This window comes from Cololabis saira, chromosome 18 (assembly GCF_033807715.1).
Source record: "Cololabis saira isolate AMF1-May2022 chromosome 18, fColSai1.1, whole genome shotgun sequence".
In the NCBI taxonomy this organism is placed as follows: Eukaryota; Metazoa; Chordata; class Actinopteri; order Beloniformes; family Belonidae; genus Cololabis; species Cololabis saira.
The window spans coordinates 35,936,606-36,073,514 of record NC_084604.1 but is presented as its reverse complement, the minus strand read 5'-3'; the positions used below and the strand labels follow the sequence as shown (position 1 = coordinate 36,073,514).

Below are 136,909 nucleotides of genomic sequence, written 5' to 3'. Positions count from 1 at the left end.
ACTTCGCCGCGAGGAGGTCGAGCCACGTGACCCCCAACCGTCCTGGTTGATTTGAGAGACGTGTTGACACAACCGAGCAAAAACGAGAGAGAAAAGAATAAAATAATAGTCATTATTCACGGCTCAGGTGTCGACAAGCTGGCCAGCATGCAGCTCCCGAAGCTCCGGCCTGCAAACATGCACAAAAGAGAAAAAAGTTGAAAAAGACAAAGTTGTTGGCGGTGAAATTTAACGGACTCCAGTACTGAAACTTCTGCTGCAAAGCTGAACGTTTTAACCTGCAGGTCAGTGGCGAGGGACCCACTGTTGGATCCACACCGTAGTGGTCGCTAGAGGAACTGCAGGTCCGGATCTTGTCTGTCTGAAAAGTCCATCAGACAGCTGATCCAGAACGCTGCTGTCGGGTTCTCACCAGAACTCAGAAAGTGGACCACATCAGTTCTGAGGTCTTTACACCTGGACCTCAGAGAACAGACTTTAAAATACTTCTGGTAGTTTATAAATCACTGAATGGTTTAGGACCAAGAGACATCAGAGACTTGTTGTTGCCATAGCAACCATCCACACCTCTCAGGTCTCCTGGTTCAGGTCTGCTCCGTGTCCCCAGAACCAGAACCAGAACCAAACATGGAGAAGCAGCATTCAGCTTCAGATCTGGATCAGGAACGCTGAAACCCTCAGTTCCTTTAAATCCAGGTTAAAAGACATTTCTTTACAGCTGACTTTGATGAATTATTTCAGCTATGTAGAATTCCAAAGTAAACTTTGTTAATTTGAGTTCTCAGTTGTAACTGTACTTTAACTTATCATTATTCTGCCACTGCATTGTACCTCATAATTTTTTTATTTTTTTCTTTACTTTTCATGTTTTCATGATGTAAAGTACCTTGCCTTGAATTTCCTTGAATTTCCTTGAATTGCCTTGAATTGCCTTGCCCGGTCTATTGATCTCTTCTTTTCTAAATGTGGTTCTGGTCTGCAGCGCTTTCTATGGTCCTGAGTTCCAGTTTGTCTTAGGGTCAGGGAGTTGTGGTTGGGGTTAGGGGTTGGAGTCAGGGTTGGGGTTTATGGTTGGGGTTAGGGTTGGGGTTAGGGGGTTATGGTTGGGGTTGGGGTTATGGTTGGGGTTAGGGGGTTATGGTTGGGGTTAGGGGGTTATGGTTGGGGTTAGGGGGTTATGGTTGGGATTAGGGGGTTATGGTTGGGGTTAGGGGGTTATGGTTGGGGTTAGGGGGTTATGGTTGGGGTTAGGGGGTTATGGTTGGGGTTAGTGGGTTATGGTTGGGGTTAGGGGGTTATGGTTGGGGTTAGGGGGTTATGGTTGGGGTTAGGGGGTTGTGGTTGGGGTTAGGGGGTTATGGTTGGGGTTAGGGGGTTATGGTTGGGGTTAGGGGGTTATGGTTGGGGTTAGGGGGTTGTGGTTGGGGTTAGGGGGTTATGGTTGGGGTTAGGGGGTTATGGTTGGGGTTAGGGGGTTGTGGTTGGGGTTAGGGGGTTATGGTTGGGGTTAGGGGGTTATGGTTGGGGTTAGGGGTTTATGGTTGAGGTTAGGGTTAGGGGGTTACATTTGGGGTTGAGGTTATGGTTATGGTTGGGGTTAAGGGGATAGGTTTAGGGTTGAGCTTATGGTTGGGGTCAGGGTTAGGGTGTTGGGGTTAAGGGGTTACGTTTGGGGTTAGGGTTGAGGTTATGGTTATGGTTAGGGTTGGGGTCAGGGTTGGGATTAGGGGTTAGAGTTGGGAGGGTTAGGGTTGGGGTCAGTGTTAGGGGATTACATTTGGGGTTGAGGTTATGGTTATGGTTGGGGTTATGGGGTTAGGGTGGGGTCAGGGTCCGGGGGTTAAAGTTGGGGTTAAGGGGTTAGGGGGTTACATTTGGGGTTGAGGTTATGGTTATGGTTAGGGTGGGGTTAAGGGGTTAGGGATAGGGGCTGGGGTCAGTGTTGGGGTGTTAGGTTTGGGTTTGAGGTTATGGTTATGGTTAGGGTTGGGGTTGGGGTTGGGGTTAGGGGGTTACATTTGGGGTTGAGGTTATGGTTATGGTTAGGGTTGGGGTTAGGGGGTTAGGTTTGGGGTTGGGGTTAGCCACCACCTGAAGACATCACTTAACTCCATTTCTTTGCCTCTTTTGGAGCCAGAAGGCGTTCCAAACACATCCGTGGGACATTTGTGGATTGTTGTTAATATTTTAATTGGATTGTGTCGTGTAGCTGAGCAATGTTGCCTCATCTAGAGGCTTCGATCAACAATCTGACGAGTGAAACAGGGCTCTAGAGCAAGTAGAAGAAGTTTACACCTTTAAGGTTTTCCCACTCAATGGGACGGAGGTTTAAAAGCGTTACGGGCTTCAGGGTTCAATGACAAAAACACCACAGAACTAAAACAGGCAGCACCAACGTTCCTCCGGAGGTGGAAACCCTGACTCGGCTTCTCCCGCCAGGTCCGGCTCATTCACCGCTACCTCCCCTGATCTCTGCCCCTGTTTATGTTTGTGTGGCTGTTGCCACGGTGACGACACCAGACAGACACACTGGCAGATGGGCCGGCGGGGGGGCGGGACAGACGTGATGTCAGAGGGGGGGGGGCGACCCATTTACAACAGACCCGACCTTTGCTCAGCTCTCTGTTTTCATGTAACACGAGGCTTCATCTGGGAGTAATGTTTATATATATATATATATATATATATATATATATGTGAGAAAGTGAGCAATCCCTCCCCTTCTCACTGGACATTTTTTTTAATGTGTGTGGCAGAGTGGAGGATTGGGCGTGGTCTGCGGGGGAGCAGCACACAGGTGTACCTGGTTCTGCTGATTGTGGCACACCTGTGTCCAATCAACCTCTCCTCCCTGCCAGGGTTTATAAACAGCAGCTGTATATCAGAAGGGGGCTGCTGAATGGAGGAAGCTTGCAGAGAGGCTATGCCCCATTGTGCCTTTTTTCAGGATACTGATTTTGCCCTCTGCCTGTATGTGTTATTTTTACCTGGAATAAAAAGCCTTATTTTTTGGCATTCTACGCTCTGCAAGGTTCTTTTTACACCTCATCACCCAGCTCCAGTTTTGCCTTGTCCCCTCGTACGTGGGGAGGCCGCTCTGGTTCCTCACATTTGGTGGCAGTGGTGGGATCTTTGGCGCCACCTGAAAACTGGAGAGAAGAGGTGGGAAGCGACGCCGTGGGTTTGGCGGAGTCTGGGAGACCCGGTGACCAGCAGGAGTCTGGGAGACCCGGTGACCAGGAGGAGTCTGGGAGACCCGGTGACCAGGAGGAGTCTGGGAGACCCGGTGACCAGGAGGAGTCTGGGAGACCCGGTGACCAGGAGGAGTCTGGGAGACCCGGTGACCAGGAGGAGTCTGGGAGACCCGGTGACCAGGAGGAGGTCTGATACCGGGAGGAAGCGTCCTCGGATACCGGGAGGAAGCGTCCTCGGATACCGGGAGGAAGCGTCCTCGGCAACTGGGAGGAAGCGTCCTCGGCAACTGGGAGGAAGCGTCCTCGGCAACTGGGAGGAAGCGTCCTCGGCAACTGGGAGGAAGCGTCCTCGGCAACTGGGAGGAAGCGTCCTCGGCAACTGGGAGGAAGCGTCCTCGGCAACTGGGAGGAGGCGTCCTCGGCAACTGGGAGGAAGCGTCCTCGGCAACTGGGAGGAAGCGTCCTCGGATACCGGGAGGAAGCGTCCTCGGATACCGGGAGGAAGCGTCCTCGGATACCGGGAGGAAGCGTCCTCGGATACCGGGAGGAAGCGTCCTCGGCAACTGGGAGGAAGCGGCCGGCAACCGGAGGAAATGGCCGTTTTCCTGTCTCGCAACGGGGTTGGCGAGACTCCAGAGGGGGAGGGAAGTGTGAGAAAGTGAGCAATCCCTCCCCTTCTCACTGGACATTTTTTTTAATGTGTGTGGCAGAGTGGAGGATTGGGCGTGGTCTGCGGGGGAGCAGCACACAGGTGTACCTGGTTCTGCTGATTGTGGCACACCTGTGTCCAATCAACCTCTCCTCCCTGCCAGGGTTTATAAACAGCAGCTGTATATCAGAAGGGGGCTGCTGAATGGAGGAAGCTTGCAGAGAGGCTATGCCCCATTGTGCCTTTTTTCAGGATACTGATTTTGCCCTCTGCCTGTATGTGTTATTTTTACCTGGAATAAAAAGCCTTATTTTTTGGCATTCTACGCTCTGCAAGGTTCTTTTTACACCTCATCACCCAGCTCCAGTTTTGCCTTGTCCCCTCGTACGTGGGGAGGCCGCTCTGGTTCCTCACAATATATATATATATATATATATATATATTGATATATACACATATATATATACACACAAATAGATACATACACATACTGTACATATACACACACACATATATATACGTATATACATATATATATATATATATATATATATATATATATATATATATATATATATATATATATATATATATATATATGTTTAAATACACACATATATATATATATATACAGGACTGTCTCAGAAAATTAGAATATTGCGATAAAGTTCTTTATTTTCTGTAATGCAATAAAAAAAAACTAAAATGTCATACATTCTGGATTCATTACAAATCAACTGAAATATTGCAAGCCTTTTATTATTTTAATATTGCTGATCATGGTTTACAGCTTAAGAAAACTCAAATATCCTATCTCAAAAAATTTGAATATTCTGGGAATCTAAATCTTAAACTGTAAACCATAATCAGCAATATTAAAATAATAAAAGGCTTGCAATATTTCAGTTGATTTGTAATGAATCCAGAATGTATGACATTTTAGTTTTTTTAATCACATTACAGAAAATAAAGACCTTTATCGCAATATTCAAATTTTCTGAGACAGTCCTGTACATGTATACATACACATATACATACATATATATATACATATATATATATATATATATATATATATATATATATATATATATATATATATATATATAAAAGCAATAAAAGCAAAACATAAAACCGGACAATATATGTATATATATATATATATATATATATATATATATATATATATATATATATATATATATATATATATATATATATATATATATATATATATATATATATATATATATATATATATATATACATACATACATACACATGTATACATACACATATTGTCCGGTTTTATGTTTTGCTTTTATTGTTGTTTTTTTCACTGTTTCTGAAATGATCTTAGTTCTTTACATGAATCAGTGCTGGCGTCGTACCCAAAAACACATATTTGTACATCAAGTATATTCAAGCTACATGCAGGACAGACTGGTTCCTTTTAAAGGTAGGGTAAGTAATTCTATAACAGGTGCACAGGAATTGGAGGAGGGGCTTAGGAGAGGTCATGATGGGGTGTGTCTTCTATATCTTTAAATGCGGAGTAGGTGACACTGGAAATTTAAACGAACGAGCATCAAGACGTGACCTATAGTCCCCGTGGATTTGATTGGACCACAGCTCACCTGTGTCTCTATTGGCCGCCAGCCAGGTGACTTATTGACCGGTTCCCTGGTGGGATCTTGTGAAGCGTAACCGTAAGTTTTGAAGTAAGTAACTGCAGGTTCTCCTACTTCCCTGCCGGCTTCAAACCTGGAGGTTCAAATGTCTGAACCAGGTGGACCATACAGGTCAGGTGCAATGCATGCTGGGTACCAGCCAAAGCTGAAAACAACACTTAAAGGTGATTTTAAAGGTTTGTTTTCTCCTCCAAGCAGCAGTGATCCCCCCTTTTCTCCAGGTGTTCCTCCACCTGGAGACGAGGTGAAGATTAGGGCTGGGGATCGATTCAAATGTCAAGAATCGATTCGATTCCGATTCTTAAGATTCAGAATCGATTATCAAGATTTGATTCGATTCCGATATTGATTTGGGTTAGTGTTAATAAAACTGTTTTTTGAGCTGTTGCATGAATTATATGACTGTAGTTCTGCAAAATATTACTACTAGTATTATATTGAGATTCAACAGCAAGTATTGCAGCTAATGATGCTGTAAGGACCAATCAGCTCCCAGAATGCTGATAGAACTGCTTTCAGAAACATCGTGGGTCAGAATTACCAAACAGATCCAGGGAGGAAACAGAGATGATGAAATCGGTTTTATTTTTTCCCACATTCCATTTTTATTTGTTCCATTTTCGTTTTATTTTGGTTTTTAATTTTTGAGCATTTGGTTTTTAGCATTTTTTGCAAATGTAACCCCAAGACAGTATATAAAGTAATGAAATATAGACAATTTATGCAATTATAACCTAACACTTTAATGTTTTCATACCTTTAAACATATTTAAAGACAAAAACATGGCACCAGTTATTCTCGTGTCCAACAAAACATTCCTTTTTTGGGGATATACAAAAAAATAACCAAAAGTTGTAATGTAATGATGAAAAAAAACAAAAACATAAATAAATTAAATTAAAAATTTAAAAAATAAATAAATAAATATAAAAAAAAAAAAAAATCGATCCTTAGGCATATGAAACGATTTTTAGGAATTAATATGAGAATCGATTTATAATTGGGAAATCGATTTTTTCAACACAGCCCTAGTGACGATGACGAGGGAGTGAGGACCAAATGGGATGTATCCCAGGACGTATCCCCCGCCCCCCCCGGCCCCAGCACTGCTATATTAAGACCCAGCCGGGACCCGGGGCACTGAGGCCTCGGCAGCTGCAGCTCGTAAACACACACAAACGCTTTTAGCCGCGCTGACGTCAGAAAACACAACCGGCCTTTATTCGTCCCATCAAAGCGGCGCGGCAGGGGCGGCAAAAAGACATCATCACGCTACCGTTCCGGCATGAATGAGGGATCAGATACGCCGCCGCCGCGTACATGTGGCGCTATTATTAGGCCCGGACACCTCCGGAGTGGATTTTGATGAGTGGATACGTGAAATGGAGACACGGTGACTCAGTCGAGGGTGAAACTCCCGCTTTTTCACGGCTGCAGCCGCCGCGTCTGCTGGAGTTAAACTTTAACTTCACAGATTCCCGCTGAAGTGCTTCCTGGTTCTTTGTTTTGGTATCAGATTACAAACATTACAACCTCCGCTGCCCCGACCATGACTCGGCATGTTTGCAGAGGTTTCTGCATGACACAGCAGCAGGTCACATGTGTGTTTTTCACAGACCGAGTTCAAGTTTCATCAGATAATTTCTACCCACATTCTGTTATGTCAGTGTGACTCACTTTCCTGCAGGTTTTTAGCATCGTCATCATGCTGCTGCACGGCTGATGAAACCAAGTCCGGGGCCTGAATTAATCAGAATGATCTGATTTTAGGCAAATATATCCCTGCCAGTGGGGTAAAAAACACGTTTCTTGACTAGAATCCTTATGATTAGAACAAGTCAGTCTTTTTTAATCTTTTTACTTTATTAGTAGTGAGTTTTCTGAACAAATATCGTTTAATGGCATCAGAGTAAAATCAGGAACGGTGCAAATGAGCAAAACAGGACCTGAAAATAAGAATTCTTCTTCTCTTACCCCTTTTCCACCAAACTGGTTCCATATGGGCTCAAATTAATGCCACAAGTATTTTGTATCTGTAAATAAACTTTGTACTTTTAGAAATATTTTGTGCGTGTGCAAAAAATATTTGTACTTGCAAAAAATATTTGTACTTGCAAAACATATTTGTACTTCTAGATATAAAGCTACAAACTTTTTACAAAGCTACAAACTTCACATCCACATCCAATATGGCGGCGACGTCAGTAGGCGATGCAATGTGCTGATTGTCTCTCCAGAAACCCTTTGAAACCCGTGCCAAAGATCGCTGATTGGCTCTTAGTTTTGGCACGTCAAAACACTGCCATAACTCGTAGTTGTAAAAAAAGTTTGTAGCTTTTGAAAAAAAGTTTGTAGCTTTTGTAAAAAAAGTTTGTAGCTTTGTAAAAAAAAGTTTGTAGCTTTGTAAAAAGTTTGTAGCTTTGTATCTAGAAGTACAAATGTTTTGCAAGTACAAACATTTTTTGCACACGCACAAAATATTTCTACAAGTACAAATATTTTTTTCACACGCACAAAATATTTTTACAAGTACAAATATTTTTTGCAAGTACAAACATTTTTTGCACACGCACAAAATATTTCTACAAGTACAAATATTTTTTTCACACGCACAAAATATTTTTACAAGTACAAATATTTTTTGCAAGTACAAATATTTTTTGCACACGCACAAAATATTTCTACAAGTACAAAGTTTATTTACAGATACAAAATACTTATGCCATTAATTTGAGCCCATAGTTCCAGTGATGGTTCTGGTTCACAACTCGTTCAACTTGGAACCAGGTTTGTTTTTCCACAGCTCGGGTGCTAAGAGGAGCCACGTCATTACGTCACTGCAAACGTCAGTTACGTCACTGCGTTTGTGTGAAAGTTGCAGCAACAACCAGGTATCTGCTCTACTAGGACTTGGTCCACGTAGCTCCTCCGTGGACACATCTCTTAGGGTGCTTTCACACCTGTCCCGTTTGGAGCAGTTGTTCCGGAACAGGGAGCGTTTCCCCCTAAAGATCGATTCGTTTGGTGTATCTGAACACAGCAATCGCTCGTCTCGGCCCGATTCTATTCGAGACCTGAAGCGGTTAGTTTTTTTTATTTGTAGTGAGAACATAATCCACACAGCAACCGATACAACTCCATTCATGTGTATGTGCGACTGCGGCGCAAGGAGAAGAGTTGGCGCAGCCTCCACCCCCTTCTCTCCTATTGGATGTGCCAAGATGTCACAGTGCGGCAGGGTGAAATTAAAAAATGTTCAATTCGGGCAGGGTTTGCGCAGCGCAAACGCTGCGGCAGGCGCCCTCTCGCCCGCGGCAGCACATAAATGAATGGGATCGCCGGCTGCGGTCTGCGCTTTGTGCCCTCTCTGTGAAAGGGGCTTGTTGTTTATCCCGGGGTGCAGAAGAGGAAACTCCTTCCACGTTCATTTCTGACCAATCAGAGAACAGCTGGTTCACGCATGGCATTTGTTATCAGCTTTGAAACGGTACAGACGCTTGCCTTGTGAACACAAACCCCACAAACGAGAAACGAAAGAACTGTATCGATTTAGCCCCTGAATCGGAACAAAACAAACGGACCACAGGTCTGAAAGCAGCCTTAGAGACAGGTTGTCTCCTCCTCCTCCCATGATGCTTTGCTGCATCCAGATTAATTCTTATTTGAAAATGTCTCCGTCTCCCAGTCTTGCTATTGTCGTTGGTCTTAATAACTCCAACCCACTCCGCTTACGTAAGCGGTTCTTTCCTCTGGACCAGCAAAGAGTTGGTGCTACCTTGGAAGCGGTTCTTCTGGCCCAGAGCCAGTTCTTTGTCAGTGGAAACAGAAAACCTGGTTCCAAACTCAGCACTGGCCCAGAACCAGAACCAGAACCAGCCCTGGAACCGGTTTGGTGGAAAAAGGAGTAGCAGGTATCTGGAGGCCTGAGACTCCAGGAAACACCTGGGGCCTCATTTATAAAAGAGTGTGTAGGATTCATATTAAAAGTGCACGTAAACTCAAAAGCCAAAAATGGCGGGCGCAAAAAAAAAATCCTGATTTATAAAACCATGTGCACGCACATCTGCACGCAATGTTCTCTTTATAAATCACAGTCCAGCTGGAAGGTTGCGCAGCTGAATTCGCCTCAAATCCCGCCCTCTACACGCCCACTTTTTACCATATATGGGCAATGCAAAGTAGTTCATGACTGTATTTGCATATAAATGAGCCTGCTGAGCATGTGCAGCGGCTTCCTGCAGCCTGTTTGCGCGTCAGGATGAATGAGCCACCGTGCCACTAAATTTCACGGAGAATGAGAGAATGAGATCGAGATGTTGTGGATGAGGTGGAGGACAGGAAAAACCACATTATTTGGTGGTCACAGTAAAAGTAGAAAAAGTATATAAATAGTATAAAATAAAGCGAGTGAGTGGCAGCATGCCGTTGCTGCGCTAAACACTGTGAGTGCCACGGACAGATGGTGCAGAAAAAAAGAAGTGGTGTGATTTAAAGGTGGAGGCCAAGAGTTACGGAGCCCTGAAAGGGACACGGATTTTTTTTATATATATAATGAGTTTTACGTGCGCGCGTGAAACCTTTAAGGCTGATTTATGGTTCCGCGTTACACCAACGCCGAGCCTACGGCGTAGGTGCGCGTCACCACGTACCCTACGGCGTAGGCTCTTCATCGTTTTAACGCAGAACCATAATTTAGGCTTACACGCGCGCGTAAAAATCATTATATATTAAAAAAATATATCTGTGTCCCTTTAGGGGCTTCGTAGAGTGGCCCGGCACGCTTTTGTTCTGTCCTCTGTCCAGTCACTCTACGGTTGGAAGCGGTGGGTGACGAGGAGGTTCCCGGCATGTCCTGCACCGCGGCTGCAGCAGCACCAGAGTCCTGACTGACGCTGAGCTTCAAACACAGAGGGACACGATCAGCGCTATTATATTATAAGTCTGATATGTGATGACATTAAAAGTATGACATGAATCTGGCTTCATTTCACCACCTCACCGTCTGCGTCGCCAGTTCCCCATATCTTCAGACTGTTCCTGCGGGAGGGTCAGGGTTGGCGTAGAGATACGCACATTTTTCTGTTCAATTTTTCTTTTTAAATCCCAATCTTTGCGTACAAGGTGGCGTGCGCATATTTCAAGCCCTGTTTTGTGCGCAAGCAAGCTTTATAAATGAGGCCCCAGGGCTGTTGATGTTTCTCTCTGCGGTGACATCTAGTGGTCATAAGTAACTGAGGATGATATGTAGATAAATATTTCCTGTTTGAAAGGGTGCAGGATGAAGTTCAAAAAACTTTTCTAGTCCTTCCCCTTCTAATGTTCTGTTTTTACAATTTCTTCATTTCACAGAACTCCAAAAGAAAAGAATAAAAGAGAAAGAAAAAGGGGTTCAGCTGAGCAAGGCACTTTGGTCATTGGCTGTCAGTTCATGTGTCCATTTCCATTTTGTATCCATTAAGAGTATTGATTTTAAAGATTTGTTTAAACTTACTTGGTGATTTGCATGATTTCATTTCATCTTTGCAGTTGTTCCACAGATTAACTCCCATCACATGTGGGTTTTGATGTTTGTTCCTACATGCTGTTTTTTGAAATTACCTATTCCCCTGAGATTGTGTTTATTTTCTTTTATTTGAAACAACTTCTGGATGTCTTGTGGCAACTGATGCTGATTGGCTTTGTGCATGATTTGTATAGTTTTGAAGTCGACCAGATCCTTAAATTTGAGTGTTCTCAGTTTGATGAAGAGTGGGTTTGTTGATTCTCTAAGTCCCTAAAATCAGAAAAGCAGCAGGTTTCTGCCTCCTGGAGACGGGCCAGAACTTTTCTGCCAGCGGCCCGAGGGCAGAGCCGTCCCTTAAACGTCTGCCACGCCTTTACGGCGGTAATGTGTACACATCTGTCATTAACCATTAAACCATGAGTCGCCTACGTAACACGCTGACGTCTGTTACAGGAAGTGTTTACCGGTCCTGGCGTTCTCTTGGCATCACCCTGTCATGGCTGCAGAACCTTCACCGGACCGGTTTCACCGGGACGTAAAACCTGAGGGCTCGTCTCACATTCCCGTCAGTACCGACCCGAACCGAACTTGTATCCGTCCTCCTACCAAAAGCTGGGGACAGAATGAATGCTACAACTTCTGTTTTCAATATGGAAGGTTTTACAATCCAAAACTTACAATCCAAAACTAGAGAGGAAACAACAGGCCAGTTTTCTACAGAAGAGTATTAGAGCCAGGCAGGAGAAAAATAAAAATAATATTTTAGAGGAGGAAGATTTTTTTTTCAATATGCACTTCGAGAAAAAAGTGGAAATGTCGAGAAAAAAGTCGAAATATCGGGATTAATGTTGAAGTACAATTTTGAGGAAAAAGTCGAAATTTCGTGAATAAAGTTGAAATGTTGAGAAAAAACGAAATTTCGACTTTATTCACAAAATTTCGACTTTTTTCTCTAAATTGTATTTCAACATTAATCTCGACATTTCGACTTTTTTCTCGAAATAGGGCTTGGTCACCAAGGTGCATTCTGGGACGCTGCGGCCATGTTGGCAGCCTCGTGAGTGTAAACAAACAGCAGTGTAGTAGCACCAAGTGAACAGACGGAACGCAAAAAGATGTTAAAATGCTGGAAAGGAACTGGAATTTACCGGGATACCTAAACAAGGAAGCCAGGGAGTGGTATATGGAGAAAATAATGATTATTAACGGTTTGGGTCCATATGAAATCCCTAATAAAAAGTGGAGCTCCTGGTCGGAGCTCCACTCTTTATTAGGGACTTACTGCCGCAGTTCTGCACAACCGACGTCTCCGGCTACCTTGTTTAGGAATGTTTGGCAGCTGCTTTGGTAAATGTTTGACTCGCCATGTGTTTCAATAAATTAGTATAATAGTACAACATACAGTACATGTTTTGTATTACTCTTACTTTTTTGACCGCTATATTATGCGGAAGAGGCTCCGAGGCGTGAGCAATATTTTTGTTTTCCTCGTGAGATTATTTTTTTCCTCTGCAGCTACAAATAAGAGTTAATATTTTTTCCTCAACAAACTAGTTTTATCTAAAGATTGGGGTTAATTGCACCGCAGAGAGCTGGCCAGCAACTGCGTTTAGCTGGAGACGTGGGGAATAAAACCCGTGTTTTGATCCGACCCCGGACTGTGTGAGTGTTTGTTTATGGTTTACTGTGGAAGGTTATGTTTGGTCGTCTTACATCCAACCGAGCCGACGACTCTCAGATACTCGGCCTCCGTGGTTCTGCCTTCAAGCAGGAAAGCGGTGAAAAGTTAAACCATTAGCGATCTTTTCAACACGTCTGTTATGTGGAGCTGCTGCAGCCACAACGCAGCAACGGGTTACCATGGTTTACAGAATAACGGAAAGTAAATATTACAAGTACCGGTAGGCTAAGATAAAACGAAGAGGGAGCTCGTCTCTACACAGTGCAGTGGTCCGAAGAGCAGCTAAGTTAGCTTCCAGTATGACTGCTCCGCCAGGTGATGACGTCAAGACGACCAAGCCCTATTGTATTTCAACATTAATCTCGACATTTCGACTTTTTTCTCAAAGTGCACAATAAAAAAAAATCTTCCCCTCTCAAATATTTGTTTTCCTGCATGGCCCTAATACTCTTCTGTAGTTTTCACTTCCTAAGCCAAACACTAATTTTCTGAAGCATACAGTAGAATATAGATCCATGATATCATGGAATTCTTTACCACTATAAGACTAAATTAACACAGAAATCAATATTCAAAAAGCAAATTAAGAAACACCTTGGAATATCATATGTATAGTATACCATACACACACACACACACACACACACACACACACTTATACAGACACATATACATACTGGACAGGGTAATTTTCAGGGTAAGGTGTATTTTTGATCTGATTTTCATGGCCTAGATGATGTTTTACTGTATATTGGAATGTTTCATGTATGTTTTTTGCTTTAAGTTAATGATTTACATGTATGGTAAAGTTTAATGTAGTGAAAGTAGTGAGAGTGTAATGTTTGTGGTGTGCGTGTTGCTCAGGTGAGGTGACATCACCCTCCCTTCAGCAGCGTGATCTCAGCTTTACATCACCATGAACCTCTAATGATCTGTCTCCGTCAGCATCCAACCGGCATCCAACCGGCTCTGGTACCCGGATCAGCTAACGGGGCCGGACCGCAGCCGGCCAATCAGCTGCTGGCGCGGGGATTACTCCCCGGTGCTGCCAGGGGATCAATAATGCACACACACACACACACACACACACACACACACACACACACACACACAGAGCAGAGAGAGATACTTGAGAGAGATCAGAGAAGACAGGATGATCTCAGTTCCCGCTGCTGAATCACGGCCAGAAAGCGGTGATTCATCGCTGTAGCAGAAACATAAACCCACGTAATTAAGCCAATTATACTTGTTCTCCTACAGTAAATGTCACTCAGTGTCCCGGTATCGTCAAAACTCCCGGGTGCAAAGGTCGCCCCTTTCTCATGCCTTTTTTTAATTAATTTTTTTATTTTTCACACAATTCATAAACAAGAACACACATTTATACAAACTGCTAGTAGAGGAAATATAATACAATATAAGAAAATAGAACCTATTTTGGGAGGTATCATGAACAAGAGACATACACACAAATAATAAGGTAAACTTAAATAAACTTAATAACAAAAACAGTAAGGCATTTTAAGGCATCGACATTTCAGAGAGAGATTAAAATAAAAGATACTTTGATATATCAGCTACTAATTTTTTTTATAAAGACAAAAAAACATTTGAAATCATTTTAAAAAGAGCTTCATTTTTCTCCACTTACAACAGTTTTGATATTTAGCCAGTAAAGGAATGACATTACCCAAGAGCGGGGATCAGCAACCCCGCATGCGGCTCTTTAGCGCCGCCCTAGTGGCTCCTGGAGCTTTTTCAAAAATGTTTGACCTTTTTTTCTTCTTTTTTTCCTTTTTCTTTCTCTTTCTCTCTTCTTTTTTTCTTCTCTTTTCTTTTTTTTCCCTTTTCTTTCTTTTTTTTTCCTTTTTTCTCTTCTTTTCCTTTTTTTCTTCTTTTTTTTTCTTTTTTTTTCCTTTTTCTTTTTTCTTCTTTTTTTCCCTCTTTTTTTCTTTCCTTTTTAATCAACATTTCAACTTTTTTCTCGACATTTCGACTTTTTTCTCGAGATTTCGACTTTTTTCTTGAGATTTCGACTTTTTTCTGTGCATAATGTGCATAATGAAAAAAAAATCTTCCCCCAGTTATAACTAAAATATAGAAACATGCAGCATGTGTTTCTTCATTCTAAGGCTTATACAAGACTTTTCATTTTTTGCGGCTCCAGACATACTTGTTTTTTGTGTTTTTGGTCCAAAATGGCTCTAAAACATTTTGGCTTGCCGACCCCTGACCTAGAGAGACACTGATTTGTCAATTGTAACTATGTAAAAAATAATATTAGCGATTTCTAATTTTGGAATGTCGTTCATTTTTAAAGATAGCCAATTTCTAATTTCACGCCAAAAGGTTTGTGAGGCAGGACACAATAGAAACATGTGATCAAGTGATTCTTCAGATTCATTACAGAAAGCGCAGGGGTCCACTTCAAATTTAAATCTTTGTCTCACAAATTCAGGGGTTGGATACATTTTATTGATCAATTTAAAATGAGTTTCCTTGACTCCGTTCTCACGCTGATGCCTTCGTCTCGTCGAGCAGACACAGGGGTTCACAGTTGAGATTTGGCAGAAGAAACTGGAGATTTAAGCGGGAAAACAGATTAGCGGGTCGGTAAAGGCGCCATATATGTAAAAATATCAAAAACAATAGCTCTGTTACACAAAGTAAAAGCTTGTGTGTGTGTGTGTATATATATATATATATATATATATATATATATATATATATATATATATATATGTAGCAGGGCTAGTGCTACGGGGGCCCGACCGACAGGATAGAGAGGACACGGAGTTTAGTGCAAAACCCTTTTTATTACCAGAACACAGTGCACAAGCACCTCACACCTCACGATCAGCAGCTCCAACATCAGCAGAACCACCAGTCTCAGCAGCAGCTTCTCCTCTTATAAGGCTGGCAGGGTGGAGAGGCTGACGGGCCACACCTGTGTCCCGTCAGCCTGAGTGGCTGCAGCTCCTCCACTCTGCCACAAACCCCCAACGCCAAACTCGCGCCGGGGTCCGTCCGGCTGAGCCTATTCCCCCCTATTCCCCTCGGAGCGGGAGAGGAAGCCCGGAACCGCCGTCTGCGCCCCCGGGCCTTCATGGTTCAGACGGCCGCCGAGCCCCGTCGGGAGGTCGCCCTCGGCGACGGGCCGACCAGCGGGAACGGTCGGGCGGCCGTCCTTGGCGACGGGCCGACCGCCGAGAAAGCCACTCTCGGGACCGGGCCCATGGTGGCCTCGGGTCAGACGGTGCGTCCAGGACGACCCCCTCCTCCGTGACGCGGACCCGCGCCGGCCGCTGGTCCACCTCCTCCACGGCGCAGCACTGCTCTGGAGCTGGTGTGTCCAGGACCGCCTCCTCCGTCACGGCGCCCTGCTGGTCCGCCTCCACCTCTGCAGCCGACTCCACCTCCGACTCCGTCCCAGGAGCTGTCGCCTGGCGACCTGCAGCTACTGCCTCCCGGCCTCTCAGCTGCGGCGCCGCCAGCTCCTCCCGCGCTGCTGCGGCGAACCTCAAACGTGGAGCAGGGGTGGGTCGCTCCGCGGGCATCAGCGCCGCCAGCACAGCGAGCTGATGCTCGCCCTGGTCCCGAAGCACGGCTGCCAGGTCCGCCATGGCATGGGCGAGCACCTCCAGGGCTCCGTGCCTCCCTTGTCCATCCCGTCAGGCCCCACGTTGGGCGCCAGTGTAGCAGTGTGAGTGCCACGGAGGCCCGACTGACAGGATAGAGAGGACACGGAGTTTAGTGCAGAACCCTTCTTTATTACCAGAACACAGTGCACAAGCACCTCAAACCAGCAGCACCTCACGATCAGCAGCTCCAGCTTCAGTCTGACCACCAGTCTCAGCAGCAGCTTCTCCTCTTATAAGGCTGGCAGGGTGGAGAGGTTGACGGGCCACACCTGTGTCCCGTCAGCCTGAGTGGCTGCACCTCCTCCAACCTGCCACAATATATACATATATATATATATATATATATGTATATATATATATATATATATATATATATATATATATATATATATATATGTATATATATATATACATATATATATATATATATATATATATATATATATACACTACACTACACCTACTCCTTTTTGCACATGTAAATTAAGATATTAAGTGTTAAAGTATGAAATTCTTTGTTTTGTTGGGTTTTTTTGTTTGCTTTGTTTTGTTTTCTTATCTTCTCTTTTAATTGTGGTCTTTTACATGTACAAAATAATCAAATTCACTGGATAACAAAGCATTGTATATTTTATATAACCCCATGATTGTGCCGTATCTGACCTGTTGCATTGAATTTTGGGGAAATGCCTGCAAAAAATATACTCAGTCTATTTTCATTTTACAAAAAAAAAGCCATAAGAATAATTAGTAGAAAACAATATAGTCATCCTTCAAATCCATTATTTCTTCAGTTAAAACTCTTGAAATTTCTTGTTGAAGTATGTGGAAAGGAATAGAGATCTTAAAAAAAAAAACTAAATTCAGGACTAAATTAATGGAATGTTGTGTTTCTGTAAAAGGTATCAGTTTATGGAACAATGTTGATTCAGAAGCCAAAGAATGCAAATCAAACATTACATTTAAAACAATAATAAAAACCAGTTGGATGAAGAAATATCATAATTGTTAAGTTTTTTTTTTCTCTCTCTTTTTAGCACCATTGTCATATTTTTTTTTCTTTGAATCAAAAAAGAAAACGACTATCCGTGTTGGACGACAGCTATTTTGTATTATTTTATAACTTTGTTGTAGTTTGGGATTTTTTATTTTACATTTATTGGAAATGTTTTGTTTTTTTAAATTGCGTAATTTGTAATTTGTTTTTGTTTTATTATTACATTCATGGAAATTTGATTTCTTAGGAAAAAGGGACGGATAAAATAAGCTTAGTCTTCTTTCTGTTCTCTTTCATTCAAGGAAACAGATTTGTTGTAATGATATTGAACTGTTTTGTTTTTCTTTTAATGAATGAAATGAAGAATAAAGGTTTATATGGGCCAAACCTTGGGATTAACACAGACGGATAAAGTCGCCCGTTGGCGGTGGAAAGTTTCCGGAACAACCGACCGGAGCAGAAACTTCCTCCTGCGGGGGATTTAATGGAAAAACCTTAATGGAACATGAGTGTGTGTGAGTTACCGCTCAGAACAGCAGAAGAAGAACTAACACGCCCTCTGTGCAGTTTGTACTCTCCCATGATGCATTGCAAAACGGGCGGGACAAACCGGCCGGGACACGCCCACTTTCTGTCAATCATTATGACTAATTATTATTACTTTACCCATCTGTTAACTTTGATCAAAAGTTTCGAGGAAAGTCTCGTGTCATGGAAATCTCCCGACTGGTTAAACCGGCTGTCAATCAAAAGTTCACACACCCCATAATAATAACAACAAGATAAGACAAGATAATACACAACATACAGTAGCATAACATAACATAGCACAACATAGCATAACAGAACAGAACATAAAAACATAAGCTTTTGTGTTTTTATACTGTGCTTTTTATACTTATTTATTGCTCTTATTTTGATTGCTTCCTTTGCACTTTGGTGGGAACATCCCAACCAATCTCATTGTAACCTGAGCAGAACGACAAACAAAGTCTATTCTATTCTTCTTCAAGATGCACTTTAGGTGTCGTGGATGAAAACCGTAACCATGGAGACCAAAACTGTTTTTCTACCAGACTATATATATTTTTTTCTGTTTAAAGTTGGACATTAATTTGAACACAGAGGGCGATAAATCTGGACCCTAGTGGTCAGAGGAGGAACTGCAGGTCTGGATCTGGACACTAGATCCCTAGAGACCAGTATGAGACCAATTATAGTCCAGAAAAGCCGGGCAGACACTGTGCGATTATCGGCTCGTTTTGAGCCGATTTTCCAGTCGTGCGACTTTTTTTTGATCGGGCCCGATTTTGACCCAATCGTTGCTCGTGCCTCGTGCAGTAAACGTGGGGTAACGACGAGAGATTAACACCTCACGACGAGCTCCCGATCACAAATCGTGAGCTCGCAAGAAAATCAAACGTGTTTGAAATCCTGGTCGCTCCTCGTGAAGGAATCACAGTTGAAGCAGCTACGACCCGATTTACCTCATCCTTTCACAGAGAGCATGTACAATCTCTGATGTCACGTCAAAAAACTATTATTTGTAGTTTAAGTGTTGCAAATTCACATTACAAATCATGTTTTAATAGCAAAAAAAAGACAGCATTTCCACGTACGGTGCGGGTCGCCGCATACCCTACGCCGTAGGTCTGCGTTGGTGTAACACGGAACCATAAATCAGCCTTCAGTGTGTGCTGTTCGGAACACTTCTCTTTTTTCTTTTCTCATTTTGCTGGGACGCCGGGTTCCTCCGCCGAGACACAACTTTTGCGGTATGCGTTCATTGTTGTGTCTAAAAATGATGCGCAGTGCCCACCCAATCAGAAACGGTACAGATATTTTGGGATTTTTTTTATATATATATAAAAAAATTAAATTATAAAAAAATAAAGCATCCCCATAACCTTTGATCGGGTGGGCAGGACGCACGTTTGGGTGGACACAGCTCACCCCTGCCCCAGAACCGGCCTCCAGTTCCAGTACACAGAGGTCCGACGGGAGGATTATGATCGTATAGTGTGAGCAGACGGAGCATCAGAGCATCGGGTCGTACAGTGTGAGACCATAAATCGTGGGCTGTGAACTTTTGAACTCGGCGATCTAGTCGTGCAGTGTGAGATGGGGCTGAATCAAACCATTTAAAATATTGCACAGTGTCTGCCCAGCTTTAGAGGCCGGGGTCATGTGACTTCAGGCCAATCTTATCTGGACCGGTTTGGCAGCTTTGAACGTGACTGTACAGCCGTCGTCGTGGAAACGTCTCACTGCGGTTTGCTCAGCAAATAAAAGGCCTTTCTTTCTTTCTTCCCTTAAAAAAAAGGAACAAAGCCTCCACTCAGCTGCGCCGCATGACTCAGCACGTTTGTTGCCGCGCTGCCGGGCTATTCTGGTCCAGAGAGTATTACATCAGCACGGCGGTTTCACCAGCGTTTCCAGCGCCATCAGGAGGTCACGGGGCCGCGGTGACTCGGTCGCCGCGGTGACTCGGCGACCCCGTGACGGGGGTCAGGGGCACATGGTCCATCCCTCGTGGGGCTTTTGCTTAACCCTGACCCCCAACAACGCTGGATCAGACCTCACACTGCAAAAACTCTAAATCCTAACAAGAATATTTGTCTTATTTCTAGTTAAAATGTCTCATTTTTAGTAAAAGAAATCTCATTACACTTAAAACCAGACTTATCACTGGAAAAAACAACAATTTTCACCTGTTTCAAGTAGATTTTCACTTAAAATAAGTAGAAAAATCTGCCAGTGGAACAAGATTTCTTTGCTTGATAAATCTTGTTCCACTGGCAGATTTTTCTACTTATTTTAAGTGAAAATGTACTTGAAACAGGTTAAAATTGTCAAATAACAAGTTATTTTTCTGGTGATGACTCTTGTTTTAAGTGTAATGAGATTTTTTTCACTAAAAATGAGACATTTTAACTAGAAATAAGACAAATATTCCAGGTAAGACCCCCAACAACGCTGGATCAGACCTCACACTGCAAAAACTCAAAATCTTAACAAGAATATTTGTCTTATTTCTAGTTAAAATGTCTAATTTTTAGTAAAGGAAATCTCATTACACTTAAAACAACTCATCACTGAAAAAAAAATAAAAGTTTCACCTGTTTCAAGTAGATTTTCACTTAAAATAAACAGAAAAATCTGCCGGTGGAACAAGATTTCTTTGCTTGTAATGAGAAAATAAAGATAAATATGGTCCCACTGGCAGATTTTTCTACTTATTTCAAGTGAAAATCTACTTGAAACAGGTGAAAATTGTTGTTTTTTCCAGTGATGAGTCTTGTTTTAAATGTAATGAGATTTTTTGACTAAAATGAGACATTTTAACTAGAAATAAGACAAATATTCCAAGGAAGATTTAGAATTTTTGCAGTGCACTCTGCTGCTTGTTTTGTTTTCACCCTGAAACGAGTCACACGACTCAGATGAAGTCACGCTGAGTCATCATAACCAGGAAGAAAACAACCCCCACGTGGACACACACACACACACACACACACACACACACACACACACACACACACACACACACACACACACACACACACACACACACACACACACACACACACACACACACACACACACACACACACACACACACACACACACACACACACACACACACACACACACACACACACACACACACACACACACACACTGAATCACTGGTGATAAACGAGCGTTTATGGTGTTTTGATGCTGATCCTCCCGTCAGGTGACCCCGGTAACCCCGGTTACCACGGTGACCCCGGTGACCCCTGGACTCCAGCGATGACTCAGCTACACCCGGGTCACTAAACACCGGGACTCGGACCGCCGGTCTCTGGGGAACACAGACGTTAGAGGAGAAGTGGAACCTCTGGACCTGCAGCCGTGTTTAGAAACAGAAGCTGATTTATAGATTACATCTAATTAATAATTAATCATTCATTATTATAGAATTACACGCTGGAGTTTGAGAAGAGCTGCAGCAGAAAACTGCTGCTGGCTCCATCGTCTCTATCATCTCCATCGTCCCCTGACTCCATCAGGTCCCTATACGCTCAAGGAAACACTTTTTTATATTTTCCAATTTTGTATTTCAACATTATTCTCGACATTTCAACTTTTTTCTCGACATTTCGACTTATTTCTTGAAATTGTACTTCAACATTCGACTTTTTTCTCGAAGTGCATAATAAAAAAAAAAATCTTCCTCCTCTAAAATATTATTTTTAATTTTTCTCCTGCCTGACCCTAACACTCTTCCTTAAGAAGCTGCAGCCGAAAGCAAAGAAATATTCCTTCAAACTGAAACTGAAATCTTAACTCTGGGTGTTTATCTAATTATGCAACCTAACCTTATGTAAATACCAGGAACTAAAACAGTTAAATAAAGTCAACACCTGACGGGGAAAAGAAAATGTGGCAGGTTCACTGAAGGAATCTGCCCCGATCAACAGCTTTGATCATTAAAGATGGGACTTTTGAACTGTTATGAAAAACAGTTCTGAGGAGTTTCCTTTATATCAACAGAAGTGTCTGACAGCAGCTTGGACGTGTAATGCAGGAATTATGATCCAATAACATCTCTAAATGGTGCTGAGGATGGTTTCCCGGGACTCTCCCCGCCCTTTCTGATGTAAGACTTCCAGAGAAGTGGAATATTTCACTGCAAACAGGAGCTCATGTGACAGAAACTGGAAGTAAACACGGACCAGGATGCAGCTCTGGTGGAAAAACGAGGGAAAACCGAAAGGCGCCTCAGTGGAGCAACAGCGGCGCCCGGTGGCCAGCGGGGGAACTGCAGTAGGGTTGAGATGCCAACGGTCCATTAAAAAACAGAATCGTCCCGTTTTTATACAGTACGACGGAGTATTAGGGCCAAACTAAGACAAAAAAATGGAAATTACGAGAATAAAGTCATAATAATATGAGAATAAAGTCGTAAACTTACGAGAATAAAGACATAATATTACCAGAGTAAAGTCGTAATATTTTGAGAATAAAGTTGTAATATTTTGAGAATAAAGTTGTAACATTACGAGAATAAAGTCGTAATATTACGAGAATAAAGTCGTAATATTACGAGAATAAAGTCGTAATATTAAATATATTATAAATATATAAATATAATTTCACAAGATGCTCAATATTCCTCATTTTAACACAGGGAGAAGATGCTCTTCCTGTTAGAGTTCTCATAAATTACCACTTTATTCTCGTAATGTTACGACTTTATCCTCGCAAAATTACGACTTTATTCTCATAAATTACGACTTTATTCTTGTTATTTTACGACTTTATTCTCGTAATATTACAACTTTATTCTCGCAAAATTACGACTTTATTCTTGCAAAATTACGACTTTATTCTCGTAATTTTATGACTTTATTCTCGTAATTTTATGACTTTATTCTCGTAATTTCCTTCTTTTTTTTGTCTTAGTTTGGCCCTAATACTCCGTCGTAATACAGGACTGTCTCAGAAAATTAGAATATTGTGATTTTCTGTAATGCAATTACAAAAACAAAAAAGTCATACATTCTGGATTCATTACAAATCAACTGAAATATTGCAAGCCTTTTATTATTTTAATATTGCTGATCATGGCTTACAGCTTAAGAAAACTCAAATATCCTATCTCAAAAAATTAGAATATTCTGGGAATCTTAATCTTAAACTGTAAACCATAATCAACAATATTAAAATAATAAAAGGCTTGCAATATTTCAGTTGATTTGTAATGAATCCAGAATGTGTGAGATTTTAGTTTTTTTAATTGCATTACAGAAAATAAAGAACTTTATCACAATATTCAAATTTTCTGAGACAGTCCTGTAAACTAAAGTCCCGTATTGAGCTGAAAAGGGACGCACTTTGTCCCGTATTATGGTGAGAGTCAGACAATAGTCATAAAATGCCAATGGAAAGTGGAAAAAGTTATTTTTTTATGTTTTACAACTGCAGCCTCCTACGGAAGAGTATTAGGGCCAGGCAGGAGAAAAAATATTTGAGAGGGGAAGATTTTTTTTTTTATTATGCACTTTCAAAAAGTCAAGTTTCGTGAATAAAGTTGAAATGTTGAGGAAAAACTGGGAAATTTCGACTTTATTCACGAAATTTCGACTTTATTCTTGAAATTGTATTTCAACATTAATCTCGACATTTCACTTTTTTCTCAACATTTCAACTTTTTTCTTGAAATTGTATTTCAACATTAAACTCGACATTTCGACTTCTCTCTTGACATTTCAACTTTTTTCTCCACATTTTCGACTTTTTTCTCGAAGTGCATATTGAAAAGAAAAATCTTCCTCCTCTAAAATATTATTTTTTATTTTTTCTCCTGCCTGGCTCTAATACTCTTCCGTAAGCTTACAGTCAAGGCCTTTGAGGCACAAATATGTTTACAAGTTTTCTACAGACTTTCTGTTTGCACTTTTGTTATTGCACTAAAATGTGCACTATTAAAGAACGGATGTTCTGCTTTCTTTCTCTTGTTTTATATTAATTTATAACAATTTTAAGTTAAGCAGGACGGGTTTCTGTTTAAGAAAGATACTTATTTCATTCAGTTAATTTTGTTATTTTTGTATTAAAGTGAATTGCGGGATAATTATTTGTTTTCCATTCAAAAATACGCATCTAATTCAATTCAGGTTCGAGTCAAATAGTTAAAAAATCGTTTCACTCACAAAAAAGGGGCTAAAATCTACCTACAAGCGCCAACTTAACTGAAAAAATTAAACTTTTAACACATTTAGAGTCTGTTTATTAAAAGTTCGGCGACACATCACAAAAACCGACGTTCTTCTCTGCAGTTGTTTGAGAAAACAGAAAAATAACAAACCAAAACAAAGTGTAATTAGTGTGAAGAGTCTTTAGCGGAGCTTTGAACCTCTGATTATTGGAACTACAGGTTGAATTTGAGCGTTTTAAACGTCTCCGTCAGGTTCTTCATGGAATAACAGCCCCATGATCCGGTTCTGCCCCCCCGACGTCCATCACGGCGTCCGAGCAGCTTCTCTGCACAGAACTCAGGTTCCCATGATGCAACAGTCCTGAGGCTGACAGCAGTTTCTGGTATTAAAACAGGTCCAGGTCCAGTTTTTACTCCAGAGTCCCGTACGGGGGGGACTGGCGTCCAGGACTCGTCCAGTTTGGTCCCAGCGTTTCCTCTCAGGCGTCTCCGGCGCCGCCGTCATTTCTGCAGCTCCTGCGGCGCGCTGAACGTCTCGTACACGTTGGCGGCAAACTCCTTCACCTGGTCGTTCATCAGCAGGTCCTGCAGGACCGGGACACGGGTTTACTCACAGAACTGGGCAGAAACAACTAGGCCTGTGTTTAAAAACATCAATTTTCCGATTCTAAATCGATTCTCATATTAATTCCTAAAAATTGATTTGTATGTCTAAAGATCGATTTTTTTTCATCATTACAACTTTTGGTTATTTTTTTGTTTATCCCCAAAAAAGGAATGTTTTGTTGGACACGAGAATAACTGGTGCCATGTTTTTGCCTTTAAATATGTTTAAAGGTATGAAAACATTAAAGTTTTCAGTTATAATTGCATAAATTGTCTATATTTCATTACTTTATATACTGTTTTGGGGTTACATTTGCATTAAGTGCTAAAAACCAAATTTTCAAAAATTAAAAACCAAAATAGACCAAAAATGGAACAAATAAAAACGGAATGTGGGAAAAAATAAAAGCGATTTCATCCGTCTCTGTTTCCTCCCTGGATCTGTTTGGTAATTCTGACCCACATGATGTTTCTGTTTCAGTTCTATCAGCATTCTGGGAGCTGATTGGTCCTTACAGCATCATTAGCTGCAATACTTGCTGTTTAATCTCAATATAATACTAGTAGTAATATTTTACATAACTACAGTCATATAATTCATGCAACAGCTCAAAAAACAGTTTTAATAACACTAACCCAAATCAATAACGGAATCGGATCGAACCAAATCTTGATATTGGAATCGATCCCCAGCCCTAGAAACCAGATCCACAACCTGGCAACCCTGACTGAGGCAACTTGTGAACAAATTTATTTCTCCTCAAAATTATTTAATAAACTTTTCCTTTCCAAAATATAAGAATTTTTTTTTATGATGACCGGAGAAATTCCCTCTGAAATTAAGATAAAAAAGACCCTTGGATGGAGATTTAAGACAAATTAATACATTTAAAGGCCTAATTTTAGGAAAATTGACTTTTTAAGACTTTAAGGCTTTTTAAAGCTTTTTATACGGTGGCCGAGACCCACCATTGCTGAAAATAAAAGTAACGCTGCAAACAGAAACAAATGCTGCTGCAAATTAAAGAAACGCTTAGCTAATAAAAAAAAAATAATGCAAATAAAAAAGCCACAACGGAAGTGAATTACCGGGGACTATTTTTGCAGATGCACCGGCGTTTTTATGTGAGAGGAGAAGAAGACGACGAAGACGACGTAAGTGAAAAGGAAGAAATAAGAAGAGCGAGGAATAAGAAGAACAACGAACGAGAAAATAAGTGAAAAGGTTAGTGTTCTTCTCCTCTCACATAAAAACACCGGTGCATCGGCAAAAATAGTCCCCGGTAATTCACTTCCGTTGTGGCTTTTTTATTTGCGTCGTTTTGTTATTTTATTTGCAGCGGGGTTTCTTTATATTTTCAGCGTTTCTTTAATTTGCAGCGGCGTTTGTTTCTGTTTGCAGCGTTACTTTTATTTTCAGCAATGGCGGGTCTCGGCCACCGTATTTTTAAGACTTTTTAAGAACCTGTGGCTCCCGGATGGTTTTACTCAGAAACAGAAAAGCGGGACTTCACCTGGACGAAGTGGCTGGGCGTCTCGCTGCAGATGGTGTTGATCTGTCCGTTGACGATGGGGATGATCTTGGCCAGCGGCAGAGAGACGGCCGACAGGCTGGAACACAAACACGCGTCAGTAAAACCGACCTCTGCCAGGCCGTGATTGGCTCGGTACGTTCCCTACCGGGGGAAACGTCTGGACCAGACCGGTTACGGGTCCCGGTCGGACCAGGCCTGACTCCAGCACCAGGTCCTGTAACGAGCTCACCTGTCGGGGGCGGAGCTGGGGGCGGAGTCTCCGGGAGGCGGGCGGAAGAACTCGGCCAGGTTGTCAAGGAGATGGGAGAATCCGCGATTCAGACAGGCGTTGAGGACGGTGGAGAAATCTGGACTGGAGACGGACAGGAAGCAGACCGGCGTGAACCAGAGGAGGCAGGAAGTGAACAGGAAATGAACAGGAATGAGCAGGAAGCGAGCGCGAGGAGAACAGGAAGTGAGCAGGTAAGAAGCAAGAAGAGAGCAGGAAGTGAGCAGGAAGCGTATCAAAAGAAAATCAGTCTATACATGATTTATATGAAACCATGACAAAGTCTCTTGCTCTTTAAGTTACAATCTTGCTACGCTTAAACACTTTTGTTGAAATGTCAACCCCTGTGATTATTTTATTTTTTATTTTATCTTAGAAGATTATCTTAGAAAACAAATGTATAGGTATACATATTTGCTTGTGTGTTGTGAGCTTGTAATGTTTCAGATGCAAGCAAATGTTTCCTCAAAGGAATTTTGTACATTGTAATGTTAAATAAAGTTTATTAAAAAAAAAAGAAAAAAGGGAGCAGGAAGCGGACAGGAAGCCAGAAGGAAGTGAGTAGGAAGTTACCAGGAAGTGGGCAGGAAGCAAGCAAGAAGTGAGCAGAAAGTGAGCAGAAAGTGAGCAGGAAGTGAGCAGAAAGTGAGCAGGAAGTGAGCAGGAAGCCAGGAAGAAATGAGAAGGAATTGAACAGGAAGCCACCAGGAAATGAGCAGCAAGCGAGCAGGAAGAGAGCAGGAAGTGATCAGGAAGCTAAAATGAAAAGAACAGGAAGTGATAAGGAAGGCAGCAGGAAATGACAAGGAAGTGAGCAAGAAGCGAGCACAAAGAGAACAGGTAGTGAGCAGGAAGCGAAAATGAAAAAAGAATAGGAAGTGAGCAGGAAGTCATCAGGAAGTGAGCAAGAAGAGAGCAGGTGTGGCGTTACCTGTCCAGCATGTCTCTGGTCTCGTTCAGCAGTCTGATGGTCATGAGGTCGTTCTCCGTCAGTCCCCGCGCCTGCAGACCAGAGAGAAACTCCGTCACCTCCTCTGACGCGTCGCCCCCTCGCCCACCTGAACCTCCACCTGAACCTGAACCTCCACCTGAACCTCCACCTGAACCTGCACCTCCACCTGAACCTGAACCTCCACCTGAACCTCCTCCTGAACCTGAACCTGAACCTGAACCTCCACCTGAACCTCCACCTGAACCTGAACCTCCACCTGAACCTGAACCTCCACCTGAACCTCCACCTGAACCTCCACCTGAACCTGAACCTCCACCTGAACCTGAACCTCCACCTGAACCTCCACCTGAACCTCCACCTGAACCTGAACCTCCACCTGAACCTCCACCTGAACCTGAACCTCCACCTGAACCTGAACCTCCACCTGAACCTGAACCTGAACCTGAACCTGAACCTCCACCTGAACCTGAACCTCCACCTGAACCTGAACCTGAACCTGAACCTCCACCTGAACCTGAACCTGAACCTGAACCTGAACCTCCACCTGAACCTCCACCTGAACCTCCACCTGAACCTGAACCTGAACCTCCACCTGCTCCGGTCTCACCTGGTCGGCCAGCGCGTCCTCGTCGGCGGCCAGCATGTACCAGGGCAGCGGGCGCTGGGCGGACGACTCCACCTCGGCCCGGATCCAGCTCAGCTGCTGCTCCACGTCCAGCAGAGACAAGCTCTGCTTCAGGGAGAAGCTGCGGGGAGAACAGACCGTGAGGCGGGAGGGGATCCAGGTGACGGCCGGGGAATCCAGGGGTTTCCTCACCTGCCCAGGGCGCTCTGCACCGCCCTCTTCACCAGCGACGTCAACTCCGTCAGACCTGGAGACACGGAGGCCAGAGTCAGTGAGTGTTTGGTCTCGACAACAAGAACTAATATTAAAAAGAGATGGAACTCAATTAAGGCAAGAGAAATATGGAATAGTTGTGACAACGACCTAAAAATGTGCAGTTCTATCTTCAAGTTTAAGAAAAGAAAAAGTTCTTTCTTTCTTTCTTTCTTTCTTTCTTTTTTTCTTTTTTTCTTTCTTTCTCCCTTCCTTCCTTCATTTTTCCCTTCCTTCCTTCCTTCCTTCCTTCCTTCCTTCCTTCCTTCCTTCCTTCCTTCCTTCCTTCCTTCCTTCCTTCCTTCCTTCCTTCCTTCCTTCCTTCCTTCCTTCCTTCATTTTTCCCTTCCTTCCTTCCTTCCTTCCTTCCTTCCTTCATTTTTCCCTTCCTTCCTTCCTTCCTTCCTTCCTTCCTTCATTTTTCCCTTCCTTCCTTCCTTCCTTCCTTCCTTCCTTCATTTTTCACTTCCTTCCTTCCTTCCTTCCTTCATTTTTCCCTTCCTTCCTTCCTTCCTTCCTTCCTTCATTTTTCCCTTCCTTCCTTCCTTCCTTCCTTCCTTCCTTCCTCCCTTCCTTCCTTCATTTTTCCCTTCCTTCCTTCCTTCCTTCCTTCATTTTTCCCTTCCTTCCTTCCTTCCTTCCTTCCTTCCTTCCTTCCTTCCTTCCTTCCTTCCTTCCTTCCTTCCTTCCTTCCTTCCTTCCTTCCTTCCTTCCTTCCTTCCTTCATTTTTCCCTTCCTTCCTTCCTTCCTTCCTTCCTTCCTTCCTTCCTTCCTTCCTTCATTTTTCCCTTCCTTCCTTCCTTCCTTCCTTCATTTTTCCCTTCCTTCCTTCCTTCCTTCCTTCCTTCCTTCCTTCCTTCCTTCCTTCCTTCCTTCCTTCCTTCCTTCCTTCCTTCCTTCCTTCCTTCCTTCCTTCCTTCCTTCATTTTTCCCTTCCTTCCTTCCTTCCTTCCTTCCTTCCTTCCTTCCTTCCTTCCTTCCTTCCTTCCTTCCTTCCTTCACACGTACGTTGTGCATCGATTTAACGCAGAACCATGAATTGTAAACAAATATAAAACACTATAACAATAAAGTATATTATCAAAAACATTCTAGAATGTGAAACGTCAATTTTATATTTTGTCTAATTTATTTTTTGTCTTCTTTATGCATTGTTTTTTTCCACGGATTAATGCTAATGTTTCATATTTAAACTGATCACAAGATAAAAAGGTTATAAGCTACGGCTTCAACTACACCTTTTTGGCAAAAGCAACATTTATTCTACTTTTTTCATTTTGTTTTGTAAAATAACTTGTACAATGACCGAAATAAAGACAATTCATTCATTCATTCGACAGTCTTTGGTCGTGGTTTTGTCTTGGTTTAGGTGGTCTTGACTACAAGTGTAGTTAGTGTGTGTGTGTCTACCGTCTCCCAACAGGTGCTGGATACTGGACAGGTATTGCTGCTGGACATCTGGAGGAGCCAGTGGCGTCTGAAACACACACACACACACACACACACACACACACACACACACACACACACACACACACACACACACACACACACACACACACACACACACACACACACACACACACACACACACACACACACACACACACACGTTAGTGGGCACTGAAATATTTCCATCTACATCCTCAGGCAGGGTGGTGGTACCAGAGGTGGTACCAGGGGCGTGGGCTCCTCACCGTCACGCTCTTCCCCACGGAGTTGTCCAGGTACAAATACCCCCCGATGATGTTGAGCTGGACCCGGAGCAGAACCACCAGCATGCAGGTGCTGTAGACGGCCACGATGGTCCGGGTGAAACCTGGGAGAGAACCACCCGCGGGTCAGAACCGCAGCAGAAAGCAACAGACGGGCCTCACGTTTTCCCGGGTCCGATCACCTACTGATGATCTTCAGGTCCTCCCAGATCTCCAGCTTGTTGGCGGGTCTGAGGGAGAACAAACACCCGTTAGTGCTGCAGCCGAACACAGGACTCGCCCGGTTCTGGACAAGCGGGTCAGGTCTGAGTCTGACGCTAGCGTCTCCTTACTTGGCCTTCAGCAGCGCCGTGAGGCTCTCCGAGTTCAGCTGGGCCAGGATTGCCTCTCGGAGCGGCGGCAGCATGGACAGAACTGCAACACACCAGAGGTCAGAGGTCAGAGGTCGTCGTCATTAACCCCCTGACGGGTCCAAACACAGGACAGAACTCCGGGGATCACCGGTCATGTTGCAGGTCCTCTGGTTGCTCTCGAAGTGGAACTGCCGCCGGGTCTGGGCGATGTACTCGGCCGCCTCCCTCTCCTGGATCTCCTGGAGCTTCCTCTGGGCGAACTTCCCCAGGAAGTAGATTCCTGGGGGGAGACGGGGGCAAACAAACACTCACAACAAATCCGAAATGAGTAAAAATTACCATGTAAACACCTAATTCCGAATGAAAATGGCCATTCCGAATTTAAACTTAAAGGGGACCTATTATGAAAAACAGTTTTTTTCTTGCTTCAACATATATAAAGTGCCTGCCAACTCAGAGAAGGAGGAAAGCAACCAAATTCTGCAGTATCTGTACAGCCGCCCGGATGAGCCATCCAGTGATGTGGATCTACGAGCCAATAAGATTCTGCTCCCGTCGTTACGTAACCAAAATGCAATTTACATTGTTTGGTCTCCGATGCATGAAACCACGCCCACAACTAACTCCGCCGGCCGGAGCTTCCACCATTTTTTTGTAGCGGTGTATCGCGTCATTCAGACAGCCAATCAGCACAGAGCCTCATTATCATAGCCCCGCCCACTCAGAATCCCGCATAATTTCTAATTTATTTAGCAAAAATAATCAAAAGCTTGTTTTTAAGACATTCAAGGCCTGTTTAAAATAGGGATTAGATGCCATAATAGGTCTCCTTTAACCAGTTGTGAACCAGAACCAGCCCTCGAACCGGTTTGGTGGAAAAGGGGTAAGAGAGAACAACTCTCCAACTCTCCATGTATTGTGTTTTGCATAATTCCTAATTTTACTTTGATGCCGTTAAACATATATTTGTTCAGAAACTCTACGAGTTCACTGCAAAAATCACTTCTAGGAAAGTAAAAACATTTGACGGACTTGTTGTAATTATAAGGATTCTAGTCAAGAAACATGTTTCTTACCCCACTGGCAGGGATATATTAAAATATCAGATAATTATGACTAGATACAGACCTGAATTGGGTCAAAAACACATACCAACATTTTTGATCCAGTAAGATTACTTGTATAATAGAATAGAATAGAATAAACTTTATTGATCCCCCCTGAGGGGAAATTCACTTGTGCAGCAGCAAACATACACACGCTCCACAATTTTTACAAAATATACACGAAAGTACGAAAAGGTATAAAATAAGTATATCCTAAAAAAATAACCAATAAATAGCTAAGTAATTAAAAAGAGCAATATAAAAGAAGCAATGTACAAAAGAAGTACTAAACCCGAAAAACGAATAATATATACAGTACATGTGCAAAGAGACAAAAATACTAGTGATGCATTTAGAGAGAGAAGGTTATTGCACTTTTAAACTGTACTTGTGGAGTGACGTGAGCCATTACTTGAAAAGAAAGCAATTTACATACAATACAATACATGTACATACACACACACACACACACACACACACACACACACACACACACACACACACACACACACACACACACACACACACACACACACACACACACACACACACACACACACACACACACACACACACACACACACACACACACACACACTTCTGTCGCCATCACTGTTAATATGGGAGGAATTTGGAACCAAAAACATCTTCATCATCGGCCAAACTTATCAGAGACCAAAACTATTGATTATAATTATGATAATCTCACACACACACGTGACCGCGCCTGAAAGTGTTTTGTAAATGTACAGGACTGTCTCAGAAAATTAGAATATTGTGATAAAGTTCTTTATTTTCTGTAATGCAATTAAAAAAACAAAAATGTCATACATTCTGGATTCATTACAAATCAACTGAAATATTGCAAGCCTTTTATTATTTTAATATTGCTGATCATGGTTTACAGTTTAAGATTAAGATTCCCAGAATATTCTGATTTTTTGAGATAGGATATTTGAGTTTCTTAAGCTGTAAGCCATGATCAGCAATATTAAAATAATAAAAGGCAGTTGATTTGTAATTAATCCAGAATTTTTTTTCCAACATTTTTGTTATTGTAATTGCATTACAGAAAATCACAATATTCACATTTTCTGAGACAGTCCTGTAAGGTAGAAGTTCTCCTTCATTCACATTAATTTATACATTATTTTGCAAACTACTTTAAGTTTCTAAAAGTTACGAAAAAAGTCACTTTTATCGGTAAATCTTTGCCGTTTTCTTCTTCTCATCCCTGATCAGTTTATCTGAAGGACCTAATCGATAGTTCTCTGATCATTAGGGATGGGTGGTATGGACTAAAACATTTATCCCGATAACGATAAAAATGACGATAAAAAAAAATACCAATTCAACTCCACCTTTGTAACTATAAATCTATCACCACATTCAGTCTTTGGAGCCAAAACACTGCTCTAAAAGATACTAAATGCTACTAAACTACATCAATTAAATTGAATTAATAAAAACCCATTAAATGAGTTACACTTGTACTGGAAAACTGTAATGACTCAGATCCTCCATGTTTGTTACACAAACACGTATCAACGGGAATTTTTCTTTCTTTCTTTCTTTCTTTCTTTCTTTCTTTCTTTCTTTCTTTCTTTCTTTCTTTCTTTCTCATTTCCTTCCTTCCTTCCTTCCTTCCTTCCTTCCTTCCTTCCTTCCTTCCTTCCTTCCTTCCTTCCTTCCTTCCTTCCTTCCCCGTACGTTGTGCGTGGATTTAACACAGAACCATAAAACACAAAAACATCATCAACGGGAATGTATCCTTTTTACCGTGAGATACAAATTCTTACCGTGGGGAATTTTTTTGACAGTATATCGTGAACGGTAAAATATCACCCATTCCTACTGATCATTAACACCGTTTCTGTCTTCCACCCACATTTCCTGTACTTGAAACCTCAAAACAAAGTTGTTAATACATCTTATATTTTGATGTGTATTTATTTATTTAACATTTAATATTTATCCATTTCTTTTTTTCTATTTTCTTTTTACTTTTGCTGAAGCGTCACCTGACCAACTCCTCATCATGAAACTGCCACCACAGGTTCACACTCATTTCCTTTGACCAGATTTCATAAACCTCCAGGTGATTGACAGGTGTCAATCACCTGCGAGTCCTTCACGGCGCATGCGCGTCCCCTTTCACGCCAGGTAAAAACTATAAGCCTTTCTTTCTTTTAACATCCTGACACAACATATGCTTTCACATCTTTATTGGCATTACAACACTCTGCACCATTAACTTAATTTAAATAAATTACTTTATCTGCTTTTACGTTTTCAGTCACAATGTCATAATCAATACGGTTCATTTAAGTTATTAATTAACTTTATTAAGATATCATGTACGCCGAATTAGACTTAAGGTCCTTATGGTTCAGAAAAAGCCTTGAAATCTTTTCTAAAACCCACGTATTTAATTGTTTTTCGAGCAAACGTGAAGTTTTCCATGTTTTCCTGTGGGAGTCCGGCGTGCAGCTGTTAGCACGGCGGCTAACTCACCTCCGATCACAGTTCCAGTGAAAATCAACTTCTTTCTGTGACGTTTAATGAAATTCAGTATAGACGAAAACATCTTTTAAAGAGAGGTGGATTCACTAAACTACACACGGCTTATAAAAATACTTTTAAATGTGTGATCACGACTTGAGAGACATATTCCTGACAGTTTGGGGGAGTTAGCAGCTCGTTGCTAACACGCTGGTTGGTGGTGAACCGACTTCCGGTTATAATTTCAAAATAAAGCTCTTCTCAAACACAATTGTGGTGAAATAATAGGCAGCGATGGCTTTTTCGGCTCCCAAGTGGCTCCTCAGATGTTTGTTATTGCTTCCAATGATTTATTACCAAATAATTTGTAAAATGTAGACTTGTAGTCAAGACCGCCTAAACTGAGACCAAGACCAAGACCAAGTCAGAATGTGCTTCCACATAGAGTTATGTGCACGACGCTTCGGCGGAAGAAAAAAACCTGTCAGATCACACTTCCACATAGAGAAATGTTGATGTCTATGTGGAAGCGTGATCTAATGGGGTATTTTCATCTGTCAAACCATCCTACCTGCACGGCGTGTCCGCAGTGCAGGACACGCCGTGCCGGTGTCGTGCCAAAAAGTGATTGCCTGCCAGAATCTGATTTCTCCCCTGAAAATGGGTCTTTTCACCTGCCAAAAACTGATTGAAGGCCAAATACAGTTAATAAAAGGTTGTTTCTACCTAAATATGATTTGATCTCATTCTCGAGCTTCATAATCTGAAAATCTGACGTTTCAGTGCTATCGCTCAACGGGCTGCTGTGCGCGCTCCCGCGGCCAGAAAGCAGATTCTGGCAGGCAACTCACTCGCTTTATTTTTGTTAGTGATGCCATTACTGTGACCACCAAATAATGTGGTTTTCCTGGCCTCCACGTCATCCATAACATCTCAATCTCAGTCTCCGCGAAATTTCGCTTTCTGGTCTTCCCTGCCATGATTTTTGAATGTAAAACACCATTGATCAGCAGGTTCATTTATATGCAAATACAGTCGCCAGGTGCTTTGCATTGACCATTCATGGTAAAAAGTGGGCGTGTAGAGGGCGGGATATAAGGCGAATTCACCTGCGCAACCTTCCAGCTGAAATGTGATGTATAAAGCAAACATATACATGTCCAAAAGTCCAAAGCAAGGAACTGAGAGGTTGCACAAGTTTGTATCAACTTAAGAAAATGTTTAAAAAAGAGAAGATAAGTGCTTACAAAAAAGAAGAAGGGGAAAGAGAAAAAGAATAGATAGAGTGGTATTTTTTGTTTGTTTTCATGTTGTAAATATGTGATAGATAGATTTGTGTTCAGTAAGTCAACGTAACTGTATTAACGGAGAGGGGCAGGTATCATAAGTTTTCTTCTTCCTGCTCCTTTTCTTTCATGGTGATAATGTGTACTTCTTGGAATTTTGTACAACATTATTGAGAATATATACCATGAATGGAATAAATGAAATGAAATGAAATGAAATGAAAAACATTGCGTCCAAGTGTGCGTGCACACGGTTTTATAAATCCGGATTTCTTTTTGCGCCCGCCATTTTCGGCTTTTGGGCGCACGTGCACTTTTAGTATGAATCCTACGCACTCTTTTATAAATTAGGCCCCAGGACTAGTTCATCTCAAGACCGAGACCAAAACAAACCTAGTAATGTCCTGATCCTGCGTGATTGTATTCCATCATCCTGGTTCTAGTTTCCATATGAGCTTGTTTTCAACTGCAGCTCAATAACACAGAGAAGTGGATGATGATGTTGAACTCACTATAAATGTTTCCATCCATCAGCTGAGATCAGATATGTGTGGCGACTGCACTACCGCTATTTCTACACTATTGGAGGATTGACTCCAGTGCTTTTAAGGATTGACACGACTACTAACTAGTCCCAAAGTATCTAGCAGAATAACCAGCTCCAACACCCCCCTCCCCCTCAGAAAAGTACTGAATAGGAAATGTTACTGATTTAAATTGGACTGAATTTGGAGATGAAACCTGAATTTTAAATATTGAAGATTGAAATTACATTATTTACTATTATTAGCATTATTAGTAATCAGATTACGCCGTATATCAGCATCACTGAAATGAACCTGATGCTTAATCAATCACAACGATATGCAAATATTATTCATATATTTATTCAAACAAGGCCGTTATAAACAAAACTGTAATTAAATACAGACACATGCAGATGCACCAAAACATTAAACCAGATGTAAAATACAAATAATTTACAAAACTGTACATTAACAAGAGGAAGAACTGCTGATCACCAGATTCTGTCACCTTGGTGCAACGGACTCTCAGTTATCCGAGTCTGAGACCTGGAGAGACCCAGAGACCCGAGACCGTCTAGTAAAATGAAATACTAATGTAAAAAACACATTACATTGAATATGTATTATTTATATTCCTTTTAATATTCATGCTACAAAAATAAACTATTAAATACAAACATAGACACCCACTACAAAAGGTGCCATATTTGTTCCCTTTGCTCGTCTTTTCTCCTCTAACACGCAGGTTGTTTGTGGAGCCGGACTGATATGACATTTTAATTTAGCAAAGTTTGCCCTTGAAGTTTCAGTTACATTAAAATGTGTCCAAATGTTTCTACGTTATCTGTCGCTTGTTTTTCTCTCTTTTCTTGAACGTACTAGTCTGTGACTTTGTAGCAATCTGCTCTTTCCATCACTCCGGTTTGTTGCCGCTCGCTCTGCTGGGTCTAAATTCATGATATTTACTGTTGGGACTGAATATATTTTAGCCTTTGCAGGAGTTACAGAAAACTAAAACATAGATTAAAAAGAACCCAAACATCATTTTGGATTTGTGACCTTGCGCACACTTACACATGAATAATCTGTGTCATATGGCTCACGAAGGTTAAGTCCTAATCCCTGAAGTAGTTCCCTCATCTCAAGAAAACAGCGACGGAGAAGAGCAAGTGGAGAGCAGTTACTCCAGTTGTTTTTCATTATTTCTAACTAAGGGTTTTCTTTCTCATATCATCTAACTATATTTGTCACTTTATTTGACACGTGTCATTATAAGTGCCCGTGTCACTTTACTTCAACTGAACTTGCTTTTCCTTTCACCTTATTAACCAATTCCTGACTGGGTTTTTAGCTACACGTGTTTACGGTTGATGAAAGGAGTAACGTTAGGCCGAGCTGGAACGTTACAATCTCCAGCTTTAGACTTCGTTATTGTCACTAATTTATCCTTCAGGTCTAACTAGCGTTAAATATGAAATAACCAAGTCAATTTCGCAACGAACATTGACATGAAACGTTGACATTAGTCACATGACTCACGTCATGGGAATCATTTATGTAAAGTTGTAGACTAAATAGTTATTGTCAAAAGTAGATTATTATCACCTGTTAATTGAGTTTTCTCAGTCATATATATATATATATATATATATATATATATATATATATATATATATATATATACTGCAAAAACTAAAAATCTTACTAGGAATATTTGTCTTATTTCTAATTAAAATGTCTCATTTTTAGTCAAAAAAATCCCATTACACTTAAAACAAGAGTCATCACCAGAAAAATAACTTATTTGACAATTTTCACCTGTTTCAAGTACATTTTCACTTGAAATAAGTAGAAAAATCTGCCAGTGGGATAAGATTTATCTTCTCATTACAAGCAAAAAAATCTTGTTCCACTGGCAGATTTATTTTATCTTATTTTTTATACATCCGGCGGAGATTTTCCGGTCACGTGGTCAGACGGTGCGTCTAATATTTTCTTCCCCCTGTCGGTTCTGCAGCAGGAGGTTTACACCTCCAAAGAAGGAAAGTTGTACCACAAAAAAAACTTAAAATTATGCCCCACAGTTGAAAACTACGTCGTCATAAACCTACGTTTGGTTGGATATTTATTCGGTTTGTTTGGAGAACAGCTGCGATGGAAACGAGGGAGAATAACGACACCGAGTCTGCGGAGGGTTTTAGTCCGGATGATGAAGAAATCGAGAAGTTTATGTCCAAAGCTTTTGAAATGGTCAGTGGTTTTAATCCTCTAAATATTTCTTTTTTTAATATTTTGTTTTTATTAACATTTTTTCTCATTGCAGCATGTTTGTGCATCAAGTAATACAAGTTTGTGCAAATAATACCTGTTTTATAATTTAAGAAAAAGCAAAAAGAAATGAAAAAAATAAACAAATAAAAAATTGCATGAACATATGAGAACACATGCTAGCATATGCTTCCAAGAAAAAAGAAAGAAGGAAAAAGACAAATAATAAAATTCTGAACACAATAAGGAAACACATCTAATATACATGTAGATTTTTAGATTTTTTTTTATATATGTATTTATTTACACAGTTAAAAATTACACAAATAAAAGTGCGGGAAGAGGCGAAAATTCAAAGAGCTTATCAGGTGTTAACATAGTTAACATACAATTTAATATCATACTTATAAGAACAAAATATACAAATGAGTAGTTAGAAATCTGTAGATGATAGAAATAAATGAAAATTACAAAGAATTTACACAAAAGAAAAATGATCGGATATATGAATAACGATAAAGAGTACAATTTAATAATTAAGAAACAAACAAAAAATAAACGACTAAACAACAAACCAAATGAACACAAACAAAATAATTTCAAGGAGATTACACAAGACGATAAAGGATAGACAGGATAACAATGACTTCAGTCAAATAATGTAGAAGGCACTCATTAAAATAACAGGTCACAAACATGTCAGATGCAAGAAGGATTAATCACACACACAAAAACAACACGTACCATCCCAGAAGATCAATAAAGGGCCCCCCAAATTCTTCTGGAAGGTTCCAGAAGAACCTTATTATATTATATATTTATATATTTATTTTATATTTTCAGGAGTACAGTAAGACACTAGCTCATTAATCCAGCGTTAAGAGACACTATCAGAGGTGTTGAGCTCTTGCTTTTTAACTTGAATGCAGGAACAGAACAGATTCTAACATCCTCATATGTGACGATGTCACATGTTCCCTATTTATCTTACTGTGTGGAATTGTGGGGATCCACCTTTAAAACCACCTTAAATTCAATAATAAAACTTCAAAAACGAGCCATACGTATCATCAATAAGGCTGATTACTATAAGCTCACACAGATCCACTTTTTCTAAATTCTCATGTTATGAAATTTTATGATTTGTTTTATTATAAAATCATGCAAATTATGTTCAGAGCAAAATCAAAAATGCTCCCTGACCCAATACAGAGGTTCTTTTCAATTCAGGAGACTCGTTATAATCTTAGAGGTGTCTGCAATTTCACTGTATAAAAAGCTAAAAAAGGTATGAAAAGGAGATGTGTCTCCATTACTGGAGTTAAATTCTGGAATGATGCCAACATAAATTTATAAACATGTCATTCTCTTTTGGTTTTTAAGAAAATGGTTTGTAAAGCTTTTTTTAAAGCTTATAAGTGCGATTGACTATCTGTTAATGTTTCTTTGCTTTTCTGTTGTTTCTTTGCTTTTCTGGAGGTTGGTATCTCGCACTTTATCTTCATTTATTTATTTCTTTACTTATCTTGCACTGATATTAGCACCAGCACCTGCGATGAAGCACCTGTAATTTCAGTGTTATGAAATATGAACAATGACAGTAAAGAATGTTGGATCTTGAATCCTGAAACCCCGGAGGAAGTTGGAGCATCGTGCTCTGTTTAACTCTGTGCTGAACTCTCTGCAGGGACACGACGCCCTGCAGAATGGGGAGGTTCCCGTCGGGTGTCTGATGGTTTACGACGGCGCCGTGGTGGGGAAGGGACGCAACGAGGTCAACGAAACCAAGAACGTGAGGAAAACTCTCTTTAAGCAGCTTTGCAACAATCAATTACATAACAATCTTTTGATTAAATTTGCTGTTATAACATTTAACAATACAGGACAAAACTGATGTGTGTAATGTGGATCTAGACAAAGCATTAAAATCATTAAATGTTGTTAATGTTGAAATTATTTTTGTACATTTGTAGTTCTAAACATATTTAGGGTGTTTTTTTTACACACTTTTGTCTCTCCCTTAATTTGCATTTTTTCCCAATTGTGTGTTCCAGGCGACCCGTCACGCTGAGATGGTTGCCCTGGACCAGGTGATGGACTGGTGTCGCCGTGGCGACCGCGACCTGCGGAGCGTGTGCAGACGCGTGGCCCTGTACGTCACCGTGGAGCCGTGCGTCATGTGCGCGGCGGCGCTGCGGCTGCTGCAGATCCCGCTGGTCGTCTACGGCTGCAGCAACGAGCGCTTCGGAGGCTGCGGCTCGGTCCTGGACGTCTCCTCGGCCGACCTGCCCCAGACCGGGACCCCATTCAAGGTCCGAGCCGGTCCCGATCACTTGAGTTTGAGTTTCTGCCGATCCCGATTTTTCCTAATCCGATCACTTTTTTTGGCTCCCGATATACCGGTATTCCCGATCAGATACATTTTGGCAATGAATTAAAAAAAGAAAAGAAAAGAGGACTAAAACTAAATGATCCCAAGTTTCTTCTATTGTCCAGTGGAAACAACATGGACATTTATTTCAACAAAGATTATCAGCTCTGGTGCCACAAAATGTAAAAAGAAATTGTAAACTAAAACAAAAAGAGCAGAATAGTGCAATAACAAAAATAAATAAATGTAACTTCAAAAGAGGTATTTGAATGACATCCAGTCAAACTCACAAACACAAGAAAATTAAAATACTTTTTGGCTTAACCTTAGTGCAACATTCTGAATGAAATGAATAACAGCAGCTTAATGAACATGAACATGTATAACATTTCACAATTCAAACATGTAAACCATGTTAGTTTTGCTTACTTCGTTACGTTAAATGCAACGATATATAAAACGCTTTAATATATATTAAAATCATTAATAACTAGGTATGTCCCGATACTTTTTTGGCCGATACCGATGTTTTGAAAATGTCGTGATCGGGACAACACTAGCCCGAGTCGGTCCCGGCGCTCAGACCTGAACCCCGGGTTCAGCCTCAGGACTGACCCGGTCTTTTCTGTTCAGTGTGTTTCAGGTCACAGAGGAGACGAAGCCGTGGAGATGCTGAAGACTTTCTACCGGCAGGAAAACCCCAACGGTACCAGAACCGCCTCTCCTCCTCTAGTTCTGTCTCTCTTTTCTTCTTCCTCTCTCTTCTATCACTTTTGTCTCTACGATTAAACAACAATGCTTTTGTTTGATTCTGTTTCAGCACCCAAACCTAAAACCAGGAAGGACTGACCTCAAGAAAAACATCCAATTAAATGTGTAAATTGTTTACATTTACTTATTTTTATAATAAACACTTTTCATTTAAAAAAGATATCCTACTTCTGTGTTTTGCTGTGAGACTCACTTAAATTTTGTGAATAATTTGAATATTTTTACAAAATACTATATTCACAAGTGTCTCTACGCTAAATCCCCTTCATGGACTTAAAAATGAAATCTCCTTATTTCAACAGCGTCTAAAACACATAAATACAACTGTCAATTTATCCTGAACACCTTGTACTTGTCAATATGAGTTTCCTTCCTTATTCATTATTTAAGTACTCATTTATTTATTTTTTCCTCATTCTTTATCTATTTATTTATTTTTATATTCATTTATTTATTGTCTTCCTTTCCCTTTATACAATCTCAATTTAATAGGAGTTCTCTCAATTTGATGTACTTGTGTTTACATCTGAATTTGTCATTGTTCTTGTTAAATAAAGTAAAAAAAATATAATTAAAAAAAAAAAAGATTATATATATATATATATATATATATATATATATATATATATATATATTCTAGCATTAGCATGGCAGCACCAGTGTCCAACTGGACTCTCATCAGTCTGACCAGCACTGATCCAGCTGGACCTCCTATGTGATTTTGTGCTTGTGTTGTTCTCAGATGTAAATCGCTTTGGATAAAAGCGTCTGCTAAATGACAGTAGTAGTAATAGTAGTAGTAATAGTAGCAGTAGTAGTAGTAATAGTAGTAGTGGTAGTAGTAGTAGTAGCATTAGTAGTAGTAGTAGGATCTGGTTCTTGCTGATCTTCTGGTTTTCAGAATCTACGTGTCTAACACTTCCTGTGTCGTCTTTTCTGAGAATAAGAGAAGTGTGTGTGTGAGTGAGTGCACGTATGTACGTGCACGGCTGCACCACAGCGACCTGAGGGGTATTCCAGGAAGCGGGTTTAGTGCAAATCCTGAGTTTGTTAAGCCTGAGATCAGGGAAATCCAGAGTTTTCAGTTCCAGAAAGCGAGTTAACTCAAACTCTGAGTCAGTTACTACGGCAACTGAGCCTGTGAACCTGACCTGCTCGCTAGCAGGTTTACTTCAATAAAGCCTGAGTTTCTCTCCGTCTCCTCCCTCAGTGGCGTCAATTCAGCCAATGGGGCAAGCAGCAGAGAGCAGAAAAATATCTGACAATAAGTGTAATAAGTGTTGGGAAAGATAATACCTAGTGAAAACCATAATGTTTTTCTGATATGCATTTGTAGTTATTTTATATGTATTAAGTAATAGAATAAATCAATACAAATAGACACAGAGTAATTCCATAAATGCATAAAAAAAAATTAAAAAAAACATTTTCGACTGAAACCGTGTGTGATCTAAATGACAATAAAATTTCATTCAATACCATTCCACCACTGCTTTCATCTGTAATACTATAAGACCGTGTGCTTTCTCAATCCTGGTCCTCATGGGCCCCTGCCCTGCATGTTTTAGATGCTACCCTGCTTCAGCGCACCATGATAAAAGTACCTGTGTCATCAACAGAGTTGTGCAGACCTTGGTGACAAGCTAATTAGGACCTTTAATTAGAATCAGGTGTGTTGGTGCAGGGAAACATCTAAAACATGCAGGACAGGGGCCCACAAGGACCAGGATTGAGAAACACTTAAATGTTAAATGAATACTGCATTCAAACTTACACATTGACTGCAGCAACTTTCCCCCACGCCATTTCTCTCCTCGTGTTTCGTGTTTTTTTTCTGAAATATGCTCTCATACTCGCCATACGCACGTATTAACACTTCTAACTCCAGTGGCGTGAAGTATGTGGATCTTCAGATGCAAACTAATGTTTCCTCAAACATTAAATAAAGTTAAATAAAGTTTAAAAAGAAAAAAGAAAAAGTATGTCGCTCTTTTGTTGTCGCCGGTTCCCATGGTGAATCCTTGTTTCAGGGCTCTACTAATGATGGCTTTTTAACTCGAGTTTAACAAACTCAGAGTTGATTGAACTAACTCATATCCGCTTTTCTGGAACCGAAAACTCAGATTTTCCTATCTCAGGATAAGTCAACTCAGAGTTCAGGTTTAAACTCGGAATTTGTTGAACCTGCTTCCTGGAATACCCCTCAGGTCTTTCACTTCCTCTCAGACACACACGTACACACGTACACGTGTGTGTCTGAGAGGAAGTGAAAGACTCATACATGTGTGAGTGTGTGTGTCCTGCTGTAACTTCCTCCTTCATATCATATTATATTTGTTGTTGCTCGTCTTCCTTCCTGCTTTTAGCGGTTTTAACTTCCTTCCTTCCTCCCTTCCTTCCTTCCTTCCTTCCTTCCTGTTTATTTTCACTTCTATCTTTCATTTCTTCTCTACAAACGTCTCTTTACTCTTGAAACCGTTTTAGTTTCTGTTTCTTTTCTGCACTAAAACTGATTCAGAACTTCATCAGAACTACTATCAAGCACGGAGGTGGAGGGATGCTGGTCTGGACCTGGACCTGGTCCTGGATCTGGTCCCTGATGGACCAGGAAGTCCCTTGTAGACCAGAGACATGTGAGGTCTGATACCAGAGTCCTGGTTGACAACCCCAAGAACTACCGCCCAATCTCACTTCTCTGTGTCCCATTCAAGGTCCTGGAGCGACTTCTTTTAGCCCGCCTGGACCCCACCATAGACCCCCAACTACCCGACCAACAAGCAGGATTCCGCCGCGGACGCAGCACCGTCCACCAGATCGTAAAGCTGACAAACGACATCGAAGACAGCTTCGAAAAACGCCACAAAGCAGGCGTTGTCCTGGTGGATCTCACTGCGGCTTATGACACCGTCTGGCACCAGGGCCTTACCTTGAAGCTCCTCCGGGGTGTTCCAGACCGCCACCTAGTACGATTTATATGTACTATCCTCTCCAACCGCAGCTTCATACTGAAGACAAGTGATGGTCAGTCCAGCCGCCCTCTGCGCCTCAAAAACGGAGTCCCCCAAGGATCAATACTGGCCCCACTGCTGTTCAACGTATACATCAGCGATCTCCCCTACACAACATCAAGGCAGTACGGATACGCGGACGACCTGGCCCTCCTACACTCTGACAGTAACTGGACAACAGTAGAGGAGACCCTAACCTCAGACATGTCACAAATAGCAGGGTACCTGAAAATGTAGAGACTGAAGCTGAGTGTCGCAAAAACATCCTCCACAGCCTTCCATCTCAACACCAAGGAGGCTCGCCGCCAACTCACAGTTAACGTCAATGGGTCACCCCTGCCGCACAACCCAACCCCCACATACCTTGGAGTGAAACTGGACAGGCAGCTAACGTACAAACAACATCTTGAATCGTTGCGTGCTAAAGTCTCCTCCAGGAACAACCTCCTACGCCGACTAGCAGGGTCGTCTCTGGGAGCAAGTGCCTCTACCTTAAGAACCGGCGCCCTTGCCCTGGTATACAGCGCGGCAGAATACGCCTCCCCTGCATGGAGTCGCAGTGCGCATGCCAAGAAACTCGACACCACCCTCAACGAGACCATGAGGATTGTCACCGGCTGCTTGAAACCCACCCCAACGGAGTTCCTCCCGGTACTATCTGGCATCGCACCAGCCGCTCTACGCAGGGAAAACCACACACACAGACTTGTGAGCAAGGCCTCGCAGGATCCAACACATCTCCTGCACAAACTCGTGGCAGACTCCCAAGACCCTGGTCGCCAGCGTCTACCTTCCCGGCGCCCGTTCTCCCGCCACCCAGCAATTTCTGGTGGAACCCCCTTCAACACACTCGAAGTATGGAGAACCAGCTGGCAGGAGACCCCCCGACCCCCTCAACTCTCAGTCAACCCAAACACGAGCGCTGACCTTCCTCGCAAGGACTGGACAACACTAAACCGGCTACGGACGGGTGTGGGCCGTTTCAACGCCACCATGCACCGCTGGGGCCTGCGCCCATCAGCAGCCTGCCCATGCGGAGCCGAGGAACAGACCGCCCACCACATCATCCACGAGTGCCCCACCTTCCCCCCACCCAATGACCTTGACCTGAATGACCTGAGTCCCGACACAGAGAGCTGGCTGCAGCGGCTGAGCGACATTGCCTAGCTGCCTCACACGAAAGAAGAAGAGTCCTGGTTCAGGAGTGACCCGGTCTAAGTCCAGACCCGGAGCCGGCTGAGATGCAGATATGAAACCACCTCAGTGAGCTGAAGCAACGCTGGAAGGAAGATCGGACCAAAACCACCTCAGAACCCTCCAGAACCGGATTCACCCACTGGTGAAGTTTCCTCTAGAGTGCTGCTCCGATCGGAACCCAAACGATGGGACCGGGTCTCTCCTCCGATCCTCCTCCCGTTCTCCTCCGGTTCTCCTCAGGTTCTCCTCAGGTTCTCCTCCGGTTCTCCTCAGGTTCTCCTCAGGTCCTCCTCCCGTTCTCCTCCGGTTCTCCTCCGGTTCTCCTCCGGTTCTCCTCCGGTTCTCCTCCGGTTCTCCTCCGGTTCTCTCCTCTGGTCCTCCTCCCGTTCGCCTCAGGTTCTCCTCCGGTTCTCCTCCGGTTCTCTCCTCTAGTTCTCCTCCGGTTCTCCTCTAGTTCTCCTCTAGTTCTCCTCCGGTTCTCCTCCGGTTCTCTCCTCTAGTTCTCCTCCGGTTCTCCTCTAGTTCTCCTCCGGTTCTCCTCTAGTTCTCCTCCGGTTCTCCTCTAGTTCTCCTCTAGTTCTCCTCCAGGTTTCCTCCAGATTTCCTCCGGTTCTCCTCCGGTTCTCCTCTGGTTCTCTCCGGTTCTCCTCCGGGTCGTCTGGACGGCTCCGGGGCTGCAGGATCTCGTCTGAACTGCCGTCTCAACAAACGAGGAAGCTTGGTGACAGGAAGTGACATCACTTCCTCCTTCAGCCCACAACAGCGGCCGGATGTGGTCCCAGCGTTGCCATGGCGACGGGGCTGGGCGATCAAAGCCCTGGCAACGACTGAAGGAAGGACTGAGAGATGACACGAGTCCTTGGAAATCTATCAATTTACATAAATACATACATTTTTGATTTCATGCATTTCTTTGTGTTTTTATTGATACATTTGTGAGTTAAAGTTAAACATTTTGAGTTTTAATTCACGAACCGCTGTCAAGTTTATCCTCAATTTCAGATGGAGTTTTCTCACAAATCTGAAGTCGGAAAGTCGGAAATTGCTTTAAGAAACTTTTGATTTAATGAAGTGAATTTCCATGTTCTTTCTTGCAAACGTGCTCCTATGAAGTCAAAAGCAATTTATCTTCAAAATTTGTAATTTTAGAAAATCAGAAAGTTTTTTGTTTAATTTTAAAATACATAAAGAATTTGACTTCTTTTTTTCCAATTGTCTTAGTTAATTACGATAAAGTTTATAAAATCCCATTTTTCTTCCTCGCAAATCTTCAATTTTATTAAGTTGGGATTCTAGAGGTTTTTTCTTCAAGTTTTTGCCAAGTTGAGTTTGAGTTTTCTCTTGTAAATGTAAAAGTATATAAATATAGAATTTCTGACTTTCTTCCTTAGAAATCTATCATTTACATTTATATTTTTATTAATCATGAACTGTCAAGTTTACTTATCCTGAATTTCAGATTTTTTTGGTCTCAAATTTAAGATTTTAGACACAATTCCTGACTTTTTTCCCTGGAAATCTATCAATTTATACTAAAAGTTAGAATTTCCGAGTTTTCTCACAAATCTGCAGTTGGAAAGTCGGAGAGTCTTTTAAAAAACTTCTGATTTAATGAAGTGAGTCTGACTCCTATGAAGTCAAAATTGTTTAGGTTTTCGCTTCAAAATTTGTGATTTTAGAAAATCAGAAATTCTAAGTTTTTTTGTTAAGTTTTAAAATATATAAAAGAAGAATTTGACTTCTTTCTTTCAATTCTCTTAGTTAATTACTTTAAAGTTTAAAAAGTTAAATTTTTTTCTCACAAATTTGCAATTTTATTAAGTCAGGATTCTAGAGGTAGATAATATAGAATTTCTGACTTTTTTTCCTTGTAAAACTATCAATCTATATTTATATTAATCACAAACTGTCAAGTTTACTAATCCGTAATTTCAGATTTTTTCGGTCTCAAATTTCAGATTTTAGACACAATTCCTGACTTTTTTCCTTGGAAATCTATCAATTTATATCAAAAGTCCAAATTACCGAGTTTTCTCACGAGTCTTTTAAAAAACTTCTGATTTAATGAAGTGAGTCTGACTCCTCTGAAGTCAAAATTGTTTAGGTTTTCTCTTCAAAATTTGTGATTTTAGAAAATCTGAAATTCTACATTGTTTTGGCAAATTTTTAAAATATATAAAAGAAGAATTAGGTTTTTTATTCAAATATTTTCTAAAATAAAGCTAAAATCTTGGAGTTTTCTCCTCTAAAAGTATATAAATACAGAATTTCTGACCTTTTTCCTTGGAAAATGATCAATTTATATTTATTACACCTGGAGAAGGAGTGAGATGACGTGAGTCGGAACCTCAGGAGACCCACGATGCTGCATTCTCATTGGACGAGCCGAGAGGGAGCTGACATTTAAATTAGACTAACTAGAAATGTATTTGAACATATAAAAATGTCTTGTATAAAAGAAAGAAGAATGAAGCTCTGTGTTGGAGGGAAGTTGGCAGGTACGTTTTGTAGTGAAACGGCGACACCCAGTGGCCGCGGGAGGAACTGCACCCTTTTCTCCAGTTGGACCAAAACAAGAAGAAACCAGGCGATTTAATTTGTATTTTATTAACAACCTCACGTTTCTCCGTACATGCGGCGTCTCATGGGATGATTATTAATAATAATTAATAATAATAATGATGTTTAATTCAGCATATTTGGAACATTCAGTAGCTCTGCAGAAGCTCCGGAGGGTTTCAACCCGCTAAGGAGCAGATCTTCTATAAAAAAAAGCAGATTACAGAAGGAGTTTGTGTGTTTCTTTCCCTGTTTCCCTGTGTGTGTTGTGCTTGTGTGTGCGGTTTGTCGACGTGTCGTGTACTTTTACGGTCATTTTTATGCCGTTTAGCGTTAAAAAAAAACAAGAAACAAAAACAAAATCACAGAAAAGACGTCTCTTTGTTCATAGTTTCAACATTGATGCTATCGTTGGTGTTGCTATGGAAACCGTTCACAGGTCAGTCGTTCCCGAGGTCACTGGTTTCTTCTCGCTGTCCTGAGTGGGCGCGGCAGGACTCGTCTTCAGGACGTCACTGACCTTTGACCTTTTCTGAGAGGACGACACACAAAGACGGACGGAGACGCAGAGACAAGATAAAAGGTCAAACAAACACAATAAGATAAAATAAAATAACCCATATTCACTTCCGTCCGCCTAAAGAACGGACAAATTCCGTCCCTTAAAAGTTTATTTTTATAAATACAAAAATGTCTCAACCGTCGAGTTATAAACCAGAATTTCTGATTTATCTGCAACAAATGTAAAAGTTTAAAAGGTCCAAATTTCAGTGTTTTCTCTTCCAAACTGACAAGAACTTAGAAATTGAGGGTTTTCTCTCAGATATTTTATTAAGTATGACATTTTTTCTCTTGAAATTTGAGATTTTATAAAGTCAGATTTTTTTCTTTCATGTAAATTTCTGATTTTATAAAATTTCTTTGTGTTTTTATTGATACATTTGTGAGTTAAAGTCAAACATTTTGGGTTTTCTTTCGCGAACCGAACCGTTTTTTTTGTCTCAAATTGGGGATTTTAGACACAATTGCTGACTTTTTTCCTTGTAAATCTATCAATTTATATTAAAAGTCCGATTTACTGAGTTTTCTCACAAATCTGAAGTCCGAAAGTCGGAGATTGCTTTAAGAAACCTTTGCTTTAATGAAGTGAATTTCCAAGTTCTTTTTTGCAAACGTGCTCCTATGAAGTCAAAAGTCTTTTCATTTTAGAAAATCAGAAAGTCTTGGTTTTTTGTTTAATTTTAAAATACATAAAGAATTTGACTTCTTTTTTTCAATTCTCTTAGTTAATTACGTTAAAGTTTATAAAATCCAAATTTCTTTCCTTACAAATTTTCAATTTTATTAAGTTGGGATTCTAGAGGTTTTTTCTTCAAGTTTTTGCCAAAATGAAGCTCAAATATTGGAGTTTTCTCTTGTAAATGTAAAAGTATATAAAGACAGAATTTCTAAATTTTTTCCTTGGAAAACTATCAATTTATATTTATTACACCTGTCAATCATTAGCTGTGATTGACAGGTGGGCGTGTTCACAACACAGTGCTGCACATTAAGAGGAAGTAAAAGCTTTCTGGACCTTTTCTCAAAACCCTGTGGGATGTTTGAGCTAGCGTACCTGTGAGCCGCATACCCATAGATAGATATATATATATAAAGCCTAGAGGACTCAAGGCGGAGTCTCCAGCGTCGTTCACCGGCGGCCATCTTACCACAGGACACTCTTTGGTGCGTTATCGTTGTTGCTGTTGGAGGGTGAGTGGTCTGTACAGACAAAAATACTCATAACTTGCTGAAATCTTGACTGTTTGGTTTATTATAAACGTCATTAGGGGTGGGTATGATTCGGGATGCTTGGACATGTTGAAATTGTATCTTTTCTTTTCGAAAACCGACTTAATATATATACACACATGTAATAATATGTTGTAATATATATATATATATATATATATATATATATATATATATATATATATATATACACACACACACACATTATAACATGTTATAATGTCATAATTTATATATACACATGTTATAATGTAATAATATAAATACATCATAATGTAATAATGTATAAACATGTTATAATGTCATAATATAAATACATGTTATAAGGTAATAATATATATGTATTGATGAGGCCCCCTGCAGACCCCCTGCGGGGACACGACGCCGCCCTGCGGACGGCTCCTGAACTCATATCCCCCTCAGCTCATTGACATGCAATTCCAGTTGCTAAGGACCCCTGCCGGTACGACACCTTGCCCGCAACGCATTGTCTCATTCAATGTCCCTGGACATTGTCATTCCAGTCCCTGCGTCTCGCATCCCTACTGGGACAGGCACCGCTGAGGACCCCTACCGGTGCGACGCCTTGCCCGCAACGCATTGTCTCATTCAATGTCCCTAGGCATTGTCATTCCAGTCCCTGCGTCTTGTTTCCCTGCTGGGACAGGCACCAGGAGAGTATCGGACTTCCAGCCCCCCGCAAGGCCACGCCTCTGACTGTCACACTGACTTGTTTAATTCTGTTGTTTGTTCTTGTATAAAAAAGCTTGTTACAAACCATTCGATGTCAGCCCACCGAACGAGACACTGTCTGTATCTGTCTGCTGAACGCCGGCTAGAATAAAATCTCTCATCCCACAGTGGACTCTTGAACTGGACTTTGTAATATTCTTCAACAATTTGGTGCCGTTGACCCGGATGACAATAGACTTTCGATGGGAACTCCTTTTTCCAGACCAACGACACAACCAGCGACTTCTATCTAAATTAAATCAGAGGTAAGGGATCCATTTTCAAAATCCCAAATTATTGTTTCTGGGCTGTTGTCGAAAGTCTGTGAACTGGAGTGCCAGAGAAAGTTGACGTTATCCTTAAATTTAGGTAAGTCCGCTGTGTGGTTGTGAAGGTTATATTTTTTATTATTATTTTGTGTTATTGGGAAGGTTATTGTAGAGATGTTTTAGGAATGCTGACAATTTCACAACACTTGAATTTGATTGTGTTGTGAGAATGTTCTGCTTCTCCTGCCTTAGAATTGACTCGCTCTTCTAAAAAGGTTTAATATCTCGGGTAACATTAAAAAGAAAGAAATGGCCAGAACGAAATGGTTGGTCTGAGTACCAAAACTAAGTCCAGTGGGACTTGCATATGCAGGACGTGAGGTCCATAAAAGTGTTGGAACACTGAGTTATTTGTGGAAAACGGACATATATGTAGAAGAACTGGTTTTATTTTATAAATGGGGATGACTAGCTCTCCCAAATACTTGGGGTATATTTCATTTCAGTAAGAATCGACTCGCTCTCCTTACATTAAGCCGAATGATTTGTAGGCTCAAGTAGACTGATGGTTGGAAGAATCAGAAAGTGATTTGTGGGTAAAAGTAAGTGTAATTGAAGTTTTTTTTTTTCTCTGGGAGGGATCTTACAGAAGGAAAAATGGGAAGTTTTCTCAGCAAAGAGTCAGAGGAAGAGTTGACTGGTCCTTCTAAATACATGTACGATAACTACGGTACCAATAGCACTAAGTTTGTTAAAACATGGGTTAAGATAACTAAAGACGACGGTCTCTTAAAATTTCCCCCAAGTGGGACCTTTGACCGGACTAGATTAGAAAATTTAAAGGAAAAATTAAATTCTCAAACAAATGGACAAAAGCACTTCAAACTCCCTCAGATTTTTGGAGGGATGAAAGTAGACGCCGTAATGCAGAATCCCAAATAGCTTCGCTTACTGATCTAAATCCGACCAAGCAGAACATAAAATCAAGAATGGAGATTCTGAACTGGTCAGTAAATGCTATTGACAAGATTTTTTCTACACGGCGTGCTGGGACAAGGGAACCGGCCTGTCCAGATGGGACATTCTTGGCGGGATACACCATGGACAGCTGGAATAAGTGGAAAGTAGTGTGTCTTGGGGTGTTGGATATAGAAGACGTGGAAGACGTCTATATATTCACGGGCATGACGGTGGGCCTAGTGATCCTAGGGCTTGGCGGGGTCTGGATGCTACAAAAGTTGAGAAAAGTGAGAGCTGATCAGGCAAAGCTGCTCTCTGGCCTCGCTGACATCCAGGAGAGACTGACCAGTGTATGGTCGGAGGTGTCCAAAGCTCGGGAGGAGATGAAGTCAGTACGAGCGGAGGGGGCAAAGGCGGCTAGAGAGCCAGAGGACAGCGACTAATCAAAATCTGCATCGACACACGCACCTCCATTGCAAAGTGGATTGCATGCAAAAAGAGGCTTGGACATTAAAATAACTGAACAGTGGACACAGTAGTAAATCACAGGAACGGTGATCAGGATGAGTGGACTGGACACGTGTACAAACATACATGCTATCTGGACTGTGAAGGATGAAATTAGACAAATTGCTATGTGGTAAACTATGTATCTTACTGAATTCTGTTGTTGATGTGATCATGAATCTTACATAGAACGGGGCGGGACTTTGATAAGCGTCAGCTTCTCCCGTACCCTTTTCGTCATGTGCTGAGTATGCAGTGTATAATGTTCTGGAGATGAAATGTGTCTATATAAACATGCCGAAATAAACGAAAAAATAAAAAATAAATAAATAAAAAGCTGATGGCTTTACTAAGGAAAGATTTAAAAACACAACGCAGACGAAAATGAAATTAGAGAACCAGTTAAATGATAAAATCAAAACCTTTATCCGGTGAAACTGATTAAAGAATCAAATGACGATGACACTTCTGATGACGACTGGATTTTAATTTATTGCCTTAACAGTTCAAAGGGAAAATTGATAATCCCAGGGAGCTTTATGCTAAAATAATGTTGACAAAAAAAGAGAATTGTGGTCTGTCACAAGATCAGATTGATGGATTTCCTCCAGGGTACATGCAAAATATATATATATTTGCTAATTGCCCTCAACAAATGGTAGGGCTGGATAACGCAAAAAAAAAAAAAAAGAATCTGAAATGTATGAAAATACTAATGTCTTTTTCAAAAGTGTTTCCTACACAGGTTGAGCGCTGAGAGGAGAGCCAAATCAGAGCATCCCAATTTACATAATCTTATCCTGCCTATGGTAACTTCATCATGTAAGTGCATGGAAATCTGTCTGTGGCCTACTATAACGTCTCTGAATGCATGTATAACTAATCTCTAACTAGAGGTGTCAAGTAACGAAGTACAAATACCTCATTACCTTACTTAAGTAGAACTTTTGGTTGTGTATGCTTCACTGGAGTAATTATTTTTCAGACGGTTTTTACTTTTACTCCTTACATTTTCACGCAATTATCTTTACTTTTTACTCCTTACGTTTTAAAAACAGCCTTACTCTATTTCATTTCGGCCTTTAATAAAAACTATCCAGTTAAATTGTGCCATCCGGATAGAGTGAATTTGGTTGTGGTTGGATGAGAAGTATAAACATATTTGGTTTGTACGTGTCTGGTCTCTGAAACACATGTTAATGCTCAATAATGCACATATATGGTTCTTTAATATATTTGCATTATACTAAGATGCATTCATTTTCAATGGCTTTTAGCCTTAATGGTTTTTCCCCGCTTATATTACTTTTACTTTTATACTTTAAGTACTTTTGAAACCAGTACTTTATACCTTTACTTGAAAAAAAATAAATAAATAAATAAATTTTGAGTTGATACTTCAACTTCTACAATACTTCAACTTCTACAGGAGTATTTTTTTTTAACTCTAATATCTATACTTCTACCTGAGTAATGAATGTGAATACTTTTGACACCTCTGTCTTTAACACTCGTCCTGACCTTTCCTGTTTTCCTCACTGACGGCTCTGCTTATAAAAATGGAATACCATACGCAGGTTATACAATTTGTGATAATTCTTAATTGTTGAAAGTGCCCTCCTCCTCCAGCTCCACCCAAGTGGATGAAACTATATATACTGATCAAAAGGTAAAACTGTTACAATCTATACAGATTCCAGATATGCTTTTGGTTGTGTATATTGTATTTTATAGATTTTATATATTGTGGGCGAACCGAGAATTTATCTCATCCTCGGAGATAAATGTGGTTAATTGATTGGTGAACTGTTACAAGCCTGTCAACTACCTTCATCTATTGCTTTGTTAAATGTGAAGCCCACACCCAGTCCAACCCTGTTTTCACTAGGCAATGCTTCAGCTGACCATGCAGCAAAAGAAACTGCCAAATTTGGCTTACCTGTCTATGTAAAACTTTGCCCTTCTATACCCGCTAACGACCTGGTTTCTCCTAATGATGTAGCTCTCCTACAAGAAGACTACTGAGGTGAAGAAAAAAAAACGGATTGTAGCATTCCCATGGTTGTAAAAATGTAAACAATTATGGGTCAGCAACGACGGCCGCGTTGTTGCACCCACATCCTTGTACCCGTGATAGCTGATCACAGTTGGCAATCACAGATGAGCAAAAGGGGGAATGTGTCAGATAGTGTTGAAAGACTGATAAGCTCCAAGATTTGCATCCTATAAATATATTGCAAACATTATCAACACTTCCCCCCACCGTGATTTTTTTTGAAGCTCTGCAAATAGACATTATGTGAGGGATATGAAATTATTCTTGTATGAAAATGTTCATGTATGAAAATGTTTTTGTATGTGCAGAGAATTTTAAACTGGACTTAAATGGACAATGTTGACACCTGTTAACACCCATTAGGAAGCACAAAACTCACGCCTCATGAAAGGATTATGGGTAGACCTATGACCATACCAAGCAATTCAGTTCTGTATATATGAAGAAGATGGACTTCCATGCCATGGATGAATCCATGATATCATTCTGTTCTGCTCTAACTTTTGCTGTCCAGTCAATCCACAGACAAGTAAAAGCTGTCCAGTCTCCTAGTGACAAACCGTGCCATAACCTCCAACCCGGCGACTGGGTCTGTGTCAGGGAGTTCCGACGGAAAAACGCCCTGAAACCTCGCTGGTCTAAACCTCAACACGTCCTGCTCACCACCAACACCGCCGTCAAGTGTGAGGGGCGTCTAATCTGGATCCACGCATCCCACTGCAAGAAAACAACTCCTCCGCCATGCACCGGAAACCAGCTGGTACCATCTTCTTCCTGGGGGTCTTCGTCCTCACCACCGTCGGAGCCAGTGAAAGAAACCACGCAGGCTCAGACAGCCCAGAAGTAGATGGACTTCAACACCCCAGACTTCGACGACTGGCAGAGGAGCAGGGGAGCAGCGCAGGCCACAGAGGCCCAGAAGTAGATGCATTGTACACGCCAAAACACTCACATCTGTCGCAGGAACAAAACAGACACCCTTGCAAACACCACAAACGAGACCTAACCGTTTACCAGGAGAAAATAACTCCTAAAATATATGAAACACAACCCTCAACAAACACATACCTCCAACTGGCAAAAATGGTTGCTGAAAATAGCCCACACCCTGATAACTGTTATGTGTGTGGGTTCATTCCACACAGCACAAAAGAAGGACTCCCATTAATGACTCTGCCCATTACTTCATGTGACACCTGTTACATTTTGAACCTCAATTCCTCTTATGGGCATTGCAAATGTCACAAACCCCCCCAAATGAGACAAATGTATTGTGATAAAATTCACACTAGCTGTTATTCCTGCAGCACACCGATTCCTCTCACCCTCACCATGATCCCAAAGACATTAAAGTGGTGTGTTGAAGGCAAAGGAACTATCCACCTAGGAATATCAAACTGTGACTCCACATACTCTCCTTCTGAAGAACCGCTTGTTAAGCCTAAAACAAGCCAAAATCCACTGCCCGATTCCATTAAGGATTATAACTACCTTGCTACAATGGTTAATCGCTGTTCCATACCTCTACCAAAAGGTGTTTACTGGATTTGTGGCATGAAGGCTTACGAATATCTTCCAAACGATTGGTCTGGTATATGTGGTCTGGGCCATGTGGTACCAGCCATGAGAATCGTCGCTGTACCACCGAAAGTTCGCATTGTTAAAAGAGAATTGTACACTCACACCCAAACACCATGGACAAGATTTTTTGGTGCCCTCGTTCCAAATTACGGAGTCATGGCAGCTTTGGATCAGATAAGGGACCTATCTCATGCAGTTGAAGACTTAGCAAATACCACAGCAAAGGGCATGTCTATGCTTTCACAAGAGATGACTGCTGTAAGGATGATGGCCTTGCAAAATCGTGCTGCATTGGACTACTTATTAGCTTCTCAAGGGGGAACTTGTGCTGTGATTAAAACTGAATGCTGTACCTTTATACCTAACCACAATGCCACCATCCAAGAAATAACAGATCACTTGAAAAACATTGCTAACACATTACATACACCTGTCACGACTAGTTTGTTTGGTTGGTTTAGAGAACAGTTAGGACACGTTGGTTACTTGATATTTGAATTTGCTTTATTGGGGCTTGTACTCCTAATTGTTATTTGGCTTCTGATTACATGTCTAAGGTTCACTTGCAAAATATGTATGGCTCAAACTACTACTAAAATCATGTACTCCACTGTAATTCCACCTCTACCGTCAGTGGAGGAGGAAAATTCAGACTTTCTGTTCAAAATTGAGATTGACTGTACTTAAAAAAAAAAAAAAAAAAAATTGTGAATTGATGAGGCCCCCTGCAGACCCCCTGCGGGGACACGACGCCGCCCTGCGGACGGCTCCTGAACTCATATCCCCCTCAGCTCATTGACATGCAATTCCAGTTGCTAAGGACCCCTGCCGGTACGACACCTTGCCGGCAACGCATTGTCTCATTCAATGTCCCTGGACATTGTCATTCCAGTCCCTGCGTCTCGCATCCCTACTGGGACAGGCACCGCTGAGGACCCCTACCGGTGCGACGCCTTGCCGGCAACGCATTGTCTCATTCAATGTCCCTAGGCATTGTCATTCCAGTCCCTGCGTCTTGTTTCCCTGCTGGGACAGGCACCAGGAGAGTATCGGACTTCCAGCCCCCCGCAAGGCCACGCCTCTGACTGTCACACTGACTTGTTTAATTCTGTTGTTTGTTCTTGTATAAAAAAGCTTGTTACAAACCATTCGATGTCAGCCCACCGAACGAGACACTGTCTGTATCTGTCTGCTGAACGCCGGCTAGAATAAAATCTCTCATCCCACAGCGGACTCTTGAACTGGACTTTGTAATATTCTTCAACAGTATATATGTTATAATGTAAATATAAATATTACTAAGAATACTATAGAAATATTGATTTAATATACTGTAAATACCATGTCATAGCTATCTGTTTCTGGTTATTTTCATATAAAAGTACGTTTTTCAATGTTTATAATTATTCACAAGTATGCAGTGTCATAACTACATCTCTGACGTTCATAACAAACCAAACTGTTTGAAAATCTGTTGAAATTGAGCAAGTTAAGGTTGTTTAAGCAGTACATGCTCCATTAAACACAATGTTATGAGTGAGCGAGCTCCCTGTGGAAAGATGGCCGCCGTGTGACGACGTCGCTCTGCATTGGCAGCAGCGCGGACGAGTCATCTAGCCTTTATATGTCTATGGGCGTACCTGTGAGCTATCGTACCTGTGCAGGGCAGGTCCCAGATGTAGCTGTTCAGGACGTCTCCGAGGACGTAGAGGACGCAGATTCCCACCATCATGGTGCCGAAGAAGACGAGCCGGGCCAGCGGGGCGATGGCCTCCAGAACCGGGTAAACCCACATCCCCGTCACCTGGCGGATCCAGCACGTCCTGCAGGAGAGAAGGGATTTAAACTAGCTTCATCTGGGGCCGTAGCAGCTAACAAGCTCAGTCTAGTCCAGTTAAACTGGACTAGATTAGACTAGGCACAAAGCTGGATTAGACTAGTTAAACTTTACTAGACTAGTTTAACTGGACTAGATTAGACTAGTCTAGTTAAATTGAAGTAGATTAGACTAGGCCAGTTTAACTAGACTAGTCTAGTTAAACTGGACTAGTCTAGACTAGTCTAGTTAAACTGGACTAGATCAGACCAAACTAAACACCGTTAGCTCCTCACCAGAGGATGTAGCCCAGGCTGAAGCAGCACACGGCCGCCAGGCCCCACGGCCTCCTGGGATACTTGTGGTGGGTGGTCCGCATCTCGATGATGATGAACGGCAGGACGGTGGTGTGCTGAGGAAACAGAGCAGAGGGACGGGTTACAAACAAGTTCTAGTCCAGGCGTCGGCAACCCGCGGCTCTAGAGCCGCCCTAGTGGCTCCTGGAGCTTTTTCAAAAAGGTTTGACCTTTTTTTCTTCTTTTCTCTTTTTTTTCTTCTTTATCCATTTTTTCTCTTTTTTTTCTTTTTTCTCTTTTTCTTCTTTTTTTCCTTTTCTTTTTTCCTTTTTTCTTCTTTTTTTCTTCCCTTTTCCTTTCCTTTTTAATCGCGACATTTCGACTTTTCTCGACATTTCAACTTTTTTCACAAAATTTTTAGTCTTTCCTCGACATTTTGACTTTTTCTCGTCATTTTGACTTTTTTCTCGAAATCTTGACTATTTCCTCGACATTTTGACTTTTTTCTCGAAATTGTACTTCAACATTAATCTCGACATTTTGACTTTTTTTCTCTCGAAATTTCAACTTTTTTCTCGAAGGGCATAATGAAAAAAAAATCTCCCCCCAGTTCTAACTAATACAGATACATGCAGCATGTGTTGCCTTCATTCTAAGGCTGATACAAGACTTTTCATTTTTTGCAGCTCCAGACATATTTGTTTTCTGTTTTTTTGGTCCAATATGGCTCTTTCAACATTTTGGGTTGCCGACCCCTGTTCTAGATCAACCTGCTGCACTTTCTCTGGGCTCACTGCTTCTGGGTCCATGAAGGAAACTGCACCATCAGGTGGCCGTTTACCGGAACTGCACCTTCACAAGCTTTTATCGTCAAATAACCTCCAGATTGTTGAATTTGTCCCAAAGTAGTTTTAAAAAAGCAAACATTTACACTTTTTCTTTCTTCAATAATTAATCGTCTCCATACATAGAATATTGTTTGTGTTCTCACACCTGTCGTCCTGCTAAACCTCCACATTTAATGGAGGTCGCGGTTTCTGACTTGTTTTGGGAAATTAACCAAACATCAGGAAACAACCGTGTCAAGAGAAGCTGCACCGGTGTCCACCAGAGGGCGCTGGTGCACCAATACACGGCTCATCTATCCATCTATCCATCTATCTATACAGTAAAAATGAAAACTGATTTCTAATCTTGTGATTACTGGAGAAAGCTCAGACTCAGAGAAATAAAACCGACTGAAGTGAAAAATTTTAATAAATGCGTCTATAAATCTCACTATGCTTGTAAGATGCCCGTGATAATAGTTTCCTCGCTGCCTTGTTCTCCCGCAGAGAAATTAAAAATAATGATACAAACATAAACGCAGCAGGTCTCAGGAGGTTACTGTATTTATTATAAACAACTCATTATTAAATAGAAGGGAAAAAGCATATGAAACAGAAAACGTAGAACAGAGATGAAAAGGGGCAAATAGAAAGAAAGATTAATATGAATAAATCAGTAAATGACATAAAAAGTAAATGGAAAAATAAATAAGGTTGTTAACATAAACCTATTATCATAGCTTAGTATATACTAGTCTAGTTAAAACTGGACTAATCTGGACTACACTAGTTAAACTAAACTAGACCAGTTAAACTGAACTAAACTAGTTAAACTGTACTAGACTAATTAAATTGGACTACTCTAGACTAGTCTTTAAACTGTACTAGACTTGACTAGGCACAAAGATGGACTAGACTAGTTAAACTAGACACGTCTGGTTAAGCTAGACTCATCTAGGACAGGGGTCGGCAACCCATAATGTTTTAGAGCCATATTGGACCAAAAACACAAAAAACAAATATGTCTGGAGCCGCAAAAAATGAAAAGTCTTGTATCAGCCTTAGAATGAAGGCAACACATGCTGCATGTTTCTATATTAGTTATAACTTGGGGAAGATTTTTTTTTTCATTATGCACATTGAGAGAAAAGTCGAAATGTCGAGAAAAAAGTTGAAATGTCGAGATTAATGTTGAAGTACAATCTTGAGAAAAAAGTCGAAATGTCGAGAAAAAAGTCAAAATTTTGAGAAAAAAGTTGAAATATCGAGAATAAAAAGGAAAGGAAAAAGGAAGAAAAAAAGAAGAAAAAAAGAAAAAAAGGAGAAAAAAAAGAAAAAAAAAAGAAAAAAGGAAAGAAAAAGGTCAAACATTTTAAAAAAAGCTCCAGGAGCCACTATGGCGGCGCTAAAGAGCCGCCTGCGGCTCTAGAGCCGCGGGTTGCCAACCCCTGGTCTAGACTATTCTAGTTAAACTGGGCTACCCTAGACTAGTTAAACTGGACTATACTAGACTCTGGACTATTAATACTAGACTAGTAAAGAGGACTGTTGCAGCTCCAACTAGCTGTACGTGACGTCCCCGATGGTTGAACTCCCGCTAACCCCAGCAGGCAGGTGACCTGGGAGGATCCACAGGGAAACTGGGACCGGAGCTGAGTCCCAGCCTCCAGGTCCAAACCCGCTCAGGCCCGGGTATCAAACCGCCGACACACAGAACCGCTCATTGTCTGGGCCGGCGCTCAGGCTTCCCTCGGAGGAGCGGGGAAGGTCACGCCGAGGATCTCAAGTATGTGCAAACTAACAAGAACAACAAGAGGACAGAAAACATTCACTCTCCCGGGGTCTCGCATTCCACACACACTCTATAACACACACACACACACACACACACACACACACACACACACACACACACACACACACACACACACACACACACACACACACACACACACACACACACACACACACACACACACACACACACACACACACACACACACACACACACACAGCCACACACACACACACACACACACATAGCCACACACACACACACTGACGCTGCACTTCTTCCAGTCTCCCGGTCATGTTTAAGTTTAGTCTCCGTCGTAAATAAAGATCTCTTTATTCTCTATTTTGGTTTTCAGGCCTCTTTGTTTTCCTCCCTCGCTCTCCGTCCATCTCCCCGTCTCTCACCCCCCTCTCTCTCCGCGTCCGTCTCCCCACGCCGAGGTTTGCGGTTTGGGTCCAGCAGCCAACCAGCCTCCCGCCTCCGCGGAAAATCCCCCCCCCATCCCTCCATCCTTCCCTCCATCCCTCCCTCTCTCCTCCCTCGTTCTTGGCGAACGGCGGCGGTGCAATCCTGCGGTCTGGGGCTAACATCGCAGCTAACCCACTTACAGATTCCCCCTGGGGGGGTTGGCCAGGTCAAACATCTTCCTGCTCCGACCCACAGCTGACTCGGAGGGAATCAGGAAAAAAACGGTTCGGGGTTTTGGAGGAATGCGACATGAAAGTTGCGGGTTTGACTCCAGACGGCAACAGAGAGAAAGAGAGAGAGGGAGAAAGTCCATCTGAGGTCGTCTGATTCACCGAAAACACGACGTCTTGCTGGACTGGAAACATCAAAGATGGGTCTGAGCAGGGCTGGGGATCCATTCAAATGTCAAGAATCGATTTGATTCTGATTCTTAAGATTCAGAATTGATTATCAAGATTTGATTCGATCCGACTCGATTCCGATATTGATTTGGGTTAGTGTTATTAAAACTGTTTTTTGAGCTGTTGCATGAATTTTAATGCTCGACATTATTCTCGACATTTCAAATTTTTTCTCGAAATTGTATTTAAACTTTATTCTCGAAATTTCGACTTTGTTCACGGAATTTTGACTTTATTCTTGAAATTGTATTTCAACATTAATCTCGACATTTCAACTTTTTTCTCTAAATTTGGACTTTATTCACGAAATTTCGACTTTTTTCTCGACATTTCGACTCTTTTCTCGAAGTGCACAATAAAAAAAAAACTTCCCCTCTCAAATATTTCTTCTCCTGCATGGCCCTAATGCTCTAACGTTCCTTTTTAAATTGGCTTTTTGCTGATTCCTTTTAGTCTTTCTCGTAGGGCTGGGGATCGATTCAAATGTCAAGAATTTGGTTTTTAGCATTTTATGCAAATGTAACCCCAAGACGGCATATAAAGTAATGAAATATAGATAATTTATGCAATTATAACTGAAAACTTTAATGTTTTCATACCTTTAAACATATTTAAAGGCAAAAACATGGCACCAGTTATTCTAGTGTCCAACAAAACATTCCTTTTTTGGGCAGAAACAAAAAAATACATACAAGACATACAAATCGATTTTTAGGAATTAATACGAGAATCGATTTGGAATTGGAAAATCAATTTTTTCAACACAGGCCTAGGGTCCAGATCCAGACCTGCAGGTCCTCTACAGACCACTAGGTTCCAGGGGCCTCATTTATAAAAGAGTTAGTAGGATTCATACTAAAAGTGCGCGTAAACCCAAAAGCCAAAAATGGCGGGCGCAAAAAAAAATCTGGATTTATAAAACACGTGTGCACGCACACTCGCACGCAATGTTCTCTTTATAAATCACATTCCAGCTGGAAGGTTGCGCAGGTGAATTCACCTCATATCCCGCCCTCTACACGCCCACTTTTTACCATATATGGGCAATGCAAAGTAGTTCATGACTGTATTTGCATATGAATGAGCCTGCTGAGCATGCGCAGCGCCACCTGCAGTCTGTTTGCGCGATGTTGAGATGTTGTGGATGAGGTGGAGGACAGGAAAACAACAATATTTGGTGGTGACAGTAGTGGCATCACTAACAAAAAGAAAGCGAGTGAGTGGCAGCACGTCGTTGCTGCACTAAACCCCGTGAGTGCCACGGCCAGATGGTGCAGAAAAAAAAAGTGCGCTGCGATTTGAAGGTGGAGGCCAAGAGGTACGGAGCCCCTAAAGGGACACAGATTTTTTAATATGTATATAATGAGTTTTATGTGCGCGGGTGAAATCTTTAAGGCTGATTTATGGTTCCGCGTCACACCAACGGCGTAGGTGCGCGTCGCCGCGTACAATATGGCGTAGGCTCTGCGTTGTTTTAACGCGGAGCCATAATTTAGGTTTCACGCACGCGTAACACTCATTATATATAAAAAAAAAAAAAAAAAATCTGAGTCCCTTTAGGGGCTCCGTAGAGTGGCCCGGCACTCATTTGTTCTGTCCTCAGTCACTGTACGGGTGGGTGATGAGGAGGTTCCCTGCGTGTCCTGCACCGCGGCTGCAGCAGCAGCAGAGTCCTGACTGATGCTGTGTTTCACACACAGAGGGACACGATCAGCGCTATTTTATTATAAGTCTGATATGTGATGACATTAAGAGTATGACATGAATCTGGCTTCATTTCACCACCTCACCGCCTGCGTCGCCAGTTCCCCATATCTTAAGTAAGTTCCTACGGGCCACTAGGGTCCAGATCCACACATCAGTAGTGTGAAACTATAAAACAATGAACACAGCGTTGAAGAGAAGCTGCAGCGTTAACAAAGCGCTGGTTTTGAAAACTCCTGAACTAAATGAACTTTTCTTTAGAGAAAAATGCTGGATATTTCAGCTTAAATTTCTAAATGTTACATTAGTTCAATGAAGTTCATATTATCTTTAGTTACTGTAGCTTTTTTGGTTTCTCTGTTATCGGACAAAGTTTGTGACGAAATACCTGAAAAATGCCTGGTGCTTCATGAGAAGCTGTGTGTCTGGTGACAGAATAGATTAGACAAGCTAAAAGTATTTGTTTACTGCATGAGCTGTTGCAATTTATTTTACAGTCATATAATTCAGGCAACAGCTCAAAACACAATTTTAATAACACTAATGTGTATATGTGTGTATGTAGATATATATAGATATAGAGCAGATGGAGTTAATATAGAGATAGTCATGTGTAAAATAACTATATTTATATAAATATTTATATGGGCATGTGTGTACAAATATATAGAAATATTCAACTATGTGTATGTATGTATGTATGTATGTATGTATGTATGCATTAGGGGTGTAACGGTATTTGTATTCGTCCCGTCCCGTCACGGTACGGGGGTCACGGTTCGGTTCACGCAGTCATACGGCGAATACGTCTAACTGAGTTAAAAAAAAAAAAAAAAAAAAAAAAAAATCAATCATCGTTTTTTTTCCCCCTTATAAATATCAACAGTCACGTTCCATTACAGACCTAAATGTGTGCTAGTCTGTGCATATCAATAAATATATGTGCAATTCATATATCATCATAAATTGTAGGCTATAATAACGATAAAATGTTCTAATTCTTAATTTACAACTGTCCTGAACGCACCGGGGCCGCCAGCCAAAGCGGGATGGTTGTAAAGACTGATTTATGGTTCTGCGTTAAATCGACGCAGAGCATACGCCGTAGGGTACGGCGCAGTCTACGGCAAGGTTATGCGGCGACGCGCAACCTTCGCCGTAGGCGCTGCGTTGGTGTAACGCGGTACCATAAATCCGCCTTAACAGTCACAGCAAATTTGCCGTGAAGGAGATTAGCGCTAAAGTTTAAAAGAGGACTAAATTTGTACAAAGTTTTGAATGTTACCCTGTTTTCCACGTTACCTGGATTATTTTGGGTTATGGAAGAGGCGACTGCCATTGGTGAGTCAGTGTAACCTTCTTAAATAATGTCTTTATCAGAATGTGTCTTGACCAGCTGCCTGTAATGAGCTTGTGTTGTTGTCAACTAGACCGCCGAGTCTATTCTCTATTATAGAGCTCAGAAATTATGTTATAGACCGCTGTGTCTATATCTATCTAGATAGATTGTGTCATTTTAGACCAGTTATGTTTTTTTTGTATTTAAGCTGAATCAAAGATGGAACTGAGTCGGTCTGTGACTATCAGAGTTTTCAGCGCCGTGTGATTGACAGCTGTCAGGCCTGTGTGTGTGTGTGTGTGTGTGTGTGTGTGTGTGTGTGTGTGTGTGTGTGTGTGTGTGTGTGTGTGTGTGTGTGTGTGTGACTTTACTCTGCTTTCTGCAGCATAGGCCTATATGCTTGGCTCAATAAAAGTGAGAATAAATGTAGTTTGATGGTAGGATGATGTTGTTGAACGTTAAAATGACTATCATAAGGGCCCATGGAGAATGCTCCGCCCCCAGACGGCTCTGCCCATATGCAGCAGTAGAGAAGGCCGGGTTCAAGTATTTATTACAAGTGCACGAGCCTCGTTACAATGTCCCATCCCGCACTCACATAAACCAGTCCGTGGTAAAATTAAAAACACTAATGCACAAGTTAAATGTTTTATTCTATTTATTTTACATTTTAATAAGAGATGCTTTTTAGTTTTGTAGCCAATTGAACAAACTTTAACTTTCAAATGCTATGATCAAAATAAAGGAAGAAAAAACTCGTCTTATACATTTGGGACTTTTTGTATTTTTTTTCCCGTTGTACCGAACCCGTACTGAACCCGTACCGAACCGTGACCCCTGTACCGAGGTACGTACCGAACCGTGACTTGTGTGTACCGTGACACCCCTAGTATGCATGCATGCATGCATGCATGTATGCATGTATGCATGTATGCATGCATGTATGCATGCATGCATGCATGCATACATGCATACATGCATGCATACATGCATACATGCATACATGCATGTATGCATGTATGCATGCATGCATGCATGCATGCATGCATGCATGCATGCATGCATGCATGTATGCATGTATGCATGTATGTATGTATGTATGTATGTATGTATGTATGTATGTATGTATGTATGTATGTATGTATGTATGTATGTATGTATGGGTACGTGTGTGAGTATAATTATTGTATAGTTAGTTATTATAAATACTTGTTAATAAATGATTAGTGAATGGGGATAGAATTAAATAAGTTTACACTTCTTCCTACTCCTTTTTGCACATGTAATTAAGATATTCTTATTATTCTCTTTTAATTGTTGTCTTTTACATGTAAAAAATCAAAATCAATCAAAAACCCAAAGCAATATTGGATCGAATCGGATCGAAACAAATGGTGATAATCGATTCTGAATCTTAAGAATGGTAATTGAATCGATTCTTGGCATTTGAATGGATCCCCAGACCTGGTGGAGACCAGAACCAGTTCTGTTCAATGTTTATTTCATCATGAAGATGAGCGGGAACCGACCTGCTTTGGTTCTGCCCCGGGTTCGGGAGGCCAGACGAAGCCCCCCCCCCTGCACTGGTGTATTTACCCGTTAGCAACAGACCCCCCCCTCCCTGTCCACATGTTCCCCCTCAATCATGGGAGAAACAGGGGTGTTGGACACATTACGGGATTATTTAGTCTCCTCTTTCCTCCCCGGAGCCGCATCAGCCGACTCCTCCCTCCCCCGTCGCCACGGCGACCGGCGTAAACAAACAACGGCGATACCATGGAATATCACAAAATATTTACAACCAGACCGGGCCGACACGCACAAAGAGACACACACACACACACACACACACACACACACACACACACACACACACACACACACACACACACACACACACACACACACACACACACACACACACACACACACACACACACACACACACACACACACACACACACAAAAACACTTACATGTTCTTTTATTCTGTCTCACACACACAGACATGCACACATGCACACACAGACACAGAAAAACACTTACACGTTCTTTTATTCTGTATCTCACACACACACAGACACACACACACATGCGTGCACATGCACACACACACACTGCTGTTGCTCTGATTGTTTTGGTAATTGGCAAAAGCGCCATAGCAACCAGACTAATTACATCACCTTCTTGAGTGCGAGAGGATTTATCGACAGACACACACACACTCAGGAGGGTGTGTGTGTGTATTTCTTTCTTTCTTTCTTTCTTTCAGCCGAACAAGTGTTGACCTCATCTCACCATTTCACCCCCGGTTCTGCTTCTGGTTCTGGTTCTGGTTCTGGCAGGCGGAAGCTGCTCCACTGGTTTTTTCATCCAGATTATCTCCGGTGCTTGTTTTAAAAACCAGCCTGAACCTTCGGAACCATCGTAAATCTGGAGGACCAGGACACCTGTCTACAGGTGGACATGAGGACCAGGGGCCTCATTTATAAAAGAGTGTGTAGGATTCATACTAAAAGTGCACGTAAACCCAAAAGCCGAAAATGGCGGGCGCAAAAAAAAATCCGGATTTATAAAACACGTGTGCACGCACACTTGCACACAATGTTCGCTTTATAGATCACAGTCCAGCTGGAAGGTTGCGCAGCTGGATCCGCCTCATATCCCGCCCTCTACACGCCCACTTCATACCATAAATGGGCAATGCAAACTACTTGATGACTGTATTTGCATATGAATGAGCCTGCTGAGCATGCGCAGCGGCTTCCTGCCGTCTGTTTGCGCGTCAGGATGAATGAGACGTGTCGAGCCACCGTGCCACTGAATTTCACTGAGACTGAGATGGAGATGTTGTGGATGAGGTGGAGGCAGGAAAACCACATTATTTGGTGGTCACAGTAAAAGTAGGAAAAGTATATAAATAGTATAAAATAAAGCGAGTGAGTGGCAGCACGCCGTTGGTGACAGATGGTGCAGAAACAAAAGGTGTGATTTGAAGGTGGAGGCCGGGAGGTACGGAACCCCTACAGGGACACAGATTTTTATATATATATATATATATATATATAATGAGTTTTACGTGCGCGCGTGAAACCTTTAAAAGAGCATGAGGCTCCTTTAAAAAATGACTCATTAGCGCCACCTTCGACGGCCGTTGGGGGTACTGCAGCCAACAGTGAAGCCGGCACGGGAGAACGGGGAGAACGTGCATGCAGCGTCATGTGACGTCACATCCGCAGGACAGCGCGGGAAATTCGGGACCGAATTGCAGCACATTTTGCAGCACACAGCCTGTTCAAGGCAACGGAGAGATACACTAGAGGAATCATTCTTTTTGGTTTGGAACGCTTCATCTGACATTACTAGAAAACTTAAAATGTATACGAATTTTTTTTCATAAATCCTGCCTCAAGCTCCTTTAAGGCTGATTTATGGTTCCGCGTTACACCAACGCAGAGCCTACGGCGTAGGTGCGCGTCGTTTTAACATGGAACCATAATTTAGGCTTATTTCGGCCCTGTTTTGTCAATGTCAATGTCAATTTTATTTATAAAGCTCATTTAAAAACGACCGAGGTCGACCAAAGTGCTGTACAGCATACAAGAAAATAAAACAATACCAAAAGAAAAACACAGTACACAGTGTAGAAACAATAAAATCACTAACATACTAAAATGATCAATAAAATAGTAATAAAAAATAGAGAATAGACAACAAAGAACAGACACATAAAGTGCACAATCACTTCTCACAGATGTAGGGAACTAATTTGTCACACACTAAAAGCCAAAGAAAAACGTTTTCAAAGAAGACTTAAAAACCACTAGGGTCTGAGCAGATCTAACATTTAGTGGCATTTTGTGCGCAAGCGAGCTTTATAAATGAGGCCGCTGAACACCTGTCTAAAGGTGGACAGGTGTTCTGGTCCCGGACGGAGACCAGGACACCTGTAGACCGGGACCCGGACAGAGACCCGGACCGGACGGAGACCAGGACCTACCATGCCGTGGTTGAGCCACTGGGGGATGAAGTTGTCCAGCAGTTTGGGGTAAACCAGCTCCCGGTCGTACAGGTAGAGGGACCAGAAGGTGAAGACCACGAACTGGAGACAGAGAGAGACACGTTAGTGGGACTGAGGACCTGCAGGTCCTCTACAGACCACTAGGGTCCAGATCCAGACCTGCAGGTCCTCTACAGACCACTAGGGTCCAGATCCAGACCCTAGTGTGTGTGTGTGTGTGTGTGTGTGTGTGTGTGTGTGTGTGTGTGTGTGTGTATCTGTATGTGTGTGTGTGTGTGTATCTGTATGTGTGTGTGTGTGTGTGTGTATCTGTATGTGTGTGTGTGTGTGTGTGTGTGTGTGTGTGTGTGTGTGTGTGTGTATCTGTATGTGTGTATCTGTATGTGTGTGTGTGTGTGTGTGTGTGTGTGTGTGTGTGTGTGTGTGTGTGTGTGTGTGTGTGTGTGTGTGTGTGTATCTGTATGTGTGTGTGTGTGTGTGTGTGTGTGTGTGTGTGTGTGTATCTGTATGTGTGTGTGTGTGTATCTGTATGTGTGTGTGTGTGTGTATCTGTATGTGTGTGTGTGTGTGTGTGTGTGTGTGTGTGTGTGTGTGTGTGTGTGTATCTGTATGTGTGTGTGTGTGTGTATCTGTATGTGTGTGTGTGTGTGTGTGTATCTGTATGTGTGTGTGTGTGTGTGTGTGTGTGTGTGTGTGTGTGTGTGTATCTGTATGTGTGTATCTGTATGTGTGTGTGTGTGTGTGTGTGTGTGTGTGTGTGTGTGTGTGTGTGTGTGTGTGTGTGTGTGTGTGTGTGTGTGTGTGTGTGTGTATCTGTATGTGTGTGTGTGTGTGTGTGTGTGTGTGTGTGTGTATCTGTATGTGTGTGTGTGTGTATCTGTATGTGTGTGTGTGTGTGTATCTGTATGTGTGTGTGTGTGTGTGTGTGTGTGTGTGTGTGTGTGTGTGTGTGTGAGTGAGTGTGTGTGTATCTGTATGTGTGTGTGTGTGTGTGTGTGTGTGTGTGTGTGAGTGTGTGTGTATCTGTATGTGTGTGTGTGTGTGTGTATCTCTGTGTGTGTGTATCTGTATGTGTGTGTGTGTGTGTGTGTGTGTGTATCTGTGTGTGTATCTGTATGTGTGTGTGTGTGTGTATCTCTGTGTGTGTGTGTGTATCTGTATGTGTGTGTGTGTGTGTGTGTGTATCTGTATGTGTGTGTGTGTGTGTGTGTGTGTGTGTGTGTGTATCTGTATGTGTGTGTGTGTGTGTATCTGTATGTGTGTGTGTGTGTGTATCTGTATGTGTGTGTGTGTGTGTGTGTGTGTGTGTGTGTGTGTGTGTGTGTATCTGTATGTGTGTGTGTGTGTGTGTGTGTGTGTGTGTGTGTATCTGTATGTGTGTGTGTGTGTGTATCTGTATGTGTGTGTGTGTGTGTATCTGTATGTGTGTGTGTGTGTGTGTGTGTGTGTGTGTGTGTGTGTGTGTGAGTGAGTGTGTGTGTATCTGTATGTGTGTGTGTGTGTGTGTGTGTGTGTGTGTGTGTGAGTGTGTGTGTATCTGTATGTGTGTGTGTGTGTGTGTATCTCTGTGTGTGTGTATCTGTATGTGTGTGTGTGTGTGTGTGTGTGTGTGTATCTGTGTGTGTATCTGTATGTGTGTGTGTGTGTGTATCTCTGTGTGTGTGTGTGTATCTGTATGTGTGTGTGTGTCCTCACCGCCCCCACGGGGAAGGCCAGCACGGCCATCATGTGTGCATCTGTGTGTGTGTGTGTGTGTGTGTGTGTGTGTGTGTGTGTGTGTGTGTGTGTGTGTGTGTGTGTGTGTGTGTGTGTGTGTGTGTGTGTGTGTGTGTGTGTGTGTGTGTGTGTGTGTGTGTCCTCACCGCCCCCACGGGGAACGCCAGCACGGCCATCATCCAGTCCCGGAGGGCGATCAGCTTCCTCAGCTGCCGCTCCTGCTCGCGGCTGTCGCCCCCCTTGGTCAGCAGGCTGGACACGTCGATGAGGACGCACAGGCCGAAGAACACGGCCTGGATCACCTGGAGAGACCACGGGGGGGGGGCGGACAAAAGTACTCTGATTACTACTCCAGGTCAGTATGGGGGGAGGAGTTCAAACACCGCGTTCGCTCAGGGTGTTCCCGGGGAGAAGCCTATGAAACATCAACAGATGTGACGTCATCTAGAAATACAATTGTATGAGTGTGTGTATATGTATATATATATATATATATAAAAACACACACAACATGTACAATTATTTTAACAATACATGAACAACACAGGGCAACACACACACACACATACATGTATATACACACACATATTTACATACACACATACACACACAAATATATTATACAGGACTGATTTGATTTTCTGTAATGATATTAAAAAAACTAAAATGTCATACATTGTGGATTCATTACAAATCAACTGAAATATTGCAAGCCTTTTATTATTTTAATATAGCTGATTATGGCTTACAGTTTAAGATTAAGATTCCCAGAATATTCAATTTTTTTTAGATAGGATATTTGAGTTTTCTTAAGCTGTAAACCATGATCAGCAATATTAAAATAATAAAAGGCTTGCAATATTTAAGTTGATTTGTAATGAATCCAGAATGTATGACATTTTTGTTTTTGTAATTGCATTACAGAAAATCACAATATTCTAATTTTCTGAGACAGTCCTGTATGTATGTATGTATATATATATATATATATATATATATATATATATATATATATATATATATATATATATACACACACACACACACACACACACACATATATACATACATACATAATATTATAAGAAAAAAAAGGGGGGAAATGATCACGTAATCTCTGCACCTAAGAAAGTTTAAGTTTAACCACTGAAAGAAACTAACAACCACGACCCCCTGTATCCTCCCACCTGTGTCTTTATTAACTGAGAGCACAGCTAAACGCTAAAACTCGTCCGTTCCAAGTCACACCGTCTTCAGAGGAGAGCTGGCGGACTGAGTGGCCGGTGGCGACAGCTCGATGCCTCAGCTCCGTCTGTAACCAAACCCTGCGGTCAATAATTCACGTTGGTCGTGATGGATTTGACCTTCGCTGCCAGAGACCCCGGGGTGGGGGCTCCATCCCGCTCTCCCTCCGGGAGAGTCGGGTGTCCGTCCGCTCAGGGTGAGGACAGACGCACATTCATGCGGGGTTGGGAAATGTGAAGCATCTGAGTTAGCTCGCCCGCTACGAGGCCCATGCTCCTCTATGGGGACGGCGCTAGCGCCGAGGCCCGCAGGACATCAGCAGGAAAACACGGCAGAGGATTTCATGTTTCTCACGAGACACACACACTTTCACACCCTGGATTACCATCCAGATGTTGCAGCGCCGAGTGTTGTTGTGTGTGTGTGTGTGTGTGTGTGTGTGTGTGTGTGTGTGTGTGTGTGTGTGTGTGTGTGTGTGTGTGTGTGTGTGTGTGTGTGTGTGTGTGTGTGTGTGTGTGTGTTTCCTGGCTTGTGCTGCGTTCGGGTCTTTAACAGCACCGTTAACCAGAGCAGGAGGTCTAATGTGGAAAATATGACACAGCTTTTTCTCATACTCGCATAAACACACACACACACACACACACACACACACACACACACACACACACACACACACACACACACACACACACACACACACACACACACACACACACACACACACACACACACAACTCTGCTTTTTATAAAATGCTTTAACTCCACTTATAAAAAGAACAACAGTAAAACACTCGAAGCAGGTCTTTCTAGAGCCGTTCCAGACCGCCTTGTAGCACCACCTTGTAGTGCCACCTTGTAGCCTTGTAGCACCTTGTAGCACCACCTTGTAGCCTAGTACTAGGGATGGGCGGTATGGACTAAAAAATGTATCACGATAATTTCTGGCATTTATCCCGATAACGATAAAAATGACGATAAAAAAATACTAATTCAACTCCATCTTTGTAACTATAAATCTATCACCACATTCAGTCTTTGGAGCCAAATCACTGCTCTAAAAGATACTAAATACTAAACTACACCAATTAAATTGAATTAATAAAAACTAATTAAATGAGTTACACCTGTACTGCAAAACTGGAATGACTCAGATCCGCCATGTTTGTTACACAAACACGTATCAACGGGAATTTATCCTTCTTTCTTTCTTTCTTTCTTTCTTTCTTTCTTTCTTTCTTTCTTTCTTTCTTTCTTTCTTTCTTTCTTTCTTTCTTTCTTTCTTTCTTTCTTTCTTTCTTTCTTTCTTTCTTTCTTTCTTTCTTCCTTCCTTTCTTCCTTCCTTCCTTCCTTCCTTCACGTACGTTGTGCGTCGATTTAACGCAGAACCATAAATCCGGCTTTACACAAAAACGTCATCAACGTTTATTTATCAATTTATCATTTTTACCGCGAGATGACAAATTCTTACCGTGGGGAATTTTTTTGACGGAATATCGTAAATGGTAAAATATCGCCCATTCCTACCTAGTACTGCCTAATAGCACCACCTTGTAACCTTGTAGCACCGCCTTGTAGCGCCACCTTGTAGCCTTGTAGCGCCGCCTTGTAGCACCACCTTGTAGCCTTGTAGCGTTACCTTGTAGCACCACCTTGTAGCACCACCTTGTAGCGCCACCTTGTAGCACCACCTTGTAGCATTACCTTGTAGCGCCGCCTTGTAGCACCACCTTGTAGCCTTGTAGCGTTACCTTGTAGCACCACCTTGTAGCGCCACCTTGTAGCACCACCTTGTAGCGCCACCTTGTAGCGCCACCTTGTAGCGCCACCTTGTAGCGCCACCTTGTAGCGCCACCTTGTAGCGCCACCTTGTAGCACCACCTTGTAGCACCACCTTGTAGCCTAATAGCGCCGCCTTGTAGCACCACCTTGTAGCCTTGTAGCGTTACCTTGTAGCACCACCTTGTAGCGCCACCTTGTAGCACCACCTTGTAGCATTACCTTGTAGCGCCGCCTTGTAGCACCACCTTGTAGCACCACCTTGTAGCACCACCTTGTAGCGCCACCTTGTAGCGCCACCTTGTAGTGCCACCTTGTAGTGCCACCTTGTAGTGCCACCTTGTAGCGCCACCTTGTAGCGCCACCTTGTAGCGCCACCTTGTAGCGCCACCTTGTAGCACCACCTTGTAGCACCACCTTATAGCACCGCCTTGTAGCGCCACCTTGTAGTGCCACCTTGTAGTGCCACCTTGTAGCCTTGTAGCGTTACCTTGTAGCGCCACCTTGTAGCACCACCTTGTAGCACCACCTTGTAGCACCACCTTGTAGCGCCACCTTGTAGCGCCACCTTGTAGTGCCACCTTGTAGTGCCACCTTGTAGTGCCACCTTGTAGCGCCACCTTGTAGCGCCACCTTGTAGCGCCACCTTGTAGCGCCACCTTGTAGCACCACCTTGTAGCACCACCTTATAGCACCGCCTTGTAGCGCCACCTTGTAGTGCCACCTTGTAGTGCCACCTTGTAGCCTTGTAGCACCTTGTAGCACCACCTTGTAGCCTAGTACTAGGGATGGGCGGTATGGACTAAAAAATGTATCACGATAATTTCTGGCATTTATCCCGATAACGATAAGAATGACGATAAAAAAATACCAATTCAACTCCATCTTTGTAACTATAAATCTATCACCACATTCAGTCTTTGGAGCCAAATCACTGCTCTAAAAGATACTAAATACTAAACTACACCAATTAAATTCAATTAATAAAAACTAATTAAATGAGTTACACCTGTACTGCAAAACTGGAATGACTAAGATCCGCCATGTTTGTTACACAAACACGCATCAACGGGAATTTATCTATCTATCTATCTATCTATCTATCTTTCTTTCTTTCTTTCTTTCTTTCTTTCTTTCTTTCTTTCTTTCTTTCTTTCTTTCTTTCTTTCTTTCTTTCTTTCTTTCTTTCTTTCTTTCTTCCTTTCTTCCTTCCTTCCTTCCTTCCTTCCCGTACGTTGTGCGTCGATTTAACGCAGAACCATAAATCCGGCTTTACACAAAAACGTCATCAACGTTTATTTATCAATTTATCATTTTTACCGCGAGATGACAAATTCTTACCGTGGGGAATTTTTTTGACGAAATATCGTAAATGGTAAAATATCGCCCATTCCTACCTAGTACTGCCTAATAGCACCACCTTGTAGCCTTGTAGCACCGCCTTGTAGCGCCGCCTTGTAGCCTTGTAGCGCCACCTTGTAGCGCCACCTTGTAGCACCGCCTTGTAGCACCGCCTTGTAGCCTTGTAGCGCCGCCTAGTAGCACCACCTTGTAGCGCCACCTTGTAGCGCCGCCTTGTAGCACCACCTTGTAGCGTTACCTTGTAGCGCCGCCTTGTAGCACCACCTTGTAGCACCACCTTGTAGCACCACCTTGTAGCACCACCTTGTAGCACCACCTTGTAGCGCCACCTTGTAGCGCCGCCTTGTAGCACCACCTTGTAGCGTTACCTTGTAGCGCCGCCTTGTAGCACCACCTTGTAGCCTTGTAGCGTTACCTTGTAGCACCACCTTGTAGCACCACCTTGTAGCACCACCTTGTAGCGCCGCCTTGTAGCGCCGCCTTGTAGCACCACCTTGTAGCACCACCTTGTAGCACCACCTTGTAGCACCACCTTGTAGCACCACCTTGTAGCTTAATAGCACCGCCTTGTAGCACCACCTTGTAGCCTTGTAGCGTTACCTTGTAGCGCCACCTTGTAGCACCACCTTGTAGCACCACCTTGTAGCACCACCTTGTAGCCTTGTAGCGTTACCTTGTAGCGCCACCTTGTAGCACCACCTTGTAGCACCACCTTGTAGCACCACCTTGTAGCCTAGTACTAGGGATGGGCGGTATGGACTAAAAAATGTATCACGATAATTTCTGGCATTTATCCCGATAACGATAAGAATGACGATAAAAAAATACCAATTCAACTCCACCTTTGTAACTATAAATCTATCACCACATTCAGTCTTTGGAGCCCCCAAATCACTGCTCTAAAAGAATACTGATGAGATTTTAACTCTTGCTATGTCTGCGATAATATAGAAATCCACTTAAGAAAACGTTCCTTCTCTTTTTTACGTATTGTTACCAATTGCCCTTAAAGTCAAGGAAACCCACTTTAAAATAGCATCAGCTATTTATCCTGTTAATGATTTGTTTCACAGACGGTTTAAATTGGAAGTTGATCCTTGCATATTTTGTTCTTCTGAGACCATTGAACATCTTTTTTTCAATTTCTCTTTTACAAAGTCCTTTTCGTCTGACATCCATAATTGGTCGTAATTGATGAAATTCCTGTTTTTACTTACAATTATGTTATTTATTATATGGATAACTTGGATAAATATTCAAACATTATCAACCTGGTGATTATTTTGGGTAAATATCATATTCACACTTGTAAGTGGAGTGGAAATACTCCCTCCTTTACTATATTTTTCCTTTTTTTTACCAACTACTTTAAATCTATGAAAAAGATTGATTATATGAATAGGGTTGCCAAGAAACTGCACTCATCCATAACTCAGTCCTTGCTCTTTTGATTTTATTGTACCTTGCTGTCCTTGTGCTTTTTGTTACGGTGCGTCCGAAATGCCATACTAAACAGTATATACTAAAAAGTATACTTAAGTTCGGCACACTTTTGAGTAAATATCAGTAGTGTGCATTAATTCGGACGTACTATTAAGAGCGCACGCGTCACTTCCTGCCGTTGGGAGGAAGTGACATTTCACAGCAGCAGTAGCAGCTGTTACTATGGTAACAGCAGCAGTAGCAGCACCGCTCCGCTCTTTCCCGTTTATTCTGGCCCAAACAAGATGACATTATATAATATTATTAAATACGAATATTATAATATTAATATTATACAATAATATTATTATACTTTATATTATACTTATGACATATACGTATCACTTAGCAACCAAACACTGCTGCATTGCATTGTGGGAAGTTTCTGCTTAGCTAGTGTCCATCAATCCACACTAATACATTTCTCCGGAATGCAGTGCTTTAAGTGGGCTGGTACGGAGCGGTACGCAGTACCGGCACTTCTAAATTTTACCCATCAGCGTACCGGAAATTATTTACTGTGTGCGGCACGTACCGGTACTGTTCTTCCCAGATTCCCCATCAGTCAGTAACTCCCCCCGATCTCCCCAAAGTCTACAGGTTGGATTTGTTGATTAAGGTGTTTTGATGCTCAAAGCTTGCCGTACAGACGTAAAGGCGCGCTTGGCCAACCCGCGGCTCGCGAGCCGCATGCGGCTCTTTGGCCGGCGTCATGCGGCTCTTGCAACTTTATTTGATAGGTGCAGTTAAAGACAGACTTGTAGGAAGTGGGTGCAAAATATGCCGTAACTGGAATCGAACCCGCGTTCGCTGTACGCAAGTCGCCTGCTCATCCCGTTGAGCTATACGGGCGCGCTCATGGTTGTGACGGAAATAACTTGGAGCGACAAAATACACGGCCAAACGGAAATATGAAGGTAAACACAGGAGGTTTTTAACAGAGTGGGAGAGTTTAATATATATATATATATATATATATATATATATATATATATATATATATATATATATATATATATATATATATATATATATATATATATATATATATATATATATATATATATATATATATATCCCATATTTGTATGACTGGAGGGGGAGAGTACCGGCACTTATTTTTTCCCACTTAAAGCACTGCCGGAATGAGTAGGAATAGTACATACTATTGTGTACTAATGTTTCGGACGCACTAAAAAATCTCACATACTGTTTTTGCTACTCATTAGGGTGGAAGTATGGGATTTCGGACGAAACCTTTGTTTTTGTTTCTTGTGTGAATCTGTTATCTTCACCATTGTTGCTGTAATTATTTCCTAATTTTATACCTTTTTCACCCTGCATTGATCTGTACATTATTTGTGTTTAATAAAGTTTAAAAAAAATACTCTTCCGTAATATTCAATAAAAAAATAAATAAAAAAAACATAAACAAAACAAAAGAAAAACCCCATTGTGATGATGGAGGCGCGCCCCCTGCGCGCTCCCGCGGGGGGCGTAACCGCGAGGGTAACATTCTGCAGCGGAACACCTGTCCTGTTCCGGTGCAGCCGCAGCTCTCTCTCTTTACAGAGGCGGGTCCAGGCTCGGTTCAGCTCGGTCCCCCCCCCACCCCTCCACGGTCCCGGCCTCACCAGGTCGATGAAGGTCAGGAACTTCCAGCTGCCCCCGTAGGTCTGGTGCGCCGGCATGTCCAGCGCCTTGTAGTGGCAGAGGATGGAGAAGTAGGACAGCAGGATGGCGATGCGCAGCACCTGCGACGGGATCAGCGCCATGGTCTCTTCACCTGTCTCTTCTGCACCTGGGTCCACCTGAGTCCACCTGTGTCCACCTGTGCTCGTGTCTCCGTCCTCGCGTCCCCCCCTGGCCTGTCCGTCTCCCCCCTGCGCGGCGCTGCTTCCGTGTTATGATGACGCGGTGACGTCACGGCGGGGGGGCGGGGCGAGCGTGGTCACGTGACAGCCTACTGTACAGCACGGAGATTCAAACATCCTCCTTTTTTCTTATCTCCAGTCTGTCTATGGCAATTCAATTCTTCCTGGTCAAAAAGAGCATTTCAGGTCAGATCCACAACGGGCCGGCAGCCTCCTCTGGGTCGGGTTGCGGTCCAAGATGCGATCCCCCCTGAGCCCTGACTCTAAACCACATCAGACAGAATTAAACAAAATTAATCAGGAGGGGAGGCAAAGGAAAGGGAATAGGGGGCTGGGGCTCCCGGTCGGGCAACTGGAGTCTGGTGGGGGCCTCCTGCTGGTGGGGGCCCCTGATCGTGGGGGGGGCCCCCTCCTGCTCGCTTCCCTGACGCCCCGGTCTGACCTCACCCCTCATTGCAATACATAAATTACCAATTCTAACTCTAATAATTATTTCTGGCATTATCATGATATACTGTTTCATAGTGTATTATTATATTAAGTTATGAAATCTCATGGGATGTTAAACTATAGTATTATTATATAGTTATATATTATAGTATGGTGATATAATTTTGTTATATGTTATAATATTATAAAAATTATTATGTTATATTAGGATATTACTATATTATTATGCTATATTTAAATTATATCGTGCCACTCTATATGATAATTATTTATTTGTTTACTTATTTATTCTCGAATTAATATTCTTAATTTATTTATCTACTTTCATCATCTTATTTACACGCACGCACACATGCACACACACACACACACCTAGATACATATCATTGTAACTGACATTGTAACTGACTGTTTGCACTGTATGTTAATACATTTAAAAAAAAAAGAGGATTTCAGATATCTACAATTGCATTCTTCCTAGGACAAATTACGTCACTTTTGTACGGAAGAGTATTAGGGCCAGGCAGGAGAAAAATACAAATAATATTTTAGAGGAGGAAGATTTTTTTTTTCATTATGCACGTCGAGAAAAAAGTCGAAATGTCGAGATTAATGTTGAAATGTGGAGAAAAAAGGAGAAATTTCGACTTCATTCTTGAAATTGTATTTCAACATTAATCTCGACATTTCGACTTTTTTCTCGAGAATCTTAAATTAAGTTTTGACTAGTCAGAACGAAGTTGTAGATATCTTGAACTGGAATCATGACTAGTCAAAATGATGTTGTACAGCAGATATCTCACTCAGGAATTACGGATAATCATAGTTTAATTGTAGATATCTATAACTTGATTATAGGAATGAATTTTAATTAGAGATATCTCAAATTGGAGATATCTTTAACTTCCATTCTGCCTAGTCAAAATGTAATTACAGATATCTTGAATTAGAGTTCTGACTAGGTGAAATGACGTTGCAGATATCTGTAATTAGGTCAGAAGTAACGGCAGGCTTGTCCTCTTGTGTCCCCGTCCAGGGGGGTTGTCTTCAGTCCCGAGGGACACGTCCAACATCCGGGTGCTTCACCTGTTAGTCTCACGTGTCGCTGTGGTTCAGATAGTTTTTCTTTTCCACAATTTATTAGTCCACATGTAGCTGTTATATAAACGCTCTCAGATGGAAGTAATTACAGCAGAATTACTCACCAACCAAATATTAGATCATTCAGAATGGTTTCATCACGCTGTTCTTTCATCGTACACGTGTTTCCTCCTGCGGCGACACAGAGGTCATCAGGTGCCAGACGCTCCCGGCGGTTATTAGATCTGCGCCTGATGAATAAATGAGAAAAGAGAGTTAGCTAGAAATCTCTTGGATGAGAAGAACATGTTTGAAACCTCCAGAGACGTCCGTGAACGCTTCGGGGCGTCGGCGCTTGTAGCCTGGCAACTCTTCATGTGATGATGTCACACGGCGGTAACCGGCGGTAACCAGCCACTTCTGCACGAGAACTCGGTGTAAAGACGTGTGGACTCCGCCTTCACTCTGCAGTTCATCCACAGTTCAGTTATGAGCATCTATATGTGTATTCACTGTTTATTCATATGTGCATTCACAGTGTATTTATATGTGCATTCACAGTGTATTTATATGTGTATTCACTGTTTATTCATATGTGTATTCACAGTGTATTTATATGTGCATTCACAGTGTATTTATATGTGCATTCACAGAGCATTTATATTTGCATTCACAGTGTATTTATATGTGCATTCACAGTGTATTTATATGTGCATTCATAGTGTATTCATAGTGCATTCACGGTGTATTTATATGTGCATTCATGGTGTATTTATATGTGCATTCACGGTGTATTTATATGTGCATTCACAGAGCATTTATATGTGCATTCATAGTGCATTTATATGTGCATTCACGGTGTATTTATATGTGCATTCACAGTGTATTTATATGTGCATTCGTAGTGTATTTATATGTGCATTCGTAGTGTATTTATATGTGCATTCGTAGTGTATTTATATGTGCATTCGTAGTGTATTTATATGTGCATTCACAGTGCATTTATACGTGCATTCACAGTGCATTTATACGTGCATTCACAGTGCATTTATATGTGCATTCACAGTGTATTTATATGTGTATTCACAGAGCATTTATATGTGCATTCATAGTGCATTTATTTGTGCATTCACAGAGCATTTATATGTGCATTCATAGTGCATTTATTTGTGCATTCACAGAGCATTTATATGTGCATTCACAGTGTGTTTATATGTGCATTCATAGTGCATTTATATGTGCATTCACAGTGTATTTATGTGCAGTCACAGTGTATTTATATGTGCATTCACAGAGCATTTATATGTGCATTCATAGTGCATTTATATGTGTATTCACAGAGCATTTATATGTGCATTCATAGTGCATTTATATGTGCATTCGGGACATTTATATGTGCATTCACAGTGTGTTTGTATGTGCATTCATAGTGCATTTATATGTGCATTCCCATTGCATTTATATGTGTATTCATAGTGCATTTATATGTGCATTCACAGTGCATTTATATTGTATTTATATGTGCATTCAGTTTATTTTTATATGTGCATTCACAGTGTATTTATATGCACATTCGGGACATTTATATGTGCATTCACATTGCATTTATATTGTATTTATATGTGCATTCAGTGTATTTATATGTGCATTCACAGAGCATTTATATGTGCATTCACAGAGCATTTATATGTGCATTCACATTGCATTTATATGTGCATTCACAGTGTATTTATATTGTATTTATATGTGCATTCAGTGTATTCATATGTGCATTCAGAGAGCATTTATATGTGCATTCACGTTGCATTTATATGTGATTTCACAGTGTATTTATAGGTGCATTCACAGTGTATTTATATGTGCATTCATATGTGCATTCACAGTGTATTTATATGTGCATTCAGAGTGTATTTATATGTGCATTCACAGTGTATTTATATGTGCATTCAATGTATTTATATGTGCATTCATAGTGTATAAGTGCAAGTGACATCACAGGGAGCTTGTCCAGTTCTTCTTACACAGTCTGGGTGAAACTTTACATCCCATCTTGAAGTAAAAAGCAATTCCAGTCGTCCCTATCACTCATTCTATACTTTACGAGCAGCTGATTCACAATATTTGTTGTATAGTTATTATTACAATTTTTTTTTTTCTTATTATTTGAGATAGTTATGGAAAACCAGTGAAGATATCATGTGATCTGCTCGGATAGTGGCAGGAGACCGGAGTGGTTTCAGCGTTTGGAGTGAAAACCAACAGATATCATCTGTGTTTGAGAGCCTCAGCGGGTGAGGAGAGAGGTGATGCTGTTGCCATGGCGACGCCGAGCAGCCACTCAGGCAGAGGTACCGGTGCTTTCACAGCTCGACGCCTGGATGAGCACATTTCACACGTGTCACGTGTCGCTTCTTGTAATTTAGTCTCGGTGTGATTAGAGGGGTTCTTGTTGGGGGGCAGAACATGGAAACCAGACCCTAGTGGTCTGTAGAGGACCTGCAGGTCTGGATCTGGACCCTAGTGGTCTGTAGAGGACCTGCAGGTCTGGATCTGGACCTGCAGGTCTGGATCCGGACTCTAGTGGTCTGTGGAGGAACTTCTTGGAGACCTGTGAGGAATTGAGAAGCAAAGTTTCACATAAACAAGCAAAAAATAGTTTTTGTTCAACAAAACTCGGTTTGAGAATATACGTATAATATAAGTTATCAGGATAAAGTGTTTTAAAATCAAAAAGGGTTTTATTCTTGTTATAGAAACCACTATACATCCCATACATCCCCATCTAACTTCTCCTGTTCCTGATTGTTCCTGATTGTTCCTGATTGTTCCCACCTGTGTCTGTTGTCGTGTCCTGGTTTCCGGGTTACTTTTCCCCGTAGTGGTTTGTTTTTGTTTACTTTTGTTTTTTGTTTAGCTGTGGTCACTCTTAGCATTTTAAAAACATTTATAGTTTATATTTAGAAATATTTAAAAATAGCTTCTTGTCTTGTTGATTGTTCCGACGGTTTTACAGAAAACAGGAGAAACTTACCACATAGGGTACCAGGACCACGGACTAGTACCAGAACCACGGAGTGGGGTACCAGGAACACAGAGTGGGGTACCAGGAATCCACCATCCGTCCGTCCGTCCGTCAATCCATCCATCCATCCATCCATCCATCCATCCATCCATCCATCCATCCATCCATCCATCCATCCATCATCCATCATCCGTCCTTCCGTCCGTCCGTCCATCCATCCATCCATCCATCCATCCATCCATCCATCCATCCATCCATCCATCCATCCATCCATCCATCCATCCATCATCCATCCATCCATCCATCCATCCATCCATCCATCCATCCATCCATCCATCCATCCATCATCCATCATCCGTCCTTCCGTCCGTCCGTCCATCCATCCATCCATCCATCCATCCATCCATCCATCCATCCATCCATCCATCATCCGTCCTTCCGTCCTTCCGTCCGTCCGTCCATCCATCCATCCATCCATCCATCCATCCATCCATCATCCGTCCTTCCGTCCGTCCGTCCGTCCGTCCATCCATCCATCCATCCATCCATCCATCCATCCATCCATCCATCATCCGTCCTTCCGTCCGTCCGTCCGTCCGTCCGTCCATCCATCCATCCATCATCCGTCCGTCCGTCCGTCCGTCCGTCCGTCCGTCCGTCCGTCCTTCCATCCATCCATCCATCCATCATCCGTCCGTCCTTCCGTCCGTCCGTCCGTCCATCCATCCATCCATCCGCCTCATGAGACTTTTTATCTCCCAGCTGATTTAACCTTTACCCTCTGCCGCGTTTACGTAACATCTGAGCCACACCTCGCTAAACCGCGTGTGCGAGTGTGTGTGTGTGTGTGTGTGTGTGTGTGTGTGTGTGTGTGTGTGTGTGTGTGTGTGTGTGTCCGGATTAATGAGGGGGTGTTACAGAAACAGACTACAACATGCTGGAAGTCTATCAGGTGAAAAGAAGTTAATCGCTGTCAGTCTGTGGGAATGAAGGCGCAGCAGGAAGGGAGTGTGTGTGTGTGTGTGTGTGTGTGTGTGTGTGTGTGTGTGTGTGTGTGTGTGTGTGTGTGTGTGTGTGTGTGTGTGTGTGTGTGTGTGGGCGTGCGCCTGTGTGTGTGAGTGTGAGTGTGTGTGTTTCTATGAGTAAGCATTAGTAATCAGTCAACTGTCACAAAAGTGCTTTGTCTTGCAGTGTTACAGTTTGACTCTGGGACAAGAGCTCGAGGCAACAGTGTGTGTGTGTGTGTGTGCGTGCGTGCGTGCGTGCGTGCGTGCGTGCGTGCGTGCGTGTGTGTGTGCGTGTGTGCGTGCGTCATGAATTCTCTCGCAGGTTCCTCGGGAGGATTAAGGGTTCCTCAGTCTGCTTCCCATGATTCACCTCTCAGGACTGCAGCTGGGCTTGATCTGCTATCTGATGAGAGGCGGGGCTGGGAGCCCCGCCCACGGGAGCCCCGCCCCCTGGCCCGGAGGGACCCGTAAGACTGGTGTCAGGTGGCCGAAGGCGGCCGGCGTCCAGAGTGACTCAGCGGCAGGAAGGATTCTGGGAAACATGTCTGTTATATAAGTCAGCCTCATAAAGGGGTGTAGTTTGGAATGCTGGCTCCGCCCACTTTTGGTTAGTCCAAAGATGGGCGGGGCCAGCAGACCTGGATCCTCATCCATCCTCGTTTCAGACGCAGCGCCTGAAAGGAGCCCCAAGCTCCACCCCCGACATCCTCCTCCACCCAGCGAGCTGAGGGTCGCGGTCCTGATACCACGCCCCAAGGTCCTGGTACCCCGCTCCGTGGTCCTGGTACCCCGTACCCTGGTCCTGGTACCCTACATGGTCCTGGTACCCCGCTATGTGGTCCTGGTACCCCGCTCCATGGTCCTGGTACCGGTCCATGGTCCTGGTACCCCACCCCGTGGTCCTGGTACCCCCCTCCGTGGTCCTGGTACCCCACCCCGTGGTCCTGGTACCCCCCTCCGTGGTCCTGGTACCCCACCCCGTGGTCCTGGTACCCCGCTCTGTAGTCCTGGTACCACGCACCGTGGCCCTGCTACCCTATGTGGTCCCGGTACCCCGCTCCGGGGGTACTTAGCGTTGCCCACATGGCTTTGATTTCTCTTTTATTGAGAAGTGAAGTCTCTCCTGTTTTCTGTAAAACCAGCGTGGTATTTGTCTAAAACCAAGCGCCGCCGTTATCTCTGCTGAATGAACAGATATGAAGTGGGAGGAATGTGAAAGCAACCTGAGAGGAATTTTAATGTCAGATAACACAGACAGATAAGTTTATTCTGCTTTTCCCCGACGGGCTTCCAAACGGCGTCGTTTCAGCGTCTCCGCGCCGCCGCGCCGCCAGCTGAGCCGTTTTAACGCCACAAATGCAGATTTCATCAGAGGAATAATGCTTCCTAAATGTTTTTGCCCTTTAGATTCTACATTAGAGACATTTTAAGTGCTTTTTGTCGTTATGAGTCATTTCCCAGAGAAAAGGTTCCTACCTGTTTAGGTGAAACGGTTCCGGTTAATGGGGATGTTTTTGTATGCCGTTAATTTAACCATTCAAGGAGAGTGACTTTACTGTGGTGACACACACGTGCAGTTACTCTGTCAGAATGAATTTTAATTTTTAAAAGCATTTTCTGACATCTCGGAGTGTTTTATCTCCTTATCTTTGTAGCGTTGCGGGGACACGGACCCGGCAGGAGGGAACCGGCTCCGCGGGCCGAGCACAGACCGTCCTGTCGGCCGTCACATGGAAAACAGATGCAAATGGCTGCTGGCGGCAGCGGCGGCGGCGCTCTGTTGCCATGACGCCGCGTTGCCACGGAGTCGCCATGGGGACTCCAGGGTCACCGGCGATGAGGTCACGTCCCGGTGAGCCTCTTACAGGGCGAAAGCAGACGCTAATCCACTTAGTGCTGACCGGCAGAGATGAGGACCTGGAACCGGGTCTGGGTCCAGGAGGCAGGTGCTGGTTGCCGTGGCGCCAGGGGTGTCACCCCCCCGTCACCCCCCCCCCACCAGCTCTTATCTACCTCGCCTCTGAATCAAGGATAAAGGCCGCACATAAAACCCTTTGGAGATAAAGCGCCGCGGCGCCGGAGGCCTTTGACATCAGCAGCAACAAAGAGTCGCTGTGTTTGGCCGTTGCCAACAGCTTCGCCCCCCCCCCCCCCCCCCCCCCCACCTCACTGCTCTGAGGACTCAGGTCGGGTCATTACCTGCTCCCAGGTACCAGACACATCCGAGGAACCGGTGGTTCTTCCGAGGTGGTTGGTTCAGGTAGGGGGCGTGGCCTTGCATACCTGCGGCCAAGCTATGCTGGTACCACCTAGAACAGAGCCATATTGGACCAAAAACAAAAAAAACTAATATGGCTGGAGCCACAAATAATGAAAAGTCTTGTATCAGCCTTATAATGAAGGCAACACATGCTGCATGTTTCTATATTAGTTATAACTGGGGGAAGATTTTTTTTTCATTATGCACTTCGAGAAAAAAGTCGAAATGTCGAGAAAGAAGTTGAAATGTTGAGAAAAAAGTCGAAATGTCGAGAAAAAAGTCGAAATGTCAAGAAAAAAGTCGAAATGTCGAGATTAATGTTGAAGTACAATCTCGAGAAAAAAGTCGAAATGTCGAGATTAATGTTGAAGTACAATCTCGAGAAAAAAGTCGAAATGTCGAGAAAAAAAGTCAAAATTTCAAGAAAAAAGTCGAAATGTCGAGAAAAAAGTCAAAATTTCGAGAAAAAAGTCGAAATGTCGAGATTAAAAAGGAGGGGGAAAAGGAAGAAAAAAGAAAAAAGGGAAAAAAGAAGAAGAAAAAAAGGAAAAAAAGAGAAAAAAGGTCATGAAGAGTCAGCCTGAAGGCTCCGCCCACTAGGCCATGGGACCACGCCCACTGGACCTGAGGCCACGCCCACCTGAGCCAGGTTACCGCAGGTTACATGTTTTATCTGGGCTCACATTCTTCCAGATCAGATCTGTCTGTCCGTCGTCCTTCCAGACGTCTGACGCCGCCGGAGCAGAAACCAGGAGGGGCGGAGCTCCCATGGGACCAGACGTCGCCTAGCAACCGAGCAGGACGTAGCGCGATCAGCTAGCCGCGGGCTACACCGAACCGCGTCTTTAAAATAATACGATTTTACTCTCTTATAGTGGTCAAAACATCAGACTGGAATGCAGCCGTCACTCAAAGCAGCCACGCCCCCAATTACATAAATCTCAGATACATTTCTGTAGTTTGATCTGATTCATGGTGGTCGGTAGAGGAACTGCAGGTCTGGATCCGGTTCAGACCAGAACCAGGTCCCACCCCTCGGTCCTGGTACCCCACTCCGTGGTCCTGGTACCCTACATGGTCCTGGTACCCCCCTCCGTGGTCCTGGTACCCCCCTCCATGGTCCTGGTACCCTACATGGTCCTGGTACCCCCCTCCATGGTCCTGGTACCCTACATGGTCCTGGTACCCCCCTCCATGGTCCTGGTACCCCGCACCATGGTCCTGGTACCCCCCTCTGTGGTCCTGGTACTGGCTACCAGAACCAGGTCTCAACCCTTGGTTTTCTGCCCTAATGTGTCAATTAAAGTTTATTAAAGAATTTTTAAGTGGCCCCCGAGATGTTTGAGATGTTTTCCTGCACGTGAGTCACCGGACCGGGTCACAGTCAGCTGGTTCAGGTCCAAACTAGTCTGTCATGACTCATTCATGTGGATCAGGGAAACGGATGGATGGATGGATGGATGGATATTTTTATACATAGATATTTTTTTAGATAGATAGATAGATAGATAGATAGATAGATAGATAGATAGATAGATAGATAGATAGATAGATAGATAGATAGATAGATAGATAGATAGATAGATAGATAGATAGATAGATAGATAGATAGATAGATAGATAGATAGATAGATAGATATGTTGATGCTCCGGAGGTGACCGGGGAATCCTGCTCGTCTCCGCCGGCAGACAGAGTCTCCTCCTCGGCCACCGCCCCCCCCTCCCTCCCCTCCTCCCCCCGGTGGGGGATCCGCTGACGTCACAGCGGCGCACACACACACACACACACACACACACACACACACACACACACACACACACACACACACACACACACACACACACACACACACACACACACACACACACACACACACACACGCCCTCTCCCTCTCCCTCTCTCTCTCTCTCTCTTCTATTCTGGGAAGCGGCGCTCGGAATAACCCCCCGACGCGCACGCGTGCGCGTCTCCTGATTTCACCCTGCCTGACACGCGCACGCGCACATGAGCTGCGTGTGTGCGAGCAGGGAGGCAGCCGCTCTCTCTCTCTCTCTTCCTCCCTCTCTCTCTCTCTCTCTGTTTCTCCGTTTCTCTGTTTCTGTTTCCACTCGCGCAACTTTTCCTTTTCCTGCAGCCGCGCGTCCCGCGACCTTCCCACGGCTCCGTCCGTGGACCTAGTGGATCTAAGTACCCGGGACCAAGACCCGGGACCAGGACCAGGACCAGGACCAGGACCAGGAACCAGGACTAGGGACCGAGAACCGACGGAGTCCCGGAGTCTCCCGGTGCGCTGTCACCCGCCGCGGGGACGCGCAGCGGAGACGCGCAGCTGGAAGGTAAGAGAGAGACGCGCTCCGGGTTCTGGTTCTGGCTCCAGGTCCCGATTCAGGTCCAGGTCCAGGTCCAAGTCTGGCTCTGGCTCTGGCTCCGGGTCTCCCGGAGCCAGAGCCAGACTCGGACCCGGACCCGGACCGGGACCTGGAGCCAAAACCGGAGCGCAAAGACGCAAAGACGCGCTCCGGTTCTGGCTCTGGTTCTGGTTCTGGCTCCGGGTCCAGGTCCAGGTCCAGGTTCGGGTCCGTGACCCCGCTTTGCTTTGGCTTATAAGGTTCTGTGTGCGAGGGGGGGAATACCCCGCGCGCACGCGCCTGGGCGCATGCAGATTAAGAGCCGCGTTGCGTAATATCCTGAGGAATTTGCAGAAGGCTGAAAGAAGGGGGGGGGGGGGAGTTGTGATGGGGGGGTTGGAGGGGGGGTGCGTGTTTTCATCAGCTTTTTCCGGGTTCACGTGCACGCGCTCCGCCTGCCTGCCTGGGATATTATATCGGTGTGCGCGCTCCCGCGGCGGTGTTTCCTCGGTGACATTCCTTATTCCCTGCGAGGCGCGCTCCCGCGGGAGTGACTTCTTTTTTTATTATTATTGTTATTATTATCTGCTGCTGCTGGCTGGAGCTTCGTCGCTTCAGCTTCCTACCCGAGGCGCGTGCGCGTGCCCGCGGCCGAGGGAGGTGCTGGTTCTGGTTCCGGGAATGTTCCATGACGTGGTGAAGCGCTGAGAGCAGGGGGGGGGAGGCCGAGGGGGGAGCGCGACGGCCGCCGTCGCTGCTGCTGCAGCGACCGGAGCGCGGAGGAGCGCTGCGCGGCCCCGGGGTGGAGGGGGGTCCAGGAGAGCAAGGGTCCCGGCCTAATGGGGGGTCTCAGAGGAGTCAGAGGTCAGGGTAAAGTGGTGGAGGGGGCAACAGGTGGACACCTTGCAGCTAAGGGCTGGGGATTGATTCAAATGTCAAGAATCGATTCGATTCCAATTCTCAAGATCCAGGCCCCGTTTACACGTAGCAAAATCAGAATCAGAATCGGCTTTATTGGCCAGGTTCGAACATTGTCCAACAAGGAATTTGACTCCAGTAATTTTGCTCTTTGGTAGTAAAATAAACAATAAAACAAATGTGGAATTTCTATGATACAGAATAAACAGAATACACATTTAAGGTGCAGCAGTTTGAGGTAGAGAAAGAAAAGAAAAGAAAAGAAAAGGGACAGTTCTGTATAAAAATAAAAAATAAAATAAAAATAACCTATTTACAATTTTACAAGACAATTATACAAAAAAAATACAAAAAGATTATACAAATTATACAAAGAAATACAAAGTGAGGGGTGCAGCTGAGTGAGGCAGACATGGTTGTCAAGGAAGGTGCTAGATGATGCTATCCTCTCTGCAGAAACGGTGGTGTTTTCATCCGTTTTGGCTGTTCGTTTACACGAAAACGAAGCTCAAAGTCACCAAAAACGATCATTTCTGAAAACTCCGGCCAAAGTGGAGATTGGCCGGAGATTTAGGCTTCAGAACGTCACATTATGCAACAGAAACGTCACCAGCGTCATGTGTGCGACCTGTGTTTACAATTTGTTTGGCCACTGTCAATATTTTCTTGTATTTTACCGGTTTTATATTCTAAAGTCACACTTAAAAGTAACTCCACTTCTCTGTCACTCCAAACGAAAGACTCTCGTTCCGTCTTGGAAGTAACTGGCAGTCAAGGCTGATTTATGGTTCCGCGTTACACCAACGCAGAGCCTATGGTGTACGTAGGGTACGCGGCGACGCACACCGTACGTAGGCTACGCCGTCGATTTAACGCGGAACCATATTATTCAGGCTTCACACGTGGCAATTGTTGACGTTTTTTTCCAGGATTCTGATTGGCTAGCATGACTTTATCTTCTCGTTACACTGCCCCCTGCAGGTTTGGCTGCTCATAGCACCATAACAGCATATTTATGCGGGTTCGTGTAAATGAGGGTATTTTTTCAAAATGTAGAGGGGGAAATATCCGTTTTTGTAAATACCCGGCTATGTGTAAACGTGGCCTCCGAATCGATTATCAAGATTTGATTCGATCCGAGGGCTTGGTCGCCAAGTTGCATTCCGCGGCCATGTTGGCAGCCCCGTGAGTGTAAACAAACAGCAGTGTAGTAGCACCAAGTGAACAGACGGAACACACAAAAAAAAATGCCGGAAAGGAACTGGAATTTACCGGGATACCTTAAACAAAGAAGCCAGGGAGCGGTATATGGAGAAAATAATTATTATTAACGGGTTGGGTCCATATGAAATCCCTACTAAAGAGTGAAGCTCCGACGAGGATTTACTGCCGCAGTTCTGCACAACTCACGTCTTAGGCTACCTTGTTTAGGAATGTTTGGCAGCTGCTTTGGTAAATGTTTGACTCGCCATGTGTTTCAATAAATTTGTATAATAGAACAACATACAGTACATGTTTTGTATTACTCTTACTTTTTTCTTTTCTTTTTTTTGACCGCTATATTATGTGGAAGAGGCTCCGAGGTGTGAGCAATATTTTTGTTTTCCTCGTGAGATTATTTTTTTCCTCTGCAGCTACAAATAGAGCAAGTGGGGAAGTGGGGAATAAAACCTGTGTGAATGATCCGACCCCGATCTGTGTGAGTGTTTGTTTGGTTCTGCCTCCGAGCAGGAAAGCGGTGAAAAGTTAAACCATTAGCGATCTTTTCCCCACCTCTGTTATGTGGAGCTGCTGCAGCCACAACACAGCAACAGGTTACCATGGTTACAGAATAACGGAAAGTAACGATTACAAGTAAGACACAACGAAGAGGGAGCACGTCTGTACACAGCGCGCAGTGGTCCGAATAGCAGCTTAGGTAGCCTCCAATATGGCGGCTCCGCCAAGTGATGACGTCAAGACGACCAAGCCCTATTCGATCCAATTCCGATATTGATTTTGGTTAGTGTTATTAAAACTGTTATTTCAGCTGTTGCATGAATTATATGACTGTAGTTCTGCAACATATGAATACTAGTGTTATATTGAGATTCAACAGCAAGCATTGGCAGCTAATGATGCTGTAAGGACCAATCAGCTCCCAGAATGCTGATAGAACTGCTTTCAGAAATATCATATAGAATTATCAAACAGATCCAGGGAGGAAACAGAAACGGAGGAAATCGCTTTTATTTTTTCCCAGATTCCGATTTTATTTTTTTCCATTTTTAAATTTTTTGAGAATTTGGTTTTTAGCATTTTATGCAAATGTAACCGCAAGACCGTATATAAAGTAATGAAATATAGACAATTTATGCAATTATAACTGAAAACTTTAATGTTTTCATACCTTTAAACATATTTAAAGGCAAAAACATGGCACCAGTTATTCTTGTATCCAACAAAACCTTCCTTTTTTTGGGCATAAACAAAAAAATAACCAAAAGTTGTAATGTAATGATGAAAAATAATTTTTTTTTAAATCGATCTTTAGACATACGAAAAGACTTTTATGAATTAATATGAGAATCGATTTAGAATTGGAAAATCAATTTTTTCAACACAGGCCTAGTTGCAGCAGGGCAGAGGTTTGATGCAGATGTGAAGCAGCCGCTGAGACTTGTGTGACCTTTGACCTCCTGAGTGTCTCCAGCCCGGTACGTGCACCCTGGGCCGGCCCTGACCAGATTGGGGCCCAAATTAGAGCCCCCCCCCCAAACCTCCCCCCATCCCAAGGGTATCATGGGTACAGAACGACCGTATAACAACATGCCATTTAACTTGACAATAATCCCGTCAATAATAACAAATGTACGGTAGATAAAGTAGTTTGACTGTATGAGTCAAATGAAATAAATAAAAAAATCAACCCGAAATAATAAATAAATATCAAATTAAAAACTGAAATAAACAAGTCCCAAATAGCGATCAATTGCTCATCAAAAGAAAGTGAGCGGCTGCTGCAGACGGATGGTTGTCGGTTTGAAGACGACGCTCGGTGACGGGGATCGTAACGGTTATTGCGTGTATATGTGTGTGTGTGTGTGTGTGTGTGTGTGTGTGTGTGTGTGTATATGTGTGTGTGCATGTGTGTGTATATGTGTGTATATGTGTGTGTACATGTGTGTGTGAGGTCACCTGACCTCCCTGCAGGAACCTGAGATTCTCCGGTGATGGAGGTTCTGACAGCGACGGCTGAATTATTGAGACACACCTTAACGAGCCGGTTGACCGGTTCTTCTTCCTGCCGTAGATCTGTGTGTGTGTGTGTGTGTGTGTGTGTGTGTGTGTGTGTGTGTGTGTGTGTGTGGGAGTGTGTGTGTGTGTGTGTTTATGTGTGTGTGGAGGCAAGGTTGCAAGGACGGAGGAAACAAGTGGACAGGAGAGCAGATAAAGAGGAAGGATGGAGGTGAAGGACAGGAGTCTAATCTGTCAGCTGAGACACTCGTCATCAGAGCCGTGTCTGTGAGTGTGAGTGTGTGTGTGTGTGTGTGTGTGTGTGTGTGTGTGTGTGTGTGAGTGTGTGTGTGTGTGTGTGTGTGTGTGTGTGTGTGTGTGTGTGTGTGTGTGTGTGTGTGTGTGTGTGTGTGTGTGTGTGTGAGTGTGTGTGTGAGTGTGCGTACATGCACGTACGTGCACGGTCATCAGCTGTTCAGAAGGAAACTCCCTTTTCCTGAGCAAACGTCCTTCATCCCTCAGCGGTCGATGATCAGCTGATCAATACGTCTGCTGCTTATCGGTGTGTGTGTGTGTGTGTGTGTGTGTGTGTGTGTGTGTGTGTGTGTGTGTGTGTGTGTGTGTGTGTGTGTGTGTGTGTGTGAAGAGAAAGAGGCTGATAATGAAACCCATATTGTGTTTGTGGTTTTCTGACTGGACGAGGTTTGGATTTGGAGAGAGAGAAAAACAGAGAGAGGAATGAGCGAGGAAGAGGGAAAGAGACCTCCACCTCCTCCACGGCTCCTAATCAACTTGTTTCTGGAACTAAATCAGCGTTTTGTAATCAGGATCAGAGAGACCAACAACCTCCTCCGTCACTCCGACTCCTGGAGGTCTGTGGCTGCGTTTCCATGCATCACTAACCCTTTTAAAACCCGAATATTGGCAATAACCCGAATTTGCACGGCCATGTAAACACCAATAACCCCTTTGAATAACCCCAATTTTCTCTGGGTTACTCCTTTTAAAACCCGAATATTGGGTCATGTAAACACCAAACAGAATATCCCCATCAAACGGAACATGAATCTGTTTTCTGTGCATACTCTGTTCACAAGGAATCTTGGTCTTTTGAGTCCAGGAAGTTCTTATAAACACGGAGAAACCAAGACCACACCACACTAGGGCTGGGCGATTTTGGACAAAAATAAAACCCCCTAAATTTTTTACTGTAAACCCGATTTTCGATTTCGATTTCGATTTTTTTGGTAAAACTACAAAAGACAATGGAATAAATTGTTTCAAATATTTTATCTTTATTTTGAAAGAAAAATAAACACATTTCCCTATTGGGAATGAAGTGCAACTGAAAGATACTGTAAATCCTCCTTGAGTTTAGTAAAGTGACAACATTTACAATTTTTCTTGACCAAACAAAGTAAAAAATCGATTTTCCGATTTTCCTTTTTATAACATCGTCTTGATTAATAAATCTGATTTAGATTTAAAATTGATTAATCGCACAGCCTTACGCCACACTTTTGGAGTGAAGAGGAGACTAATCACTTCATAAATGTAATGAAGGATATGAACTTTTCTGCATTTGTAGACGGTAGAAAGTACTGGGATAGTGAGATTTACAAGAAGGTGAGAGAAAAGTTGCACGAAGCAGCATTTGTTTTGAATTTGGATACAGGAAGAAAAGCGGAAATGACGGGAATTGTGTCATCACGTTCTCTGTGCGTCGCTGGTTTGATCCAGATATCCTGAATGATTAATCACCATGTAAACGGAATATTCCTAATGTTTCAGTAAGCGGAATATTAGCAATAACCTGAATTTTGACTGCATGTAAACATAGTTAGAAGGGGTCACCGGGGTCACCGGGGTCACCGTACGACCTGTGCCGATGGAACTGTCCCCCAATATTACCCAGAAGTCCCTGCTGCGAGCAACATGCATCCCTCTCAGCTCGGAGACTAAACACGTCTTCAAAGACGGTCTTCAAATCTAAACATGTCACTGAAATATTCCTCCGTGTGAAACTTGTTGGTTTTTGGAAACACATTTTTGTCCAGTTTCCCAGCTGACTGGGGAAACGACTCCATGACTCGTGGAGCGACTCGTCATCCTGCAGATTCCGGTTCCTGTGACTCAAACCGAACAATAGCGTCGCTGTGAGTCACTCAGGATCTCAGTTATCTGCTGCCGTCAGTTGAGTTTGTGTGTGTGTGTGTGTGTGTATGTATATGTGTGTGTATATACAGGACTGTCTCAGAAAATTATAATATTGTGATAAAGTTCTTTATTTTCTGTAATGCAATTAAAAAAACAAAAATGTCATACATTCTGGATTCATTACAAATCAACTGAAATATTGCAAACCTTTTATTATTTTAATATTGCTGATTATGGCTTACAGTTTAAGATTAAGATTCCCAGAATATTCCAATTTTTTGAGATAGGATATTTGAGTTTTCTTAAGCTGTAAACCATGATCAGCAATATTAAAATAATAAAAGGCTTGCAATATTTCAGTTGATTTGTAATGAATCCAGAATGTATGACATTTTTGTTTTTTTAATTGCATTACAGAAAATAAAGAACTTTATCACAATATTCTAATTTTCTGAGACAGTCCTGTATATGTGTGTGTGTGTGTGTGTGTGTGTGTGTGTGTTTGTATATGTATGTGTGTGCAATGCAATACAAAAGAAAACAAATAGAGAAAAGAACTTGAAAAAATACAGAATAAGAGCAAGAAGAAAAAAAAAAATATATATATTGGTGTGTGTGTGTGTGTGTGTGTATGTGTGCATGTATAATTTTAGTGCCTTTATTTGGTAAAAACCTTTTCAAGTCAACTGTTTTCATTTCAGTCGCAGCAGAAGTTGCTTCCAGTTTTTTTTCTAGTTTTATGATTCACTTCCTTTATCTGTTAAAAGAAGCCAAACCTGTAATCTGCAGTCGTAGCCGGGGGCGACGAGTCGTCGGCTCGTCTCAATCACCGATCCGGGGGAAGGATGACGAGGAGACGCCGGTGCTGCTGCAAACACCGCCCCTCCAGAAACAAGATATCCCATAAATCTGGTCAAAACCGTCTCATTTCAAACAAAAAATATGTTTGCCAGTGGCGTTATAAACATGTTCTCTGTCAAGAATTCTTCAAACGTAAAATAATATAACATTTTTATTTTATTCTTTATTTATTTCATTAAAAGAAAAACAAAACAGTTATAAAATAATATAATTACAACAAATCTCTTTCCTTGAATGAAAGGGAACAGAAAGAAGCTTATTTTATCCGTCCCTTTTTCCTCAGAAATCAAATTTCAATAAATGTTATAATAAAAAAAATTACAAATTACGCAATTAAAAAAAAACCAAACACTTTCCAATAAACGTTATTTAAAAAAGAAAAGACAAAACCAAAAGAAAGTTATAAAATAACAAAATAGCTGTCGTCAAACACAAATAGTTGTATTCATTTTTGATTCAAAGAAAAGAAATGACAATGGTGCTAAAAAGAGAGAGAGAGAAAAAAAAAGAAAACCCAACTAACTTAACAATTATCATGATATTTCTTCATCAAACTGGCTTTTATTATTCTTTTAAATGTAATGTTTGATTTGCATTCTTTGGCTTCTGTATCCAGATTGTTCCATAAACTGATACCTTTTACAGAAACACAACATTCCATTAATTTTGTCCTGATTTTATTTTTTTTTAAAGATCTCTGTAGAAACGAGGCTTTTTTTTAAAAACTTTCTTCTAAATTAATTTCTTACACTTATAATAACGACGCGACCTGAGAGTTACAACGAAGGAGCCGGCAGGTTCGGGGTTAGCTATTTGCATATCCATGCAGGAGATAAAAACATCTCAAAATATCAGGGGATGAAAGGAGCTCCGGTCTCGGGGGGGGGGTAGTCGCAACAGAAACCCCAGCGGGTTTAAAATAAAGACAAGACAAGAAAAAATGTCACGTTAAGAGAAGAAAAGTGACAAAAGAAAAACAGCAAATCAGGATGACAAGCTGGCGACACGACTGTCGTCTGCTTGTGCTCGTGTTTGGAGTTCGACACTTCCACGACTAAAGAGATGCTTCAGAACCTCCGGATCGGCGTGTCGCCGCCGTTGTCACGGAGATTTCTTCTTCTCCCGTCTCCTCCGCGCTTCAAAGCCAATTCCACGCAGGTTTTTATTCCCTGAGAGACGGCGTGACCTTTTGAGTTTTCTTGAAACGCGCTGAACGTGTTGTTTTTTTCCTCTGACGGAGTTCTGGCGGAGGCCTCGTCTCCATGGTTACGCAGCCTCCGCCTGACTGGACCGGCTCCGGTGATGGCTCCAGATCTGGACCCGGGTGCAGATGTGGGGACATCCAGGTTCTGGTCACAGTGGACTTGTAGTCCAGACCGCCTAAACCAGGGGTCGGCAACCCTAGTGGCTCCCTTGAGCTTTTTCAAAAATGTTTGACCTTTTTTTTCCTTTTTTTCTTCTTTTTTTTCCTCTTTATTTTCTTTTTTTCTCTTTTTTTTCTTTTTTCTTCTTTTTTTCTTCTTTTTTCGACAATTCAACTTTTTTCTTGAAATTGTACTTCAACATTAATCTCAACATTTCGATTTTTTCTCAAAATTTTGACTTTTTTCTCGACATTTCCACTTTTTTCTCGAAATTTTGACTTTTTTCTCAACATTTCGTCTTTTTTCTCGACATTTCCACGTTTTTCTCGAGATTGTACTTCAACATTAATTTCGACATTTCGACCTTCTTCTCGACATTTTGACTTTTTTCTCGACATTTTGACTTTTTTCTCGTCATTTCGACTTTTTTCTTGACATTTAGACTTTTTTCTCAACATTTAGACTTTTTTTTCAACATTTTGCCATTTGCCTTCATTCTAAGGCTTATACAAGACTTTTCATTTTTTGCGGCTTCAGACATATTTGTTTCTCGTGTTTTTGGTCCAATATGGCTCTTTCAACATTTTGGGCTGCTGACCCCTGGCTTAAACCAGGACCAAGACCAGAGAGTATCAGGACCAAGTCAAGACCAGAACCAAGACTAGTTCAGCTCAAGACCGAGACCAAAACAAACCTAGTAGTGTCCTGATCCTGCGTGATTGTAGAACATCATCCTGGTTCTAGTTTCCATATGAGCTTGTTTTCAACTGCAGCTCAATAACACAGAGAAGTGGATGATGATGTTGAACTCACTATAAATGTTTCCATCCATCAGCTGAGATCAGATCTGTGTGGCGACTGCACTACCGCTATTTCTACACTATTGGAGGATTGACTCCAGTGCTTTTAAGGATTGACACGACTACTAACTAGTCCCAAAGTCCTCTAGCAGAATAACCAGCTCCAACACCCCCCTCCACCTCAGAAAAGGAAGGAATAGTAAATGTTACTGATTTAAATTGGACTGAATTTGGAGATGAAACCTGAATTTTAAATATTAAAGATTGAAATAACATTATTTACCATTATAGTAATCAGATTACACCATATAGCAGCATCACTGAAATGGGCCGGATGCTTAATCAATCACAACGATATGCAAATATTATTCATATTTCATTCATATATATTCAAACAAAATTAAATACAGACACATGCAGATATCCAAAACATTAGTTCCAAAATACAAATAGTTTACAAAACTGTACATTAACAAGAGGAAGAACTGCTGATACCAGATTTTGTCACCTCGGTGTGAAACGGACTCTCAGTTATCCGAGTCTGAGACAAGACCAAGACGACAAAAAAGGGGTTTTAGGACCAAGACCGATCTCGAGAACTACAAGTCTTGGTCACAGCTCATCCCAAACGAGCCTCGCGAGTCGTTTTACACCAAAACCAGAAAAAAACATTTTGTTATTGTTGACGTTGCCTCTTGGTCAAAGTAAACTCTGACGTCTGGAGCGTCTCCTGCGATGTTGTGAAGTCGTTACAGATGGGTGGGACAGAAAACGGTGTTCGCCCTGAGCTCTTGGGGGCTCGTCCGGGACCTCCGCCGTCCTCCAACGGTCCAATAAAACGAGTGAAAGGTGGTTTGGTGATCGAGAAACGAGAAAACGCCGCCTCCCTCCTCGTCAGCTCGACACCAACTATCACAGAATCAAAACAGAAACCCAGGAATCAGAATCTCGGGCCGAGAGCCTCATCATGTTTCTCAGTTGCAATTCTCTTTTCTCGCCATCACTTCTAAAACATATCTCAGTTTCCGAACGTTGCTCTTTTTCTCTATACAGTTGCAGTTCTGAGATGAGTCAATATCGTATCAATATCTACTCTGGTTTGTCTGTGCCGGGTGGTTGTCATGGTGGGGGGGGCGGTACCTAAAGTACATGACTGGAAGACACAACCATACATACCTGTCAAGTTTTGGATTTAAAAATAAGGGACATTTTCTGTAACCTTCTGTCCAACCAGCGCAACCGAGGTCCAGTATCTTACATTTTCAGAATCAGAATCAGAATCAGAATCAGAATCAGAAAAAGCTTTATTGCCAGGTCAGACATAATCAGAGGATTATCAGACAGGCTTACAAATAACTAAAATAATAACTTACAAACTACAATTATGAGCTCAGAATCTGGTAGTTCTACCTTTGTTGACACTGAAATGCTGTGGACATTCCTATGTGTGTAATTCCTATAATAGAGCCTAAATGAAAACACAAAAGTGAATTAAAGCACATTTATTTATTTTAAATATTTTCAGTTTATATACACATTGATTGTCTTCAAGTGAAACATTTACATTTTCTTTTCATTTTTCATTTTCACTCATGAGGCTCTGGCCTTCACTGACTGGTTAAACAGCCCTGGTGCTGCTGACAGACATTGTTTCTTCCCCCGTGAGAAATTAACATCGCAATTACGAATCTTTCAGAATGCGTAACTGTTCCCCGTCCTGCTCATCTTTAGGAAAGTAACTTCGGTTTCCCATTTTTAGAGATATTTACACAAAGTCTTAGCTTTTTTTGGGCAGAAATATTTTCTCTCTGGTTACATCCATCCATCTCTGATTGGTTGTTCCGAGTTTGTTCCCGTTGTTGCCACTAAACTCGCGAGAACCAGGATGCAATAGGGTGCAGTTCTCGTGAAACCAGTGACGGTTCAGTTTGCAGTTTAAAAATGATTATATTATAAAACGGGAAATTTACGGTAAAATACTAATACGGGAGGATGGCGGGAAAGAGCTGCTGCTCTGGATCATAAATATGCAGATGATGGTGGACTGTGGCTCTAACGCAACTTCTCTCCCTCTCTCTCTCCAGTAACGTTTGTGGACTTGATGACTCAGACCCGAGGACAGTCGGACACAAAGGTAAGAACCCGATCACGCTGAGCTGGTTTACGTTGATACGCAGAAAGTCACAACTTTCACCTCTGGACCTGGGTCAGACGGGTCTGCTGGTTTTTAAGGTTTCAGATCATGTTGAGATGAAGAGACGAAACCTCAAAGCTGACGAGGTCTTGATTACAAAATCAGACTCGTGTTTGTGAGTTTCTGTGTTTCTGTGTTTGTGTGGTGAAAGGTGGAGTTTTATCTTCCTGTAACTAAATTTAGACGGATCATGAAAAGAACCAGGATGATGTTCTTGTTCTGGTCCCTGGAGGACCGGAGGAGTTTAGAGACAACAATAATCCTCCAGAGAAAGAAGGAAGCGCTCGTAACAAGGTTGTTTGAAACTATAACTGTAGCGTGAAATGGTTATTGTGGTTCTGCCGGGTCGGACCTCCTGTTCCCCCTTTCGTAGCACCCAAATCCAGGGTCATGGGAGTTTACGAGGTCTCCGGACCGTCTCTGTGAAGCTTCGTTGCCTTGGAAACGAGGATGGATGGATGGAGGGAGGGGGGTCAGGTCCTGGAGTCTGGCTTTGCTTTTCAAATATTCAAAATGTGATGGATGGCAGAAGGGAAACAGCATCCGTGTGTGTCCGTGTGTGTGTGTGTGTGTGTGTGTGTGTGTGTGTGTGTGTGTGTGTGTGTGTGTGTGTGTGTGTGTGTGTGTGTGTGTGTGTCTGTCACTTCCTCTTCCTGTGAGCTCGGCATCAAGGATGAACTCTGTCTTCCAAACATCGTCTGTCTTCCTCACCTTCTATCTATTGTTCCTGTGTGTGTTCCTGTGTGTGTGACTGTGTGTGTGAGTGTGTGAGTGTGTGTGTGTGTGTGAGTGTGTGTGTGTGTGTGTCAGTGTGTGTGTGTCGTGCACAGAAATAGATCATGTAAAGCAGAGATTGCTATCTGCAGCTCGGAGCCGGAGTGTGTGGGCCTTTTAAACTCGCACAACCCACAACAGACGGCGTGTGCAGGATGTGCGTCATGCGCCTGCAGAGGTGCGTGCACTAGCGTGCACTAGCGCGCCGCGGAGAGTGGCGGCTCACACGGACAGAAACGGACCCAAGGAGGATTTAAGTTCCCGCCGGGGAAGAACGAGGGAACGTGAGTAACGAGACGGAGGACGGGGAGGGGGGGGGGGGGTGTTACAGGAAGTGGTGTCCGGGGTGTGACGGCAGCTGACGGGTCGCCAAAGGCAACGCTGTGGCTTCCCTGTGTAGACGAGGTTCATCTAAGGCCCGGTGGCCGCTCGGCTCCTGCGGTTGTGGTTCAATGTTGGACTGGTGTTGGACCATCATTGGACTAGTTTTAGACTAGTTTTAGACTAGTGTTGGACTGCTGTTGGACTGGTGTTGGTGTCGGCTCCCTGGATTAGTTCAAATGGACTTAAAAGCTGTGAAAGTTTGTTCCAGCAGCAGAGACTAGGGTTGCCCCGATACCGATACTGGTACGATACCGATACTGGTATCGGTATCGGGGCCGATACTGCTCTCATATACTCGTACTCGCAAAAAGTCTCCGATACCACGCACCGATACTTCATTGTTGTTGTAGTTACTGGTTAGCGCCGCTAGGGGGAGACGTTGAGCCATCCCGCGGCTCCCCGGGTCAGTCTGCAGCCTGGCTAGCAGCCGTTAGCCACCGCTGCTAACCAGCTGTTCCGTGTTTCAGTAAATTCTATCTTCCTTAATTATACAAACTGGACCATCCTTACTCACAGGTAACTTTATTAAACACTCTATGTAACTCACAGTACAACATAAACAATCCCATTGTTACATTCCTGTTAGCCGCGTTAGCCGCGTCGACAGCCCGCAGTCTGTCTTGCTTCTGTCGTCGTCCCTTATTTTGAAATATGTCCACACTGCTGACGTCCCGCTTGCATTAATTGTCGCTATCTTGCCTGAAACGGCACCACTCTCCTCCCACCACCACGCACCACGCCGGTTAGCGGCCTAGCGGCTAACCAGCCTGTAAGAATGGGATTGTTTATGTTCTTCTTCTTCTTCTTCTCTGTTTTATTGGTGGATCGCAACCAACTTTAAGGTGCATACCGCCATCTACTGTACAAGAGTGTGTAACATAATTCCGCTTAGCCTGTTTTTTAAATTCTATTTGATTGTTTATGTTGTTTCACACGGACGGCTTCAGGTGAAACACTGCACATGCTCAGTTGATGTTCCTGCGATGAGACTAAAGCGGCCGGCTGAGTTTTGTTTAAAATTTAATTTCTCTTCCAAATAAAACCTGTCTTCCAATTCATTGCATTTTTCATTGCATTTTTAGCCTAGTTATTTTTGTGGTAGAAGTATCGGATCGGTACTCGGTATCGGCGAGTACACAAATTAAAATACTCGTACTCGGTGTGAAAATACTGGTATGGGGACATCCCTAGCAGACGTTCTGTTGGCGTCTCGACCCGCTGGTTCAGGGACTCGCTCGTCCTCGGGTCCTCGAGAGTCCCGCTCCGGCCGGACGGACGTCCCCACATGTGTCTCTAGAAGAGTGTGTGTGTGTGTGTGTGTGTGTGTGTGTGTGTGTGTGTGTGTGTGTGTGTGAGACCTGTCACTCAAATCGATCTTCTTTTTAAGGTAGGAGATGAAAAGGTAGGATGTTAATTTTGAAAAAGAAAGAGAGGATGGAGAGAGGATGAAAACAGGAAGAAGAGAGGATGAATAGATGGATGGAGGGAGGAAGAAGAGAGGATGGAGGGAGGAAGAAGAGAGGATGAAGGGAGGAAGAAGAGAGGATGGAGGGAGGAAGAAGAGAGGATGAAGGGAGGAAGAAGAGAGGATGGAGGGAGGAAGAAGAGAGGATGAAGGGAGGAAGAAGAGAGGATGAAGGGAGGAAGAAGAGAGGATGAAGGGAGGAAGAAGAGAGGATGAAGGGAGGAAGAAGAAAGGATGAAGGGAAGAAGAAGAGAGGATGAAGGGAGGAGGAAGAGAGGATGAAGGGAGGAAGAAGAGAGGATGAAGGGAGGAAGAAGAGAGGATGAAGGGAGGAAGAAGAGAGGACGAAGGGAGGAGGAAGAGAGGATGGAGGGAGGAAGAAGAGAGGATGGAGGGAGGAAGAAGAGAGGATGAAGGGAGGAGGAAGAGAGGATGAAGGGAGGAAGAAGAGAGGATGAAGGGAGGAGGAAGAGAGGATGGAGGGAGGAAGAAGAGAGGATGAAGGGAGGAAGAAGAGAGGATGGAGGGAGAAAGAAGAGAGGATGAAGGGAGGAAGAAGAGAGGATGGAGGGAGGATGATTCACTTCGGTGGAGGTGAAAGAAAGAGAGGAAGCTGAAAGAGGAGGAGAAGAACTGGGAACTGGACGGAGATGCGGACGCCATGGTAACCAGGGAGAGAGATGGAGAGAGAGAGAGAGAGAAGAGAGAGAGAGAGAGAGACTAAAACGGCCGAACGTGAAACTCGTCTCCGCTTCGCCCCGATTCAGAAACAGAGAGGCCTGGAGGAGGAGAGGAGGAAGAAGTGCGTGTTCCGTTACCATGGTGACCACCGCTTGGTGAGAGGGGTGCAAGCTGTGGCCTTGGCATCGTCACACACACACACACACACACACACACACACACACACACACACACACACACACACACACACACACACACACACACACACACACACACACACACACACGTACGGAGACGGGCGGCAGGAGGATGATCATGTGGGCTGATGAACAGCTGTGTCAGGACAGGCAGCCTGTGTGTGTGTGTGTGTGTGTGTGTGTGTGTGTGTGTGTGTGTGTGTGTGTGTGTGTGTGTGTGTGTGTGTGTGTGTGTGTGTGTGACAGAGAGAGAGAGGACCAGGGGCGAGATAACAGTATTTGAATAGCGTTGAGCGTCGCGGCGGTCGGTTCCCGTTTCCTCCAAGCACCGGCCTCTTTGTTTGTGCAGTCAAATGGCAGGGAAATGTGTGTGTGCACGCGTGTGTGTGTGTGTGTGTGCACGCGTGTGTATGTGTGTGTGTGAGTGTGTGTGTGTGTGTGTGTGTGTGTGTGGTTTTGCTTCCGCATCGTTCTTCATGCAAACGACGGCTTTGTTGCTTCTGCAGCTTCTGCACACTTCCTGTACGCCTCAGCGTGTGTGTGTGTGTGTGTGTGTGTGTGTGTGTGTGTGTGTGTGTGTGTGTGTGTGTGTGTGTGTGTGTGTGTCAGGACCTGCACTCGTCCGTGCACGGCTGTTCTCTCTGTTCTGACTCGTTTCCGTGGCGACGCTCGACAACGTTTTGAGCAGGTTTAGTTGAAATGAATGAAAATTAAAGAAAGGAGAGAGAGATCACCTGCTCAGGTGACGGAGGGGTGGAGGGGGGGGGGGGGGCTCTTCTTCTCTCTGATATCCCTCCCTTCACCGCCTCTTCCTCATCCCTTCCTCCTCTTTTCCTCCTTCTTATGGCCTTTTTCTACTTTTTCCTCCTTTACTTTTGTTTCTCACGTCAACATTCCTCTATTCTCTCTCTCCTCTTCCTCCCTTTCTTTCCCACACTTTTGCCATCCTGCCCTCCATCCCTCCATCCCCTCCGGGTCTCCTCCTCCAGGGAGGAACAGGTGGCCGCCGCTCCGTGATGGAGAGATCGCCACCATCCCTCCGCGGTTCATGGAGGGATGGAGGGAGGAAGAGGAGGAGGAGGAGAGGAAGAGAGGAGGAGAGGGAGGAGAGGAAGAGAGGAGGAGAGGGAGGAGAGGGAGGAAGAGGAGGAGGAGGAGAGAGAGAGGAAGAGGAGGAAAGGGAGGAGGAGGAAGAGGAGGAGAAAGAGGAGAAGGAGGAGAAAGAGGAGAAGGAGGAAGAGAGGAGGAGAGGAGGAAGATGAGGAGAAAGAGGAGGAGAAAGAGAAAGAGGAGAGGGAGGATGAGAGAAAGGATGAGAGAGGAGGAGAAGGAGAGAGGAAGGGAGGAGAGGGAGGAAGAGGAGGTGGAGGAGAGAGAGAGGAAGAGGAGGAAAGGGAGGAGGAGGAAGAGGAGGAGAAAGAGGAGGAGAAAGAGGAGGAAGAGAGGGAGGATGAGGAGAAGAAACAGGAGGAGAAAGAGAAAGAGGAGAGGGAGGATGAGAGAAAGGATGAGAGAGGAGGAGAAGGAGAGAGGAAGGGGAGAAAGAGGAGGAGGAGAGGGAGGAAGAGAGAGGGAGGAGGATGAGGAGGAGGAGGAGAGAGAGAAGAAGAGGAGAGAGGAAGAGAGAGAAGATGAGAGAGGATGAGAGAGGAGGAGAGAGGAGGAGGAGGATGAAGGCTGTGATTTGTGAGGCCGAGCGTCTGCAGGATGCTTCTCTCTCTCCTCCTCCTCATCCTCCTCTTCCTCTCTCTCCTTCTCCTCTTCCCCCCCCCCTCCTCTAATCCCATAATCCTAATCTCACTTCTTCTCCACCTCCTTCTGGTCCTCCTTTCCATCTCTGGCTCCAATCCTCTCCTTCATCTCCCTTTTTTTTCCATCATCACTCCTCTGTTTCCCTCCTCTTTTTCACCTGCCCACCTTTTCCCCTCTCTCTCTCTCTTTTCATTCCTATCCTCTCCTCTTCCGTGCGGACTTCACTTCTCTTCCCTTTTTGTTTTAAGTTTTGCTCTTTTCCTCCCTTTTTTCTCTTCTCCATCCGTCCTTCCGTCTCTCTTTCCCGTCATCTTCTCTTTCGCTCAAAAGCGCGCCAGAGAAACATTCCAAACAGATCCTCCCTCTTCTCTTCGTCTGTCACTCCTCCGGTCCGTCTCTCCCTCCGTCCCTCCGTCCCTCCCTCCCTCCATCCCTCCCTCTCTCTTTCTCTGCTGTATCCTTGTTTCCAGGCGGGAAGCGTGTGACAGCTCAGACCTCTCTCTTAACTCCGACTCCCCAGCAGGATCAGCAGCAGCTGTCAGACGTTTACGAGTGTTTTCATGTTGCTACCTTAACGCCGTCGCTGCAACAGCTCCGTCCTCGTCTCTCTTAATTCCCGCCGGATGGGAAACAGACTTGAGGGACGCCTGAAGTTTATTTATGCAGATGTATTCAGAGTCTGTCAGAGTTGAAACGTGTTTGTGTAAATGCTGTAAAACTCCTCCTGAACGTGGGATTCTTGCAGAGGAGTAGCTGGTGGGGGGGGGGGATGATTACGGGCCGAGGTGAATTACAGGGATGGAAATGTTTGAAAATGGAAATGATGGAAATGATGGAAAGGGACATGTTCAGTATCAGCAAGTCCCGCCCCCTGCTTAGTTACGGTTGCGAAGTTACGCATGCGGCCCGCGAGAAGTTTCCAACGCAAAAAAAACGAAATGTTAATTCACTAAAAAGGAAGGCATAAATAATTGCCATGAATCGCAGCATATCCGATAATATATTTCTTCTACAAATCCATCGTTATTCCACAAAGGGAGCAGTTTTCGACATTTTTTTAGTTTTCTAGAATGCATTTGCTGATTTTATTTCTTTGTAGACGGTCGTTTATTTTTATTAACTGACTACTATTATATATTTTCGCAGGAAAAATATCACTGCTAAAAAAGATGATAGAAGATATTTATTCGGAGAATTTCAGTTTTGAATACAAGGATATTGACAAAGTAAAACAGTTAAAAAAGAAGTGCTGACTTTTTCGGCACACTGGCGTAAATATCCGCGCCAATTTTTAAAAGTAAATAGACTTAATTGTACTGGAAAAATCTCTAAATCACAAAGAAACACTCTCGGATGTAACAAGAAAGATTTTGCTTTTAATTAAATTTCCTATAAAAAAGCGAAATATAAAAAAACATACTTGTTTCTGTTTATCTTTGTAAAATTATATTAAAAGTATCTTACATAATTTGAAAAAAAATGAGAAATTTCAAGAAAAGATCCTGAAGAAATATATTTTACATAATTAGAGTATAAACAAAGTGCATATTTCCTTTAAAATTAACTAAACTGATATTGGATTAGATAACAATAGTAAAAAGAAAAAATTTTCCGCACCGTTTTTGTTACTTTGAGCGTGCGGCCCGCGAGAAATAAATTGGTCAAATCCGGCCCGCCAAGCAAAATGAGTTTGACACCCCTGTTTTACGGCAACGAAAAGCTTGTCTTCTACACTGTTCACGCACAACAGGGAGCAATTACTTTACGTTTAGTTATTATTAAGTATTTATTATTTAATTTGAAGAGACATTACTTCAGATTAGCGACCGAACACGAGATTTAACGTTCTGAGTTTGCGCCTGGGGCTCGGTAGCTAAATAATCTGGCATAAACTCACGATGCTAGCTTACTGCAGCGTGAGCTAGCTAACGTATCCGAACCAACGTTTGTTCCTACGGGATGACTGCGATTAAATGACTTTAGCTGATATTAGTAGAGTTGAAAGCATCTGATTTAACTTTGAGCGACTGCGGACATCGTAGCTCATCTTCCGGACGATAAGTTGGCTGTTTAACTCAATTAGTTAGACTCATTGTTTTAAATGTATTTAGTCAGAAAAAATGAAACGGGTGAGTTCAGGATCTTACAGTGTTTTTTTTTTATGGAGCTGAAAACTGCAGAAGTCCGAGTTCAGGTCCCTGTGGAACTCCGTGCTACATTTACATGATGTTTTCATGCTAAAAGATGTGCTGATGTCTTGTATTCTGCTGAAGAAACATGCCTGAAACAAAGCTGATTTTTATTTATTTAATGTTTCCTCTGCTCTGATTGTTTATCGTGACCTCAATATCGTGTATCGTACCGTATGGTGACATTAGTGTATCGTTACACCCCTAGTAGTTACGGTGGAGGAAACAGCGATGTTCTGCAGCGACATCAGTCTGAGGAGAAAAGTGCTCGCTCATGCGACGGCGTTGCTGCTCCGCGGAACATGAACCCGCTCACTCTCCCCGCCGCCGCCGCCGCCGCCGCTGCCCCGAGCCCGGCTCTGTAATTTCCCTCCGCCTCCCTCCCCGGGCCGAACCTCAGGCCGAACCTCAGGCTGTTAAAGGTTTGCAGTGGGGTTTGTGGCGGGCAGAAATGTCAGCGCTGTGGATTCCAGTGTCGGGGGCGGGGAGGCGGTGGCGGACTGTTTCTGTCTGCGGGGTGCAGCTTTTATTTTTTAATTTAGACAGTATGTGTGTGTTTAAGTGGAGGCGGGAGAGTTTCCCACCTCGGGCTGGAGCTCGTGCAGCGCTTTTACGACCCGGTGTTTAACAGTCTCGCTGCTCTGCTCTCCGGGTTTCCTCTAAATCTGTTCAACAGGTCTGAAATGGACTTGTTTTTATTTATATTTCATCATTTTTTTATTATAAACGGTGGCATCCACAATGGCCGTGGTTACATGATGTTTTTTAATTTGGAATTTATTATTCTGAATTAAATAATTCAGAATTAAACTATTTTCCTTCGAGTTTACATGGAAATAGTAATTCCGAATTGAGGTTTACGTGGAAAACACGTTTGATCGGCTTTATCCAATTATTTAAGGTCTGGGGGTTGGGAAGGTTCTGATTGGATCGGGGGGGACCGGAAGTTACGGCTACGGGAAGAAAAACAAACTTAGCCGCTACAACTTTGAAAAGCTCACAATTTTTATGTTTCCTGTTTCCATCTGTTCTTTTAATTATTTCCAGGTCCTCCAAGCTATTTATTAAATAAATGGTCTCTGCTCTTGACCAGCGTTTACTGCGTGCTGCCATCCTGAAACTTTGTTTGGAAAACCAGCCCAGCGCGGAATATAAGCGTCATGGAGACAGACGGGCGAGAGAACGAGCAGAAAGAAAGACCGGAATTAATTTAAAGCGGAATGAGTGTAAACATGATCTGGAATTATTCTATTCGGATTTTAAATAAACCGGAATAAACCAGCCAGTTAATTCGGAATGAAGTTTAATTCGGAATGGGCATTTTCATTCGGAATTAGGTGTTTACATGGTCATTTTTACTCATTTAAAATGTTTAATTCTGAATTAAAGAGGAATTAAACTTCACCCCCCTCCAAACCCACCCCTCGGACCTAAGCATTCGATGAAAACAATTAATGATTAATAATAAAGAAAGCAGAAAAAAAAAGATAATACAACAATAAAAAACAAAAAAAGGACAAAATAAAACAAAGGCAAAACATAATATCCAAAACTAGACAAGGATAGCTGCAACAAGGTAATCTATATCAATTTTAAATACACATCTTTAAATACAAGTTTGTCTTTAATTTGATCTGTTGCCATATGGCAAAATAAAATATTTTGTTGTATTGCATCATGGATTCGGGGCTGTAGATATTTCCAGATATTTAATATCAAGAAAAGTCCGATACCAATGGGAGATGTTAAGCGTGTGTGGTGGTTTCCATCTTACTGCAATTATCTTTTTTGCTGCTGTTAGGCCAGCAAGCAAAATTCGTTTTTGACATTGAAATTGACTCTTCACATCTAACTCAACCTTGTCTGTGGAGCAGCAGCTTCTGAAAGATGTTAAACACATCCGATACCGACGAGGTCATCGTGGGTCAGCGCTGATGTCTTTCCCCTCAGGCGTTGGGAAGCGTGTACCTGTGAAATAATGCGTGAGACGCCAAACTCAGTCCACGTTTCTGAGCATGCTCGACGCCCTGCAGCCTCTGCTGTCCATCGGCGGGTCGTTAATGGCGCTTTTCCACTAGTACCTACTCGGCTCGACTCATCTAAACTCGGCCTGGTTTCTTTTCCATAACAATTCAGCCCCTGGAGCAGAAGTAGGAGGTTGGAGAAGCTGCTGTGACGTATTTGATTGTGTATCTAAACGAAGAAGACAACAACACTAAAGATGTAGAACCTGGAGGAGATGATACAGGACTGTCTCACAAAATTAGAATATTGTGATTTTCTGTAATGCAATTAAAAAAACAAAAATGTCATACATTCTGGATTCATTACAAATCAACTGAAATATTGCAAGCCTTTTATTATTTTAATATTGCTGATTATAGCTTACAGTTTAAGATTAAGATTCCCAGAATATTCTAATTTTTGGAGATAGGATATTTGAGTTTTCTTAAGCTGTAAGCCATGATCAGCAATATTAAAATAGAGATTTTGCATGGAGCCCCAGATCGAGGGAGATTGACCGTCATCTTGAACTTCTTCCATTTTCTAATAATTGTGCCAACAGTTGTTGCCTTCTCACCAAGCTGCTTGCCTATTGTCCTGTAGCCCATCCCAGCCTTGTGCAGGTCTACAATTTTATCCCTGATGTCCTTACACAGCTCTCTGGTCTTGGCCATTGTGGAGAGGTTGGAGTTTGTTTGATTGAGTGTGTGGACAGGTGTCTTTTATACAGGTAAGGAGTTCAAACAGGTGCAGTTAATACAGGTAATGAGTGGAGAACAGGAGGGCTTCTTAAAGAAGAACTAACAGGTCTGTGAGAGCCGGAAGTCTTACTGGTTGACAGGTGATCAAATACTTATGTCATGCAATAAAATGCAAATTAATTACTTAAAAATCATACAATGTGATTTTCTGGATTTTTTTTTAGATTCTGTCACTCACAGTTGAAGAGTACCTATGATAAAAATTACAGACTTCTACATGCTTTTCAAGTGGGAAAACCTGAAAAATCGGCAGTGTATCAAATACTTGTTCTCCCCACTGTATTTGTTTTTTGTGTTTTTGGTCCAATATGGCTCTTTCAACATTTTGGGTTGCCGACCCCTGATCTAGGCCATGAAAATCAGATCAGAAACACACCTTACCCAGTCCAGTATGTATATGTATCTGTATAAGTGTGTGTGTGTGTATTGTATCCTATACATATGATATTCCAAAGTGTTTCTTAATTTGCTTTTTGAGAATTCCATGATTTCATTGATCTATATTCTACTGTATGCTTCAGAAGATTAGTGTTTTAATAATATATTATTAACTCTTTAATAACTGAACCAGCGCCCCCTTTTGTGGCACAACATCCTGCTCTTTGATTGTTTTTTTGCGCGTCGGTCCTCCGTCCTCGTCGCTCCCCTGATGCCGCTGGGGGCCGGAGGAGTTATATTTAGCCTCCTCCTCCTCCTCCGTCTCGGTGCAACGGTGGCCTCATCAGCTGTGGACCTCGGCGGGAGGAACGCAGGCTCACGCCGGGGCTGGCGGGGGATAGAGCCCGTTACGTAACGCCGCCTCTTACGTAAAGAGATGCACGAGCCGCGGCGCGTCTGTGCTAACGCAGGCGAGGAAATCCAGACTTTTGCCTTTTTGGCTTCTGGCTTTCCCAGCGTGAGCTGAGTTACGTCAGAGAGGGAGCTTAAGGTGGACGGCAGTCCGCGAGGTGTGTGTGTGTGTGTGTGTGAGTGTGTGTGTGTGTGTGTGTGTGTGTGTGTGTGTGTATTTGTGTCCTGAATCCACAAAGCCCTGCTGCAGAGCTTTGCTCTTATATTTCTAATCCCAACCATGACAACACTTCCTCGGTAATCTCCTCGCCTTCGTCTTCTGCCCGGGCCGAGGCCGGGGTGGCATCCGCTGCAAGTCTGGAGTGAGAGAAACACAGGAAAACACTCCAAGGGCACACAGGCCTTTGGAATCTGCAAGAGAGAAAACAAACAAACAGAAACAGAAACAGGCAGAGACACAAACAGCAACCAGTCCAGGTCTCTGTAACTAAATCAGGACTAGGTTTACTGGGGAGTTTATGTTGTTGAAACGGGCCGGCGTCGGGACATCAGACCTGTCTAGACTGGTTCTGGACTAGTTCTGGACTAGTTCTAGACTAGTTGTAGACTAGTTCTAGACTAGTTGTAGACTAGTTGTAGACTAGTTCTAGACTAGTTCTAGACTGGTTGTAGACTGGTTGTAGACTAGTTGTAGACTAGTTCTAGACTAGTTGTAGACTAGTTGTAGACTAGTTTTAGACTAGTTCTAGACTAGTTGTAGACTAGTGCTAGACTAGTTCTAGACTAGTTGTAGACTGGTTGTAGACTAGTTGTAGACTAGTTCTAGACTAGTTGTAGACTAGTTGTAGACTAGTTTTAGACTAGTTCTAGACTAGTTCTAGACTAGTTCTAGACTAGTTGTAGACTAGTGCTAGACTAGTTCTAGACTAGATCTAGACTAGTTCCAGACTGGTTGTAGACTAGTTCTAGACTAGTGCCAGACTATTGCTAGACTAGTTGTAGACTAGTTGTAGACTAGTTCTAGACTAGTTGTAGACTAGTTGTAGACTAGTGCTAGACTAGTTGTAGACTAGTTCTAGACTAGTTCTAGACTAGTGCTAGACTGGTTGTAGACTGGTTCTAGACTAGTTGTAGACTAGTTGTAGACTAGTTCTAGACTAGTTATAGACTGGTTCTAGACTAGTGCTAGACTAGTTCTAGACTAGTTCTAGACTAGTTCTAGACTGGTTCTAGACTGGTTGTAGACTAGTTGTAGACTAGTTCTAGACTAGTTCTAGACTGGTTGTAGACTAGTTGTAGACTAGTTCTAGACTAGTTCTAGACTGGTTCTAGACTAGTTATAGACTAGTTCTAGACTGGTTCTAGACTAGTTCTAAACTGGTTCTAGACTGGTTCTAGACTAGTTCTAGACTGGTTCTAGACTAGTTCTAGACTAGTTCTAGACTGTTTGTAGACTAGTTCTAGACTGTTTGTAGACTAGTTCCGGACTAGTTCTAGACTAGTGGTAGACTAGTTGTAAACTAGTTGTAGACTAGTGCAAGACTAGTTCTAGACTAGTTCTAGACTAGTTCTAGACTAGTGCTAGACTGGTTGTAGACTAGTTCTAGACTAGTTCTAGACTAGTGCTAGACTGGTTCTAGACTAGTTCTAGACTGGTTATAGACTGGTTGTAGACTAGTTCTAGACTAGTTATAGACTGGTTCTAGACTAGTGCTAGACTAGTTCTAGACTAGTTCTAGACTAGTTCTAGACTAGTTCTAGACTAGTTATAGACTGGTTGTAGACTAGTTCTAGACTAGTTATAGACTGGTTCTAGACTAGTTCTAGACTAGTTCTAGACTAGTTCTAGACTAGTTCTAGACTGGTTCTAGACTAGTTATAGACTAGTTCTAGACTAGTTCTAGACTAGTTGTAGACTGGTTGTAGACTAGTTCTAGACTAGTTCTAGACTAGTTCTAGACTAGTTCTAGACTAGTTCTAGACTGGTTGTAGACTAGTCCTAGACTAGTTGTAGACTAGTCCTAGACTAGTTCTAGACTAGTTCTAGACTAGTTCTAGACTGGTTGTAGACTAGTTCTAGACTAGTTCTAGACTAGTTCTAGACTAGTTCTAGACTAGTTCTAGACTGGTTGTAGACTAGTCCTAGACTAGTTGTAGACTAGTCCTAGACTAGTTCTAGACTAGTTCTAGACTAGTTGTAGACTAGTCCTAGACTAGTTCTAGACTAGTTGTAGACTAGTTCTAGACTAGTTCTAGACTAGTTCTAGACTGGTTGTAGACTAGTCCTAGACTAGTTCTAGACTAGTCCTAGACTAGTTCTAGACTAGTTCTAGACTAGTTCTAGACTAGTTCTAGACTGGTTGTAGACTAGTCCTAGACTAGTTCTAGACTAGTTCTAGACTAGTTGTAGACTAGTTCTAGACTAGTCCTAGACTAGTTCTAGACTAGTTCTAGACTAGTTCTAGACTAGTCCTAGACTAGTTCTAGACTAGTTCTAGACTGGTTGTAGACTAGTTCTAGACTATTTCTAGACTAGTTCTAGACTAGTGCTAGACTAGTTCTAGACTAGTGCTAGACTAGTTCTAGACTGGTTGTAGACTAGTTCTAGACTAGTTCTAGACTATTTCTAGACTAGTTCTAGACTGTTTGTAGACTAGTGCTAGACTGGTTGTAGACTAGTTGTAGACTAGTTGTAGACTAGTTGTAGACTATTTCTAGACTAGTTCTAGACTAGTTCTAGACTATTTCTAGACTAGTTCTAGACTGGTTCTAGACTAGTGCTAGACTGGTTGTAGACTAGTTGTAGACTAGTTGTAGACTAGTTGTAGACTAGTTCTAGACTAGTTCTAGACTAGTTGTAGACTAGTTGTAGACTAGTTCTAGACTAGTTGTAGACTAGTTGTAGACTAGTTCTAGACTAGTTCTAGACTGGTTGTAAACTAGTTCTAGACTATTGCTAGACTAGTTCTAGACTAGTTCTAGACTGGTTGTAGACTAGTTCTAGACTATTGCTAGACTAGTTCTAGACTAGTTGTAGACTAGTTGTAGACTAGTTCTAGACTAGTTCTAGACTAGTTCTAGACTAGTTGTAGACTAGTTGTAGACTAGTTCTAGACTAGTTGTAGACTAGTTGTAGACTAGTTGTAGACTAGTTCTAGACTAGTTGTAGACTAGTTGTAGACTAGTTCTAGACTAGTTCTAGACTGGTTGTAAACTAGTTCTAGACTATTGCTAGACTAGTTCTAGACTAGTTCTAGACCAGTTGTAGGCTAGTTCTAGACTATTGCTAGACTAGTTCTAGACCGGCAGGCAGAGACACAAACAGCAGCCAGTCCAGGTCTCTAAAACTGAATCAGGACTTGGCTACTGCGATTATCTGTCCCTAAAACCGTGGGGGGGGGGGGGGGGGGGGTCATGTAGGTGAATGAGCAGGTGTGTATGTCTGTGTAAATGTGTGTGTGTAAAGTGAAAACAAAGTTTTACTCGCCGAGTCGCGGCGGGCGGTCGACGCTCTTCGTTCCCCCGGGGTTCTCGTTGTGTTTTTATTTCCCTTCCTTTTTCCCGGCGAGGTCGTAAAACAGCAGCTGAGGTGGAAACAGCAAACATCCGGCCTCAACCCGGAGGAGAACGAGCTCTCAGGAGAACCTGCTCGGAGGCTCCGGAGGCTGGTGTGAGTCGAAGGTTTGATTCCCCGGAGGATCAATAAACTACGTCTCTATGTTTATTAGATAAAACTCACCAGCAGTTGGATAATCCGGCCTTTTCAGCTCATTTCTCTGCCGCCGACGGGAGGCCTGCCCTTGTGGTGACATTGGTGAAGCGCAGGGACCCCCCCATCGCCCCCCATCGCCCCCCCATCGCCCCCCCACCCCCCTCCGAGTGCAATCAGTGCCAGATAATGAGGTTGCGTAACGGTTAAACTCTTCCCCCGCGCTGCTAATATCGATTAGCTGGCTCCGGCTGACGCGCGGCAGACTCGCGCCGGGCGCCGCTTTCCACTCCATCAGCCGGCAGATCAATCAGAGCCTAATGAGATAAACGAGTTCACTAATTAGTTAACGAACCGCTGCCTGACTGACACACCGAGCCGGGGGCCGGGGGGCTCCTTCACGGAGACGCTAGCAGAGTTAACAACACGGCCAATTTAAATCTGTAAAAAGCTGTGAAGTTGTTGACTCGCACTGCCCACTTAACTCCGAGTGCCATCGTTAGTTTTCCATTTCGGCTTTATGACGCTGCTCGAATTACGCCTTTGAAAGCCTGGCCTGAAAACGGCTTCAAATAAACAGCTTCTGCCGGGTTTCTGCACAAACCCCCGACCTTTGCTTTTATTTTCCGTTAATTTGATTAGCGATGTTGCCTGCGGGTTCCTCCGTCGGTCCCCCGAGGAAACGCTGGGCTGCCGGTTCTGCCGATGACCTCCTGAACGCATCATCACGTACGTGATCGGAGATTAAATGTCACTAAACTCTGAGCCTCGCTGTTAGTGGGCAACGCCAAGTATCCCCCCACCGGGTCGCATGTACATCTACATTCAGTTGCTTCAGTTCTTTGTTGGTTCAGTTCCACATTGTCTCAGTTCCACATTGCTTCAGTTGCTCATTGGTCTAGTTTCTCGTTGGTTCAGTTCCACGTTGATTTTTTTCCTCATTGGTTCAGTTCCTCCTTGGTTCGGTTCTTCAATGGTTCAGTTCCACTTTGTTTCAGTTCCTCGTTTGTTTTGTTTCTCATTGGTTCGGTTCCTCGTTGGTTCAGTTCTACGTTGGTTCGGTTCCACGTTTGTTCAATTCCTCGTTGGTTCAGTTCCCTGTTGGTTCCATTTCATGTTGCTTCTGTTTCTCTTTGGTTCAGTTCTTCATTGGTTCAGCTCCACATTGGTTCGGTTCCTCGTTGGTTCAGTTCTACGTTGGTTCGGTTCCTCGTTGGTTCAGTTCCATGTTGGTTCAGTTTTATGTTGCTTCTGTTTCTCTTTGGTTCAGTTCCACATTGGTTCAGTTCCACGTTGGTTTCAGTCCCAGGTTGGTTCAGTTATTTCAGTTCCTCGTTGCTGCAGTTAATAATAATAATAATACATTTTATTTATATAGCGCTTTTCTGGGCACTCAAAGACGCTTTACATTACCACGTGGTTCAGTTCTTCGTTGGTTCAGTTCTTCGTTGGTTCAGTTCTTCGTTGGTTCAGTTCCACGTTGGTTCAATTCTTCATTGGTTCAGTTCCACGTTGGTTCAGTTCCACGTTGGTTCAATTCTTCATTGGTTCAGTTTCACGTTGCTTCAGTTCCATGTTGGTTCAGTTCCACGTTGGTTCAATTCTTCATTGGTTCAGTTCCACGTTGGTTCAGTTCAACCTTGATTCAGTTGTTTCAGTTCCTCCTTGCTTCAGTTGCTCATTGGTTCAGTTGCTCTGTCTAGTTCCTCGTTGGTTCAGTTCCACGTTGGTCCAGTTCCTCATTGGTTCAGTTTCATGTTGGTTCCGATCCTTGTTCGTTCTGTTTCTCATTGGTTCAGCTCCACATTGGTTCGGTTCCTCGTTGGTTCAGTTCTACGTTGGTTCGGTTCCTCGTTGGTTCAGTTCCATGTTGGTTCAGTTTTATGTTGCTTCTGTTTCTCTTTGGTTCAGTTCCACATTGGTTCAGTTCCACGTTGGTTTCAGTCCCAGGTTGGTTCAGTTATTTCAGTTCCTCGTTGCTGCAGTTCCACGTTGGTTCAGTTCCTCGTTGGTTCAGTTCTTCGTTGGTTCAGTTCTTCGTTGGTTCAGTTCTTCGTTGGTTCAGTTCTTCGTTGGTTCAGTTCTTCGTTGGTTCAGTTCCACTTTGGTTCAGTTCCTCGTTGCTTCAGTTCCTCGAGGTTCCAGCTCTTCAACGGTCCGAGCCGACCCTCGACCTCAGTTTGAAGGGAGGAGCTTTAGAGGGAGGAGCTTTAGAGGGAGGAGCTTGAGAGGGAGGAGCTGCAGCACAGCAGAGAGGGAGGGGGCGGAGCCTGCAGTTTTATAACCTCTCAGAAAACAGTTTTCTGTGGAACTTTTCACGGCTGTCGTTACGTTCGTCAACGTTGTTGATTACGATGGTAACTAAGTCGTACAGTGACATCAGCCGGGAACGCCGGCGCTGACCGGTCCGACCCGGGTCCACGATCCGACCCGGGTGCACGGTATGAGGGGTTCGGAGGTCCGACTCGTTAACGAGCAGCAGTTTTGGGGTAAACAGGTTTGTTTTCCACTCAGGAAGTTTCTGGTAATGACGTCAGGTGTTGTCTACGTACCTGTGTGTGTGTGTGTGTGTGTGTGTTATCTTTATTGTGCTGGGAAGCCCCCGACACACACTAAAGACTTCTAATAATTCATAACAGCTTTTCCTGTAAGTTGAGCCGTGCAGCCCCCCAACACACACACACACACACACACACGCACACACACACACACACACACACACACACACACACACACACACACACACACACACACACACACACACACACACACACACACACACACACACACACACACACACTCCCGGAGGGTGACAGGTGCTGCCGGCAACTCGACACCCTGAAGAGAAAGATGCAGAAAGAAAAAGAGGTGATGGAGGAAAGTGAGGATGAGAAACTCCCCCGACCTTCGACCTTCGGCCTTCGTCCTGGCTCGGGTCGGTTGAAGATGAGAGGAGGAGAGGAAGAGAGGAGGACATGAGAGGAGGACGAAAAGGAGAAGATGAGGATGAGGAGGAAGAGAGGAGGATGAGAGGATGATAGGAGGAAAGGATGAGATGAGGAGGAGAGGAAGAGAGGAGGACATGAGAGGAGGACGAAAAGGAGAAGATGAGGATGAGGAGGAAGAGAGGAGGATGAGAGGATGATAGGAGGAAAGGATGAGATGAGGAGGAGAGGAAGAAAAGAGGAGGATGAGGAGGAGAAGAGTAAGAGAGGATGAGAGGAGGAGGAGAGGATGGAAAGACGGGAGGCAGATAAACAAACAGAGATGGTTCTCGCTGCAGGGACAGCTGGCCTGAGTGTGTGTGTGTGTGTGTGTGTGTGTGTGTGTGTGTGTATATATATATATACATATATATATGTGTGTGTGTTACGTAACCGGGTCTCCCTGCAGCTTACAGGCTAAAGTCCAGCTCTGGATCTCGCAGCTCAGCGGAGGTTTATTTTATTACGTTTCTGGCAAAATGACACGTTTTCTAAAAAAAAACACCCAAAAAACGTAAACATATTAGTTGAAAAAACTGAAACTGCATTTTCAGAAATAAGTGATAAATGTCACACATCAGGAGAGGAGGAGCTTGGGAGGGTTTTCCCATGATGCTTTGCTGTGGGGAAGCTCTAGCGTGGAGGAGTAGCTCCGCCTCCTAACGAGTAGCCCCGCCTCCTGACGATGTGTTTGTGTGGAGACGAGCTCCATCGCAGCGATGCATGCTGGGTACCGACTCCAGGTGTCCGGAGATGATTGACAGCTGGCATCACCGTGACCTCAGAGCTGATAAATAAACTCATTAACAGTAAATTAATCCTGGATGTGGTGATCTGTCGCCATGGCAACGGCAGGACGAGGCTCCGGTAACTAGTGTGGACTTACACGGGACTTACTAATGGGTCACCTTGGACTCTGACCTCCAGTCTGAGCAGTTTGGTTCCTGGTTCTCCAGACAGTTTGGTTCCTGCTTCTCAGGATGGTTTTGTTCCTGGTTCTCCGGATATTTTGATTCCTGGTTCTCTTGACTATTTGGTTCCAGGCAGGGCCGCCGCAAGGGGTGTGCGAACCGTGCGACCGCACGGGGCCTCGCGCCACAAGGGGCCTCGCGCTATGGGCCGTTTTTTTTTTTTTTTTTTCCATTTTTTTTTTTTTTTTTTTCGTTTTTTCGTTTTTTCCCTTATAAATATCAACAGACACGTTCCATTACAGACCTAAATGTGTACTAGTCTGTGCATATCAATAAATATGTGCAATGATGTGCGTGTCTGTTGTTCAATACAACTGATCAGACCAAGCGCAGACACAAGCTGCTCTGATCCAGACGGGTGGAGTTGGAACAAACTGTCACACAATGTCAAGAAAACGAGACAGAAAATTTCCATCAGGGGATGAAAAAAGAAAAAAACTAAAGAAAATGGAAGAGTTTAATGCCTCTCTGAAAGGCTCGTTTGATAAATTTGTTACAAAAATCATCGATCCGACCGGGTCTCAAGCAGCCGTGGGGCCCCGCGTCGAGGCAAGAGATGATGATGAGGCAGGGGAAAGTATCCAGTATTTTGCTAATTGGAGAGTTAAAATTGCGCATATAGACACTCAATCCGACCCGAAAAACCCAAAAATTTCGCCCCCCCCCCCCCGCCATTTCGCACAGGGCCTCGCAAATCTCCCAGGCGGCTCTGGTTCTAGGTTCTCCGGATGGTTTGGTTCCTGGTTTTCTGTAGACAGTTTGATTCCTGGTTCTCCAGACAGTTTGGTTCCTGGTTCTCCAGACAGTTTGGTTCCTGGTTCTCCAGACAGTTTGGTTCCTGGTTCCCGGTGATGTCCTCCACCCCCCGCTCAGTTCTCGGGGCGAGCGGTTCCTCCCGGTTCCTCCGAGGCAGATTAAACGTTTTCAGGCTGATCCAGATACGATCAAGTATTTATGTAAGCGGCGCTGTCGCGGCTCGGACGCTACACACTCCCAACAGCTGCTCCATAAACAGTGTGTGTGTGTGTGTGTGTGTGTGTGTGTGTGTGTGTGTGTGTGTGTGTGTGTGTGTGTGTGTGTGTGTGTGTGTGTGTGGATGTTTACAAGTCTGTGTGATAGCCGATGGTCAACGATAAGGCTCTGAATTATATATGAGACTTTAATGCTCCGGAGACAACAGACATCTATCTGGTCTGGAGTGTGTGTGTGTGTGTGTGTGTGTGTGTGTGTGTGTGTGTGTGTGTGTGTGTGTGTGTGTGTGTGTGTGTGTGTGTGTGTGTGTGTGTGTGTGTGTGTGTGTGTGTGTGTGTGTGTGTGTGTGTGTGTGTGTGTGTGTGTGTGTGTGCTTCCACATGCTGAGGAGCCTCTTTGTTTATCGTCACACCCTACCTCTCCGTGAACATCATTCATTGTCGGTGGTTTTCTGTAAAGATGCACTTTTGACAGTTTGAGAGACGATTTCCTCGAAGGAAAATTCCTAGAAAGCTTTTAGGATTATAACATCGTCACATGTTCTTCATCATGAAGAGCTGCTGGAGTCACATGACCAGTTTATTCTTGTGTTTGGTGGATGGTTTAGGTCCGATTTTTGTATTTTTCATTTTAGTTTTACTGTTTTTAATCGTTCTGAAGCAGCTGGGAGATTCAATAAACCAGAACCCCAAAGTAAAATATCTTTAAGGGTCTCAACCTGAAAACCTTTGGCCCAATCAGGACTGAGACCTGCACCCAGGACCTGGTCCAGGACCCAGGACCTGGTCCAGGACCCTGATGTTGTGTCCTCTTGCTGGTACTTTCCAAACCTAGAGGTGTTTTATTTGCAGACTTTAATCAACACGTCATTGATCCTGAATCAAAACCAAAGATGTTTTGTGTACGAAGCGCAACATCCAGCCCTTTTCCACCAAACTGGTTCCAGGGCTGGTTCTGGTTCACAACTCGTTCAACTTGGAACCAGCTGAGAACCGGTTTGTTTTTCCACAGCTGTCAGTTACATTACGCCTCTGCAAACGTCAGTTACGTCGCTGCGTTTGCGTGAAAGTTGCAGCAACAACAAGGTATTTGCTCTAACAGGACTTGGTCCACGTAGCTCCTCCGTGGACACGTCTCTAAAATACAGGTTGTCTCCTCCTCCTCCCATGATGCTTTGCTGCATCCAGATTCATTCTTATTTGAGAATGTCTCCGTCTCCCAGTCTTGCCATTGGTCTTAATAACTCCACACCCTCCACTTACGTAAGCAGTTCTTTCCTCTAGATCAGGGATCAGCAACCCGCGGCTCTAGAGCCGCATGCAGCTCTTTAGCGCCGCCCTAGTGGCCCCTGGAGCTTTTTCAAAAATGTTTGAAAATGGAAATCGATGGGGGAGGGAAATATATTTTTGGGTTTAACATGGTTTCTGTAGGAGGACAAACATGACACAAACATCCTTAATGTTTTCCAACACTGTAAAAATGTGTAGAATAAATATTACATGTCAACATTTCTGTTAACAAAGATTTTTAGGTATTTTAGGAGTATTAAGGCCATGCAGGAGAAAAAATTTTGAGCGGGGAAGATTTTTTTTTCATTATGCACTTTGACAAAAAAGTCAAAATGTCGAGAAAAAAGTCAAAATGTCGAGATTTATGTTGAAATTGAATTTCAAGAATAAAGTCCAAACTTCGCCTTTTTTCTCACCATTTCGACTTTTTTCTCGACATTTCGACATTATTCTCGACATTTTGACTTTTTAAAAAAAAAAATGCCTTTTTTCTCGACATTTTGACTTTTTTCTCGAAGTGCATAATGAAAAAAAATCTTCCTCCGCTAAAATATTATTTTTATTTTTATCCTGCCTGGCCCTAATACTCTTCCATAGATTCGCGTAACAAAAAGAGTCATGTGGAAAGACATTAGCAGCTACATTTGCAGCCGAGGACCCAGTTATAACTAATATAGATACATGCAGCATGTGTTGCCTTCATTCTAAGGCTGATACAAGACTTTTCATTTTTTGCGGCTCCAGACATATTTGTTTTTTGTGTTTTTGGTCCAATATGGCTCTTTCAACATTTTGGGTTGCAGACCTCTGCTCCAAACCATCAAAGAGTTGGTGCTACCTTGGAACCGGTTCTTCTGGCCTGGAGCCACTTCTTGGTCGGTGGAAACAGAGAGACCGGTTCCAAACTCAGCACTGGCCCGGAACCAGAACCAGCCCTGGAACCGGTTTGGTGGAAAAGGGGGTAATACTGGCCCAGAACCAGCCCTAGGTTCGCGGATGAATGTTCTTTTCAGGCCTCTAATGTGCCTAATTCCCCATCTTCTGTATGAATGCACCTGAAACAGAGACCTGGTTAAAGCCAACGAGGTAGCAGGATTGACTGATAAAATATTAACGAGAAATGGTCAACAAATAGAGTTGGTATCTACTTTTAAATATTTGGGATTTTTAATTGATGGCCACTTGTCTTTTAAGGAGCACATGCAGTATGTTGTAAAAAAGCAGACAGTTTGGTTCCTGCTTTTTTCTCAATATTTCGACTTTTTTCTCGAAATTGTACTTCAACATTAATCTTGACATTTTGACTTTTTTCTCGTCATTTCGACTTTTTTCTCGAAGTGCATAATGAAAAAAAATCTTCCTCCTCTAAAATATTATTTTTATTTTTCTCCTGCCTGGCCCTAATATTCTTCTGTAGGAGTTCAGACTGTCTGTAAGTGTTTTAATTAATTATGTCTTTATGAAATTAATGTATTGTTTGTTTTTTATCTTTTAATTCTGTAACCGTGTTGCTGCTATCTTGGCCAGGTCTCCTTGTAAAAGAGACCCCTGATCTCAATGGGACTAACCTGGTTAAACGAAGGCTAAATAAAAAATAAAATAAAAAAAATAAAAGCAGAAATCGTGTCGACGCCACTTTTCTCCTCTAAATGAGGCAGATTGAGCGGTATCTGGGGTTTAGTTTGACTCCGTCAGCCGTGCACCGTGACCCCGGGGGGTCGAGTCCCGCTCTGATCTGACGCTGCCGGCTCTTACACTCCGGCTCTTACACTCCGGCTTTTACACTCCGGCTTTTACACTCCGGCTCTTACACTCCGGCTCTTACACTCCGGCTCTTACACTCCGGCTTTTACACTCCGGCTCTTACACTCCGGCTTTTACACTCCGGCTTTTACACTCCGGCTTCACTCTGACAGCCGTCGCCGTGACGACTAGAGTCACCCGACGAGTCTGTGGCAGCTCAGAGTCCCAACGTTCCCGATCAGATCCTCTTATCAAACACTTCCTGGTCCCCGGCAGCGTGACGGTGTCCAGGTCCAGTTCCTGTTTCTGTTCCTGCTCAGAGATCAGTGTTTTAAAAAACAAACAGCTTGTTTTACTTAAAACTTATATTTTCAGAAGATGTACAGTATTGTATTTAGTGTCAGCCGTGTGTGGAGGTGTTTCTACAGTCTGTGTAGGGTACGCAGCGACGCCCACCGTACGTTCGCGCCCCCGCGTATCCTACGCCGTAGGCTCTGCGTTGGCTAACCCGGAACCATAAATCAGCCAGTGTCCGTCACTCATCTGCTTCCAGCAGTTTCCTGCACCAGCAAGACGCTGCTCTCTGCTGCTCCGTTAACACAAAGTAACCATGGATATTCAGAAGTGGTTCAAGCACAACCACGCCAGCAAGTTTATATTTATGGTTATATTTATTTTTGTTGCTATGTTTTATTTTCTGTTGCTAGATTGTCTGATGGGTGAGGTAGCATTTTCTTTGTTCTGCAGCAAAATTGCTGCAAAAATGCACTTGAAAGACACTTTAAATATTATTGTTTGACTGGTATCATTCCACTTGAAATCACTGTCATGTTTAGTGATGGTTTTGAGCTGTATAGATAAAATTAGTTTGAATTTCTATGTTTTATTTTCAGGGTAAGAAACATCTGTTGCTAGATTGTCTGATGGGTGAGGTAGCCCAGACTAAATGTAGCATTTTCTTTGTTCTGCAGTGATATTGCTGCAATAAATCATTTGAAATACACTTTAAATATTCTTGTTTTGCTAGTATCATTCCGCTTGAAATTATGGTAAAATGCATAATTTAGTGTTGAATAACATGCCAGGCATGTGCACCCCCTCTGATCTGAGATGCAGCCTAGTCTAGTGTTGCCACCCGTCCCTTGAAATACGGAATTGTTCCATAATTGGGAATTAAAAGTTGCGTTCCGTATTGAACCAATACAGACACATATTACGCTCTTATTTATGTCATAATATACAGGTGAAGGTTGGAAAATTTGAATATATTGCAAAACTTAATTTGTAGTAAATTCAACTTAAGGTGAAAGAAATGTATTATTTCCCACTACATGCAAAGTGAGATATTTCAAGCCTTTATTTGTTATAATTTTGGGTGATTATAGCTTGCAGTTTATGGAAACTTCAAATAAAAAATCTAAAAAAATTAGAATATATTATGAAATCGATAAACAATTCAATGATCAAAATTATAACAAATAAAGGCTTAACATATCTTGCTTTGCCTGTAATGAGACTATGTAATATACATGTATTAGTTTCACCTTTTAAGTTGAATTATTGAAATAAACAAACTTTTACACCATATTCTTCACCTGTAGGCTATATTCTACATCTTGGCTGAAGTGGACATACGCAGCATTTCAGTTGCTGGTATGGTTGACTGTCTGTACAGTCATACAAGTTCAATGTTATTAAAGCACTTTAGACTGTAAATCAAAGTTTTTTCATATAAAATAAATACATTTCTATGCATTTTAGAAGGTTTTTTGGCACCTGCTCTGCTGAAATCGGGGTGTCCCTTCTTTCTATTTCTGAAAGGTGGCAACACTACCCTAGTCATCATTTTCTAGAACCGGCCCTGGTGTTTAAAAACAAACGAGGACGAGGCGAGTGGAGACGCGCTGAGTCGGTACTAGTGTAAAAGCTCCGTCCCTGCAGAAGTGCCGTGTGTGTCGGCCCGCGCGTCCCCCCCTGCAGCCCCCCCTCCCCCCCTCGTCTATTTCTGGCTCCGCATCACGCCTGGGCTCCCACTCCCACGGACACGCGCACTCCCGACCCCTCCGACAGACGCTCCCGCAGCATCACGCACCGCGCACGCACCGCGCACCGCGCACGGCCGCGCGGACCAGGCGCGTAAACACGGCCCGGGGACGGGACGGACGCGCGGCGGGGACGCGGAGCGGGGCAGAGCGGACCCTGACGGGACTGTAAACTTGAGAGAAAGTGTGTGACGGGGGGAGCGAGAGGGAGGGAGGGGGGGTCGGGAGGTCCGGCGGTCCTGGTACCCTGGAGACCTGGAGATGGAGGGATGGGGGGGCGGAGGAATGAGGACGCGGAGTCGGACAGGTTGGTGCCAAAGCTGCTTCTCTTCCTCTGTTTTCCTTCTGGTTTCCATCCATCCATCCATCCATCCACCCATCCATCCATCATCCATCCATCCATCCATCCATTTAACCATCCATCCATCCACCCATTTAACATCCATCCATCCATCCATCCATCCATCCATCCATCCATCCATCCATCCATCCATCCATCCATCCATTTAACCATCCATCCATCCATCCATCCATCCATCATCCATCATCCATCATCCATTTAACATCCATCCATCCATCCATCCATCCATCCATCCATCCATCCATCCATCCATCCATCCATCATCCATCCATCCATCCATCCATCCATCCATCCATCCATCCATCATCCAACCATCCATGCATCCATCCATCCATCCATCCATCCATCCATCATCCAACCATCCATCCATCCATCCATCCATCCATCCATCCATCCATCCATCCATCCATCCATCCATCCATCCATCCATCACCCCCCTATGACGCGTCTCACATGTTGGTGTCGGTTCCTTCATTAACTGAGGGACGCCACTGGAGTTGAACCTCCACCCCTCCTTCTCTTCCCCCTCTTCCTCCTCCTCCTCTCAACTTTTCTCCTCCAGCCTCATGTTTTTCCTCTCATTCTCACCTCTTCAACTCCACATCCTCCGTCTAACCTCCCGTTAAATATATAATATCCTCCTCTTTCCGTTAGGTAAGCTTTTATTTTGAAAGGGCCGCTGGATTTTATTCTATTTTGTTGCTTTTTTTGGTCGTTTGTTGTTTGTTTTTTGCAAAAAAACCGGGGTCGCACCAGCAGACAAAAGAGACGGTGGAAAAAAACGTGACGGCGTGTGTCTCTTTTTCCAGAGGGGAACATGGAAAGACAAATAAAGCGAGGGAGATGCTGCCGGCGGCAGACGGAGAGAAGGAAGTCCCTGACAGGCAGGTGACGCTGAGAGGAGGAGGGGGGGGGGGGGGTAAAGGGAGGTAAACAGAGGGGGGTTTGTGGGACTGATGGACAGCCAGACGGACCGTGGGACGAGCTGGACCAGCGGCCCGTCTGGAAACCCGGCGTAGGAGGGTCAAGACCTGCCAAGTGTGTTTCCATTCACAGATTCTCAGACGGTGAAGCGCTCGGCCCCCGGGGGGGGCCGGGGGGGGATGTCTGCTGGGGTGGGGGGCGAGGTGAGGCATGCATGAGGCGCTGCTCGGGTTCAACTACAGAGGTGGAAGGTTCAACTCCGAGATCCTGCCTCCTGATGAGCTGGGAGTCGTGCTGATAATAATGACCTGTGCTTTATTTTGAAAAGCTGTTGTCCCCACCTGGTGACGTAGAGCAGCTTTACCTGAGCAGCATGTAGAGGAACTTTGGTTGGTGTTCTGGTACCGGTACCGGTGGTGGTATCTCGGGAACAGCTTGGGGTACCGGGTGGTACCGGGTGAGACCGGTTCACAAACTCGCACCCCTTCAGGTGTTCCACAAGGCGGCTTCTCGGTGCTCCTGCTGCTGCTAACGTCTGAAGGCCGAAATATGGTTCTGCATCAAAACGGCACCGTGCCTACGGCGTGTGGTTTTCGTCCACGCAGACCACACGCCGTCACTGACGCCGTCACTGACGTGCACATCCCGAAAATTGTAACTACGGATCGAGGCGACGCAGACCACACGCAGAGGAGAGGGCTGTGATTGGTTCACTTGGTAGGAACGCATTTCCGGTTTCCGGTAGCAGTCGTGAACTTTTAGTGCTCTTTTCTTCGTTTATGTGTGATTTTTTTTGTTTTTTTGCACAATAGTTGTCCTTATCTCTTTGATTCACTGTGACCGGAAAAAGTTGGATAAACCATTCAGGAAAAGATCGCAAACTAGCGATCGCGGGGGGTACTGCACCGCGACCAAATGGAGTGACAGAGTAGTCCCAAGGGTTCACGACGGCGTCACGGTGACGGCGTGTGCTCTGCGTTGGTTTGATGCAGAACCATAATTCAGGCTTGAGAGGTTGAAATGATGCTGAAGAAGGAAACCGGTGTAGTTCAGTTCAGGTGCAGTTCAGGTGCAGTTCAGGTGTAGTTCTGGTGCAGTTCAGGTGCAGTTCTCCGTCAGAACTCTGACAAAGACGAGTTTTCGTCTCAGCGGTTGATGTGACGTCTATGTTTTGATTTTAAACCGACAAACTGATGTTTGTAGCAGCTTGATGCTGGTTGTTCTTCTGGTTGTAGTTACGGTTGTTGTTCTGTGGTGATCTGTTGTAGTTCTGGTTGTGGTTATAGTTCTGTTGTAGTTGTGGTTGTAGTTCCGGTTGTAGTTCTATTGTAGTTCTGTGGTGGTTGTAGTTCCGGTTGTAGTTCTGGTTGTGGTTATAGTTCTGTTGCTGTTGTGGTTGTAGTTCTATTGTAGTTCTGTTGTGGTTGTCTCTGACGTGCTGAACCACGTCGCTCAGACTGGTACGAAACTTGTATATTGGTACATACTCACACTTGTATATTGGTAGATACACATATTTTTACAGTTGTACATACTTGTATATTGGTACATACCTGTAAATTGGTACATACATGTATTTGTACATTGGTACATACTCATACTTGTGTATTGGTACATACTCGTACTTGTGTATTGGTACATACTTGTACTTGTATATTGGTACATACTTGTACTTGTATATTGGTACATACTTGTACTTGTATATTGGTACATACTTGTACTTGTATATTGGTATATACTTGTACTTGTAAATTGGTACATACTTGTATATTGGTACATACATGTATTTGTACATTGGTACATACTTGTATATTGGTACATACATGTATTTGTACATTGGTACATACTTGTATATTGGTACATACTTGTACTTGTATTGGTACATACTTGTATTGGTACATACTCGTACTTGTATTGGTACATACTCGTACTTGTATTGGTACATACTTGTATTGGTACATTGGTACATACTCATACTTGTATTGGTACATACTTGTATGTTGGTACATACTCATACTTGTATGTTGGTACATACTTGTATATTGGTACATACTCATACTTGTATATTGGTACATACTCGTACTTGTATATTGCTTGTTATAAGAGGTTATAAAAGGTTATAAAAGGTTATAAAAGGTCAACAAAAGGTCAAATGATAGTTTGACAAAACAAAATCACACAGGAGGCGGAAAGACTGGATTTATGTTAGTTAGTTAATATTATTCATCCCTTCAGACACCCAGTCTTGATCTCACGCTCATAAAAATATGTATTTTCCCTCAAAATGATCCGTTAAAGAAGTTATTAAGCTCTTAAATACTCCGTCGTTTCTGTCACATCCATCCTTCATGAACTCATGAACCAAATACAACCTTATTCCTGTTAGAATCCTTCACACACACCGTCACACACACACACACACACACACCGTCACAAACAAACACACACACACACACACCGTCACAAACACACACACACACACCGTCACAAACACACACACACACACACACACACCGTCACAAACACACACACACACACCGTCACACACACACACACACACACACACACACACACACACACACACACACACACCGTCACACACTCTGGCCTGCTCCAGCAGGACAGGTGGCTGTGTCGACTTGACGTCCAGTTTTACGTAGTTCCCTACATTCATCTCGCTCCTCTCTGCAGGTATAAGCCCCTCACACCTTCTGGACGGCCGGCGTTGCCAGGAGCAACACACACACACACACACACACACACACACACACACACACACACACACACACACACACACACACACACACACACACACACACACACACACACACACACACACACACACACAGCAGGAAGTGGCACCGTATCACAGCCGCCGGTCGCCTGGCGGACGGAGCGCGGAGATGGAGCGATGACAGGAAAGAGGGGTGTACAGATGGAGGGAGGAAAGTTGAAGGATGGATAAAACGGAGTGTAAGAATAGATGGAAGGATGGAGGGATGGAGGTGAGAAGAAAGGAAGGAATGATGGAACAGTGAAGGATGGAGGAGTGATTTAAATCCAACACCGGAGCGAGAGGAGAGGTGGAGGTGTGGAGGAAACGAAGGAAAACGGGGCAACGTGAGGAAGAGGAGGAGAAAGAGGGAGGACGGGTGTAAACGAATCGGATGAAGCAACACATGATTGGGGGCGTGGTCTTTTGAGTGACAGCTGCGTTGCAGTGCATGATGGTTATTTTAAAGGTCAGCAGACGACTGAAACTGGTTCTGGATCCGGTCTGGACAGCTACTGCTAGCCTGAGTTATTAGCCACTACTGCTAACCTGAGTTATTAGCAAATACTGCTAACCTGAGTTAATAGCAGCTGCTGCTACCCTAAAGGCCCTGACACACCAACCCGACGTCGCCCGCTCTCTGCCGACTGCTGTGTTGGCTCGCGTCGCCTGTGTCGGGCTGGGTCGGGCTCACTAGACACACTACAAATACGACACCCGACGGCGAACTAGCACGTACGTTCTGCGCATGCGTGAGAGGTAATTCCCCTCTATACTAGCAGACAAAACAGACAACCAAAACTCTGGAGAGTTACCGCTGGCTGAAATAAATAATTTAGGAAGATAAATGTTGGTTTAATAGATGAAATCTAACAGTTGTAGCTACGCCTGTTAAGAAATTTGCTCCGAAAATGTCTGGATTTTCTGCCTGCCGGCTCGGGAGCTGATTTATGGTTCCGCGTTAAATCGACGCAGAGCCTACGGCGTACGGCGCGCGCCGCCGCGTAACCTACGCTGTAGGCTTTGCGTTGGTGTAACGTGAAACCATAAATCAGCCTTTGTTCTGGCGCGGTTTGAAAAAGACAAGCGAGTGATTATGTACATTCACTGAGTGAATATTATGAAAGTAAAATATATATTTCTCGCTAGAAATGTAATCAAAACGCATTTTTATGCAGAAACTAACTCAAAATATTGATTTTATTCATAAGAAATGTCCGCCATGTTTTTTTTTTGATTCCGTCCGCAAATGACGACGAAAAGCATTCTGGGAAATTCTGGGAACAGCCAATCACAGAGTGAGCTGTTTGACCGACGGCCGACGCCGATTCAACATGTCGAATCGGCTGAAAAGCTCCCGACGGGCGGCCGACCTGAGGCGACGTGCGGGACACACCGGGGAAACTAAGCCAACAGACGCACCGACGCTCACTGATGGCCCGACGGCCGAAAATCGGCTTGGTGTGTCAGGGCCTTAAGTTATTAGCAACTACTGCTAACCTGAGTTAATAGCAGCTGCTGCTAACCTGAGTTAATAGCAACTACTGCTAACCTGCGCTATTAGCAACTACTGCTAACCTGAGTTAATAGCAGCTGCTGCTAACCTAAGTTATTAGCAACTACTGTTAACCTGAGTAAATAGCAACTGCTACTACCCTACCCTGTGTTATTAGCAACTGCTCCTAACCTGAGCTAGCAGCTAACTGGACTGTGAGCCAACTGTCATCATGTTGACCCCAAACGAACCTGAGCTCTGCTGGGGTTCAGGGTCAGGGGTCAAGGGGGTTGGGGTGAGGGGGGTGTGGTGCTCTGGCCGTGCTAACTTCAGGTGTCGTTATCGTAGCGACTGACGTGACGATGGATACGTAGGGTCAATCAGAATGACGGTCAGGAGCCGTCGGTTGGCATAATATTAGCGTGAGCTCAGGTCGGCTGAAACACCAGAGAACCAGAGTTGTGTGGAATCACCTCTGAAGGGCGAGGCCTTTGTCACTTTGAAATGCCTCTCTTTTTAAATATCCCTTAATGTTTTTTTCTCGGGTTCAACCCTTTTTTGTTACCGTCTCTTTTCACCTTCACCCATCTTTCCTCCTCTCCCTCCATTTGTTAAGGTTCTTTCCGATATATGCCATCGTTTCTCTCTTGCCCGCCCCAGCGACTGCGCTACCGTTTGCAGAATCGCCCCCCCGACTCCAGGAAAGGCCCAGTGGCCGCGGCCCTCCACCCGCTCCTCCACCCGCTCCTCCACCCGCTCCTCCACCCGCTCCTCCACCCGCTCCTCCACCCGCTCCTCCACCACCAAAGAAAAGAGGAGAAGACATGGAAACTTCCAGGAGTTAACCGGTTTCCCTCCGGCTGGTTTCCCCTCCCTCTGCTTCCCTCCTCCCCGAGGTGTGAATGTGTGTGTGTGTGTGTGTGTGTGTGTGTGTGTGTGTGTGTGTGTGTGTGTGTGTGAGAGGCTGGAATGCGGAGGCTCGTAAGTCACCTCTGATTTTCCACTCCCGCTGGGACACATCCCGTTATCAGTTTTATATGAAACTAGGAAATTCTTCTGTGGTCTCCGAGTGTGTGTGTGTGTGTGTGTGTGTGTGTGTGTGTGTGTGTGTGTGTGTGTTGCACGTCTGCTTCCTAGCGGCGTGTTTCAGGCACGTTAGCGCGCTAGTGTCGTGTCCGAGGTTACAGTATGTGCGCGTGTGTGCAGCTCTATGGAACTATGGAACGCTGAAACTGTCAAAATTAAATTAATTAATTAAAGGTATCATTAAATAATTACATGGTGAATATATTTCATTGGATATACATTAGTCGAAGTGACAGAAGTTAAATAAATTCATGATGTGCTTCAGCCAATGCAGGAACCATGAAATAATTAAATATGTAATGAAATAATGGAATATATATCCAATGAAATATTCAAAAAGTAATTTTTTAATGACACATTTAATTATTTAATTGAATATTAAATACATTATATATTTATGTATTTCCAATTTTATATATTTCAATGTACATTTATTTAATGATTGAATTAATTAATTATTTATTTAATTTTGACTATTTCAGCATTCCATACTTAACGGTGGAATAAAAGCTCGGCATCTTTCCCTCCGTTTTCCTCCGCTCTGCGCTGCAGCAGCAGGAAGTCGCGGGAATCAAACTCGCGCATTTCACTCCCTCCATTTCAGCGCCCTGCAGTTAGATGGTCGCGGGGATCAGCCACTCAGTCACTCACAGCCATCTTCACCCCCCAACCAATCACAGCGGTCCGTGGGCGGGGTTAAGACGATGAGTTACTATTCAAAACAACCGCGACGGCTGCAAAAACAAAAACAAGTTTTTACTGCAAACCCTTCGCTGGCGTTCCTTCGCCAGTACGAGTATGTACCAATCAGAGGTGGGTAGAGTAGCCAAAAATTGTACTCAAGTAAAAGTACTGTTACTTCAAAATAATATGACTCAAGTAGAAGTAAAAAGTAGTCATCCAAATAATTACTTGAGTAAAAGTAAAAAAGTACTTGGTGAAAAAACTACTCAAGTACTGAGTAACTGTTGAGTAACGTCTGATTTATTTTTTTAACACAACCATTCAAACAGACAAAAGTACAAAACAATCATCTTCAGGCAAATTAAATCAATAAAATAATAAAATAAATTAAAATTAATAAAAAATAGCTTAAATTAAAATAATCTTAAAGCAAATTCAAGTGCTTTAATAAATAATAAAATAATAACAGAATAAAAAAATAAATTAAGCACAAGTAGGACAAAATTTCAAGCCTTTGTACTTTTCTTTTTTAACCAGAACTAGAACAAACATGAACTCATAGAAACTCTGTGTGTGTTTGAGTCTGTGTAAATGTGACAAAACATGCAAAAACAAACATTTTTCCCAAAGAATCACCCAGTGATGTCATGAGATTGACGCGTACGTGGATAAAAGGGATAAAAGAAAAGTAACAGCTCAACGTGGCCTAATGTAGCGGAGTAAGAGGAACAGTTTCTTCTTCACAAATCTACTCAAGTAAAAGTAAAAAGTATAGTGATTCAAAACTACTCCTAAAAGTACAACATTTCCCAAAACTTACTCAAGTAAATGTAATGGAGTAAATGTAACTCGTTACTACCCAGCTCTGGTACCAATATACAAGTATGTACCACTACTTGTACAAATACAAGTATGTACCATTGGTACATACTTGTATTTGTACACTTTTATGGGGCCTCAAACGTCTGTAACATGGTCTTTTGTGTCTTTTGCGAATGCTGCGTCAACTTTGGGACGTGGCTGGACGGTTACGCTGCGATAGCTTGGCTGGTTTATTGTTTTTATATCCTAAAAGTTGGGACCAGCTGGCCGTGGACTGCATTAATCAAACAATGGCAGTCGGAGGCGGTGCGATGTGCAGTTCACTGGAGGAGAGAAGAGGAAAAAGAATAGGGAAGAGCCGAGAATAGACCTCAAACTGTTCCTGGTCCGGAGGCCAGTCTCACGGAAAATGTTCCGCACCTCCTTTGTTTCTCCGCTGCCCTCTTTTGTCCCATCTCCACCTTGATCTTTCCGTCTGCCCGTTTGGAAAGACGGCAGGAAAAGAAGCAAAAAAAAAACTGCCGGGGGGATCTGCCGAGCCCGAGCCCGAGCCCGAGCCCGAGCCCGTCTGCTTTTCGCTAAAGTCACGTGGCCCGTCCAACGGTTGTTTTCTACATCAGCTTCTTTTATTGGGCGGCACGCTGAGCAGACTGTCGGGAAGGATGTGAAGGAGAGGGAAGTTTTTCCTCTCCGCCAGGTTTTAACGGCGGTTAAAAGATTCCAAAATCCACTTGCTCCTGTCCCACTTCTGGCAGCCAAATCTGCCACTTAGAGAGAGGAGTCGAACTCCAGATGAGAGTTGGTGGTGCGCCAACAGTGGGCCGGTTTCTGCAGACAAGCCCACCAGAAACACAGCCACCAGTTTCCAGAGCGCGGCTGCCGGTTTGTTTCCCACCCCGCAGCCATGTATTCCAGATGTTCTGGAAACCGAGTCCCACTTGTGACCTTGTTTCATGTCATCTCTCCGCTCTCTTAATGGAATTTTCTTTCCCCTTTTCGCTGTCTCCTCTGTTCTTGCCACGCTCACTGCAACCGCCTAACAAACACTACTGTAACTCAAGACTGAATTAACGAATGTTTTCGGGGATCAGAGAGAACCCACTTGAAGCCAGGAAGACTTTTTGGTGTGGAAAGTAAAAGTTAAATAACTGAAAGGAAAAACATTTTCCAGGCACATTGCTGCACCGTAGCAAACACACACATACACCACTACGATGTGTGCATTCCCTGTATTTTCCTCAGTTTCCTGCTCACCCAAAGGCTCATTAAGGCCCCGAATGTGGACTAATCCTCAGGTGAAAATAGTCTCCAGCAAATGCAATATTTCCTTCAGTTTGAGCAACTAAAACACTAAAAACTACACCGACCGGTAAAGTTTCCTGCCTCCATTCCAAAAACAGAGATGTGATCAGAAGGTTTTAGAAGGAGAACGGTTACATAATAAACAAAGAAGGGCAGAAAGGGTCATTTTCATTGAGTTTTTTAACACTAAACCCGGTTTTCAGTGATTCACTACCCTCTTTAAAGGCAGGGTAAGCGGTTTCTGGTCTGATAACGGAGGCTAGCTCCTCCCTCTCCTACTCTCTACTGCTTCTGGATAGCGGTAGTGTTGCCAAGGACCTCACGATACAATACACATCATGATACTTGAGTCACGATATGATATTGCGATATCCAATTTTTGCGATATATTGCAATATCATACATAGTTTGCTGTAAACTGTAAAATGTTTATGCATCTTAAAATCCGAGTTGCACGTACATCAGATTAAAATAATTAATGGGACATACTCATAGGTGTTAGATGCCATAATAGGTCCCCTTTAAATAAATGGTCTTTGCTCTTGACCACTGTTTACTGCGTGCTGCCATCTTGAAACTTTGTTTGGAAAATAAGCCCAGCGCGGAATATAAGGCGACAGGCGGGCGAGGGAACGAGCAGAAAGAAAGACCGGAATTAATTTAAAGCGGAATGAGACGCTGCGTCCGAAATCGCATAGTTCCACCTTAATGAGTATGCAAAATGAGTGTGCGAGATTTTTTAGTGCGTCCGAAACAACTATCCATACTCATTCCGGATACATTTTTTAGTGTGGATTGATGGACACTAGCCGAGCAGAAACTTCCCACAATGCAAAGCAGCGGCGTTTGGTTGCTAAGTGATACGTATATGTCATAAGTATATAACAGGAAGTGCCGTATGCGCTCTTAATAGTACGTCCGAATTAATGCACACTATTGATATTTCCTCAAAAGTGTGCTGAACTTAAGTATACTTTTTAGAATGGCATTTTGGACGCACCCAGTGTATACATGATCGCGGAATTATTCTATTTGGATTTTAAATTGGAATAAACCAGCCACTTACTAAATTCGGAATGGCCATTTTCTTCGGAATTAGGTGTTTACATGGTAATTTTTACTAATTTTAAATCAGATTTAATTTTAATTCTGAATTAAAGAGGAATTAAACTTCCCATGTAAACGCACTCAATATGTCGTTAAACTCGCTGCTTCTTAGGTTATTCTTTTATTGTACTTCTGCGTTTGCTGGGGGAAGCTACCTGCCTTACGAGCCTGGATCGTACCTGCACACACACATCACCGCACTTCGGGTTCGAACCAAGAAAAGCCTTTAAAACGAACTCTATTGAGCTGAAAACATGAATTAAAAATGTTAATCGTGATAAAACATTCATCTCTCTGTGTTTCTGTGTCGCCTGAACGGCGTCTGGCTGCCTCCTCTTAATTACTCTTAGCTAATTATGTCTCGGTAATTGTTACATCACGGCGTTGAATCCTGTCGCTTTAAGGCCCGCGGTGTCAGATGACTTACATCAGCTTCATTAATTAAACTCTTAACGAGCGTGTTTACATTCACGCTAATCACCCCGGCCGACCGAGGCTGCTCTGATTTCTGGGTAAATCGTATCCTCCTCTGCGCCGCGGCGCTCGTTAGCGCCGGGATTAATCACAAACCCGCCCTGATGGAGAGAGGCGGCGGCGCTCGCGTCACTGCCGTGAATTTACGTCAGTTTTGGAGCGACGATGAGCCGTAGCTTCAGGTGTGGCGGCGTCATTACCCAGGATTCTGTGGGTCACGGGATCGCAGCACAGAGGGATTATGGGTAAAGAGCAGAAGAGATGGGTCTGGTGGGATCACCTCGCCTGGAGCGGTCCGGCAAAAGATCCGCCGCCGCGCAGCTGGACGGCTTTATTTTCCCCTTTAGAGACTCGGATGGAAATATAAAAGTGTGTGTGTGTGTGTGTGTGTGTGTGTGTGTGTGTTTTGACAGACATGAGGAAGAAAAACAGTGTCACAGTTCTTCGCTGCCTCCGTCCCTGCAGACAGGAGCAAAAGGACAAGTCGGAAAAATCTTTTAAAAAAAGAAAGTATAAGAGAGACGGAAAAAAGGAAGAAAAAAAACCATCCATCTCAGTGTGTGTGTGTGTGTGTGTGTGTTCTCATTTGTCTGCAGCTGTGGGGACATGAGCGGGTTTCTAACCCCTTACGGGGGGACCAGGTCGGGGTCGGGGTTTGGGGTTCAACGCTCCTTTGTTTGTTGCCGTTTGACTTCAATTGGAGAACATCAGGTGTCCCCACAAAGATACTAACACAAGTCTGTGTGTGTGTGTGTGTGTGTGTGTGTGTGTGTGTGTGTGTGTGTGTGTGTGTGTGTCCACGTTTCTCTGACCGTGTTTTCCGGTATTTTCCGTCCGTTTGTCGGAAGTTTTTGGAGGTTATTTGTGACTGTTTTAGTTTTTTTGTTGGTATTTTCCATTCGTGTGTGTGTGTGTGTGTGTGTGTGTGTGTGTGTGTGTGTGTGTGTGTGTGTGTGTGTGTGTGTGTGTGTTTCTGCCCGTGTGGCAAAGAGATGACAAATAACATGAACCGAAGGAACTTTTTCCGCCTCTCTTCGGGCTCCGTAGTCGTGTTTTCCACCGGCGGCTGCTCGCTCTAGTCGGACCTCCCAGGGGCCCTGGCACTCGCCCCCAGGGGCCCCGGCTCTCCCAGGGGCCCCGGCGCTCCCAGGGGCCCCGGCGCCCTCTTTCTGAACTAAAGCGTGATGTCATCCGTAGACGTCGTGAACCCTGTTGTTGTGTTAGAAAACTGTCCAAATTCCATGTTGGTTCATCCTTGATGTCCATGTTCTATCGCTCTTTCATTGAGTCTGTATTCACTTTTTCTTTCATTTGTTGGTTTTCATCACTTAGGGTAAAGCAGAAAACTGTTCTTACCAAGGTGGTTCATGTCTGTAGTAAAATAATTGGCTCTGCTCAGGTGACTCTACAGGACCTGGATAACAAACAGCTGTATAGGAAAGCAAAAACTATCCTATCAGACAGTTCCATCCTCTACACCAAGAGTTTCAGTTCCTCCCATCGGGTACATTACT

The 136,909-nt window shown here is 43.3% G+C and overlaps 4 protein-coding genes across 5 annotated transcripts in view; 2 read left to right on the top strand and 2 right to left on the bottom strand.

Annotated features, from left to right (window-relative positions):
• Nucleotides 1-24,056: 24,056 nt before the first annotated feature.
• On the bottom strand, nt 24,057-34,208 carry pex3 (peroxisomal biogenesis factor 3). The gene is made up of 12 exons (XM_061746539.1): nt 33,991-34,208; nt 30,519-30,650; nt 30,350-30,431; nt 30,204-30,247; nt 30,000-30,121; nt 29,713-29,779; nt 28,242-28,296; nt 28,032-28,170; nt 27,404-27,474; nt 26,434-26,556; nt 26,184-26,280; nt 24,057-24,648 (listed from the first exon to the last, which is right to left on the bottom strand). The coding sequence occupies exons 1-12, from the start codon at nt 34,061-34,063 to the stop codon at nt 24,565-24,567; spliced, it is 1,089 nt and encodes a 362-aa protein (XP_061602523.1). The 5' UTR covers nt 34,064-34,208; the 3' UTR covers nt 24,057-24,564.
• A 3,584-nt stretch (nt 34,209-37,792) lies between these two features.
• Nucleotides 37,793-41,361, top strand: adat2 (adenosine deaminase tRNA specific 2). Its single transcript, XM_061746692.1, has 5 exons — nt 37,793-38,041; nt 39,747-39,851; nt 40,114-40,371; nt 41,064-41,136; nt 41,251-41,361. The coding sequence occupies exons 1-5, from the start codon at nt 37,946-37,948 to the stop codon at nt 41,277-41,279; spliced, it is 561 nt and encodes a 186-aa protein (XP_061602676.1). The 5' UTR covers nt 37,793-37,945; the 3' UTR covers nt 41,280-41,361.
• Nucleotides 41,362-47,997: 6,636 nt separating this feature from the next.
• On the bottom strand, nt 47,998-78,018 carry aig1 (androgen-induced 1 (H. sapiens)). The gene is made up of 6 exons (XM_061746452.1): nt 77,744-78,018; nt 70,391-70,546; nt 68,508-68,609; nt 57,974-58,089; nt 57,518-57,684; nt 47,998-48,497 (listed from the first exon to the last, which is right to left on the bottom strand). Exons 1-6 carry the CDS (start codon nt 77,882-77,884, stop codon nt 48,478-48,480), a joined length of 702 nt encoding a protein of 233 aa, XP_061602436.1. The 5' UTR covers nt 77,885-78,018; the 3' UTR covers nt 47,998-48,477.
• Nucleotides 78,019-87,770: 9,752 nt separating this feature from the next.
• The window catches only part of hivep2a (HIVEP zinc finger 2a), a 124,839-nt gene continuing 75,700 nt past the window's right edge, over nt 87,771-136,909 (top strand). For both annotated transcript variants that reach the window (XM_061707086.1, XM_061707085.1), the window contains exons 1-2: nt 87,771-88,139; nt 99,552-99,601. The gene's annotated coding sequence lies outside the window, so the exon portion shown is untranslated. The remainder of the gene's footprint in view (nt 88,140-99,551; nt 99,602-136,909) is intronic.

Coding starts and splice junctions, on each gene's coding strand:
- adat2 (XM_061746692.1), top strand. CDS start 37,946: ATGGAAACGAGGGAGAATAACGACACCGAGTCTGCGGAGGGTTTTAGT. Junction 39,852..40,113: donor AGGTCAACGAAACCAAGAAC/GTGAGGAAAACT, acceptor TGTGTGTTCCAG/GCGACCCGTCACGCTGAGAT. Junction 41,137..41,250: donor CCGGCAGGAAAACCCCAACG/GTACCAGAACCG, acceptor ATTCTGTTTCAG/CACCCAAACCTAAAACCAGG.
- aig1 (XM_061746452.1), bottom strand. CDS start 77,884: ATGGCGCTGATCCCGTCGCAGGTGCTGCGCATCGCCATCCTGCTGTCC. Junction 58,090..68,507: donor AGTGGCTCAACCACGGCATG/GTAGGTCCTGGT, acceptor CTGTTTCCTCAG/CACACCACCGTCCTGCCGTT. Junction 48,498..57,517: donor CTGGGACCTGCCCTGCACAG/GTACGATAGCTC, acceptor TCGTCCTCTCAG/AAAAGGTCAAAGGTCAGTGA.
- pex3 (XM_061746539.1), bottom strand. CDS start 34,063: ATGTTTTCGTCTATACTGAATTTCATTAAACGTCACAGAAAGAAGTTG. Junction 28,297..29,712: donor CCAGCACCTGTTGGGAGACG/GTAGACACACAC, acceptor CCGTGTCTCCAG/GTCTGACGGAGTTGACGTCG. Junction 27,475..28,031: donor AGGACGCGCTGGCCGACCAG/GTGAGACCGGAG, acceptor TCTGGTCTGCAG/GCGCGGGGACTGACGGAGAA.